We start from the raw sequence: 144,179 nt of genomic DNA, 5'->3' as shown, positions 1-144,179 counted from the left end.
TAAAGTACCAAGGTCACTCACCTTTATAAATTGCCATTGAGCAATTTATAGGTAAAGAGTAGGTAAAGCACAGGAGGCAAAGATATATAAGAAAAGGAATACTTAGAGCAGATTACAAACAGATTTTATCCTTTGTCTACCTATGCCAGAACTTTCTATCAATTCATTTCAAAAACAAAACAAAGTTTGTACAATTTAGACACCTGGTTGAATTCTTTCCTTGGAGGGGGTCTATAAGAACACAGCTTTATGTATATCCTTCAGTCATACATGCCTGCGCTAAAAACCTTTGGGAATTCTATGAAAACTGTGTTTGGATCCATTTAAACCATGGCATATTTTTCAGGGAGTGTTTCAGGAATTCCTAAAAAGTACATTTGATAGAATGTAAAATCAAATATGTCTTCCTCCAAATGACACAAAAACTTTCATTCAAGTATTGCCCAGTTGTTCTTCTGTATATTTCCAAGACAAATTCTGAAGATTAAATTTTACCTCATTTGGAATATGTACTTTTACCAGATAATTAAAATGGTCACAAAATTTGGGGGCCTCAATTACAGAAGAAACAAGAGCTATACTACTTAGGGAAGGGAGGAAGGGGAGAGGCCACCTCTGTTTGTGATGAATTAACACAGATGGCTGAATTTGAATTACTATCAAAACTGCTAATATAACGGTAGCCAAAAATTAACTTCTAAGGGAAAATCTCGTTATTTAAATATTTGTTTTACATACGAATGTATTTAAAACTATGAATCATTAGACTGGAAATGAATGAGAAATGTACAAAATTTTACTTATACTTTTTCTGATATCAGAATTAATTTGTAGAGGTCTATTTACAACTTCTTTTAATCAAGAAGGAGGATTTAGGGTAAGTAACAAAATAATGTTGTTCCTTTTGCCAGCATTTCAGATTTCAATACAAATAAGTTCCAGTATTATCATGATAGAGAAAGGAAACTGAAGGAGTAGCTGAGTAAATTATGGTAAATGGTATGGTAAATTATGGTAAAATGATGGCATTTTATACAGGTATAAGATCATACTTATGCATAAAAAGGAACAATGGGAAAAAAACTTCATAAATAATGTTAATTGGAAAAAAGACTTGTATGTTTATTACATTAAAATATCATGAATGCTAAATGTTTATGTAAGGTTAAGATTTGATTATTTTCTCTTTTCCTTTTTGACACATAATTTTAAATTATAACTATGATGTAAATTGAAAGATAATATATATTATCTTTACAAATGGATTAACTAATAAAATGGGCTTGAACATATTTTAACCCAATTTATGTTTTCTCAATAAAATGGAGTAGCAATTTTGGAATAAATGTGTTTGGCTTAAAGACATTTTCTAATGAAGATGCATTATATTTAAATTTAGTGGCCATTTTATGGCCTACAACAGCAAATGAAGTTTTTATTTATTAGAAAAGATGAGCACTTTTTAATAAGAGTGATATAGTTCTAGAATAATTTTTAAAGTATTCCACTGGAGGTAGAGCATTCTCTATTCAGCCTTCACTCTACCCAGATAAACAAGCTTGAATAACAAAAACTCCACACAAACTGCCCCATCATTAACAGATGTACTTTAAATTTACCTATTGAGGACCACAAAAACCATCCATTTTTTTTTTTTTTTTTTTGCGGTACGCGTGCCTCTCACTGCTGTGGCCTCTCCCGTTGCGGGGCACAGGCTCCTGACGCGCAGGCTCAGCGGCCATGGCTCACGGGCCCAGCCGCTCCGGGGCATGTGGGACCTTCCCGGACCGGGGCACGAACCCGCGTCCCCCGCATCGGCAAGCGGACTCTCAACCACTGCGCTACCAGGGAAGCCCCAAATCATCAATTTCTATATCACTCTAAGTAAACCTAAATCTGTTTTCCTAAGCATGCTTATTAAACTGTAAAAGAGCAAGCAGAGCTACCAAATATTCATTCCAGAAAACAAACTCCATGAAGAGTGTAATTATTTTGTTCTTTCTTTAAATCTCCTTGCCAAGAACACAAACTGGATTAAGTATTCAACACCAAGAGATTAAAGATGTATATCCCTGTAGCTACCACTGCACACATCTCCACATAATCACTGGGATTAACTTTCCAAGGAAGTAGATCAAAGCTTTATTTCCTTCTGGGTATCCGACAATAAAAGCCAAAGCTAAATCAAACTCTCATCACTTTTGCATCTATCCTTAAGCTACTGGTTCAAGAATAATCAGAATATGTAAAAGATAAGGTCAGTGAGAAGGGAAGGAAAGGAAAAAAAAAAACTATTTCACATTGAACAGTGATAACACTAGTCAAACAACAAAAACAAACAAAATCACGTGAAAGTTTTCAAAGCATCATCGTCATCACCATCTTATGCTATCATTTAACGTTCATTCACCTTTTAGCAAAGACTCACTATTTGTGCATTTTAAACTACAAATAAATCAGCCCAGCTATTGTATATCAATTCTTGGCAATGAATGATGATGAATCTTTGCAATGAGCATCTTTACTTTGGCAGAAAGTTTGTTGCAAACTAGATAATGTGTTTTTAGTTCCAGCCCAAGTTAAGAAGATTGGCTGCTGAATGGAATAACTTGGATTAAGCATCCACGATTCAACTAACTTTTTGTACTTATTAGTAAAAAACTTGGGTCTTTTATATATATGTATGTATGTAGGTAGGTATGTATATATACACCAAGCTCCTCTGGAGTAGAGGTTTGCTTTGACTAAGTCTGTATTTGTACCCCTGGATTCCACTTCTGCCCTGGTGCTTGAGAGAGATCCACAGGGAATTCAAAGGGGAAGAATCTGGCCTTTTGTCATTAATATTCCTACAAGTCCAACAGGAAAACTAAAGTTCTTGGCTGTTAAACACATCATAAACATCAATCCATATTTGATGAATAGGCCTTCTGTTACATATTAAAGAATAGATTTATTTTTCCATTATTTTGATTCCCTTACTTAAAAAGCCTTTATCAGCAACATTTGTGAGCAATAACAAAAATATACCAATATTGAAGAGACAGAAATATTCCAGGAAGAAACTCCTAAAAAGACAATTGTTTCCTCTGGGCATATTATAGACTTTGAATCTTCAAAAGATTTATCTTTTGCATACACTAGACATTCTAACTTGGTAAAAAAAAAAAAAAAAAAAGGCCTGTGCTTTTCAGAATCTCCTTCAAAGCTTAGAAACATTAGGACCAATATTTATGAAATTATGAGATCTTGGAAAGAATCAGAAAATCTTCCAGACTTTGGCTACATTTTTATCTGAATCTAATTAAAAGATGGTGAAAAACTATCAACACAAGTCCATTTGGGATGAAAAAATAATGTTTTTATAGTAATGTTATTGTAATGGTATGCAATTATATTTTTCAATAATGCTTACGATGTCCAGAAGTTATTCACTCAATCATATCTTTTCTGCAACACAGTAATTATATAATATACATTTATTTTATACTTCCAAATGTCTTATTTGCTAATGTTTAAATTTCTCTCATATTAATCAGCCCATTGTTTTAATCAATCTAAAATATATAAAAATTAATGTTGCTAGAGAAAAGTAACATATTTCTCTTTTTCTGGAGGTGTATTAACCCTCTCACACTAATGAGGAACATACAAAACAGTATTTCTCACATAAACTTTGTAAGATAAAAATGGGACCTAATTGTGTGTCTCAGAAAATAATCTTACATTGCTATAAATTGTAACTGCCAGTCCGGGGACAATGCAACAGAAATTCAATTATTTGCAACCACATTAAACTCTTATAATAAGAAACACATAATCAGTTTGTGGTCCATGATTTCTCAAATTATAACTTAATAACCGAACGTGCTTTATCAGATTTCTACATGGTGATCCACACTCTACAAGGTCATGGAGAATAACATGGTCTCTGAGCAGCATCTCGTCTATTAAGAAGTTTAACCACATGATCGTGAAATCATGAAGCCGATCTCTGAGGAAAGCAAATCATTCAATTTCTCAGTGCATAGAAAAGAAAGGAAGCATTTGGCTGCCCTCTAGGATTTATTTGATCTGTGTCTTATTTCTCTGCCTATTGGCTTGTGGTAGCAAGTTGCTAGAAAATAGAAGCTTAAAAAAAGGTAATCATATAGAACTAGGTCAATGCGCTAAAGGAATAGGAAACAAAAATGATACTAGAATCCCTCACTTCCTGTGAAAAAAATCCTGTGCAGTAAAAAGGCACAAAGGTCTCCAGACATATCACCTTTTATGTTGGCAATTCACACCCTGCCCTTCCTGCCTTCTCCAGCCATTAATTCTCTACCTTCCTTAAAGTCTAGTTTATATGGAGAACATAGTGAAGCCAGAAAACAGCACTCCAGAATGAAAAAAGTCATCCAGTTTCCATGATCATGTCTCTGTAACAGTGAACAGTTGAACCATTTTAATCACATGAAGGACAGATTTCAATTACTGCACAAACCCTGCTAGAATAACATCAACACTGACAGCTAACCGCCGTTGAGTGTTGACTCTATCCCAAGCTCTTCCCCTCCATTATCTCATTTCACCTCTCAACTACCAAAGTGCAAATCCTATAATTTCTCTTTACAGCTGAATATCCAGAGACTGTGTACAGTTAGATAACTTTCCAATATTGCAGTTGATATTACATGAAGGCCATTGAACCCAGTGCTGGCATACTCTTGTCACCGAGCCATGCTGTCTCTTACTGTAGTCACCATTAACTCCATTAAACACATGGGACACAAAAATGATCACTTAGAGATTTTGCCATGAGCATCTGCGAATTGTGTCTTCAGATTTAAAAAAGTATACACACACACAAACACATACAGAAGCATACACTCAACTTTGTGTACTAATTTTTGTTTGATTACTCTCCATTGTACCTTTGGATAGGTCGTCTCAGAAACATAGCATAATTCCCCTGTGTTTAAAAGAACATTTTATTTGTGATAACAATGTTTACGTTATTCAGAGAAATGCTTCCAAGTCACTCTTTTCACATTGCCTTTTCCTATTTTCCAAATCAGCTCACCTTTGTGTACACCCTTATAACCATGTCATTAGCTATAATAATGATTGATCTAGCCTCCTTGCAGCCTTTAGCCATCTGTGCAAGCACAACTTTCAACCCAGACATTTCAAGCATTAAACATATACTGGAGCTCTGTTCAATAGATCTTTCATAAATCCCCAGCTCCCAGCCCCAGAGAGTAAGAAAAGTCAGGTCATGAGCAGGAAGTAATGGAGACAAGGCAGTTTCTGAGCTGAAACTCAGACTCAAAGCTGGTTTATTGTTGTCATGACGACAAGTTCCACATGCCTAAAGTCACTGGTTTCTGAAAAGAATGATGCAGTGTCTAGCCCTACAGCTGGACATATAAACCAAATTAGTCTGTCATGCCTCTACCTGCTTTGTGGTTATTAGTGAAAAGACCAATATATCACACAATTGGTCATGCAGCAGTTAAGCTCCGCACACACTGCTTTCTCAGATCTGTAACTCATTTTTTTCAGCTCCTCAGAATAATAGTTTGAATCTGGAGGCCGAGCGGGGGGTGGGGGAGGAAATCAAAGTAATTTGGCAGATACTTAAAATTCTTCAATGAAGGATAAAGCGGAAAGCAATCTATAGCGTTTCTCCATACTAACACTACCTCAAGTTTTAAATCACACAAGCAGTAAGAGGGTCTCGCAAATTCTCCCGTAAAAGAGCTCAAAACTTCATTGATTTGCAAAAGATTTCTTTTAAATGAAGAGGGTGTTTGGGGAAAGAGAAGCTAGGTTTGCCTGCTCCAGATGTGAAATGAGAGCCTTGAGAGCTCAACTCTCTTCCTTGCTCTCCAAGTGATTAATTGGATGACCTAGGGGAAGTAATTTAACCCAGCCGTGGAAAAAGAAAATATACACTTACCCACCAGAACTGGGTGTCTTATTTGCCTCCACACCTGCGCCATTGACATCACTCCTTCCTTAAAAAAGTTATTAAGACCCCCTCTTGTGCAACATACCCTTCCCCTCCCTCAGTCCACGCTCACTTGTCTCTCCTGCCTGCTTTAAACCCTTCAAGTCTTATCACACCTATAAATATTTGATATTCCCCTGTCTCCTTCCTCCACCTGGTTCGATTCTATCTCTGGTGTCTACTGGAAGAAAGCTGAAAACTAGGAAGCGGGTCCAGTCTGTCTTTGGCATCCATTCTCCTTATCCAATCCACTTGGGGCTCTTTTTTCAGCATTTGGCATTGCCACACTGTCCACACAGCTGTTTGGGGTTTCATTCTATAGTATCCAATCTGGGCTTGCCTTCCCTACAGTAGTCTAAAAATTCCTTATGTGCTCTCTCCTTCCTACTGTCAAAAGTCACTTTTAATCATTTCTCCCTATTTAACCGGTTTTGTGGGGTCAGGTCTCCCTAAAAGGAATTGGGTAAGGGGTGCTGCTTCCCCCTTTGTTTGCACATCCCCTGCACTTTGGGTGGAAACTATCCACCAATGAGCAGTCAAAGGCAGCAAGACCAGAAGCAGGGTTGCTTCTTAGGTAGGGTCTTGTGAATTGGGGGTGGAGAGGGATGAGAGGGGGCTGCCCATATCACAGTATAATCCCATATTGATAATGAATTTAATATGATAATTAGTTCGCCTTTCCAGATAGTATACTCACATTTTAAAAGGAAAAGTCAGTTTATCCTAAAGGAATGAGTTTAATAATGGAAATTTCAGGTACTGTGGCAGCCAGTGAGAGAGATATTTTTGAGCCTGGGAGGTCTCTGAGGAAGTTGGATTGGGTCAGGTCTGGAAGTATTTGAATCCAGGTGTGGCAGAATTATTTGCAACTGAGAAGCATGCAGGACAAAAGACAATTAAAAGCACTGTGCGATGGCATAGATCCAGCTAAAATATGAGTCAAACCATATCTCATGGTATAATCCACAAGTCTTTAATATGTTAGGTTCCTGTTCTTTAGCTGGTGGCACAGCATTGAACTCTAGATCCTTTGAGGATCCCTGTATATTGTTTATCATATCAGTATCTAGGATATTTTGCTAGAATTATTTTCATACTTAAAAAAAAACTCTTCATTAAAATCCACAACGACCCATCTGATTTATTTTATTATTATTATTTTACATCTTTATTGGAGTATAATTGCTTTACAATGGTGTATTAGTTTCCGCTTTATAACAAAGTGAATCAGCTATACATATACATATATCCCCATATCTCCTCCTTCTTGTGTCTCCCTCCCACCCTCCCTATCCCACCCCTCTAGGTGGACACAAAGCACCGAGCTGATCTCCCTGTGCTATGCGGCTGCTTCCCACTAGCTAGCTATTTTATATTTGGTAGTGTATATATGTCCATGCCACTTTCTCACTTCATCCCAGCTTACCCTTCCCCCTCCCCGTGTCCTCAAGTCCATTCTCTACGTCTGCGTCTTTATTCCTGTCCTGCCCCTAGGACTCATCTGATTTAGATGTGTGTTGTTTTTGCCCCCAAGTACTAAGAAACAAGTTTAACTTAAACAATTTTACAGCACCTCCAGACGACAGCAGCACACATTTGGTTTTTAATGGTCGTGTAGGGCTTTAATGGGTTTTAGAACCGTTGAGAATATATTTGTTTTAGCAGCATGGCTTCTACACACAAAGACAGAGATCTTGAAAAGTATGCACAAAGTTATTGCTATCCAGATTTAGACTAATTGTCGTATGATTCTATACATAAATGTGAATATGAACGGGTGAAAATATATCTACATGATATAAAAATGCAATTACATTTTATTTAAAAGTAATTGATCACCAACTGGTCACTTAATAAAGCTCATGGTGTATTTAGAGTACAGTGGGACATAAAGGACACTTATCATAAGTGATGTTTCTTAATAGAATCATATTTATTCTTTAATTACCCTAATTATAGCCTTAAATATGTTTTTGGAAGACAGATGGGTCAAAGAAGTGACCGGGAGTGGGGAGAATAACAGTAAGGAAGCACACTTATAACCTTACAAGTGAGACTGCTTTGTTCTCTACTTTCATTTGGAGAAAGCTAACAAAAACTCAATAATTTGGAAATGCCCTGAACAAATAAAATTAGTGAGCCTATCACTAATTAGGAAATTCCTTCAGGGCTGGACCATTGGGCTACATCACTAAGCAGTTCATTCTTATGTTAACTAGTTCACCTTTCTGTGTTCCACAGTCTATAACATGCATTCCTTACCCTAGTCGTACCTGCAAGTATAGACTATCCATCTCAAGGGGCCTCACACGGGAAGGTACGGATGGCTCAAGAAACAAAAAGTACTGTTGGAAAGGTCACCAGAGTAAGGCTGCCTGTGAATGGAAAGGTTTCTATAGACTGCCCAGAAAATTAAACCACCTTCACTTCCCCAGTGTTCATCTTCAGTCAAGCTCACAATATGCCAAGAGAGATATGACAACGGCTAGGGTTTTGTTTTCTGTTTTTTAAAAATAATTTTTAGGTTATATTAAATTTCTGCTGATACCTGAGAATAAAAATCATTTCATCACCATTATCAGCATCAACACACCATCCGCATCAATGTGTGTGGGAGGTGGCCTCTATCGTATTACACGAACTTGCATTCCCTGTTTTCCCCCACGATCTCCTCACTTCCTGGTTGCTATGGTTTCCACCTGTGATGTGTAATGTCCGATGCCTGCCAATGCATTCTTAGTACCCAGTACTGTGAGGAATGGAAGCAAGTCACTATCAGCATTTGAATAATCCACATGTCTCGGCAAAATGCTTCTCTCTTTTCCATTCTGGCTTACCAACTTTTCTTTCCAACATGTTCTACGTGTAAGAGAGCAGAAAGAAGCACACTGGATACACCAGATTTAGTCTCTACCCAACTGTCCTCTTCACAGAGAAATCGTGACCTCGTGACTATTGTTGCTGCTGTGGTTGGTTTCTCTCAGCTCCTTCCCTTTAGGTCCCAGACACCGTAACCAAGAGAACAGGGCCAGAAACTGTAAGCACTACCTCAGGGCATGCAGTTGTCCTTCACCTCCATAGCCGTACTCCTCCAGTCAAGCCACTACACTCCAAATCTCTCTATGGTTAAAAACTGAAAGTCATTTCTCGGCAGCTGAGGGATCCTACTCTCCCAGGACCAAGCTAGACAGAGCCAGCCATTTGTTTTTCCTGTCAAACTCAACCAGCCCTGAGATATTTGATATAAAACTAAACTGCGGGTTACACAGTTTAGGCCTTAACTTGGGAGCCTAATGTGACAGGAAGGATTAATTGTAGCTAGGTGGACTGGAAAGAACAGCAAAATTAAGAATCAGAGAACCCCAGTTTCCCCTGCCAATTCTGTCCATAACCCTACATTCAAGCCAATTCACCTCACTGCCTTTAATCCAAAATTGAAACTTATCTCTAAAAACCTCCAAAATATTTTAAATCAGATAAATTATTTAGAAAATGAAGATAAATAAAATTCCCTACTTATCTCAGCAGGCTTATGGGAGTATCTGATAAATTAGCTGTGTGATAACTAATAAGGTTGTTGAGTCTCTCATGACCTCAGTTCACAAATGTGGGAAAGAGAAACAGGGAACTATACTAGTTGCTGGCTAAGATTTCTTCCTAACCTACAATTATGTGATTCAATTAAAGTAATAAATATGTACGCTCTTTGAAATGTATACCAGTATTATTACAAATATACATAGCATGTTTTTATTAAATGTCCAAGAAATCATCGATGTGAATGTAAAACATTCTATGTGGATGTAAAAAAAATGTAAAAGTTTCAGCTTTTAAAGTATATTTTTGAAAAATATTCTGAGATTCTCTCCTTGGAGTATGGTCATTCCCATTTTGGAGGAATGAAGATCTAAAGTTTTCAAATTTTAGCAATCCTATAATTTTCACTGAGAAGATGTGCACCTAGGTCCATTTAATATTTATGGAGCACTTTATATTTTCAAGACTCTTATAGGCATTAATAAGATATTCCTCACATAAACCTGAGAAATCAGTTATTACCCTCATTGTAGAGATGAGAAAATTGTAATATAGAAAATTAAATGAATTGCCCAAGATTATAAGGCACATCAGTAAAAGGCAAAACTGCAAAAGGGGGGTCAGACTCTCAGCGCTGTGCTTAAAAATGACTCGGTCAATTCTTCTCACCACAAATTTCCTTCTGTGTTTCAGCTTCTTTCTACCACTTGATACACACAGTAACAAAAACAAACCAACCCACACATTATTGTTTAAATTTTAATGTCTAATTTTGTTCTTATATATAAATGCAAGATATAAGTGCCATCCATTCATTTGCATTTAAAAATACACTTTAGGGACTTGCCTGGTGGTCCAGTGGTTAAGACACTCTGCTTCCAATGCAGGGGGAGTGGGTTCGATCCCTGGTCGGGGAACTAAGATCCCATATGCCACAGGACACGGCCAAAATAAATAAATAAATAAATTTTAAAAAATAGGAGTAGTTGAATAAATTATTGTATATTCATACTATGAGGCATTATGCAACTCTTAAAATAGAATGCATTTTAAAAAAAATAAAAATAAACTTTAGTTCTGAAGTCAATTTAAAACTTTAAAATCAGCTCTCTTGATTTATTTATGTAGGTGGTATGTTAACAAGCACAATGTTTAAGATGTGTTTAAGATTTTCATTTTTAAAAACAGTTTCCCACTCTCCTATAATTCTGCTCTATGGAGGAAAGTTTTGGGTTGTTTCGTTTTGATTTGCTTGTCTTAGTTTTCTTTTTTTTAATTGGTGGGTGTGGGGATAAGGAAAAGTTTTTGCCTTGCTTCTAGATCAACATTCTGCCAGGGTTACTTCTTTTCTGGTCACTTTCAGGCAATAAATAACCCTATGAAGACATTAAAATGCCAACACAACCTCAATTCAGTCATTAGGTCATTCAGTCCTAGACAATACCCTAAAATATGGACATCATTAGAGGCCCATCATCTCCCTCTTTCCAGCCAAGACCTACCAGGATGGGGGCAGAGGTGGGGTGATGAAGCAATAGGAGAAAATTCTTACTTGGCTGGTACTTGGCTCACTCTGTGGGATTGGTGAGACAGATAGAGTTGGTTCTCAGAGCTCTTCAGAGGCTCCCACACTAGGTCCCTTGTGTCAGGATAGAATTGATTATGCTGTGGCAACAGCTAACCCCCCAAAATCATTGGCCCAAGACAACAGAGTTTAGTTTCAGCTTACTCACCATGTGCCTCAAGGGTGGGTGGGCAAGCAGGCTCTGTTTACTGTAGTCATTCAGAAATTTAAGTTAATGAGGCTCCACATCACAACACATTCTTCTAAGATCAAGGCAGCAGAGGAAAGAGCACAGGGAGCAAGTGCTGCCTCTTTATATGTCTGCCCATGAGAGATGCGCAAATGTCCACTCACCCTCATTGGTCACACTGAGTTCATCAGGGCAGGGATGGATGGATGGATGCATGCACGCATGCATGGACTGGTTGATTTTACAAAGAAAATATCTTAGGGCAGGGATTTATAATCCTCCTGCAAGGGGAGGCAATGAATAAGGGAGAAGAGGACTGTAGGCCACCACCCCGTCTGGCTTCAACTCCCATGATACGGGGGCAGGTCTTCCACAAGACATCCCCGATGCACACTACACTTCTGGTTACCCAGTGTTCATCCCACACAAACTCTCCCTTTGTGGGCTTTCATCCTGTGGCAGAAACATCTCCAGGCCTAAATTTCTATCATGGACTCTATATCTGTCCCCTGGATTTCATGTACTTTTAACCAGTCATCTTAGAGAACCAGCATCAATTCCCAAAATAGCAGCCACTTTCTCTTTAAACCTGTCCTTATACCAGCACAGCTCACCAGGAAGCTGGTGGCACAAATATCCCCAAAACTTCAGGGGTCACATATTAGGGTCCTTATCCCCACCTTCAAGTGGGAGGAACAGATTTACAATGAGGCAACAGCTCTCCCCAAAGAAATCTTTTCACAAATCGTCCTCTCCTTTCTACTTTCTCTAGACTTGTACTCTTTTTGTTTTGTTTTGTTTTGTTTTGTTTTGTTTTTTTGGTATGCAGGCCTCTCACTGTTGTGGCCTCTCCCGCTGCGGAGCACAGGCTCCGGACGCGCAGGCTCAGTGGCCATGGCTCACGGGCCCAGCCACTCCGCGGCATGTGGGACCTTCCCAGACCGGGGCACGAACCCGTGTCCTCTGCATCGGCAGGCGGACTCTCAACCACTGCGCCACCAGGGAAGCCCTAGACTTGTACTCTTAAAGCATTTGAGGGGATTTAAAAATTGTGGAACCAGTTCTTGGCAGTTTTCATTGACAGTTTTATATATGGTCTGTCTCTCTCTCACTTTGGTATCTGATATATTGACTCTTCTGTTAAAATTTCCATATGAACACTCCAGCCTATACTTTTATCCTTACCATCAAGGCTGTATGGCTCAAAATGATTACTGCTGGTCATGTTTGAACTACAAAACTCCTGTCCCTTCTCTTTCTGGTAAAATTCCTGTGGCTTGCATTCTGCCGCTAGTGTGGACATTTGTCCCAGGTCAGGTCCATCATAGTACCTGGTTCCCCGGTCTCAATGAGTGGCTGAGGGATTAGCATGTGACCTGACCTACACAATTCAGGGTTCTTCCTTGAAGAAGGGAAAGGAGAAATGTTTTTTCCCCTCCTCTGATTTCTAAAGGAGATAGAACATCTACTTCCCATAAGAAGGCAATGTTGAAGGGAGCACTGTTACCATGCCTCCACATGACAGGATGAATGGTTAATCTAATTGGTCAGAGCTGGACATTCATTGGCCATGTAGTGTGATGACTACTCTTAAAAACAAGTAATAGAATCCTCCATCTCATCATGTTGCCTGTTTTATCAATCTCTAAGAAACATAATGGTCTCTTTTTCTTCTTCTTGCTGCCATGCAAAGTTGCAAAGTTGGGGTCCATAAGATCTACTTTCTAGAGACAAGGCTGACCAAAATGTCTCCCACTATCTCATTTCTGCCAGCCAAGGAAAGTCTGAGGTTGGCCTCCAGTCCTCTGTGAAGCTGGGTAGATTTGTGGACTGAGTTGATTCTGTGGAAGCATGGGTGGTTATAAGACTTAAGGTTGAAGAAGGAATAAACCTATTCTATAATCAATCTATTGTTTTGGGGTGGTTGACTTTATGTGCTGATCCCAATTGTCCTATTTTTTCTCTTGCAGCTAGAACCCAGGAATATAGGAGGTGTGAGTAATTGGTTCAAGAAACTTCTAGCATCAGAGAATTTGTTATCTAGAAGTGGGAGAGAAAGAACTACTTTCTTCTCAGATTATGGAGCTGAAGGAATGCAAGTCTGGAGTTCCTACCACACATGGAGAAAATGCATCTGCATCAGTAAAAAATAAATCTAACCCACACAGAGAGGCAGGGATTCTCAAAAGTGATGGCCTCCACTGTCTCCATCATTCCTAAGGCCAGCTCCATGCATATACTGAACTGAATTTGGTTATAAGAACAAATAATCCCCTCTTATTTCCTCATGCTAACTTGAGTTAGGCTTTCTGACACCAGCAGTTGAAAACAAAATCCTGATTGATACAATCACTGACTGCTTCTTAAGACTATTGACCACTTCCCCTGTGCTCTTTCAGCGGCCTACTCCATGGCCCAGTGCACTGGAGATCTAATAAGAATATCGTTTAGAGCCAAGCTACGCTGGGAAGGATATGCACTCACCTTTGCTAAACACTTGCTTACTGACATTTCCTAACTAGTAATAAAATAGAATAAGTAGATGTACATACGTGGAAAAGAAAATGGAAACACACAAGGAGATCTACCCATCCAGCCCACTGCTGGTGGTCCATATCACCAGCACTCAACAATTTTTGGTTCCATGATTCCCCTTATCAAATTTGCCTCTTGAAAAACAAGTTATATTCACATCAGCTCCGAAACTAAAGCCAAAGACCATCTTTATACTAAAGCATATTTTTCTAAGTGTTCACACACAGGAACTCTTAGTATGAGGAAGGGAAGAATCGTAGGGAGTTTAGTCGCCATAGAGAATTATTTTATAATCCATTCAGAATGGTCTTACCTTCTTTATGCTGCAGCCCCCTGTGTAAAATAAAAAAAACATTATATTTGGTGAAGGAAATGAGAAATTTTAAGGGTTGTTCGCACATTGAATTTTCATCATAAGGAAAACCTGCATAAAGCTATATAGCACAGGTCTTTCTGTAATTATGATGCATTGAGAAACTATGTAGTATGTGGTGTTCCAACCTGGTACTAGGGAGACAGAAAGTTATAAGTGGGGAGTAAAAGGAAAGGTACACTCCAGGACATAGGGATATTATTTTTAAATGGGTGTTTAGATGTGGGAGACGTGGTGAAGAAAATGAATTTCTGTAGCTCTACTGCTTTATTTTTATATTAGCTGAAGACTGTGCTGTATATGAAGTATATAAAGATCACAGCCCCAAAGATTTGATGCTTTGATGAAAACTGCCTAGAATCTGGAAGCGTCCTACAAAAAGCATTGCTGTGGGTTGCAGGTGCTTTCCCTACCTCAGGACCAGGAAGGAAAAATAAATAAATTATGCGTATAAAACATAGAATGACATGATGGATGCATTTCCCTCAAGGCACTTTTAAGCACCTGTTGCCCTGCAGTGTATGTTTTTTCTGTTCTGGGTGCGTGAAATGATTAAATCACTTAAGAGAAACGAGCTGGAAACTGGCAATATTTTATCACATAGTCTATGCTATATAAATGCTAAGTCACATTACTGAAGGAAAAAAGATATCATTTTATAACAGAGCAAGAGCACGTACATTGTTGGAGACATCCCTGAGCCAACAAGTCCGATGGCTGTCCTCTCGTCTTTGCTCTCTGCTTTGCCTCTGTGACATGTTTGTGCATGTGTTTTCAGAGGCAGCAAAAGGTAGGAATGACCTGTTGGAATTTCAGGTCCACCATGTACAAATGGGCCCTAGTCCATGTCACAGCCTTCAAACTGGGTCGTGAAAAAGTATGCCTATTTTTCAGTTGCTTGATTTTTAAAATCAAGAAAGATAAAATGATCTGCCTTTTAGTTTTCATATTCTTAGCAATTCCTGCTTTTTGTGAAATGTGATGTTAGTAATATAAAGGAGATCGACGTAAGGGGTGATCTAAAGTCCTTGAAAGACATAGTTCTCAGGAACATTCCAAGACCAAAATGGTTTACTTAAGTAAAAAGAAAAAAAAAAAAAACTAAAAATATTAACAGATCCTAATTTGACTTCCAAAGAAAAACAACAGAATATTAAACATCTCATAATATTCATCAGATCTTTATTAGAATTAAGACCTCAGAAAAATAGAAAATTGATGTAATATGTGAGTGGTCTGTGGGTACATCAGTGGCCACAGTGTAAGCTTTTATCTTTCTTCTTTAAAAAATTTTTCTCACCACCAGCAGAAGAGAGAAAATTGCATTGAATTTGTATCCTAATCCAACCTAATTCCCTTTCTTTACCAGTAAACTGTATTAATTGGTTTTCTGAACCCTAAATATTAGGACTACTAAGTGGAAAATAATTTGCTGTAAGCCTTCTAAACACTGTGGTTGTCTCCTGTGCTTTTCCTTGCAAGAGAGAGCACTGTGAGACTGTTCGTTCTCCCAGCACAGCCTGTAAAACTCGTCCTGTCCTCTCCAAGATGGCAGGGATGATTAGCAAGTGGTGGTGATCGTTAATGAAAAATGAAAAACACAGATTAGAATCTACCATATAATTGGTCTTACTGCACATACACTCCACTTTGCCTCTCTTGAGATAGCATAATATTTAAGCTCTCTACTATGGTGAACTTACATCAATTGCTTTAAAGAGGAAGAGCAGGGAGTGGCAGAGCCAGCAGTGGCTCCCACTGTTGCCTCTCCTCTTTGGTTATGTTTCCCATGGACTTAACATCTTAGGCATTCAGGAGAGAGAATAAAGTACTGGTGACAGGGAGTGAGTGACTCTGACAGAGGTTTTCCTCTGTGTCCCCCAAATATTGTAAATGTAACAAAATTGTCTGAAAGTAAAAGCAGCTATCACCAGCAACCAAAATCATTCCAGGCAGAGAATCATTTCAAAACATTCCTGTTATTGATGGATAGCGCTCATTTAAAAAATTTTAATTAAAATCGGGCTTCCCTGGTGGCGCAGCGGTTGAGAGTCCGCCTGCTGATGCAGGGGACGCAGGTTCATGCCCCGGTCCGGGAAGATCCCACATGCCGCGGAGCGGCTGGGCCCGTGAGCCATGGCAACTGAGCCTGTGCGTCCTGTGCTCCACAATGGGAGAGGCCACAACAGTGAGAGGCCCGTGTACCGAAAAAAAAATTAATTAAAATGATTTATATTATACAACTATATAAATATACATATACAAATTTCTGTGAAATAAGATAAAGGATAGTAGATTCCATTTTATCAGTGCCTATTCTACCTTAGGCACTGTACTAGTCACTTTATAGAAGCTATCTTATTAACCTTTACGAGAATTCCATGAGCAATTGTTATTTGGCCCATTTTTATGTGATGAAACTGAGACCCCAAGATATTAAATAGGTTTCCCAACATCGATCACCCAATAGGCTTTGGAACATATTCAAGCTTAGATTTCTTGGATTTCAAATCCTGTTATCTTAAAGTCCAATACCACTTACATTTCAGAGATTAAGAAAATAATATACTATTTTAATATCAAATATTTTAAAGGACCTATTGAAGATACTGATGATTCTGCCTACAAACATGAAGAAGGGTTTCCTTCTCCTCCATCTTGTGGTCCCCATATCCACACTTACTAACTCCTCAAAGTGTGTTTACTGTCCTGAAGATGCAAAGAACTGCTCAAAAACTGTAATCATGCCAGTTCCCTTCATCAGTCCATCATAAACATTTCTTCAAAGAGCATTTCCTCTCCCACTTCCAAAATGAAATGTAGTTAAAACAAGCTGCATGTTACAAGGCAGTTTTATAAAGTTTTATACGGTGCAAGATTTTTCACACATTTATGAGTGTATTTTCTTTCTCCTCATAATTTTTTCCCTGTAAACACTGTAGCCTAAGAATAGTTTAAAGAAACTTTTGAGAACCACACCTACCTACTTCATTTGTTCTCACACTATAGTGAGAATACAGAAATAACTTGTAATCAACATGACCAGATTCAATGGCAGAGTCAAGAATGCCCTGGATCTCTGGATTATATCACTTTAGTCAGCTTGGAAATAAGTGTTTGAATGTTCACAGAGTGGGTCCAGAACATAATATTCAGTTCATGGACGACATAGTTAGAATAGTCTGTTCTGAGATCACAGAGTATTGACTGAACACAGTGCAGCTGGGTTGTTCCCCCAGTATTGGAACAGATCACTGTCTCTTTGGTTGAGCACAGTTGCATGAATGTGTTTTTGTTTAGGAACCATGCTTTATTAGATAGAAATAAAGATAGACAGATAGATAGATAAATACATAGATACATAGATAGATAGGTGGGTAGGTGCTGATATTATGAGAAGCATGGGGAAACTAGACTGATAGCCACAGATTCATATTTCAAATCCAAAGCTAACACTGAATGAGATATATGCTCAGGGAGTGGTAAACATATCACTTGCCAATATTGTTGAAATTATCATTTTCCTCTTCACTTTTGAAAAGTTGAATCTGATTAAGCCAAATGAAGCTATAATGGGATTCCATCATGCTGACATAATAACTACTAGAGTGCATGGAGAGAAAACATTTCTTGGGTTATTCTTACTGGTTATAGAAAGACAAGAGTCAATGTCCAGAGTCTATCCATCATAACCAGGACCACCCTACATTCGTTTTCTGGGACTACTGTAGCACCCTACCACAACTAGGTGCCTAAGAACTACAGAAATGTATTCTCTCGCAGTTCTGGAGGCTAGAAGTCCAAAATCAAGGTGCCAGCAGGACCAAGCTCCTCCTGAAGGCTCTAGAGAAGAATCCTTTCTTGCCTCTTCCAGTCTGTGGTAGCCCCAGGCACTCCTTGGCTTTTGGCAACATAACTCCAATCCCTGTCTCCATCTTCACAAGGCCTTCCTCCCTGTGTAGGTATGTCCGTGTCCTCTACCCTCCTTAAAAGCATACCACTCACTGGATTCAGGGCCTATCCTAAATCCAGGATGATTTCGTCTCAAGATCCTTTAATTACATTTGCAAATACTCTATTTCCAAATAATGTCACAGTGAGATTTGGGGTGGACTGGAATATTGGGGGCTGGGGTCACTATTCAACCCACAATAGGCTCTCAGACGTGGGCAGGAAAGGGAGGTCCCTACCCTGGTTCTCACTCTTCGGAGGGCCTCACATATAACAAATTAAAAAATATGGCCACACATACCACAGACACATGCAAAAATACGTTTATTAAACAATAGAGGAGTGTCACTGTAACTTGAAGTCTGGCTGTCAGCACCATCACAGTCTAACCTGTAAGCCTAAACATCTCCTTTAACACAAATCAGGCCCCAGGAAGTGCTTCTCCTCATTTATCCTATATGTCCTTAGAACAAAAGGCATCTATACGTGAAAGCCATGAATATGTGCCTTGGTAGCAGTGCTTCTGGGTACAGGAAGAGTACATGTGGTAGAAACACTTAAGAAAGAAAGAAAACTAATTCACTTGACAAATATTTCCTCTCAAATAGCATGAATGAAACAGATTGTTGCATAAGTATTGTTTCCCATAGTGCTGAGTATCCATTTACTTCTCTTCCTGCTCTAATTTGTGGATCCAATTTGTGATCCAAAAGGTGTATGAATCAGTACAGTATTCACCACAGGTTTACTTAGCAGCTGAGAAACATTCTGTAAGATTTAACTATTAATATTACTCTTAAACTTGTATACCTATTTACAACTATTATCTACCTATCTATGTCAAAATCTGACACACAGTGAAGTATAATACTCTTTACGTTGTCAACTAGGTGAATACTAAACATGATAACTGTGAATAGTTTTATCTTTTACAATATTTAATTAATTAAATTTTTAAATGTTAGCTTTATTTAAATAATTTAGATTCAGATTTTTTATTTCTAATAATTTTAACTTGAAGTCTACATTTTAACTTTATTAGATGATATTTTAGAGAAAAAAACTCCATGAAAAATAATGCTAATGTTTTACATCCTATTCAATTTATATTTCTGAAGATAATGTATTCAAATTATATACACTTTGAAAATAATTACAATTTGTTTAATTTATATTCTGATGAAGATATATTCAAATTATGTGCACTTTAAAATTAATTACAATAGAAAATAAATCAGAAAAAAATCCTGATTATAGTTAAGTAATTAGTGGTTGTGCTGAAATAAAGACAAAAATAAATTTCATCTAATAAATATCTAATAATTTACAAATTATGTACGTATCTTTTATTATCCCAGACTTTGCCAGCTCATCAACGGAACATCCATATCTGTACAATAATAATTAAATGTATCTGTCTGACATTTTGGCTACTTTCAGTCATATTAAAACCATAGCTGATTTAGTTCTGTGAAAAGCACCATCTGTAGTTGATAGGGATTGCACTGAATCTGTAGATTGCTTTGGATAGTAGAGTCATTTTCACAACATTGATTCTTCCAATCCAAATACATGGTATATCTCTCCATCTGTTTGTATCCTCGTTAATTTCTTTCATCAGTGTCTTATAGTTTTCTGCATACAGGTCTTTTCTCTCCATAGGTAGGTTTATTCCTAGGTATTTTATTCTTTTTGTTTTTGCAGTGGTAAATGGGAGTGTTTCCTTAATCATTCTTTCAGATTTTTCATCATTAGTGTAAAGGAATGCAAGAGATTTCTGTGCATTAATTTTGTATCCTGCTACTTTACCAAATTCATTGATTAGCTCTACTAGTTTTCTGGTAGCATCTTTAGGATTCTCTATGTATAGTATCATGTCATCTGCAAACAGTGACAGCTTTACTTCTTCTTTTCCGATTTGGATTCCTGTTATTTCTTTTTCTTCTCTGATTGCTGTGGCTAAAACTTCCAAAACTATGTTGAATAATAGTGGTGAGAGTGGACAATCTTGTCTTATTCCTGATCTTAGTGGAAATAGTTTCAGTTTTTCACCACTGAGAACGATTTTGGCTGTGGGTTTGTCATATATGGCCCTTATTAGGTTGAGGTAAGTTCCTTCTATGCCTACTTTCTGGAGGGTTTTATCATAAATGGGTGTTGAATTTTGTCAAAAGCTTTCTCTGCATCTATTGAGATGATCATATGGTTTTTCACTTTCAATTTGTTAATATGGTTTATCACATTGATTGGTTTGCGTATATTGAAGAATCCTTGAATCTCTGGGATAAATCCCACTTGATCATGGTGTATGATCCTTTTAATGTGCTGTTGGTTTCTGTTTTCTAGTATTTTGTTGAAGATTTTTTCACCTATGTTCATCAGTGGTATTACACAAAATACCCCCGAATGGCCAAAGGAATTTTGAGAAAGAAAAACGGAGCTGGAGGAATCAGGCTCCCTGACTTCAGACTATACTACAAAGCTACACTAATCAAGACAGTGTGGTACTGGCACAAAAACAGAAATATAGATCAATGGAACGAGAGAAAGCCCAGAGATAAACCCACACACATATGGTCACCTTATATTTGATAAAGGAGGCAAGAATATACAATGGAGAAAAGACAGCCTCTTTAATAAGTGGTACTGGGAAAACTGGACAGCTACATGTAAAAGAATGAAATTAGAACACTCCCTAACACCATACACAAAAATAAACTCAAAATGGATTAAAGATCTAAATGTAAGGCCAGACACTATCAAACTCATATAGGAAAAATAGGCAGAACACTCTATGACATAAATCACAGCAAGATCCTTTTTGACCCACCTCCTAGAGAAATGGAAATAAAAACAAAAATAAACAAATGGGACCTAATGAAATTTTAAAGCTTTTTCAAAGCAAAGGAAACCATAAACAAGACCAAAAGACAACCCTCAGAATAGGAGAAAATATTTGCAAATGAAGCAACTGACAAAGGATTAATCTCCAAAATTTACAAGCAGCTCATGGAGCTCAATATCATAAAAACAAACAACCCAATCCAAAAATGGGCAGAAGACCTAAATAGACATTTCTCCAAAGAAGATATACAGATTGCCAACAAAAACATGAAAGAATGCTCAACATCACTAATCATTAGAGAAATGCAAATCAAAACTACAATGAGGTATCACCTCACAACAGTCAGAATGGCCATCATCAAAAAATCCTCTAACAATAAAGGCTGGAGAGGGTGTAGAGAAAAGGGAACCCTCTTGTGCTGTTGGTGGCAACGTAAATCGATACAGCCGCTATGGAGAATAGTATGGAGGTTCCTTAAAAAACTAAAAATAGAACGACCATACGACCCAGGAATCCCACTATTCGGCATATACCCTAAGAAAACTATAATTCAGAAAGAGTCATGTACAATGCTCATTGCTGCTCTGTTTACAGTAGCCAGGACATGGAAGCAACCTAAGTGTCCATTGATAGATGAATGGATAAAGAAGATGTGGCACATATACACAATGGAATATTACTCGGTCATAAAAATAAGCAAAATTGAGTTATTTGTAGTGAGGTGGATGGACCTAGAGACTGTCCTACAGAGTGAAGTAAGTCACAAAGAGAAAAACAAATACTGTATGCTAACACATCTATATGGAATCTAAAAAAAAAAAAAGTGGTTCTGAAGAACCTAGGGGCAGAACAGGAATAAAGACGCAGATATACAGAATGGACTTGAGGACACGGGTAGAGGGAAGGGTAAGCTGGGACAAAGTGAGAGAGTGGCATGGACATATATACACCACCAAATGTAAAATAGATAGCTAGTGGGAAGCAGCCACATAGCACAGGGAGATCAGCTCAGTGCTTTGTGACCACCTAGAGGGGTGGGATAGGGAGGGTGGGAGGGAGATGCAAGAGGGAGGAGATATGGGGAGATATATATATATATATATATATGTATAGCTGATTCATTTTGTTATAAAGCAGAAAGTAACACACCATTGAAAGCAATTATACTCCAATGAAGATGCTAAAAAAAAAAGCATAGCTGAAACATTTTAAAATTATTACTATTGGAAAACTGTCAATGCAAAAGGATAAAACATCTGTATTGAACAGTTATTGATTCATAAATGCTAAATATTTATATTACCGACAATATTTTATTTTGCAATAATCTATTTCATTCATGCTATATGAGAGAATGATTTAATCAATTAGTATTTTCCCTTTCTTAAGTGATCTGTTGGTTTCCATTTGTTCTCTGTCCTCTGGCCCTGCAAATGTTAGCAGTGGGCAGGACCTGAACTTGCTTTCAAGACACACGGAGCAAGTGATTGATTGGCAGGTAGATAGTTAATTTTCAGTTATTCCTACTGTTTTCATTAGCTAGGTCTGCAAAGAAAAAAGTAGCACAGACTGTGGGGCTTAAGCAACAGAAATTTATTGTCTCACAGTTCTGGAGGCTAGAAGTCCAAGATCAAGATGTCAAATGGGTTGGTTTCTTCCAAGGGTTGTGAGAGAAGGACCTGCCCAGGGCCTGCCTCTTTCCTTGGCTTGTAGATGGTCTTTTCCCTGCATCTTTACATCATCTTCCCTGTATGTATCTGTGTCCAAATCTCCTGTTCTGATTGGATTAGGGCAAGTTATATTGCTCAGGGCCCACCCTAATGGCTTAATTTAAATTTAATTATCTCTGTAAAGACCTTATCTCCAAATACTGTCACATTCTGAGGTACTAGGGGTTCAAACTATGAATTTTGGGGGAGGATACAATTCTGTCCATAACGATTCTGCCCATAATGCCTACACACAGACATGAAGGTGTTGGCCCTTTGGGGTTTCTTCCTATTGGACTGAACTGTTGTCCATAAATACTTGCACATTTTCCACAAGACATTAACACATGTCAAGTGGTTTTTAGCCACAAAGGACAAAAGGTTCTATAATTATAATCATTTTTATGGATTTAATTTTGACTCTCATTTCCTTAAATGAGACAAAACCTTATATGATAATAGCTCAGCTAATAGATATAATGTGGCATTCTCCCCAAAATCTATTTGTGCTGTGCTTGATAGAAGGAGGAGTTCTCCTCAACTTTATCAAGTTTTAGCGATGTTTCATTTTTTTGAGTCCTATGCAATTATTCTTCGAGCTAATAAACATGTCATTCTTTTATGATTGCTAATCTATTTTTATGTATCTACGTAATATGCAGTTGATGAACTTTAATAAAATCTGAAGTGAGGTCCCCCCGCGGCCATTTTCAGGCTGATTTTGCTGCAAACCAGTGAGTGGAAATTCAGTTCGCTCAGCATCCAGTGTGTTTCTCTTTAAAATAGATGGGCTAATGAGAAGCATGTCTGTGCTGGCCCTGTATAATGGTCTGGTCTCTAACACTGGTTGTTAAAACAAACTACACACCATCCAAGACCTAAATGCCAATGATTCGATGGTGTAACTTAACTTAATTGGATATACTTTTAGCTTAGAAAGGTAAATAGGAAACAAGGCAGCAAGAATAAGCATGTCTGCAAATATGCCATCTAACTCTGTTTCTGGAAGAAATCCAGGAGATTACAGTCTGAACTAAATCAGATAATTATGTCAGTTTTCTCTCCTGAAGAAATGTTCTATCCCAAGTAATCAGTAAATGATTGAACCATTTATGGGTTCTACCTAGGACCTAAATAGGAATTCTGGAAGCATAGAAATTTGGTCTACAGGATGGAATCCCAAATACTTCTTCTTTTTGTAAGGGCATCCTCTAGGGTCTTTCTCTTTTACACTTCTAACAAATAGTTTGCATAATTTTTCCATGTTATATTGTATTTTTATTATGTACCTGTCTACCTTCCCTATTTATTGCAAACCAGTATAGTCCAGAAACTCTTTTTCTAATTTTTTAATTTAAAATAAAAAACCATAGTGTGTTACACAATTTAAAAAATGGAATAGGAATAGCATAAAAATGAATTTTAAATTCTAAAATTAGAGAATGAAAAGGGTTTCCATGGAGTCAACTTGAAGAATTCCCCATTTTCAGGTAACTGGATGTTACCTGAAACATACAGTTTCAGGTAACATAAGGTATATAAGTGATGAAAATCCCCCACAAACCCATAAAACATACCAGCGAAGGGCCATGAGCCTTAAAAAAAATTTTTTTTAACACATAAGCCAGTTGCTAATGTTACACTTTCTCTCCATGGTGACATTCACTCCAGCCACAAGTGTGTCAATGCGTATTTCTCTTTCAGCTGGAAAGCAGAGTTGGTAGTTAGGTATCAATTCTCCATTATGTGGTCCCCACCCCACACAGAAACCCCAATACCCACCCAGTTTCCAGAGACGAAATGTCAATGGATACTTGAATCCCTAGTGTGCTTTGAAATTAAAATATTAAAAGTGCTCTTCTTATTTTACTTACTTTCATTATAATTACTGAATATTACCATGAGCTTATGCTGATTGAGACATATATTCAGATATTCAGAATCAGGTTAAAATTGTGTGTGTGTGTGTCCATTTTCTGTATGTTTGTGATTCCGCTAAATACTTTCATGCCTTATTAAGAGAAAAGATTATTCTCCATCTTATTTACAAGGTCCCAAAAAAGGTCTGGCACATAATGGCTGGTGATATATATCTATTTGAGTTTGGCAATCCTTAAAAAAAAATGATGTTCTTAATGACACCTCATCAAGGCTGTCTTATCTTTTTCCCATAAGGGCTTTACACTCCAGTTTCTTTGTTTTGTAAGAGCTTCTTCTTTATTTACAGCTAACTGAAAGTTCTTTAACATGAACCACTGTTTTCTCACAAATTCCTGAACAAAGAAAACATTAATGTATCATCCCTCATTTATGCATAATGCTTTTTAACCATCAATTCTTACTTCTAGAGTTTGATCTTCCCTCCATAACTCTGCCATCTGCTGTTACCAAAAAGTAGATTCAACTGCAATCGTGTGTGTGTGTGTATGTGTGTGTGTGTGTGTCTGTGTGTGTGTATAGTAGGGATGGCTGTGTTAAATGAAGACAGCAAATTGATTACTACCTACTTCCACTCAAGAAACCCATGAGTTATGCATTACTGTTCTATGTCTAGCATGAGCAAAGACTATTCTTAGAAACAGAGAAGAGGATGCTGACAAATCGTGGTACCTTCCAGTAAACTGTATTTGAAAACCAGCAGCTAAAACAGTTAAAAATAGGGGTACAAACAAAAAGCAGAGCATAAGACAAAAATCCCTACAAGTTTAACAGAAATTTACTGAACCATAAGCCAAACAGATATGCATCACCTATTTTTTGTGTGTGTGTGGTTAATATAACTGGGTGCTAGGAACGTATACCAGGAATCATTTGTGAGTGTATCTGTGTGTGTGTGTGTGTGTGTGTGTGTGTGTGTGTGTGTTAGGGGTGGGTGGAGGATTGGAAATTCCTGGAAAAAAAAAGACCTAGATTTGTTTGATGTCAAGATTTGCTTTCCCACTATATTTGCTGGCAATTATCATATCCTTAAATCTTTGGGAAAATACTGACTCTGGTCAGAAATGCTAGTTATCATCTACAAAGGATATAACACTTCTGCAATTCTCTGCTACTTACTAATTTGGGGAACCTAGGTTAGAGTCTGTGAACTTCAGTTATCTCATCTCTTACGGGGAGTAACCGAACCTTCTAGAAATGCTTTAAAAATTAAACATGGTAATGTCTATAAGCACCGGGCAAATAATAGGAGCTCAATAAATATAGGTTAACATTTTCTTGGCATAGTATCTTTCACATTGTAAAAACCTCCAAAATACTGGTGGAATGTATGACTGATTTAAAAATATACATTTTTAAAGAATAATTTAAGGACAAGCCTTTATATAGGAGCCAATCTGAAAGAGCTCTCAATAGTCAAATATAGAACAATTTGAGCAATAAATAATGTGATGTTGGATTATAACCCAAAGAATAAAATAAATATAAACAAATCTATCCTGATATAAATAATGGTTGAGTAGATAAATAAATAAATGGGGGAGAAGGGACAGATCTTCCTTATGAAGGAATATATGTAGATACTCTCCCTCCCACTGTTTGATCTTCCCTCCTGTCTTGAGTGTGGGCTGGATTTAGGACTTACTGACTCCCTTATAAAGAATATAGTGGGGAAAGGGGTAAAACGGTAATTTTACAGTAGTGAAACCTGTGACATCCTACCTTAACCAAGTGATCAAGGTCAACCTCACCTGTGATAAGTCATCACAGTGATATCACAGGTCCCCTGACGTAATGCGATAAGAAGGACACATCACGTCTGTGGTGTCCATCCCCAAAGTCCATAACCCCATGGCTATTCTGACCATGAAAATAAAATGTGAGGGATCCTTTTCAAAATGCCGGACTAGTATTCTTCAAAACTGTCAAGGTCATGAAAACAAGGAGAGGCGGAGAAAATGTCACAGTCCAGAAGAGACTGAGAAGATATGACAACTAAATGCAACGTGGTGTCCTGGATTAGAGCCAGGAACGCAAAAAGGACATTAAAGGAAAAGCTGGTGAAATCCCAATAAATTCTGTAGGTTGGTTAATAGTAATATACCAATGCTAATTTCTTACTTTTGGCAAGTGTGCCACAGTTCTATAAGGTGTTAACTACAGGAGAATCTGAACAAAGGATATGGAAATTCAGTATTAGCTCTGCAACTCTTCTGTAAATCTAAAATTATTCCAAAATAAACATTTTATTTAAAAAATGAAACTTTCATCTGTGGCATCACTCTTCTTATTAACTAATTTCAAACAAAAAGAATATGCACATAAGAAGCTGAAATCTTGCCTCTTCCTCTGGTTCATCCATAATATCATAACACAGTGTTTAGTGAAGTTGTGAGGTTTAATCAACTCAAAAAGCAACATTATAAAGCTCTTTGAATTCCCAAGATGAAAGAAAATTATATATAAGTGTGTAAATGAAGTTTTCGTTTGGCCATTCAGAAATGTTCCTGGATACGGGAGGCCTAAATAAGAGATGAATCTTTGTAAGCTGTTTTCTCTAATCAAATCCATTCTGCCTGTACCTGTGAGTGCATAATGCAGAAATGATTGACTAAAAATGGAAACTCCAATCAATTTGATTATTTAATATCATGTATCACACAGCCCCAGCCAAAAAAAAAAGGAATTTTTCTTGCTGATTTCATCTATGATTTTGCTTTTTAAACTCGTGAAATTTAGACTGCATGCAGATAGAAAGGCATTTCCCTGTCCACGGGAACACGGACAGGTAGCACTTTTAACATTGTGAGATGAGAGCCATCACGTGGTTAGTGGTCTATCAAACACACCCCTTTGTAGAAATGATGCAATTCAGCTGGAGGGGCTTCATAGTTTTTGACAAGTTTCCCAGCCCCCAGTACTCAGGGTCATCAGTGTGTGGTATTTAACAGGGACTCTGCTCCACTCTCTGTGGTTGTAGGAGAGTAGCTCAGATACCTGCCTACCAGCTTTGGTCCCAGCCTTTGACCTTCCACATTATCAGGTTTTCACTTTTGGTTTTCACTGATGATTAAACTTAGAGCAGACTGGCATTTCTGGTATCTGGTTAAACACAGGCTGCAACTACACCAATGCTAAAACTACTACATTTGATTTTATCAATGCAAACTGAGGATCAATCTGGTGAACAAAAGTTTTAGTTCTGTTATTGACTCATCCGTCCAGCTTTTATTATTGGTTTCAGCAGAAGGTTGATTCCAAATAATCCAGAATAGAATTTAATTAGGAAGTCCTTCTCTTGGTCTCAAAATATTTATTCATAAGTCAGTTCATATAGCCGGGAAAGCATGGGCTTTATAGTTATACAGATCTTCCTGATAACTTTATTATCTGTGTGACCTTGGCAAGCCAGTTAACCTCCCTGATCGTAATTTCTTTTTCCATAAAATGATAATACAAAAACCAACCTTGGGACTTCCCTGGTGGCGCAGTGGTTAAGAATCTGCCTGCCAATGCAGGTGACATGGGTTCAATTCCTGGTCCGGGAAGATCCCACATGCCACAGAGCAACTAAGCCCATGCGCTACAACTACTGAGCCTGCGCTCTAGAGCCCGCAAGCCACAACTACTGAGCCTGCATGCCACAACTACTGAAGCCTGCGTGCCTAGGGCCCGTGCTCCGCAACAAGAGAAGCCACCACAATGAGAAGCCCGGGCACTGCAACAAAGAGTAGTCCCTGCTCGCCCCAACTAGAGAAAGCCTGCGCACAGCAACAAAGACCTAACACAGCCAAAAATAAATAAATAAATTAATTAATTAAAAAGAGAAGAAAACAACCTTACATAGCTCTGGTTAAGACGGAGTAGATTCAAATATGCAAAAGTACTTACTACGATGCCTGACTCAATAAATTCCCTTTCAACATCAAAATGTTAGAGACAGTGATTATATTCCAAGTCGCTCACAAAAAAACTAGATAGCCACACTACATAACTGAAATGTGTCTGTTTCAATAAAAAAATAAATTAGAAGAAAACACACTGTTGCCACATTCCTAATCAATGCAACATAGGAAATTTTTTTAAATGAGGAATTAAATTTGTGCTCCTACATGCAATCTAAACATCTTGATTGTTGGCACGTAAAAAAAGTTCATTTAGTAATGAAAGTGATTTTTTTGTTTGTTTATCTAACAAATGTCTATTTTCCAGGCATTTTGCTGGGCACTGGAAATAGGGGGAAAAAAACAAAAACAACCACACACACACACACACACACAAAAACAGTGAGCAAATGAAGATGAGGAAACTGTCTTCTTGTTGCTTACAGACTAGTGAGCGAGATATTTAAGAACAAACGTACAATTTGAGGCTGAGATAATGCCCCTGAAAATGCAATGAGTGAGAGTCATGGAGACAAGGATTTCCCCGGATGATGGAAAGGGAGGAAGGTCAGGGTAGGGAAACAGGGACCAACTTACACAGGCAGTGTGTTTATACATGAGAACGATCTACGGGATGAAATGTTAACTGAACTGTGATTGGTGAAAACAAAATGTGAGAGGATTTGTTCACGCTTCCCGTGAGGGAATGAGCCAGGGAGGGAAAGAATGAAACAGCGAGGAGGAGACTCCGTTTCCCCTGTGAAGTGGCTAAACGTGTAAGAAGGCTGAGTGCAACTGGCTGTTTTCAGGTAGAAACATGTATCTGTGACACTGACATCAGCCACTGAGAAAGGAATTCAAAGGTAGCTGATCCCAGAACAACATAGATGACCTGCTTTGGAAAATGTAGAATAAATGCGACTTGCCTGGGCAACAAGAATGTTAGCCATAGGACTGCACCAAAACCCAAGAGCTTTAGGAAGGATAGTTTAGAGACAACAGCCTGAAAAACCATTTCTTTTAACAGGATAAATGCTTCAAACCTGTGTGAGTAATCCTGGAATTTTCAATAAGCCATATTAATATAAGGAATGACTGACTCTTGCCTAATAAAAGAAAGAATGAAGTTTTAGAAATGCAACACCATTCCCTAACTCAAATGGTTTATTTCACAACTTAAAGTTTAACATTAAACAAATACACCTCAAGTCACAATGCAATGATGATTGATGTTTTTCATCAACATCCAATTATCATTCCATCAAACCCTGTTGCCTGGGCCAAGGAAAACACAGAGTACGCATCTAGAAAGGGTATTCTCCATACCATTTCAAAATAACTTGCAGGATATAACGACACTTACTGCATTTCTGACTTGTTAGATCATGTCACAGGGAACCTCGGCGAGAGAGTTTTGGTGTTGTTATCACCTGTGCTTTCCAAAGAATATTCATTGCTTTTGCTATTTGAAGTTAAAAAGGAAAACACCTTTCATTTCTTTGATTTATTCCATTAGAACAACCTGCATCTGTGCGTTCTTTGTCTTTTGTTAGCTGTGAAGGCAGCCACTTAGGTATCGAACATGATGTCGGGCTGTAGTGTGAAAGGTCTTGCAGGAGGTACAAAACCTGAAGGGATTTCAGAAAAACAAAAACAAAATAAAAACATCCCTTTGACAGGGCTTCAAAGGAGACCATCACATTCAGGAATGGCTCTTCAAAAAAAAAAAGCACAATCACTTCCCATTTTGTTCTGGGCTCAGCCAGTGGTTCAAAAGAGGAGTGATGGATGGCTTGAAGGCCGCTGTTGTAAAAAACGCCCCACGTTCACAGGGAGGCCTTTTGTCCCGGCTCACTTTGCAAGCAGCTCCCTCAAAGAAGCAGGAAGCTTTCTCACCACTTCTCAAACGACTCTCCTCTGGGGAGTCAGCAACAGCTGCTTCACCCTCAGCAGTTCCTTGCTGAGGAAGACAAAGAATGCACCTTCCCTGCCCGAAACTGCAGGGAGGGATGAGCCTTGAAATGTAATTAATTGCTCAAATTGGAATTTGGCCAGAACCCCAGGGCTAACAACTACACTTACAGGGGAGGAAGAAAGGCTTTAATGAACTTAGAAAAAAGAGATCTAAAAATTGTATCAAAACAGACAACACAATATATCTCACCGTGACACTGCAGCAGGGAATGACTTGGATGGGAGGAAGGAGGGAAGGAAGCTGGGTCTCTTGGGATTCTGGCTCTCCACAGTGTGAATAAAATCACTAAGGTGACTTTGCCCCACTTCTAAGAACTTGTCTCACACCAGAATGATAATTAAAGAGCAGATCTGGCTTGACTTTAATATTATTTTAATCTTAACCTCAGTAAAAATGGATACACTCTTATTAAGGACACGGGTCCCTATGTGAGTGGCCTACGCCAAAGCTTATGCAGAGCAGCACTCAGGGGCCCGGACCCTAACCCTCGCCAGATTCTCCTCGCCCAACCTTAGAGTCTCACTGTGTGCAGTACATGAGAAGACAAGGAAGGGGGCCCCCAGCTATGGAAATTCAAATTCAATTCAGCCAACATTTGGGGGGCAAGTGGGACTGGGTGCTAAAAGCTGTAGGGCATCACAACAAGTATCTCAGATAAAAGATGTTAATGGGCCACTCTGGGCTTTGGGGAGGTGGAGGGAAAAGACATAGCTGGCCTTTGACTTGAAACCCAGAGCATGAGAGGGGAATCAAGGCCGAGAGCAATGACTTCTCTAAAGAAATGGGCTCAGAAGGCACAGCCAGATGCACGAGACACAGCACACAAGGTCCAAAAATGGTGTTTGGGGATGGGCAGGACACCATACCTGCCAAGTGGGACAGTGGTTTCCCAGTGGGTGGGCATCATCTGTGGCAGAGGATCTGGGCCAGGAGATAGTTGGCAGGCAAGAACCCTGGAGGTCATCATTCAGTCTTTCAACAAATACATACTGGGTGTCTACTGTGTTACAGATGCTGTGCTCGATGTTGGGGGCATAAGTGCTCAGCAGGATAGACAGACTCATCTGGGAACTTAGTTCACAGGCAGCAGTAAGTCAGCAAGAGATCTAGATTCATGGGCCAGAACCTAGTTCTCTTTGGTAGGAGAACCAGAGGCCAGCTTTCAGATCAGAGGTCCCCATTCTAAACAGTGACAGCTTACGAATAAGTAACTAGGAAACATGAAAATCAGAGTCTATAGACAAATATTTTTCAAAGTAGGTTTCACAGGTAAAGAGCAAAGAAGTGAAGGAGGAGGTCTTTCTTCTGACCAATGAACCTATGTGCTTTCATGTGGCCTCATTGTAAACAAACCTATTTTGTCCTGGTTGAAGAATACATTGTCTCATGTAGGGCTTAAAATTTAAGAATAATGTGCTCTAAGTTTACCATTCACATATACTTTGTAAATATTTATTAATCATCTACTATGTACTAGGTACTGTGTCAGGTCCTTACCTGCCAAGACGAAGATAAGTCCTGCCCTCAAGGAACTGGTAGTTAATTGGAGACAGACAAGAAAACAAGCTATCATGAAACAATGTAAGAAATGCCATCACGGCCTCCTACCCCTCCACCTGCATCCCACTAGGATTCTGGTCCAATGGACCCAAGATGGAATTTGGGTCATCGAGAGCTCGGCCTAGGCCAGGAAATTATAATAGAGATGAAAAGAAGCAGAAAGGTCCACTTCAGAGGCAAAATGCATATGCAAAGGCTAAGTGGGACACTCAGATGAGGCAACAGGTCCAAAGCCTGCAATACTGGGTGGACCTAGAATGAAGTGGAGGCTGAAGGAGAGAACTCTGTGTGATACGACACAGAGAAGGAAGCTGCTCAAAAAGTGAAAATGTGGCTTATTGATCTGGCTTTAGAGGGAAAGGGAGGTTAAACAAGTTTCAAAAAGTCAAAGCAGGGCTTCCCTGATGGCGCAGTGGTTGAGAGTACGCCTGCCGACGCAGGGGACACGGGTTCGTGCCCCGGTCCGGGAAGATCCCACATGCCACGAAGTGGCTGGGCCCGTGAGCCATGGCCGCTGAGCCTGCGGTTCCGGAGCCTGTGCTCCGCAACGGGAGAGGCCACAACAGTGAGAGGCCCGCGTATCGGAAAAAAAAAAAAAAAGTCAAAGCAGGGTAATATAAAAGGCAAATGCATAAAGCTCTGAGAACAGAGAGGGTGAGGATGGGGCCTCAACTGTGGTGCAGCAGAGACGGGTTTGTGGAGGGATTAACGGAAGGGAGGATAGTGATTTGATTTTCTAAGAATGAGCAGGAGTTAATCAGATGCAGGAAGAAAAGAACATTCCAAGGAGAGGCAGCCCCCCAAGCAGAGACATGGCTGCTTCTGAGACCTTGTTGCAATCGGCCTGATGGCTGGGCTTCTATGGAGCAGCTGCATGAGATGAGGTTAAACCAGAAGACAGGAGTCAGATTAATGTTATTTTCATCTTAACTTCTTAATGGAGTAGACGTAGGGAGAAAATGTTCTTGTTTACATTCTTTGGATAGCTGATCTATAAATCACAAACGTAGAGACTTAGGGATATTATAGAAACTATCCAGTAAAGATTATTATTTTTTTTGTAAAGATTATTTTTATTGACTTCTTCAAAAATTAGTTTCTATTTAGCCCACCCTAAGTCAACTGGAATTATTTGTGGCTTGCTAACAGTTCAATATCTTCGTCCTTTCTTAGGAAAGCACTAAATCTGCTTTGTTCAGTTAGAAATGAACATGTCTCCTGATGAAATTACAGCCCCTTATATGATCCCAGTACTTAATCACTGTTAAATATAAATTTAAGTGCTGAGGGCTTAAAAGTTGCATAGCTTTTACTTTTGGATCTTCAACCTCTCATATACTTATTTTCTCAGATTTCCTGATTTAAAAATGACATGAGATAGATTCAGTCATTAGCCACAAATTAAAGATTTGCCACAAGGCACTTCAGTCCTGTGTAGGCTAAAATTCTGGCTGGCTATTTATGGGATTAATCTTTAAAGTCAACAATCCCGCATCGAGAGGCACTTGGTTGCTGTGCCATTGTTTAAACAATTATTTGGGTGCTTGTTGTGGTGGTGATGTGTCAAATACTGTTCCTAATTATAAAAATCCTATCCTTGGATCAATGTGTACCCAGGTAACATTATTTTCTTCTTTAGGCACGTTCTTTTAAATATTACCAAATGCACAATCACACACAATTACGGATTAAACTTTTGGAACAAGTAGCTGGGATCATTTGGTGCTAATAGCAGCCAAAGCCGAGATTTGTGTTATACAGAGCAGGAAACTGTGAGCACTTTCATCAGATCTATTTATCGTTCAGCTTAGTTTGTAGTCTTTATTCTGGGTGAATTAATAATAACCCTTTAGAATCACAGAGGACCTTTCTTATGAGAATACAAAGCATTCTCTCATACCTTCTCTAATTCATTTTGCAACAACCCCGTAAAGCAGGAAGGGTCAGGTATTCAGACAGGAAACCAAAGCAGACGCTAAATGACTTTCCCCGGGACATATGGTTAGCCACAGACAGAGCCGTAACAAGAATGTGAGTCCCTTGACATCAGGGTCAGCATGGATGCCATCGGAGTGGTGATTCTCAAAGGAGGATCTGTGAAGGCTCTCAGCTTATCCACAGGCTGGGGGCTATGAAGTCAAAAACATGTCCATTCACTGTTACTATTAATTCTATACAATGAATGTCCGGGATGTGACAATCGCTGTAATATGGTTGCTGGTGTGAGGACTCCTGTCTTTAAAAAAACATATAAAACAACCCTCTCCCCGAGCCCTTCTTCTTGCGCTACTACTCTACTATTTCACGCCTTTTCTCCTTCCTTCCTTCCTTCCTTTTTTCCCCCATCAAGAATAGGACTGAGACACACAGGCTGCAATCCTGGCACAACTTCAAACTAATAATTTAAAATCTTTGTTCAACACTTATTTAGTATGGAATGGGAGACACCAATTTTCTAATAGTAAAAGTATTCTAGAAAAACAGATACACTTAATAATTCACATCAGCTGACCGACATGGGTTTCATTTTTTTTCTCCGGTCGTATTTTTGCAATAATTTTTCAAATAACGACTTCTTGGGAAACATATTAAAGGATTTGAAATGTAAGCAATAAAATAAATCACTTGCTCCCTGTAAACAGCACCCCGCCCGTGCATTATTCAGGTTCAGAATTTAGCTGACTGTAACTGCTGAATTCAAAGACCAGTCAACTTTCATATGTATGCTACGATAGTACTAAACACACACACACCAGAGATTGATTAGCATATATGAGGGAAAGTTCTAATTTTTCACTTTTCACTGGAGGGCACAGTCTACTTTGGTGAGAGGAGAACGGGACCAGTTTTCATTCTGCTTGTTCTATAAAGAGCCCTGAGTACAGCCTTGAAGTCACTGGCACCATATTTCTGATTGTTTCCCCAGAACTGTACATCTGCAGCCCTAACCCTTCTCAGAGCTCCAGGCTCACTTTCTAATTGCCTGATTGCAAAATCCCTGTGCAGGTCACTTCCCCACATCAAACTCCATAGGTCCAAATCAACTCAACATTTCTCCTCCAAAATCCTCCAGTTTATGTCTTGAGACTCAAAAAAATATTTCTTTCATGGAAATCTCCTTCTGCATTTCTATAGTCACTAACTTTCATTTGTTGACTCATTCATTCAATAGTTCATTCAGGAGTCCCTAGGCACTATTCTAGGCACTAGGAAACCAGAGACCCTTAGGAAATTACCTAATGAGCAATGATAGTTACAATCCCCAGATTATAATTATTACAGCGTTACACCCTGGCTCTGTTACCTCATCCCCGAACAAATACAGTAATCCTTTCCAGGTCCGTTTTCTTCTTCCCCAGATCTATCCATCCTATTCCAGCCATTTAATCTATCTTATTACCCTATAGCTGCATTACTTTTCTTAAAAATCCTCTCCTCAAAAACAGTCTGTGAATTTCTACAGCTAATGAAATAGCCCACATTAGGCTCCTTGGCAATCTGGGCAGGGTGTCGTAGAGAATAGAGCCCTCACCTGCGCCTGGGGGACCAGGTTTCAAGACTGACCCCAAACGCTGATGCGAGAGTGACAGAGCCCTTCACCACCCCGTGCCTCAGTCGCCTCACTTGTAAATGAGAAGATCAGATTAAAAACGTATTCATGTCTAAAATCCTTTCCACTCCTGAAATGTTATGCTTCAGTCAATGAATGTGCTCCAGCTAGCAGATGACATGTTTTTCCCATGCAGGTCGTGTTCCTCTGCCCCAGTGTCCTGACTCTAAAATACCTATCTTTACTCTTCTTCTTCTCTCCCATTAAAAACCATGCACATGCCACATGGTTTTGTTCGAATGTCACCCTTTAATCCGTGGACTAGGAGTGAGATCCTCATTTGAACTCTCCTATGACTTTGTACATACCACTTTCTTAAATCAAGTATCCTGTAATTGAAGTGACTTTAAAGTTCACACACTATACGTCAGATGTAAAGAAATGTTATTTAATCACAAGCCTCTATTGTCTTTGAACAGCAATGGAAAAAAATACCTTATCTGGGTAACAGAGTCAATTTTTGTTTAAAGCTTATTCTCTTGCAGTTTAGCTAGGTGTATTTGGGGTACATGTTTTCACAGTTATCTCACACCTCTATATCTTAGTCTTTCTCTCCCAGTAGCTTCTGAGCAACAAGAGATTCCTAGAAAACATCATGGCGGCAGGGGTGAGAGGTCCCTGTCACCTGTGCAGTCCTCAGCTCCTCACTGGTCTCACTGAGCCATGTCACCTCACTTGACCATTGGATGAATTCCTCTTTGCCTGCTGCATCTCCTGGTACTCCCCTGGCCTGTATGCATCTGCTACTGATGCCCAGAGGGCCCACCATGGCTCCCAACCCAACACTGCCCATTTGACCGTGTCCTGCCCTGACATTAGGTCTCCTTGCTTCCCCTTCTGGGCCTGGGCATTTCTGCATCTCCCCATGACACACGTGGGCTGCAGGCTGCAGGGGACCAGGGGTGGGAGGGGCTCCATCTCAAGTGCTCTATAGACTGAACACACACAATCATTTCTGCTCTACTGGAGTTGCTCCATGTTATTGTGGGACAAGAGTTGCAGAGCAGCAAAAAGTTATAGCCATTAAAATTATCCAATTACTCCACTCATTCTGCTTTATGTTTACTTATTTGAGACTATGCTTTATTCTTCCTACTGGAAGAAACCTGTGTTCAAATTGTGGTTTACTCTTCTCTGTATCCTTCTCCATAAACTAGCCCTAGAAATTTGCAAGTCTTCTGCCATATTTTTCTATCAATTTATTAGATGTTGATTTCTCTTTTTTCTTATAGAAGAGAAAAGGAAAGCAGGTATACAGAACAGATGGGATTAAGAAAATGGATTTAAATTCTTTCTGTGCTTTATAGCTAGGAATTATGAATATTTATCACAGAAGACAAATTTGACAATTAGAAGAAATTTCACTAAAGTGAATGAATTACAGTGTTTATATGATACGGAGGATTTAAAAACCAGTATAATCTTATATCACATTCACAAAAGTATCATGTCCAAGCCTAAGAAAGTTTATTAGTTATTATTTGTATGCTAGTTACAGAAAAATGTGCTACATGGCTTTATACAAAACGGCTCTTATTGTCTCATGCAACAAGCAGTATTGTAATGGCAGCCCATGGAGGATATGCCAGCTCAGAGATAGTAACTAGGAACCAGGTCTTTTTTATTCTCCAACATCAGCATCCTTGCTACCTCCTCAAAGTCATATGGGATGCTACACTTCCAGGTATCTTCTCCTCATCCTAGACAAGAGAAGGATAAAGCGTTCTCTCCCTAGAAGATGTTCGCCTTTTCGTTCAGGAAAAAATGTTCTTCCTAGAGACTGTAACTGAGCAGGACTCTATGGGGCCTTCCCAGGAAAGGACCACCCCCCCCACCCGTGACCTCCTTTTGCCTCTTTTTTGTAGAAAAATTTTAGCCTCCTAGGGCTTCCCCGAGTTACAAAGAACAAATTTAATCAGAGAAGTGAGAAAATGCAAAAACAAAGGAAAACAGTCAAGCAAGACAAAATAATAATAGCTTAGCCATTAAACAAAGTCAAGGAACTTTAGTTCCTCCTCAAGGGCTATAGATAATATTCTGAGCCATATCCTTGAGCTGTTCTTCAGATACTGAAAGCCTCACAAGGTGGAAGTTAACTGCATGCTGACCAAAAGCAAGTAGACCCCAAACCAGTTGGAGCTAGAAGGTCAATGATGTTGACTTCTGAAACACCACCCTGTTCCCTGTTACCTCACCACCAACCAAGCAGAAGAATGTCTAGGAGCTGATCACACACCCTACAAACCCCCTCCCTCACCCTGTATCAAAATCCTTTCCCTGAAAGCCATTGAGGAATTCAGGCCTTTTGAGCATTAGCTGCCTGGACTCCTTGCTTGGTGCCCTGCAATAAATGCTGCACTTTCCTTCAACACAAGCCAATGTCAGTAGATTGGCTTTACTGCACACAGGTGAGTGGACCCAACTTTGGTTTGGTAATAAGACTTCTACTTACATATCATTAGCTAAGAATATTCTTCAGGTTCCTCTCCATCTCCCCATAACTGGAAGAGAGTCAGGGACAGTGAGTGCTTTAATTTTCCTGCCTTGAAAAAAAACACAGGAGAAAAGAAGATTGTGAAAAGAAGGCACTCAATTTTGAGTACCATCTTTAACAAGAAATAGATGACAGAACAGCTCTTGCTGAAGAGAGAAATATTTAGCCTCAAGAATAGGAAACTGTATAAAAAAACAATGCCTGTCTTGAAATATTTGAAGGGCTATTATGAGAAGGAGACTTGTTTGTGTTGTTCAAAAAGGCAGATCCAGAATCAATAGGTGGGTCTTACTGGGGAACATTTCCTACTTTACCTTAGTCAGAACACATTTGTTTTCAAGAAAATAAACCTAATCAAATTAGATTAAGATAAAAGTACAATTGACCCTTGAACAACATGTGTTTGAACTGCATAGGTCCACTTATACGTGGATTTTTGTTGTTGAAGTATAGCTGATTTATAATAATGTTATATTAGTTTAAAGTGTACAACACAGTGATTCGGTATTTTTACAGATTAGCGCATTTTTTTTCAGTAGTACATACTACAGTGCTACACTATCCAAGCTTGGTTGAATATGAGGATGCAGAACCACAGATAAGGAGGAACCGCTTCTATGGAGGAACAGTATATACGAAGGGCTGACTATAAATTACAAGTGGATTATGTGGATTTTCAACTCCTTGGAGGGTTGGTGCCCCTAACTCCCACATTGTTCTAGGATCAACTTAGTTAATGACAATAACACAGAGGAATATCATGGAGCATGAGGTACAGCAGGTATCACAGGACCTCAAAGCCATCAGTCATTATCTCTCTCTCCCCTTCCTTCCCTTCTCCTCCCCCTCCTCTCCTTCTCTCAGTCTTCCTCTCTGTCTGTCTGTCTCCATTTCTGTCTCTCTGCCTCTCTCTCACATGTGCACATGGCCTTTCATATCTGCTCCACTTTGCACTGTTGCAGTATTGCTCTCTCTCTGCACACAGCACACCAGTTCTCTGCTAAACTCATTTCTTACTCAGGGCCCACCTCAGGTATCCCAAAAGGATGAATTCCTATAGTTTAAAAAGTTGGTTTCTGGTCTTGATTTCAAATTTCTAAGAGGCCAATATCTCACTGAGCGAAAGTCATATGTTTACCCCTGGTTCTATTAAATGTAATCAAGAAAAACAAGGATCCATGGGACATGGGGCTATCCTTACTTAAACTGTGACAAGGCAAATTCTCTAAGAAGACTTGGAGATAGAGAAGAAATCATGGACATATCAAGTAAATTTTCCCATGTCTGCCCTCTGTCATTCATCTTCCTCTCCACTGTCAAATTAATCTTTCTGAAAGACAGTTTCATTTATATCATGTATCCACCTATTCACAAACTTTCCATGACTAGACTGTCTATAAAATATCACCCGGCACTCAAGGTTCTTCGCAATGTAGTCCCAACGCACTTTTCTAATTTGATTTTTTACTACTCCCCTCTCTTGCTCCAATCAAATACAGAGAAATCTTTTACCCTTTCCCCTGTACTTTGAGTGACCACACATGCTGTTTGCTCGGGACAGTCCCAGTTTGTTCTGTTGCTTAGGTACAATTATTAAAAGTGCCCCATTTTTAGTCTCTAATATGCCCTGATTTAGATGACAGAGGAATGATCCTCCTACCTAGAGGCCCATCCCCTCATCAACTTCAAGTTGCCAAAGCTTCACTATTACTCAACATCCAGGAAAAATGCCAACTTATTTTTACACAAAGCCTTCTCCAACCTAAGAAGGTCAAAATAATGCCTCTTTCCTCTTAACTCCTTTAGTATTTTATTTGCTTCTTCTCTTTATTATCCTTGACACTTCCTATATTTTATCATGATTGAAATTTCTGATTGCCCTTGTGCTCATTTGGAGGACCCAGATGAAAAATTATACAATTACCTTGCTTTTGTTAGGATGTAAAACCAAGAAATGTGTTCAGCCGACCAAGGTGGTTTATCATGCTGCAGAAATGCACCTGGAAAGCACTAAGAAAACAAAATCGCATGGATGAGTGAAATCAACTAAAAATCAAATTTTAACATTAACTCAGTGGCTGCTCTAGGAAACTGAAACAAAATCCCTTTGTTGTGTGTGTCTTAACTTCACTGTCAGGTTCTAGTTAGCTCCAGAGAATGGCTGATATATCAACAACAGAGGTGGCAGGGCTGGGCATGGTGGCAATTCTGGGTACAGTTCTTGCACTCAACCACCTCAGACTCTCTTACCCCTTTCCTGGTGTCTGATGGTAAAGTCATAGAGTCAGGCTCTCAGGGCAGACAGGTCTGGGTCAAACCTCAGTTTTGTCACTTCTAGCTCTATGTCCAGGGCCAGTTGCTCATTCTCTTGGAAGCCTTGGTTTCCCCATCAATAAAATAGAGTTTGACAGTGCAGGTCCCCTAGAGAAGTTCTGAGGACTAAAAGAGATAATGGGTGTAATCTGCTTTGCACAGTATGATTCTATAATTATATTTTTATCATTATACGGTTCAAAGTCTGTGAAACATGTATCCCTGAGCACCCATGGAATTATTGCCAGGATATCATAAAGTTACATATACACCAAGCACTGCTGACAGTTGAGTAAATAATATGTCTCACATGCATAAGTGCCATTATTTTTTGAAATATTAGAATTAATACAATAAGAAATAAACTTAAAGCATTCTGAATGCAGCAATTATTATTATTTACTTTATCAGTAGAGACTAATAGTGTTAACTGGATCAGATGACTGGCCATGAGAGTTTTAGATGTTAAAAGTGACTCCAGGGCTTCCCTGGTGGCGCAGTGGTTGAGAGTCCACCTGCCGATGCAGGGGACACGGGTTCGTGCCCCGGTCCAGGAAGATCCCACATGCCGCGGAGCGGCTGGGCCCATGAGCCATGGCCGCTGAGCCTGCACGTCCGGAGCCTGTGCTCCGCAACGGGAGAGGCCACAACATTGAGAGGGCTGCGTACCGCAAAAAAAAAAAAAAAAAGTGACTCCATATTTGAAAAGGGTGGTAGTTCCTGCATTCACTTTCCAATTCCTGATAGACCCTTTCAAAGGAGAATTTTCCACTTCTCCAGGTTTCTATGACCAGCTATTTTCCATGACATACATAGCTGGCTCCACTGGCTTCTGCAGGGCTGGGGCACTGAGACTGGGCCAGCACCTGTGTGTGGCCAAGTGTTTTGGAATCTTACAGTGGATGTGAGGGTGGGGATTACTTGCCCATGACTTGTGAGACAGGAACTGAAAACGTAATCAGGCAAAGAGCCTCTAGGAAGTGCCAATCAAATTCCCAGATGTTTATGCAAATGTGTTATCAATTAAAACTTGTTGCGCAGGAAGGAAAAGTTAAGGAGATGCAACTTAGGGGACCCTGGAGAGACAATGTTCAAAGCAGAGGCCCTGGTAAGCAGATATCTGCCTCAACTCTCTACTGGAGGTAAGAGCATCTAAAATCTACATGGGCAAGTGAACACAGTTCTGCTATTACAGTGTCATTTTTTCACGAAAACATATTATACCCTCAACTTGAGTGTCAGTACTTTATGTACAAACATAAAGTCTGACTCAAATTTATACCCCATGTAATATCTAGAAGAATGTCTTGCACATATTAGGTGTTCAAGAGCTGTCTCCTAACTATTAGCATCATTCAGCCTTGGAAGAGGCTGCCCTCTCTGATGATACACATTACATCCCTTGTGGTATTTAAGCAATGTCTCATAAAAAATTGTGTACTGGGGAGATCTTCAAGATGGCGGAGAAGAAAGACGTGGTGATCAACTTCCTCCCCATAAATACATCAGAAATACATCTACATGTAGAACAACTCCTACAGAACACCTACTAAACACTGGCAAAAGACCTCAGACTTCCCAAAAGATTTTTTTTTTTTCCTTTTTCTCTTTTTGTGAGTGTGTATGTGTATGCTTCTTTGTGTGATTTTGTCTGTATAGCTTTGCTTTTACCATTTGTCCTAGGGTTCTGTCTGTCTGTCGTTTGTTTTTGTATAGTTTTTAGTGCTTACTATCATTGGTGGATTTGTTTTTTGGTTTGGTTGCTCTCTTCTTTCTTTTCTTTTTTTATTACTTTTTAATTTTTTTAAATTTTAATAATTTTTTCTAGGTTTTTTTTTTTTGTTTTTTTTTTTTGCGGTATGCAGGCCTCTCACTGTTGTGGCCTCTCGCGTTGCGGAGCACAGGCTCCGGACGCGCAGGCTCAGTGGCCATGGTTCACGGGCCTAGCTGTTCCGTGGCATGTGGGATCTTTCCGGACCAGGGCATGAACCCGTGTCCCCTGCACCGGCAGGCGGACTCTCAACCACTGCGCCACCAGGAAAGCCCTCTAGTTTTTATTTTAATAACTTTATTTTTTTTCTTCCTTTCTTTCTTTTTTTCTCCTTTTTCTTTTGAGCCATGTGGCTGACAGGGGCTTGGTGCTCCAGCCACGTGTCAGGCCTGTGCCTCTGAGGAGGGAGGGCCGACTTCGGGACATTGGTTCACCAGAGACCTCCGAGCTCCACATAATATCGAACGGTGAAAGTGTGCCCAGAGACCTCCATCTCAATGCTAAGACCCAGCTCCACTGAACAACCAGCAAGCTACAGTGCTGGACACCCTATGCCAAACAACTACCAAGACAGAAAGACAACCCCACCCATGAGCTGAAAAACTGCCTAAAATCATAATAAGGTCACAGACACCCCAAAACACACCACCGGACACAGTCCTACCCATCAGAAAAACAAGGTCCAGCCTCATCCACCAGAACACAGGCACCAGTCCCTTCCACCAGGAAGCCTACGCAACCCACTGAACCAACCTTACCCACTGGGGCAGATGCCAAAAACAACGGGAACTATGAACCTGCAGCCTGTGAAAAGGAGACCCCAAACACAGTAAGTTAAGCAAGATGAGAAGACAGGGAAATACACAGCAGCTGAAGGAACAAGGTAAAAACCCACCAGACCGAACAAATGAAGAGGAAATAGGCAGCCTACCTGGAAAAGAATTCAGAGTAATGATGGTAAAGATGATACAAAATCTTGGAAACAGAATGGAGAAAATGCAAGAAACATTTAACAAGGACCTAGAAGAACTAAAGAGCAAGCAAACAATGATGAACAACACAATAAATGAAATTTAAAATTCTCTAGAAGGAATCAATAGCAGAATAACTGAGGCAGAAGAACAGATAAGTGACCTGGAAGATAAAATAGTGGAAATAACTGCGGCAAAGCAGAATAAAGAAAAAAGAATGAAAAGACTTGAGGAGAGTCTCAGAGACCTCTGGGACAACATTAAACACACCAACAGAGGGGGCAAGGTCCTGAGGTCCGCACGTGCTGCACGGCCAGACGCAGCAGGCGTGGTGGTGGATGGAGGCGGTAAGTCCGACGCAACAGTCGGGGTTGCCCGTGAGAAGGTGGCGGTGTAGGCACACGGGCTACGTGGAGGCCGGCAGTGGTGGCCGGGCCATGGCGGGAGACCGTTTTCGTTGGGCTCCCTGAGGTGTGCTCCCTGAAGTCTCGGCGAGCCGTGACCCATGGGCTCATTGAGCAGCCGAGTGCTGTGCCACCCGGGGTGAGCCCGAGCCCAGCAGGAACCCGGTTCTGGGGCTGGGGGCTCGGCCTGGAGGCCGGAGAGTGGTGGCGACGCAGCCGCCCACGGCTTCTGTTACTGTCCGGGCAGCCGTAAGCACAAGCAGAGCAGAGGGGCCTTCTGCTACTGTCACCCCGATTCTGAGACAGACGAGGATGAGCAGGAAGGGGACGGGCAGCAGTGACTCCTCAACACCCCTCGAAGGAAAAAATTGAAGAGTACGTCCAAATATATTTATCAAACATTATTTTTAAATGGTGAAAACAGTGGCATTAAGATTTGTGCTCTAGGAGAGGAGTGGAGCTTACACTAAATATATTTATGTCAATCTGGCTACTTTTCTAGTATGTTTGGTGGTTCATGGAAGGAGTCCAGCATGAATATTATTGAACTGGAGACTCCAGACCAGAATATTGATATAGAAGCACTGCAGGTGGCATTTGGGTCATTGTATCGAGATGATGTCTTAATAAAGCCCAGTCCAGTTATTGCCATTTTGGCAGCAGCTTGTATGCTGCAGTTGGATGGTTTAATACAGCAGTGTGGTGAGACGATGAAGGAAACAGTTAATGTGAAAACCGTATGTGGCTATTACACATCAGCAGGGACCTATGGACTGGACTCTGTAAAGAACAAGTGCCTTGAATGGCTTCTAAACAATCTGATGACTCACCAGAATGTTGAACTTTTTAAAGAATTCAGTATAAATGTCATGACACAACTCATTGGTTCATCTCACTTATTTTTGATGCAAGTGGAGATGGATGTATACACAGCCCTTAAAAAGTGGATGTTCCTTCAACTTGTGCCTTCTTGGAATGGATCTTTTTTTTTTTTTTTTTTTTTTTGCGGTACGTGGGCCTCTCACCGCTGTGGCCCCTCCCGCTACGGAGCACAGGCTCCAGACGCGCAGGCTCAACGGCCATGGCTCACGGGCCCAGCCGCTCCGCGGCATGTGGGATCCTCCCGGACCGGGGCACGAACCCGCGTCCTCTGCATCTGCAGGCAGACTCCCAACCACTGCGCCACCAGGGAAGCCCTGGAATGGATCTTTAAAACAGCTTTTGACTGAAACAGATGTCTGGTTTTCTAAGAGGAGAAAAGATTTTGAAGGTATGACCTTCCTTGAAACTGAGCAAGGAAAACCATTTGTGTCAGTATTCAGACATTTACGGTTACAGTATATTATCAGTGATTTGGCCTCCGCGAGAATTATTGAACAAGATTCTCCGGTACCTTCAGAATGGCTATCTTCTGTGTATAAACAGCAGTGGCTTGCTATGCTCTGGGCAGAACAAGACAGTGAGGTGGGGCCACAAGAAATCAATAAAGAAGAGCTAGAGGGAAATAGCATGAGGTGTGGTAGAAAGCTTACCAAAGATGGTGAATACTGCTGGTGGTGGACAGGTTTTAACTTCGGCTTTGACCTGCCTGTAACTTACACCAATCGATACATCATTTTCAAACGCAATACACTGAATCAGCCATGTAGTGGATCTGTCAGTTTACAACGTCGAAGGAGCACAGCATTTAGATTACGTTTGGCTTCTTTTGATAGTAGTGGAAAACCAATATGTAGTAGAACAACTGGCTATCAAATACTTACACTTGAAAAGGACCAAGAACAAGTAGTGATGAACCTGGACAGCAGGCTTCTGATCTTCCCTTTATATATCTGCTGTAACTTCCTGTATATATCGCCAGAAAAAAGAACTGAAAATAATCATCATCCAGAAAATCCAGAAAACTGAGGAGCTCATCAGCTGGAAACAGTAGCGCCTTGTAAACTTTTCTGGCCAGCTTTAATTTAATGGCCCTGCAGATAATTCACATCTAAGGTGACTAACAGTGACAAAGGCCTTATGAACTGTTCAGATAATACAGAAGACTATTCTTATCCTCATTACATTTCTATGCATATATAAAAAAACATTTTAAAGCCAAGAAAATATCTGTCAAACCGTTTGTTATAAAGATGTCAACTCATGCTTTTTAATTTGGCATCAGTAGAAAATTGCCGTAGGTAAATTTCACATTTCTCTGCAACCAAATATAGAGTTAATTTTTAGCTTGAACTTTGATCCTACCTAATGTTAGTGAACCTCAATTATCCATCTGTAAGTTTTATTTTTATTTGGCTAAAAGAATGCCAAAGGAATAATTTGGCCAATTATAAATGCTGTTTCAGTTGGTGTGTTTAAAGCTGTCCTTTAATTTTTTCAACTTCTCTTTATGATTCCTCCTCCTAGTTGAATATTCTTCCAATCTATATATGTTTTTAATCATTAAATTTTTTTTCATGGTAAAAAAAAAAAAAACAACCCAACATTCGAATTATAGGGGTCCCAGAAGAAGAAGAGAAAAAGAAAGGGGCTGAGAAAATATTTGAAGACATTATAGTTGAAAACTTCCCTAATATGGGAAAGGAAACAATCAAGTCCAGGAAGCTCAGAGAGCCCCATACAGGATAAATCCAGGGAGAGACATGCCAAGACACAAATTAATCAAACTATCAAAAATTAAAGAAAAAATATTAAAAGCAGCAAGGGAAAAGAAACAAATAACATAGAGGGAATTCCCATAAGGTTAACAGCTGATCTTTCAGCAGAAACTCTGCAAGCCAGAAGGGAGTGGCAGGACATATTTAAAGCCAGAAGGGAGTGGCAGGACATATTTAAAGTGATGAAAGGGAAAAACCTACAACAAAGATTACTCTACCCAGGAAAGATATTATTCCGATTCAACAGAGAAATTAAAACCTTTACAAACAAGCAAAAGCTAAGAGAATTCAGCACCACCAAACTAGCATTACAACACATGCTAAAGAAACTTCTCTAGGCAGGAAACACAAGAGAAGGAAAGGACCTACAATAACAAACTCAAAACAATTTAGAAAATGGTAATAGGAACATACATATCGATAATTACCTTAAATGTAAATGGATTAAATGCTCCAACCAAAAGACATAGACTGGCAGAATGGATACAAAAACAAGATCTGTATATATGCTGTCTACAAGAGACCCACTTCAGGTCTAGGGACACATAAGACTGAAAGTGAGGGGAAGGAAAAAGATATTCCATGCAAATGGAAATCAAAAGAAATCTGGAGTAGCAATTCTCATATCGGACAAAATAGACTTTAAAATAAAGACTACTACAAGAGACAAAGAAGGACACTACATGATCATCAAGGGATCAATCCAAGAAGGAAATATAACAATTGTAAATATTTATGCACCCAACATAGGAGTACCTCAATACATAAGGCAAATGCTAAAGATGTTTTCATGTAAAAGAATGAAATTAGAACACTCCCTAACACCATACACAAAAATAAACTCAAAATGGATTAAAGACCTAAATGTAAGGCCAGACACTATCAAACTCTTAGAGGAAAACATAGGCAGAACACTCTATGACATAAATCACAGCAAGATCCTTTTTGACCCACCTCCTAGAGAAATGGAAATGAAAACAAAAATAAACAAATGGGACCTAATGGAACTTCAAAGCTTTTGCACAGCAAAGGAAACCATAAACAAGACGAAAAGACAACCCTCAGGATAGGAGAAAATATTTGCAAATGAAGCAACTGACAAAGGATTAATCTCCAATATTTACAAGCAGCTCATGCAGCTCAGTATCAAAAAAACAAACAACCCAATCCAAAAATGGGCAGAAGACCTAAATAGACATTTCTCCAAAGAAGATATACAGATTGCCAACAAACACGTGAAAGAATGCTCAACATCACTAATTATTAGAGAAATGCAAAACAAAACTACAATGAGGTATCACCTCACACCAGTCAGAATGGCCATCATCAAAAAATCTACAAACAATAAATGCTGGAAAGGGTGTGGAGAAAAGGGAACCCTCTTGCACTGTTGGTGGGAATATAAATTGATACAGCCACTGTGGAGAACAGTATGGATGTTCCTTAAAAAACTAAAAATAGAACTACCATATGATCCAGCAATCCCACTACTGGGCATAAACCCAGAGGAAACCATAATTCAAAAAGAGTCACGTACCACAATGTTCATTGCAGCTCTATTTACAATAGCCAGGACATGGGAGCACCCTAAGTGCCCATAGACAGATGAAAGGATAAAGAAGATGTGGCACATATATACAATGGAATATTACTAAGGCATAAAAAGAAACAAAATTGAGTCATTTGTGAGGTGGATGGACCTAGAGACTGTCATACAGAGTGAAGTAAGTCAGAAAGAGAAAAACAAATACCATATGCTAACGTATATATGGAATCTTAAAAAAGTAAAATAAAAATAAAAAGTCATGAAGAACCCAGGGGCAGGACAGGAATAAAGACGCAGATGTAGAGAATGGACTTGAGGACACAGGGAGGGGGAAGGGTAAGCTGGGAAGAAGTGAGAGAGTGGCATTGACATATATACACTACCAAATGTAAAACAGATAGCTAGTGGGAAGCAGCCACATAGCGCAGGGAGATCAGCTCGGTGCTTTGCGACCACCTAGAGGGGTGGGATAGGGAGGGTGAGAGGGAGTCGCAGAAGGGAGGAGATATGGGGATATATGTATATGTATAGCTGATTCACTTTGTTATAAAGCAGAAACTAACACACCATTGTAAAGCAATTATACTCTAATAAGGATGTTAAAAAACAAACAACAACAACAAAAAGATGCAAAAAACAGAAAGGATACACAGATAGGATCACAGGGAGCCAGGATCTTGTGAAGGCGCATTGGTGGAGCTTGGGAGCCAATAGCTTGATTAGAGCCCTTCATACTTCTCTCTGTTTAAACTCTCTGCCTTAACAAAAGAGCAAGCATGCAGGGGCACTGAACTGTTTTCAATGTTCTGTACATGACTCAGGCTTCTATGCTGTTCATGTGTTTTGATATAAAGTTGAATAAACCAAACTCTAGTTGTTGCCATTGTTTTTTTTTTAACAACTTTATTGGAGTGCAATTGCTTTACAATGGTGTGTTAGTTTCTGCTGTATTACAGAGTGAATCAGCTATATGTATACATATACCCCCCCATATCTCCTCCCTCTTGCATCTCCCTCCCACCCTCCCTATCCCACCCCTCTAGGTGGTCACAAAGCATGAAGCTGATCTCCCTGTGCTATGCGGCTGCTTCCCACTAGCTATCTATTTTACATTTGGTAGTGTATATATGTCCATGCCACTCTTTCACTTTGTCCCAGCTTACCCTTCCCCCTCCCCATGTCCTCAAGTCTATTTTCTACATCTGCGTCTTTATTCCTGTCCTGCCCCTAGGTTCTTCAGAACCCTTTTTTTTTTTTTTTAGATTCCATATAGATGTGTTAGCATACGGTATTTATTTTTATCTTTCTGACTTATTTCATTCTGTATGACAGTCTCTAGGTCCATCCACCTCACTACAAATAACTCAATTTCGTTTCTTTTTATGGCTGAGCAATATTTCATTGTATACATGTGCCACATCTTCTTTACCCGTTCTTCTGTCTATGGACACTTAGGTTGCTTCCATGTCCTGTCTATTGTAAATAGAGCTGCAATGAACATTGTGGTACATGATTCTTTTTGAATTATGGTTTTCTCAGGGTATATGCCCAGTAGTGGGATTCCTGGGTCATATGGTAGTTCTATTTTTAGTTATTTAAGGAACCTCCATACTGTTCTCCATAGTGGCTGTATCAATTTACATTCCCACCAACAGTGCAAGAGTGTTCCCTTTTCTCCACACCCTCTCCAGCACTTATTGTTTGTAGATTTTTTGATGATGGCCATTCTGACTGGTGTAACACACTATTGTAAAGAAATTATACTCCAATAAAGATGTTTAAAAAAATTGTGTACTGAAAATTAGAAAAAGTTTAGTAAAACATATGTTAGTGCGGCCATAGAAGAATTGGACATGAAGACATCCAAAACTGCTTCTAATGCCAAGCATCAGTGATTCTATATTCTGAAGTTAACGTCTATAGTTCTATGATAATGCAGATTTTGACTCAATGATTTAATGGACAGCACTCTTGAAAATAAAATTCAAGCAATATTATGCCTGATAGAAAGCATTTTTTAAAAGTTCTTATGCATTTTAAAAATTGTATAATTGCAAATGTTCATTAGGATATAACTGAGTAGTCCTCTTTCCCTACTTACTAGTATGTGCCAGGGTGCCATAATTATAAGAGTAATTATGAAAGGCAAATGTACTCCCTCAAAATGAAATTTATTTTATTCCTCTCAGTAAAAATACCTTGGCAAATCTATGAAAATTATTATAGATGTAGAGAAGTTCTACTTTGGGAAAAGACATTAAAATAGGGCATGGAGAAAAAATAATCACGTAATAGATGGAAATATTACATAATACTCCGTACATGAAAATGCCTTTTCTCTTTTGCACAGAAATAGTAGAAGAATGCAGTAAAATCTGTTCATCCATGGAGGTCCAAGTGTTAGAAGATGTTTTATGTACTTTGCCTTTTTATCGTACCTCTGATTTTGGTTAGTTTATGGCTCTGCTTCAAGTTTACTTTTATAGAGATTAATGCAATTTATACAGTATATTTCATTTTATGATATATTTAACAATAAGTGGATAGTAATTAAGGCTGTGTGATATGGAGGAAAAATGTCCAGGAACTAAATACATTTAAAAAAAATGTGCTCTTTGAGTTTAATAGCATTTGAAGTATTTAAATAGCTTAAATTAAATTAGAGTTAATAGAGTTTAATTAAGGTTATAGTCAAAAAAGAAATATTCTCTCATAAAAAAGAAAGTTATTCTGGAGTCATGGACGTTTTTTCTCTTGATTCTCCGTGAAGAAACATCTTTGGGTTATTAGGAGTCTTCACGATTACCGTGCAGTCAAAGGCTCATGAATTGACGATGTTGCGTGAGAACTAAGAAGTATTCCATTTCCACAGGTGAAATTTCTTACAGAAAACCCCAATGTAGGTATGCAGAAATTGTTAACACATCAGGCCAACCAAAATTCTACTACATTCCACATTCAAACATGCAGCAAAAATGACTGACATGAAGTGGAAATGGAGAATAGCCTCTCTAGCCAAACTTGTGCATAGGGAACCTCAGAGATGCTTTTCCCTAAATTAGACAAGTGAGGACTTGTTTAGGGTGTTTTGTTTGTTTCTCATTTAAATTGTGCAATGATGGACTTAGTTCTGGCATTGGACAGTGGCCTGCTTAGTTCTGGCACTGGATGGTGGCCTGCTTCTAAAGGCAGGATCCGGAGGGGAGTTGATGAGATAGTAGGAGGCTAGCAGAGCTTCAAAAGCCAGCAGAACCTGACTGATGGCACCATCCTGGCTTCTGATAGGGCCAATCTTAATACCATCACATACACTGTCAGGGTCTCTTGGTGTTCACTAGTATTGGTATGTTTTTTCCAGATGTATGGATTGGCATATGACATATGGGTCAAATACCCATTTCCATTCCCTTAATAAATCAAATTCTAATGCTCTTAAAAAAACAAATTCTAAATATCTAAAGCAACAACATCAATTTCATTTAAGTTTATCTTTATCCTTATATAGGTAAGTTCAGATTTTTTTAAATGAAAATAAACCTGAAATTAGTCACACACACACACACACACACACAGAACAACTTTGGGAGGGAAGAAAAGAAAACCTGCCAAATAGAAGATATAAAGACAATTCAACTACAAACTGAACTCCGTTTTTTTCCCTCTTGGCTCAGATGGAATGAAGCTGGAGTGATGTTAAGCTACACTGTCATTTCCATGGGAAGAGTAAAGGAATGACATAAAGTTTAATCCTCTATGCATGGAGGCCAAACTACTTCGCTCTATTTTTGATTCTGGTTTGTTTATAAATGTATCTCACATTTTCTTTTGTAATCATTAGTACAGCAAATGTTGCATAGCACTTGGCACAATGCAGTTACTGAATAATGAATGAAAGAATTAGTTAATTAGTGAAAGAATATAAATTTCAGATGTCTTTACTCATTTGCTTAACTAAGATCCCAATCAAAACTGAAAGCCTCTTTTGGGTTATCCTGTGAGTATTATAAGAGAACAATTCTCTCATTTCTCAAAAGAAAAAGGACTGACTTCCTTTGAATCAACTGAAACCCCCATCATTATTCTTAAATTTTAAAACAGAGCTTTAAAAGAAGTCCTCCAATTACTTTAAAAGAAAAAAAAACACAACTTCAAGTGTGATTTTCTGGTGACTTGGGTTCTTGATATTCTTTGATTTGCTTACTTTTTCTATAAAATGAATGGTGATTAAAGTATCTTATCATCCAAGTCACTATGAGTGGTGTAGTAAAGTATACAAAACATGAAGAAATATAATATGTTATATTTCTGATTAGCTGTGTGAATTTTGGCAAGTCATTTAGCCTATTTGGACCTTAGTTTCCTCACTGTGAAAGTTTCACTCAAGAGTTGTTGTGAGGACAAATAAGGTATGAACGTAATATAAGACATGATATCAATGGAAGACATTTCTGCAATATTTATGTAAATCACATTTTTCAAGTTAGATCATTTAGAGAGAAAAACATATCTAGATTTAGAGATAAAAACATGTCTAGAAGAGTGGGTAAATGAAAAGAATACTGGACTTGGTATCAAGAGACGTATATTCAAGTCCCAACAGTTTTACCTTTGTAGACCAGAGCCCTTGGCCATTCTGAACCTCAGTTTCCTCATCTACAAAATGGAGGTAATAATACCTCACAGTGTGGTTGTGATCTAAGATATAGAGAAAATTAAGGAGAGACAGGAGCTAGTCTTTTCTGTGAGGAAACTACATAGTTCAGCCTCCTTCATTCCATGAAGATGAAGGGAAAGGCCTGTGCAGGACCAAGGTGGGTTCCATCTCCCACCGTGAAGAATCCAGAGCCTCCTATGAAGGCAACGTTCAGGCATGTAACAGCTATCTACTTCTGATTTTAAACTCTAGGGGTTTTCCCACTCACTTTGAGAGTCTCCACCTTGTTGTTCCAACATCACATCCAGTCTCTTCATGGAAAAGCCATAACCAAGAGAACAGGATCACTTGGCCAGAAGGGTTCTTAGAGGTCCTTTTTTTTTTTTTTTTTTTTTTACGGTACACAGGCCTCTCACTGTTGTGGCCTCTCCCGTTGCGGAGCACAGACTCTGGATGCGCAGGCTCAGCGGCCATGGCCCACGGGCCCAGCCGCTCCGCGGCATATGGGATCCTCCCAGACCGGGGCACGAACCCTGGTCCCCTGCATCAGCAGGCGGACTCTTTGGTGTCATCCTTCCTGGTGTCCAGTTCCAGTTCTGCAGCTTACTGGGTGTGAGGGCTTGAGCACGTTACTTGGCTTCTCTGAACCTCAATTTTCACATGCTATAAAAGAGGAATAATAATATCTATTCCAGTGGATTTTAAGAGGATTAAGTTAGAGAATCAAATGCCTGTAACTCGGTAAATTTTAAATAAACATTGGCTATGATTTGGGTTAATTCCTTCATTTGATGGGTACAAAGAAAATAATAACAATAAATATAAGTAATTCCTGATATAGCTCCTTGCCTTTTGAGCGTATTTTCCCATGTGTTACCTTATCTAATCCTTTTGGTGCCCCGTGGAGTGGAACAGGAAACCGAAGTACAGGCAGATGATGCAATGCGCCCAGGATCTCTGCCAGAGCTCTTAAGTTAGGTCTCTTTGACTCCCAGACAATACATTTTCAGTTGGATCAGGCTAACCCTAGGCAGAAGGATTAATAATAGCTACCACTCACTTTGGGTTAGGCATTGGTTGGTCCTTTACATATGTTATCTTGTTTAAGCCTCATAACAACTTTATAGTAAAGAAAATATTAGAATCTCCATTTCAAAAAAGTTAAAGTAACATGCACAGGGTAATTGAGCTATTAAGTACTGGAGCCAAGTTTGAACCCAACCAATTTCATGTTTTATCATTAAACTAAACTGTCTCCTGATAGAAAGCTATGCTGGAGCACAGTGTTCAAGAAAGAATGTGTCTTTATCCAGTATTATGAGAAGTGAGGGAGAACACGGATTAATAGCAATATGCCAAGACCTTCATATAAGATCTACCGTGTTAAGCACTTTACCTATGTTATCTTCATAGCTACCTCAAAAGGTATATGTTATTACTCCCACCGAAACAGACTCAGAGAAATTATCCTTCACTTAAAATTACAAGGCTAATGGCAAAGCTAAGATTTAAACCCAGATGTGAGAGTGAAGCTCTTGACCTTTCTATGACAATGACACTGTAGGCTTTTAAAACATAGGTGAATTTAGACATCATCTCCACTGGTTCTCACCCTTGCCTATGAGCAAACTGAGGCCGTAGGAGCCCATGTTTTTCCTCGCAGTTAGAACTTGTGACAGAAGTCAACTTGCCCAACTCCTAACCCAGTGATCTTTCTAGCTCACCAGGAAGTATAAATGTGACCTCTGTCCTGGGGAACTCATACTCTAGGTGGAGAAACACAATCAGAAAGCAACACATGTTAACATGTATCAGAGGCTGCATCCTGTGCAGAAGGGGCATGTTTTCTAGAAGTTACAGAGACACTGGGTCAGGGAGGACAGAAGAGATAAGTGTGCAGACTCTCCAGTTTAAGACACATAAGAATCACCCCTGAGGAGCCCATTTAAATGCAGATTCCCAGGCTGGGAACAGAAAGTCTGAAAATAACAGTCTACATTGTTTAATAAATAGCTCTGATTCCAAAGCATATGCTCTAATTCCCTGCTCTGAGAAATAGGAAACTTGTGAGTATGTTGAAAGAGCAGTAAAAACATAAGATTGGGTATAGAAGATAAGAGCAGATTGAAGAGCATTTGGGAAACCAGGTAAAACAATGCACATTTGATATAATAAAGAGGGGAGCTTTGGAGAAGGGGAGCCAAGATGAGTGAGGGCTCCATGAAGAATGGAGTGAAGCAGTGAGTTCATGGGATGAGGAATAAAAGGTAGGAAGATGAAGGGGTGTGTTTTAGAAGCATTTCAAATGGCAAATCCATAGAACGGGCAGCTGGTCAGATGCAGGGCATAAAGCAGATGGACTGTACAAGCGCCTGGACAGAGGAGAAGTAGTGGGTCTGGCTATGGAGGTGCACACCTACGCATGGCTAAATGCTAATAAATACCACTTTAGTCGTACGCTGTGACAAAGTTAAAAATTCTTCTTGAAACATATAGTCATAAAAGATATAAAGTGCTCCTTTCAGCAATTCCTATGTGAAAAAGGAGGCCAAACCTCACATTCCTCGTAGAGTCCTGAAAAGAACCCTTTTAAAAGGACACAAATTAGAAAATGTTTTGCTGATACTTGATCTCCCCCAAACTGGGAGGCCCTCGGTTTGGCTCAGAAAAGGTTGATTATTTAACTCTTCTTCAGCAGTTTTCTTCATATCTCTTCATTTTTGCCCAAAGACAGAACAGTGAAAAACTAATACTGGATATTCAGAAAACTATCTTCAGAAAAATCTTAAAATGCTCAACCAGCATCTTTTTTAATCCTTTCTGCAGTTAGAAGAAAGATGAGGCACTAAAATTGGATATCAAGGAGTTCTAGTCTGGAATGGGTAATCTTGCCCAAAAAAGAGAAAAAAATCAATAAGATAAGAATACAACTCAATTTCAGTTAAACCAGATAAACCACAAATAACTCTAAGAACTTTCTAATTGTTTTTTTTGTTATAACTAAAGGATCCAGGTCTTTGAAGTTTTTTCCATTAACACTTGAAAATAGAAGCAGGACACTACGGTCTATATCAGTGGTACCCAACCTTTTTGACATCAGGGACCAGTTTCGTGGAAGACAATTTTTCCTGAGGCGGGGGGAGGGGGGAGGGGGGAGGGGGGATAGTTCAGGCAGTAATGTGAGAGATGGGGAGTGATGGGGAGCGGCAGATGAAGCTTAGCTCGCTCACCTGCGGCTCACCTCCTGCCGTGAAGCTGGCTAACATCCGAGGCCCAGGGGTTGGGGACCCCTGGTCCATATCATGTTTAAGATGCATGCGATCTAAAATGAAAACCTGAGACTCAAAGGCTAACCAACTAAGTGACAGTATGTGTACATTTTCTTAACAACTCATACATTATCACTGAGCACTGCAGAGACACTGAAGGGGTTGGGTAAAAAAAGGAGGGCATTATAATTCAACTACAAAGTCTAGTTCACTAGCTAGAACATTAGTAAATGTCAATGGATCAGCTTTGTTAATCTATGAACTTTGTACTTTAAAATTTTTGCTTTACACATGATCGTTGATATAACCTAAGTTTTTCAATTTGAGGACTTCAGGTCCCATAGTTTAAAGAGGAAAGAAATCATCTGCTCTTATTTAGACAGTTTATTTCAGTAAAACAACAGGGATCTTTTGGTTGTTTCTGCCTCCATCCCCCGCCAAAATATACTAGTGTTACCGAGCCTAAGCTCGTACTGCTTGCCGCACAACAGGCCAATAATTGAGAGACGAGCTGTTGGGGCAGGGAACAATGACTTTATTCAGAAAGCCAGCAAACCAAGAAGCTGGTGGACTCGTGCCCCAAAGAACCATCTTGCCTGAGTTAGGATTCAGGCTCCTTTTATACTAAAAGGGGAGGGAGTAAAGTCAAACACTTCCTGGTTCCCATCAGCCTCCAGAGGGTATGTGTTAATTTCTTCCTCCCTGCAGTCATTCACGGGTGGGCCTGGTCAGGATGTTTCCTGTGAGCCAAAGGTATTTTAGCTTAATGCTCATTACCTGGGAAGCAGGGTTCCCAGAGATGGGCCATTATGTATAAGTTAAGCTTATAGGCAACATCCCTTTAGTGATTAACTTGTTATAGAATACAAAAGGTTCTTCCCTATTACACTGAGAGTCCACCTACTCATCAAGGAATTCTGATTATTATAGCAAATGCTATTAGATGAACCAGTCATTCTGGGCTCACATGAACAGAATTTGGAGTATTTCTATGCTAAAACTAATCTGATCATTGGAAATATTTCAATACTTTATTTAACTTGTGGTCATTCTCATTTATTCATTTATTTCTTATTAAACTGAGTACCTATTATAAAACAGGTACTGCTAGGTGTCAGAAAAAGGATAGTTGAAATATGTGGGAAGGTGGGATTATAAAAATGAAGAGCTCACAGTCAAGTGAGAGAGAGTTAATTATGCAAATAGCTAGAATTTAATGTGAGAAACACCATAATGGATAAATACCAAATGCTGTGGCTACACAGAAATATGAGGGGGAAGGTTTCATTTGAACCCAGTCTAAAAGAATAAATAACAACTAAGTAAAAGGGAGTGACATTCAGGGCAAGGCATTCTTGGCAGGTAACAAGCTATGAAAATGCTAAGATACATGAAAAGAGAGACTGTGTTGGCGGGGCCATGAGTATGTCTATGTGGTAAAACAAAGGGAATCTTAGGATGTCCAGATCTTAGAGAGGATCTTAGGAGGACGATGATAGGAAAACACAATCTAGCCAGATTGTGAAGGAGGTTATATGACATATCCTATAATAAAGTGCGAGCTGTTGGCAGTTTTTACATAGGGGGAGCTCCATATAACATTTGGATCTTAGAGAATTTCCATCTTTGTCAGAAGGATGGGTTGGAGTGTGGCGATGACTCAGTGTAGAGAGAAAGCTGGCACAGGTGTGGACAAGGATATGGGGTGGATAAAAGGAGGTATACTGAACACCACTGGCGAAGGGGAGAGGTAGGGTGAGGATAAAGATGTGGTTTCCCACTTGGGTTGCTGGTAGGCAGTTTTTTGTGTACCAGTTAAGCTATAGGATAAAGTCTACCATATTATATGATCTCAAGGACTACCTTAAGTGTCTACTAAGACTTAAGACTTAAGTGTCAAGAGAATATGTTCCACGCTTAGCTTTCTTCTTATTTATCCAGGACCCCAGGAAGTGAATGTGGTATCCATTTACTGTCTGCATCATGGAAGAGGACACATGTCCCACAGCCACTGATGCCATTTGGTGGAGGACAGGGTGGGTAACAGGATGCAGCTGGAGATTCATAGATTTCTAGGCTGCATATAGTACATTCCCATCTTTTTCCAGGTGAGTGATTATCCCCAGGAGGAATTCAGGTCAGTTCTATTGTTAAGAGAGGCCATGAAAGTCAGGGTTTGGGGAGGTACAGAACTCATGGCTATGGAAGATGTGATAGAACACAGGAAGTCAAATGCTGTAAGATGTTTAATCCCTGAGGAGTTAAATGGTTATCTGAGGGATCCTTTTCTATGGCCCACCACTTCCTATATACGTCATCACTCAGAATATGCAATTTGGTGGGCATATAAAACCAAGTACATAAATGACTACTATCACAGAGTTAGGAAAGCTGTTTAAGAGAAGTTCAGAGTACCACAGTGCTCAGAGGAGGGTAAAGAATACCCAATTAGTGAATCAGAAAATAATATATGGAAGTAAAAGCATGAAGCTTTGAACAATAGCTTAAAATTCAATGAATTTTAGAGAGATTAGAGAGGAAGAGCATCCCCGTCAGAAAGAATAGCATGTTCAAAGGCTCAGAGAAGGAAAATGCTTGGGTTTTTAAGGAACAGCAAGTAACAGGGAGGATTGGAAAACAGACATAGGAAGAGAGAAGATCTTGGCAATGTTGGGGTTGGAGAAATGTACATGATGGAAACAAAATATTAAAAACAGAAGGCACATAATTGGTAATCTGTATTCTGGAGTCCCCTGTGCCCAAGCTTCTCAATCTATATGATAGAAGAATACCTTCCTCTCTCTTTTTCACCATAAGCAATTATGAATTTTCACTCTGTTCCTAAAAGGTGAAAAGAAACCCAGGATATTATTATGAACCTGAATAATAATAGCTCATGTTTATTGTGCTAGGCATTGCGATAATAGATTATCTAATTTAAATAACACAACAACACTATGAGGCAAGTGGTATTATTATTCATATTTTACAGATGAGAAAACTAAAGTTTAGTGATGTCAGCTTTCCAAGGTCACAAAGATAACACGCAGGGAAACCAAGATTGAAACACTAAATGCAAAACTCAAGGAAAGGATTTGTTCATGTGCTCTAGATATATGATCTCTATAAGCGCTTGCAAGTAAGTCAAGTTATACAAATAACCAAGTTTACCATTTTTGTAAAAAAAAAAAAAAAAGTAAATCAACTGAAAATAAACATCTTATTCTGCTAGCAGCTCAGAGGAACGTTTCCCATCCTTTCAATCAATCACAGCTTTCTGACGGTCCTCACCATCAGGATCAGTGTAGCATAATACTGAAAAATTCCTGCCATAGCCCAAAGGTCCCAAATGACCTTGGAAGATTAGATAATCCCTCTACTAAATGCCATCATCAAAAAATCATTACCTTTTCCCCTCAAAAACAAACTACCAACACTGGGAGAAAATCTACCTTAAATGAAAGCAAGACACTGATCATAAGAAGAAATTTCTTGAAAATGTCACTACTTTGCAATGGTTTTACTTTTCTTCCATACATGTAAGAGGAAAAATATGCAGGATTACACGTATGCTGTCTTACCATGTCTCAAATGACTCCAAGAAAGAGTCATACTTCAAAATAGAGGGAGTATTTCTATGTAAAGCCCACATAATGATAATTATGATCTTTTCTTTAGTTTTATAAAGCCAGCCCACCTCAGTGAATTCCTACATCCCAGATGGAAACTGAATCAGCTAAACAAAAAGAATAAAAGGTGGAGATGGGGCACTAAATAAAATACCTTTTCCAAATTCTCCAGAATTCACCCATATGGAATATTTGAATTAAGCATTGAATACAGGAGCTTCTGAGGGAAATTCTCACTATTAGAGAAGCAGTAGACAAGGAAGCAAGAAGTGGTACCAATTGCCTCCCACTTCCTCTACATTTTCCAACTTTAATCCCAAGGAAGAATGCACCAAACTTCTTATTCTTTCCTGGAATGATAGAATCTCTACAGTGCCCCTGAAAGCAGTGATCCTGATAAGCAAAATGCCATTAAGCCTGAAAGCAGCAGTTTTATGGACAACATTTAAATTATTTCCATGCGCCCTCTGCTCACGCAGGATCAATCACCGTGATTGGTGTATTATAATTTCCCCTGACTAAATTGGTCTCTCTCTTTTGCTTTTTCCCCCAAGGAACTCAATTTGCCAGCAAGGAGCCTTTCCTGCCACCCTCTATTTTTTTTTTCTTTTCATATTAACTATAATACAAAGGACTAAAGTCAAACCCAAACTCAGAGATTCTCATTGTTAACCACTGGCAGACATTTTGAAAAGCTCCGAGCATATTTTATCCTACATTTCCATACATTTTTGTGTTAATTTCCAAGTCCAAGTTTTGGGACAAAAAAGCTCTTAGTATTAACGAGGAAACAACTTAGAGGGCAATAAAATTTAAGTTTACCAATTATTGTTCTATTTCTGATACAATGTTTAACATTTCAGATATTAGTCTTTAAACATAATTAAAAGAAAAGTGAACTTTAGAACCAGGTGCATTTTTTAATGTACTTGATATAGGAAATGGTAAAGGGGGAAGATGTTATTTAAATTCTAGTTCTGAAGCACATCTTTCCCGTAATTGTCATAGGAAATTGGAAAATTATACCAACTATCCCTTGATCCTAGACACTGTTTCACCAATAAATTTTTGCTTTCGTTTCATAATTTCCTTTAATATTTGTACGTCTTAAAGGCAATGGCCAAGTCTCTGTATTAAACAAAATGTATATGTGCCGTCAATGCCCCAGAATCTCTATGAATGAAGGTAATTATCTACAGAGGGGCAATATGAAAAGAAGATCCCCACCCCTTTCAAAAGTATCTCTATTTCCACGGTTTCATAGAATGCCATTTACCATGTTATTCAAATCAAGTTGAAACATAAATGTGCTTGAGAGGTCATGTTCTGGCACTTCTCAAATTTTTCTGCGAGGCATCGCTGTTGAGGAGGAGACTGAAGAGTGAATACATACAGCCTGGCTTTGGAGGGCAGCTCCCAAAGCAACCCACTTCCAAACTTGAAATTTCTTTGAAATCTTGTGATATAGTTTTAAAATGCATGCAAATTGTGCCTACCGCTGCCTAAGGTATCTGTTTGATTTAATATGAAGATTAAAGTACTTATCTGGATCTACTGAGGCATGCTTACCTTTAAGCCATGAACGGTCATCAGCATGATGCTGTGAAGACGGGATCAGCAATGAGAGATGAAGTGCCTCAACTCTGGCGAGGAGTTGCTGCTCCAATGCGACTATAGGTCTAGGAGGAAAATGATGCCATAAGAAAGAAACAAGTGGCTAGAAGGAAAGCTTAAAGGGAAACAAAGTCAAACTTACTTCACGATTTGCCTAGGGTCAAAGAATGATGCTTAATAATTACAATGACTTGATTTAGAAAAACATGCTATTGGAAAATGAATGGAAAAAGACAAGGAATTAAACTGTTCTTGTAGCATAAAAAGAAGAGGTAATTTCTCATTCAGTTGCACACTTTAAAAACGTAAAACTAAAGATTTTTAGTTTCTTGCTATATAGTAAAATAAAGTTACATAGCAAATCTCATTTTAATAAGATGTCTTTAATTACATGAGATTTAGCAGAATGTAGGGATAATTGTTTTGATGACATAGTTTATTAACAAAAGAAAAATTATGACATGCTAGTAGCATAAAGGAAGCTATATGCCATCATCCTTTAGGATCTAAATATTATTTGAATGGATTTTTTTTTTTTTTTTTTTTTTCCGGTATGTGGGCCTCTCACTGTTGTGGCCTCTCCCGTTTGCGGAGCACAGGCTCCGGACGCGCAGGCTCAGAGGCCATGGCTGACGGGCCCAGCCGCTCCGTGCATGTGGGATCTTCCCAGACTGGGGCACGAACCCGTGTCCCCTGCATCGGCAGGCGGACTCTCAACCACTGCGCCACCAGGGAAGCCCGGAAGTATTATTTTTAATTAAAATTCAGTGAAAACATATAAGATTTGTATTAATTTGTATTAATAGTGCTATCTTCAGGGGATAAAAATCTGAGTTTAAATATTATCCGAAAGTCAGGTCTCTTTTGGTTGAGAATATACACTATCATATATCTCTGAGATTCATACCTTTATATCATTAAGTTATATCTTATCAAAAAATATTTAATGAGATCAGTGCTTGCTGAGAATATATACTCTGGATGCTGCCTGATTATGCTAACGATTTGAAACACAGATTTTTAACCATACAAAGTAGAGCTGAAAATCTGAACATATATTCAATTGGAGCAATCAAACTTTTCTGGTTTCTCAGCCTCAACCTAATAGCTATGAGTAGTTGATTGCTTTTTTAAACTCTTTATTGTATAAGTTTTCACATATATACAACAGATAAATCCCCATGTACTGTCAACTTTAACAATTTTTCAGCAATCTTGTTTCTTCCATCCAACCCACTGTTTTGTTTTGTTTTTACGGTTTGTTGTTGTTGTTGGAGTATTTTACAGCAAATCCCAGACATCATGCTGTATTACCCATAAATACTTCAATGTGTATTGATTCTATATAATCTCCGTTGCCATTATAATGCAGTCCTTTAATGTCTTACTTTATGATGTCTCCTAGTAAATTTGTCAGTTGAATTTTACTGAATAGAGTATATATGATTTAGTATCTCAATACTATTATTTCAGTGTAAATATTTAGTCTGGTCATACCTATACCATCCAAGTCTAATATTTTAATTGAATTTGGTAAATTCAGTTATGAACTGCACTAAAGGGCTTTTTTTGTTTTGCTTTTTTTTGCAATATTAAATAGTCAAACCAGTAAAAACCACTTGTGGTTTTACCATCTGAAAAATAAGCATCTGAATGTGTATATACTGGACCAAATCAACCACATCATAGTCAAGTTATATAGATGCCAGATTATGAAATCCTTAGAATAGCTGATTACTATTTAAGCAATTAGGTTATGTCAAGATCACTTCAAACCAATAAAACACAGAGGCAGTAACAGTGTGAAAGAGAACTTTGGAATCCACACAAGCCTAGGTTCCAATCTCTACTCTGCTACTTAATTAATGCCTTTGTTAACTTCAGCTAGTTAGTATTCTGAGTCTCAGTAACCTCATCTGTATTATGGGGATAAAAATGCCATTGTAGGGCTTCCCTGGTGGCGCAGTGGTTGAGAGTCCACCTGCCGATGCTGGGGACACGGGTTCGTGCCCCGATCCGGGAAGATCCCACATGCCGCGGAGTGGCTGGGCCCGTGAGCCATGGCCGCTGAGCCTGCGCGTCCAGAGCCTGTGCTCCGCAACGGGAGAGGCCACAACGGTAAGAGGCCCGCGAACCACAAAAAAAAAAAATGCCATTGTAACTATCAGAAAACTTGTTTGAATTCAATGTATGTAAAGCATCTGCTATATGATAAATAAAATTCCTTCCTTAATAGCTTCCCAGTCAATAGTCAACAATGAGATGGAAACAAGCTAAAAATTATCCTCAGTTCATATGTCTTTTAAAATCTTGTAGATTATTTCAAATACTAACTGTCCCATATAACTAACAATTAATAGATGGCACTCATTCAAAAATACATACTAATTTTTAAAATGTTTTCACTAGATAGATGTATGAATTTATTTGTTTCTCTCATGTTGGATAATACAGTAAAGAAAGATAATTAGCAATCTCAACTTTACTTGGAATTAGTTGGTATGAAATAAAACTCCTCATTCGTATTTTTCTCAGGTAAAGTACTTCAATGAGACGTGTACTTTGGGGATCAAGAACTTTTTGAAGTGGTTATTATTAATCTTTAAATTCACAAATGAAGAAACCAAGACGCAAGGATACAATAAGGGTCAGAATAGAAACTTAGACTGTTGCCCAAAACTAAACACATTCCAGTAACTCACCTCTCCTATACTTAATTGAGGATAGTTTGAAAAGCATTTTATTCCACCCCCGCAAAAGTAGGAGAATACATTATCATGTATTTGGCTAGGGTACTATTTTACTATATAATATTGGAATATCAAAACTAAATCCTGATGTAGCTATGCGACAATGACCTTGTGAAAATAGCATACATACACGCATGCAAAAGCCCACCTGTTCTGATAATCCTACTATGCTTTTGCGGCTCCCTGAAACTCTCTCTGTTGATGAAGACGCTTTTTCATGCAGCAAGGTTGAGGGTTATTGATCTATAAAAGTCTTTATGATTCAGCTGCTGTGGAACTGTCTAGTGTCTGTGTCTCCAGAGTGTGATTTTCCACTGACACCAAGTTGATTCTTGGAAATTTACATGCTGTTATCCGTTTGACAATAAATTGCTGTGTAAATCCTTTATGTGATACACGTGCAGGGCACTTTTTAATAACAAGCTATATATCTTAATGGCTAATCTGTCTTTTTTCTTTTTCTTTTTTTGGGGGGGTGGAGAGGGGGGTTGCTTTTGAAAACTGGCTTTAATCTGCTACAGAGGTCACTTATAAATCGAGCGCATAGGTTCTGCGTGAAGCAAGCAAGTTTTTTAGCTTCAGACTTCACCCCAAAGTAATCATTGCATTGAGTTGCTTACCTGAGAAACTGACAAGATTCAGTTATTAATGATTTCTTTCTAAACGAGAAAACACATTTTAGGGCACAAGCGCCAAAACCAGACGGCCTGGTTGGAAACCTAGTTCTTCCATTTACTGGCTCTGAGATCTTGGGCAAGATGCCTAATTCTCTGTGCTTTCAGTTCCTCAGATGTGACACAAGGAAATATGTAAAACTGTTCCTACACCATATTGTTGTGAGGATAAAATGAGTCAAAAACACTGGAAGTTCTTGAAGAGCACCTGATACATAACAGTTCTCAAAAAATATGAATCATTGCTATCATGAACATATATAAAAGATCTGTCACATTATAAGTGCTAGATGCTTTCAAATATTTTAATCAATTTCATAGTAATATTAAAGTACATGTTTTTCCCCCTGTTATGCTAATAAATAAACTAAGACTCAGAGAGGTTACCTAACTTGCCTAAACTCACAGAGCTGGTAAGTGACTGAACTGAAGGTCGACTTGAAGAGCAAAAAGAACAGCAGGTGCACCCTGGAGACCCAAAGGCCAGCCCTCCAGGAGTCAGCTGACAGTATGCCATGTACTCACATTTCTCCAAAGGTTAGGGATTTTTTTTTAAAAGTCATTTTCTATACCAGTTAATATCAATATTGTAGTTTACTTTAAATGCAACTACAATAACTGCTAACTAATCTGACAATGAAAATATTTTAATGCATGTGTGGTTTTGCCAGTAGGGGCTGGCAGATGTAAGCAGGTAGATGGGCCACAGAACTTTCCTGGAGGGAAAATAAAATCACTAAGCAATGAGTTTAAAGTCAAGTTCTCTCCTCATATTCTTGGAGATGCCATTCCTCCTACTTGCCTGTGCCACTCCTTCCCACATTCTTGCACGTGGCTGGCTCTTTTTCATTCTTAAGCTCTAAGCTGAAATTGTCTCAGAAGAATGTCCTCTGACCAACCTATATGATCTCTCTATTACTCTTCATATCCCCACCCTCTTCATGCTGCTGGAAGCCCTTGTCAGAATCTTCACGTTAATCATATATTTACTTGCTTGTCGAATACTTCCCTGTTTATAGATCATGAGGAAATGGACTGTAGTAAATATTCAATAAATAAATGCATCAATGACCCACAAATATTTCGATTTCATCTCACATGTCTCAATATTCTGGTCTTAAAAATATGACTTGTAGTGTCCAAATGTAATACTTTGTTTATGGAACTCTTTGTTTTTTTGATATACCACTATAGCTTTAAAAAAATCACAATACTTAAGTATATAGCATTATAACTCGCTTTAAAAATAAACCCCTAAATTAACCCTCCATTTTATATATCATTATATAAAAGTGGATTAACTCTTTTTTACTCCATTAATGTAAAATATGTATTACAAATGACACGTTACAAAGTGTACATTGTAAAATGAGGACAATAACAGAACTGAATTCACAGGAGAGTCAGGATGATTAGATCATGCGTGGTAAGCACTTAGAATGAGGGCCAGCACATAGTAGCACTTGCGTAATTTACTGTTATTTTTTAAATGATGATGAAGATAGGTTTTCATGACCTTAGCATTGTCATTGCTTGGCATTGTTTTAATAATGGTAAAAAATCACCAATGCTACCCAACACTGTTTGGCATAAAATAGGTAGCCCATAAATATTCATTGTTTTCTGCAAGAGGCACACCTCAGTTTAAGAAAATGTATAATATTAAATGTTAATAGTACAATTATTTTAATCAGAGAAAGATTACTCATCCTGTGAACATTATACATAGTTTTTGTTTTGTTTTGATTTTTTTTTAATTATACCTTCCACAATTGGATACAATTCCTTTTGTAGAATGGTGACAACTGGACAGAAACATCAGTGTTGAGTACTGGGGCAGTGGGGAGATAGCGTCGTGAACGAGCAGGCACACAACGTTTTTTAAAGAGGTATAGATCCTTTCAAGCGGATAGAGCATCACACAAATTATAATATAAATGAACAGAAAATGTGTTTCAATGTACCAAACTCTGATTTACATCAGCTTTTCAAGGACATATCAATTGGATCAAGCAGCATGACACCTGCTATTTAAGGAGTCAATACGTTGTGGAAGATGAAGGGCTGTTGTGATGATTTGAGCCACAGGAAGTGAAAAAACTATTAGTCCTTATATCCCCCAATCTCCTCTCAGAGAACACAAAGGGAGTCTTTAAAGAAAGAATGGTTTGGGCAAGCAGTACTGAACAATCACTTCTCTTACTGTGTAATCTTAACATTAATTGCGAAGTCTATGTACTCTTCAGGTGTGGTGCATACAGGGGTTGGAAAACTTTTCTAAAAAGAGCCAGATGGAAAATATGTTAGGCTCTAGGGGCCATAAAGTCTCTTCCACAACTACTCAATCCTGCCATTGCAATAAAAAAGCAGCCACAGAGAATACATAAATGAAGGAGTGTGGTTGTGATACAATGAAACTTTATTTATACAACAATAGTGGGTCAGAATTCACCTGCAGGCTTGACTTCTGGGCTAGGGAATTAGCAAAACTAATGTTTCTTGAGTCATTGCCATATGTTCAGTCCACTGGAATATCTTTCACTTCCAAAATCTTTTTTGTTACTTTACACTCTGAGGTCACTTTCCTTACACATTGTGAAGATTAAATGAGATAATCCATGTTAAATGTCTGGGACAAAGTATCCAAAACAATTTAGCTCAATACATGTAGACCTGAAAGCTCGAATGAATTCTAGTTCTGCTACTTATTACTGTGTGGCCTTGGACAAGGTGCTTAACTTCTCTATACCTCAATCCCTTATGAAATGAGATAATATGAAATGAGATAATAACTACTTATTTCATAGGTTATTGAGAGAAAGTGAAAGAAGATGGATATAAATTGTTTAGAACAGTGCCTAGCACATGCTAAGGATTATATGAATGTCAACTATTATTATTATTATTACAGGTTCACAACTCTCAGGCACACTAAATACTGTTTTCTCCATTTAACTAAAAATCAGGAAGAGCAGCATTAGAATGTTATATTAAAGAATTAATTCTAGGAGAGCCAGGAAAGACAGAGACCAGGATGGGCTAGTTAGCTGCTCTAGGTGGTTAGTTGCTGGAGTTAGTTGGGGTTAAATTATGCAGAATGTTAAGTAAGGCAAATATTTTGGACTTCATCTCCCAAAGAAGAGAGGAGTTGCCTAGGGAAATTGTTACTCTGGATCTGAATCTGATGAATGATGAATACTCAGTTGGTGAAGCTGACAAGACTTTTAAAAACCATGTACAAAAGATTTCAGAAAATAAGAATTAAAAAAGAGAGGGCCCCAGAGTCTCATGCCCTCCAAGTATCATGAGTACAATACTGACTGTTTTGCATGAATTTATGCACATGGAACCTGACTGGTTTTCCCCAGAGCTCCTATTGTCCTCCAGTTTACCTGGAATAGAGTGGAGAGGGGGCAGGGAAGAAGGGCTCAAAGCCAAAAACTAAAATCAGCTTTCTCCTAGAATGTAAGGACTGCAACAAGAACCTAAAGCCAAAAATGACCTAATTTTCTCACACAAGATTGAGGAAAAAGAAGAAAGTCTAGTATAGACACTAAATCCATTGTAGCAAATACACAAGGGAATGGACAAGAACGAGCAGCGTTATTCACATAAAGAGACAAACATCAAAGTGAAAGTCTAGGGCTTCCCTGGTGGCGCAGTGGTTGGGAGTCCGCCTGCCGATGCAGGGGACACGGGTTCGTGCCCTGGTCCGGGAAGATCCCACATGCCACGGAGCGGCTGGGCCCGTGAGCCATGGCTGCTGAGCCTGTGCGTTCAGAGCCCGTGCTCCGCAATGGGAGAGGCCACAACAGTGAGAGGCCCACATACCGCAAAAAAAAAAAAAAAAAAAGAAAAAGTGAAAGTTTAAGGTATATCCATTTGTAATGGGCCAAACGAACAGCCGTCTACATTTTACTCCAATGACACATGATAGTCCAGGACTATGTTTTTAAATGCAACCTCAAATTGATAATGGTAGGATCAGCAGAAGGCCAAAATGCACTAGAGTTCTAGATGACCAATAAACATCACTGGAGTAGTTGGCCCTGAGGTCCAGGTACACGTAGGAGTTTAGTTTAGATCTTATTTATCTAGAGCAGTGCCATCCAAAAGAGATATACTGCAACTCACGTGTGTAATTTAAGATTTTCTAGTACTCATCTTTTTAAAAGTAAAAAAAAGAAAGAAATTTTAAGGATGTATTTTATTTAACCCAACACATCCAAAATATTATTTCAGCATGAAATCAATATAAAAAATTAATGAGATATTTTATATTCTTTTCTTCACAATCCATGGTATATTTTACACTTATAGCACATCTTAATCCAGATGCTAAGTTTTCACTGGTAATATTTGATCCATATTTAGATTTTAAAAGCGTACAGCTGGGAAACTAAACTTACAAACCCAAGTTGTTCCCAATATATATACAAGTTTTCCAACAGTTGAATTGAATATTAGTTTTTAAACCTAAATTTATAATTAAGTAGAATTAAATGAAATTAAATTTGTATTCCTCAGTCACATTGTGACATGTCAAGTGCTTCATAGCCACGTGTAGCTAATGGCTACCATATTGAACAGCTCAGAAAACTAGAACTGGTTAGGGTTGGCCCTGGACACGCTCCCTAAAGGAAGAATACCAATTGTCTGAGGGAAAGAAATGCTTGAGAGATTGAATGTCCTTAGGATTTAGAGTCCTGTTCTTCAACCATTCAGTTGTATCATATTTTACCTGTGTTTATATCACAGTATTTAGTCTTTCCTGTTAACAGTGTGCTTTAAGTTGTAATTCTATCAAAATTGAAGGCAAAGAACTATCTTTTATAATTATTTTATAATATTTACAATGCTTACCATAGTGCACAAACATCATGATAAAGAAACAATCAATTCATTGATTTAATTCTTTATAAACAAATTAAATACCGAAGAGCCACAGGTTATTCTGATCCTTGAACCAGAGAAAAGTCTTATGGAAAGAAGGAAACACTGGCTGATGAAGAGGGAAGATTTTCTAGATATGAGAGTAGGACACAAAGGCTCACAATAAGCTAAATCTAGGGGTAGTGAGGTGAGGGGAGCATGAGGTAGTTGCCTTTTGGGTAGGATGGAGAGGATGAGACAGGATGTGGCTCAGAGGGTAGTCTACAGTATTGAGAGCCAGTCTTGAACCACTAAATTAAAATGGGACTTAATATAAAGGAGGAGCCATTGCATGTATATAAAAATAAAAGAAATGGAATAATCAAAATGGCACTGGAAGAAAATTAACTCTTGCTGTAAATATATCAAATCCTGGAGAGGTACAGGCAGTTCTGGCGCTGTTGTTTGTATCTGTGGAAAAGAGTAAATCAGAAGACACTGCAGTTCATGCTATTAAAACTGGCCCAGGAATAATAGAGTACTCATTTAAAACTGTTCGTGGAATTTCCAAATGTGGCTAAACTCTAGCAAGAGCTATTTTAAACCCTGTGTAAATCTGGCTCCAAAGTTTTGTGTGAGGTACCCTACCCAGCTGCTCATGTTGCTGAAAATGCCTGGAGTCATTTCTGAACATTCACATAGCTTATTTAAATACCTACTTTTCATATATCAACAGATTTTTTCCAGTGGAGGAAATGGGGGCAATGCAGTTCGGGGACCTTCCAACCCCTCCAGAATGAGCACTGCTTGACAGTCTGTGAATGATTTAATAGTGAGACAGACATGGTTTGTAAGGCCAATAATTTCCGTCTCTGCAACTTTTTGAAATATAAACACACGTGATGAATTGCGTGTGGATGGATGAACTATCTGAGCAACTCTACTGAACAAGGATTCAAGAAACGACATGGCAAAGATCTGCTCTAGATTGAATTATGGAATTGTTTTTAATTGAACCTTATTTATTTTGCTGAGGGTAGGCAGTGCCCTGTCCTGCAAAACCACAAGGAACCCAGTGATCTATGGCACAAGGAGATTGGTTTCCCACCTTTGTAGCGGAGGAGAGCTGCACTTAGGCTCAAGCAAACAATTCACCTGGAACTTCCCCTTTTCTGAATGTTATGACTCAGTCAGGCAAGATCTCAGCTGAATAGTAACACAAGCTGACTTTCAGGATATTCCTATCAACATTTGGACTCCTTTCCATGTCAGCTCCTACTCACAAAGTTTGCAGTGCCCCAGGTCACTCTCACTGAACGACGCCCCCTCTAATAACCCACACACTAAACCCTACCGACATCACAATTTACCATTTCTGTCCACCAATCTCTTCACTTTCAGATAAGCTAATCCTTGCTAATAGGCTTGTTGCTCTGTTACTTTTTACTAATCCTAGACAAGATAATGTCTTAACCGGGTTAACATGTACCAAGACCTTTAGGTGATCACTAACAGGGAATTACAGATATCAGCAACAAGCCATTTGTAAAGACAAATTGAGTAGACTGGGTTCGTTGGTATCCTACAAATAATACTCACTGGGCAGACACCTTCACCAGTTACATCTAGGAGGAACTCTGCCCAAATCCTGATGCATATGCTCTACACAGTTCATCTAGACAATAAATATGAACTGACTACCTAACGTATAGTGGACACTATGCTAGATACTGACATTCAAAGGCCAGTAAGACGTGGTTGGTGTTCTCAAGTCGCCATCAAGCATGGTAAACAAACATATTAAATAGTAATTACAACATAATAAGTCCCAATGATCAAAGTCCAGTGAGGACCCAGAGAAGGGAAAAATCAACACTTTCTGGAAGATTAGTGAAAGATTTTATGGGGGAGGTGAAAACTGGGCTGAGTCTTAAAGAATGAGTAAATGAGCAAGAGTTACTAAGGAAAATGAAGAAAGGGAGCTTATATAGGCAGCTGAGGTTGGGAGAAAAGAGGATGGGAGAGGCAGGGCAGGAAGGGGAGAGAGGGAGGGAGAAAGAAACGGACAGGTTCCCAGGAGATTTTATCTGACCAAATAAAATTGGGGCAAGGAAATGGAGAAGCTGGCGATTAAAGTTCTTCTCTCTACCCCCCGAGGTAATATTCTCTTCACAGTAAGAAGAATAACAAAAGAGAGGAAATAGAATTTTCTGAAAGAATTTGAAATGAATTTACATCTAACCCCAATGGGTTTTGTTATAAAGCAACTTTACTTCCTTCTTGGTCTCAATATATCCAGTTACTAGAATTGCCTTAAGATGAATTCGCATGCTTTTTTTGTAATACATAGATGGAAAATACTTTGTAACTCTAACAATGGTTACTGATAAGTCAAAATTTCCTTTGGTGAAATATTATTAAATACTGTATATTTCAAAGAGAACATTTAAGTCATTTTTATATACTCATAATAAAATAGCAACTAATGCTATGCACTGGATGCTATATAAGCATTAAACATACATTAACTTATTTAATCCTCACAAGCATACACAAGGTATTTCTAAAATCTCCATTTTATAGATGAGGATTCTCAGGCACAGATAGGTAAAGTGCTTGTTCAATATCACACAGTGGATAAGTGGGAGAGGGCAGAGCTAGGATTCAAACCCAGGTGGTCTGTTGCCAGAGTACAGGTTTTAATTATCAGACCATACTATTTCTTGTAACGATGGAAATGGAATTACCAAATGTACCAACTCTGACAAAACAGAGTATCTGGACAAAACTTTTAAAGAGTTATATCGTTCAGTATTCATGTCTATAGCAAAATGCCTATTGTATGCTGATCTGACAGTCTAGTAAGATAGCTTCCATTTATAAAGACTGTGATGGGAATGAACAATGAAGTTATATTTAAGTGAATGTGATTAAACTCTGAAAATGAACCATCTCTAACTCAGAAGCATTTCTTTGTTTTACCATTTTGTCGTAGTAGATTAAAAAAAACTTAAACCATTCCAGTCACTAAATAATGACCCTCCCTAGGGTGACAAAGGCGTAGCCTCTCCCTCTTTAAGTAAATGCTGACAGTAGAACCTGCAGTAATTGGAGCCAGATGGTTTAGAAGAGTGAGACTTCTCTGCTCTGAAATGGAAAACACTTCCATGAAACTTGAGGCATGGGCTTCCACCCCAAATACATCTTTGCAAATTTCTATGTATGCACATGTGTATGCGATGTGTTATATATGCCTGGCTGCAGTGCAATACCTCTTTAAAAGAATAAAAACGTGTCAGAACGTATCTTCTATTTATCACATGTAAATTGCTCTGCCTTTAATTACATGGGGTGTCCTGACTGCCCTACTTTCAAGGACAAGAGTGAAGAAATCAAGTGTTAACATGTGCATAACTGAAGAATATTTTTACTTCCGAAAGAAATGAGTCAACATGAGCCAAACTTCATTATTTTTGCTGCTGTTTTACGGAAAGCAACTTCTTTGTTACCAAAAAAGAAAAAAGAACTTGACCATGAGTTGCTCACAGAATAGTTAGCCACTGAATATAGAAAGAAACTATTTAAAGCCAGTAGAATGTAGTCTATTCCCTCAATGGAAAGACCCCAATTAATTTCCAAAGCTAATATTCTGCTTGAATGCAAAGAAAGCTAAGGTGGAAATCAAAAGAACTGAATGTTAATCTCAGCTCTCTCTGCCCCAAAATCACTCTACCTTTTTTTTTTTACCATAGTCTTCTCTTTTGATAATTGAAGATAATAATACCTCATAGGATTATTATGGAAATAAAAATAAAATAACAATAGTAAATATTTGCAGCTTGCCTATTGATAACTGATATAACACACTTTAAAATATTAGCAATGTAGGAATTATATTCTTTCTTCAGGCTTATAGTTTCAGCAGAAAAGGCTTATTCCATTTTCTATATAAGAATTCAGCCATTGTTGTAGCAAAGTGGATTAAAAAAAAGTGTTCAGGAAAAATAATGGTTGTCTTACTAAACCACATTCTTCAAAATGTGTTAAATGTGGATGATAATATAGAATATATGAAATTGCGCTTGATGGTAAATACATAAAGATCTGTAGAGGGGGGCTTCCCTGGTGGCGCAGTGGTTGAGAGTCCGCCTGCCGATGCAGGGGACACGGGTTCGTGCCCCGGTCCGGGAAGATCCCACATGCCACGGAGCGGCTGGGCCCATGAGCCATGGCCGCTGAGCCTGCGCGTCCAGAGCCTGTGCTCCGCAACGTGAGAGGCCACAGCAGTGAGAAGGCCGCGTACGGCAAAACAAAACAAAACAAAACAAAAATCTGTAGAGGGGAGAGAGGGTGGTGGAAAAAGCAAGAGGCTTATTATCCCACCAAAACACATTTGGTTTACACACTGGAAAGCCATAGACAAAAAGCGAGCAGCTGTAGGAAACCATCATGTTGATTTAATTAGCTTTGAAGAGGTGTTCTATGACCTCCATGTTGTACAACTGTGGAAGTTTACTCAGATGAATTGCTAAAAACACAATTACACATTCTACTCTAATTCAACAAAATTGAAACTTGTAAAAAAAAAAAGAGGAAAACACTTTTTATGTGACTATCAGCCGTCTTTTTTTTTTTTTTTTAATAGGTTTAAAGGAAAGGATCTCATAGATAGTAACAATAATTGGTGAGTGAGACTGACTCACTGATATGGCTGGCTCAAGAAGGCCTGGTTTGTTTAACAAGGATTGTTTAACCAAATCTATCCGATTAAACATGGTATTATCACATTCAATTTAGATCACCCATTTTTCCAACATATCAAAAAGAGCAGCTGATAATTTGTTCCTTAACTATAAACTCAGGAAATATTTGCTGTAAAAACATGACCCACAAAGCCAGACTGAAAGCCTTTAAAAATTTTTTGGCCAGCACCAGCTTAATTATTCCCAAACTTGTCCTTTTACTTTTAGCTTGAGACTGGTTTTGGAATTAACTACTGTAACTGAACATCCTTTTGCATTGGCTGTTGCATCGGCAAATCCAATAGAGGACAGAGCATGTGTATATGTATATTTGTAAAACTAGCCTGGCTGCATTAACTGTCTAAATTTTTTCTAAATTCAGTCCAACATTACAGATTATTTTAAAGAACACTTTGCATTGTATTTAACTTAACTGCCAATGCTTACACGTCTTCCTTCAGGCTTACTCCTTCCCTTTTTGGTACCATCTATTAGTCTAAAATAAATAATAAATACATAAAGTCAAGGTATGCCAATAGCAAATTTATTGACAAATTTAAAATTTGAAAAATTTCACAATGGGACAACGAAGAGTTCCTGAAGAGGATATACACCACCGTGAGTTCCTCCTAATGATCTCACATTTCAAGAAGAATCTATATGAGCAATGATTTCACTAGAAAACACAGATGCCGTTGTAGAACGCATGCCAAGACATCCTCTTTGAGGTTTCAGGTACCAGGTACCTCAATGATCTCTAACAAGTCTCATATTGGGATCTGTTGCAGGACTTATGAATGGATTGACCCTGATATATATATATACATATACACATGTATGTATATATATATATATATATGAAGTTACTCTTCATTTAAAGTTCAAAATACCATAAAATCTGGTTTAAAATATTTTAGAAACTGTGCAGAGGCTGATGCTAAAATCAAGTTTCACTTTGCAAACATCCCTAGAAGAACTTTGCATTGTCAGAACATGCTCCCTACCTAAACAAGTCTCTATAGCCTCTGAAGGACTGATGCATTCATCCACAGCACATTTTCAACTTGAGTTTGCTCACAGATGGTGGAACTATGGAAGTTGCACTTTATCCATTGTGTTTCCTTCATAAAAACAGATCAGAAAAAAAAGATAGATTCTGGACCAAGATGGTGACATAGGAGGCTCCTGAATTTTCCTCCTCCCCTGGACATGCCAAAGACACAACTACACACAGAGTAGTTTCCTTTGAGGAAAATCCAAAAACCAGTTGAGTGACTCCTACACATTCAGCAACTGAGAAAACAGCTGCATGAAAATGGGTAGGGAAGCCTGAGACACAGAATCACCATAACCTCCCCCCACCCCAGCACAGCACCATACAATCAGGAGGGAACCCTTAACTCCCAGCTTCTCCCTGAGGAGTGAAGGTTTGGACCGCATATCTAGCATCCCAACTTTTCAGGCTGCCACCTAAGAGGCGTGCTTCCTAATCACCTAGGTCTGAAAGCCAACAGGGCTGACATTCACACGTCCCACAGGATTACAGCAGAAAAAGCAGCAGTTTTTACAAAGGTGCAGGAGCATCTCCTGCAGCTGTACACCTGTGCTCAACACAGAAGAAACAGGCAAAAATGCCCACATCCCAGTTTCTCCCCAGAGAGGGTCTGATTGCACACTTTCCTAGCTGCTGCCTGCGGGTCAAGCTTCTAATCCACCTGCAGCTAGGTGTTGACTATGATCGTCCCTTTCGAAACACTGATGGGTCTTGGCACACTTTATACTACAGAGAGCCACGAAATACAAAGACAATGGCTTGGATAAACACAAAGATTTGAGAAGCAACCAGAAGTCTGGGCCAAGTTGATTGAGGAGGTTCACCTCCTGCATTTACCTAATGCACGGAGACCAACACAAAGAATCAAGGAAAATAAGAAACAGGGGAATATGTTCCGAACAAAGATATATATCCAGAAAGCAGTCTTAATGAAACAGAGATAAGTGATTTATCCAATACAGTGGTATACAAGTGCACGCGCGTGCGCACACACACACACACACACACACACACACACAAAATGGAATATTATTTAGCCATAAAAAGAAGGAAATTCTGCCATTTGCAAGAACATGAATGAACCTGGAGGACACTATGCTAAGTGAAATAAGCCAGACAGAGAAAGACAAATACTCCATGGTATCACTTTATGTGGAATCCAAAAAAAAAAAGTCAAATTCAGAATAGAGAGTAGAATGGTAGATACCAGGAGGAGCTGGGGTGGGGGTGGGGGGGCTGGGAGGAAAGAGCAGAGGTTGGTAAAAGGGTACAAACTTTCAGTTATAAGAAGAATAGGGTCTGAGGATCTAATGTATAACATGATGACTAAAACTGATTGTATTGCATCGTATAATTGAAACTGGCTAAGAGAGAACGTAAGTGTTCTCACCGCTAACAAAAGAAAAAGGTAAATATCAGAGGTGATAGATGTGCTAATTAACTCAATGGTGGGAATCCTTTAAAACTGCACGCGCATATCAAATCATCACACTGTACACCTTAAATGTATTACAATGTTATTTGCCAATTATACATCAATGAAAAAAAGATAAAACGTGTTAAATTCATTACAGCTCTCTGAATTCATATTTCATACAGTTTTCTACATAAACCTTCCATGATATTTTATGCCATATATCCAATTGAAGCCAGAGGTATAACCAATCTTTGTGAGTTAAAAAGAGAAATCTATTTCAAACTTCACATTCCTTAATTTCAGTCAAAGATTCCCAAAAGATTTAATACTCTTTCAAGTCAGTTTAAGAATGATCCTGAATCCCAAATAATTTTCTCTTATAATATTAAGATTCAAGGTCAGTATTATGAATTTTTTTCCTAAGGAGTTATAGAAATTCCCAGTAGCTAGAGTAAAAATTATAAATTAAACAGTGGGTTAAAAAATAGTATTTAACTTACTAACTTTAATTCTAGAGTTTTATATAAGTGGAATCATATGGCACAGTGTGTACAGTAAATGCAGTATCTACTCTTTCTTACCTGGCTTCATTGACTCAGCACAATTATTTCATGATTCTTTCCTGTTCTTGTGTTTATCAATTGTTCATACAATTTTATTGCTGAGAAGTGTTCTATTATATGAATACAATACAATTTGTTCATCCATTTATCTGGTGACAGACATTTAGGTTGTTTCTAGTTTTTACCTATTACAGATAAGGTTTGTTAAAAAAATACTCATGTAGATCTTTGGACATATGCTTTATTTTCTATGATAAAAATTTCTAAGGAGTAGAATGGCGACTCGTATGGGAGTTATATATTCCCTTTTAAAGAAACTGCCCAACTGGTTTCCAGAGAACATTATTACCACATCCAGACCAATACTTGGTATGATCAATCTTTTTAATATTAGCCATTCCAATAAGCCTATACTGTAATCTTGTGATTTTAACTTGCATTTCTCTAATGACTAACAATATCAAGCATCTTATCATGTCCCTATTTGCCATCTGTATTATCTTCTTTGGTGAAGTATCTGTTCACATCATTTGCCCATTTGAATCGGAGTGTTTGGCTTTTTACTATTGAATATTCAGGGTTCTTTTACATATTCTGAATCAAAGTCCTTTATCAGAAATATGCTTAGTAAATATGTTATCCCAGTCCATGGATTATCTTTTCATTCATCCTCTTAACTGCCTTTCAAAGACCAGGAGTTTTTAATTTTGATGAAGTTCAATTTCTCAATGTTTTCTTTTATAGCTTTTGCTTTAAGTGTCATATCTAAGAAATCTTTGCCTAATTCAAAGTCACAAAATTTTCTTACTATGTTTTCTTTTAAAGGTTTTATAGTTTGACATTTTATGTTTAGAACTATAATCCATTTTGAGTCTTTAATTCGGTACCAAGTGTGTGTTAAAGTCTATTTTTTGGCATATGCATATCCAATTGCTCCAAGTCCATTTGTTAAAAAAGATTCTCCTTTCTCCACCAGCTTGCTTTGGACCTTTACTGAAAATTAATTGACCATGTATGTGTGGGTATATTTCTGGACTCTCTATTCTGTTCAACTGATCTGTGTCTACCTTGATACCAGTATCACACCATCTTGATTACTGTAGCTTTATAAGTTTTGAAATCAGGTAGCGTAAGTCCGCCAATTGTGTTCTTCTTTTTCAAAACTGTTTGAGCAAATTTAGATCCTTTCCATTTTCATATAAATTTTAGAATCAGTTTATCAATTTCTTTAAAAAAAATAGTCTGTTGGAGTTTTGATCGGCTTGCATTGTATCTCTAGATCAAATTGAGGAGAACTAACATCTTAAGAATAGTGAGTCTTCTGGCCCATTAACATGGCATATCTCTCCATTTGTGTCTTTTTTCCTGTCTTTCATCATTAGTATGTAGTTTTCAGTGTACAGATCTTGCACATTATTGTTAGATTTATGCCTAAGTATTTCATAGCTTATACTTACAATAATTGCATGTTTACTTAATTTCGATTTTTATTTTTAGTTACAACTCTATCAAAATACAAGTGATTTTTGCGTATTGATTCTGTATCCTACAATCTTACTAAACTTATTTATTAATTCTAAAAGCTTTTGGCAGATTCCATCAAACTCTACATCGAAAATCATTCATCTGTGAATAAAGACACTTTTACCTCCTTCTTTATCTTTCTTTTATTTCCTTTTCTTGCCTTTTGCATTGGCTAGAACGTATAGATCAGAACTGAATAGAAGAAATAAGTGTGAAAATGTTTGTATCGTTCCTGATCTTAGGGGGGAAGCATTCAGTCTTTCGCCACTATGATATCAACTGAAGATTTTTCTTAGATGCCCTTTAGCAAGTTGAGGACACTCCCTTCTACACCTACTTCAGTGAATTTTTATAAGAAATGGATGTTGGATTTTTTCAAATGCTTTTTCTGCATCTATTGAGATAATTATATGGTTTTTAGCTAATAAATTACATTGATTGATTTTCAGATGTTAAACCAACACTACATTTCCTGGATAAACTCTATTTAGTGACAATGCATTATACTTTTTATAAATTGTTAGATTTTATTTGTTTAAAAAAATTTCTTAGAATTTTTGCCTCCATTCTCATAAGGGGTAATGATGTGTAATTTTCTTTCCTTGTAATGTCTCTGTCTGGTTTTGGAATCAGCATAACAATACCCTCATAGAATGAAAAGGGAAGTACTCTCTTCTCTTAAATTTTCTGGAAAAGTTTGTTTAAAACTGTATTATTTCATCCTTAAATGTTTGGTAGAATTCACTAGTTAGGGCATCTAGGCCTGGAATTGTCTTTGTGGAGAAGTTTTTAACTACAAATTCAATTTCTTTAATGGGTATAGGGCTATTCAAGTTATTTATTTCTTCTTGAGTGAGCTTTGGCAGTTTGTGTCTTACAAGGAATTTGTCCATTTCATCTGAATTTATTCCTATAAAGTTATCCTTCTGATATTTGTAGACTCTGTAGTCATCTTATCTCTCTTGCTCTTTATATAGGTCATTTGTGTCTTCTGTCTTTTTTCCTTAATCACTTGGACTAGAGACTTATCAATTTTATTGGTTTTCTCAAAGAACCAGTTTTGTTTTCATGTATTTTTCTCTACTGTTTTTCTGTTTCCTGTTTCAATGGAATCCCACTCTGACCTTCATTATTTTCTTTCTTCTGCTTACTTCGGGCTTAAATTTGCTCTTCTTTTTTTCTAGTTTCTTAAGTGGTAGCATTTAATTTTGATATGTTCTACTTTCATTTCTATTCCATTCAAAATAATTTCTAATTTCACTTTTTATTTTCTTTGACCCATGAATTATTTAGACGTCTGTTATTTCATTTCCATACATTTGGGGATTTTCCAGATAATTTTCTAAATGTATTGAGACTTGTTTTGTGGCCCCAAATATGGTCTATTTTGGTAAAAGTTCTCTGTGCACTTAAAAAGAATGCTTACTCTGTTGTTTTTTGGTGGAGTGTTCTACAATTGTCAACTAGGTCAAAGTGGTTGATAGCATTTTTCAAGTCTTCCATATTCTTGCTGACTTTCTATACCAAATGTTGAGTGAAGACACTGAAACCTTCATTTATAATTGTGGATTTGTCTATTTCACCTTTCTTTCAGTTGCTCCACTGAGTTGCTTTGTTGTCAGAGAAATCTGCTGTTATCCTTATCATTTTTCCTTTCAGCATAACATGTTTTTTCCTCTGCCATCCTTCTCATTTCATCTTCTACATAACATTTCTTTTTATTCCCCTTTGTCTGCTTTTAGGATTTTCTCTTTATCGTTAGTGTTGAGCAGTTTCATTTTGATGTGTCAGTATAGTTTTCTTAATATTTCTGTGCTTAGGATTTGTTTTTTTTTTTATGGATCTGTACATTTATAGCTTTCATCAAATTTGGAAACTTTTCAGCCATTATTTCTTCAGATATTTGGTCTGCCTTTTCCTCTTCAGAGGCTCTAATTACACATATATTAAGCTGTTTGAAGCTGTCCCATAGCTCAATGATGCTCTATTCAATTATTTTGTACTTGCTTATCCCTGTGTTTCATTTTGGATAGTTTCTATTGCTGTACCTTCAAGTTCACTAACCTTTCCTCTGTAATATCTAATCTTCAAGTTAATTCTATCCAGAATATTTTTTCCTCTTAGAAATTTTGATTATCTTCTTTAAGAGTTCGATTTGGGTAATTTTGTATCTTACTGGTCTCTACTAAACTTTTGAAACCTATGGAATACAATGATAATAGCTATATTAATGTCATTACCTGTTAATTCTACATCATTTTTTTAACCAGTTGATTTTTCTCCTCATTATTGGTAGCATTTTTCCGCTTCTTTGCATGGCTGGTAATCTTTGATTGGTGTCAGACATTATGTATTTTACCATGTCAGACACTAGATCTTTTTGTTTTCCTCTAAGTATTAAAATTTATTCTGGGATGTGGTTAAGTTACTTGGAAACAGTTTGATCCATTCAAGTTTTACTTTTAAGGTATGCTAGGTGGTATCAGAACAGCATTAAGTCTAAGGTTAATTATTCCTCAGTAATGAGGCAAAACCCCTTCTGAGTTCTCTATCCAATGCCCTATGAATTATGAAGTTGTCCAGCCTGACTGGTAGGTACCATCCATATCCCTGTGTGAGTACCAGTCACTCTTTTCTCTGATACTCTCAAGTGGTTCTTCCTCAGCCTCAAGTATTTCCCTCACACACATGTGCCTAACAGTACTCCACTGAATATTCGAATGGAACTCAGATCTCTAAACTCTCCTCCATGCAGCCCTCTCTCCTCTGGCACTCTGTACCCTGAACTCCTGCTTTTTTTGATCCCCTCATACCCTGGCTCCATCTCTCCTACTCAGAGAGTCCACCAAGCTCTGCCTGGGGTCCCTCTACCCGTACTATGGTCTGAAAACTCTCTCAAGGTGGTGAGTGCGGCACTTATCACACTCACACCATTAGTTTCCCATCTCTCAAGGATCATCATCCAACATTGTATGACGTTTGGTGTTTCTCACATATTTCATCTTGTTTTCTAGTTGTTTCACATGGGAGGGTAAATCCAGCCCCTGTTACTCCTTTTTGTTTGGAAGCAGAAGTTGCAAAAGTATATGTAATTTGTTAAAGTTTCCAAACTTGTTTCTTAAGTTATATATATGAGTTTATGAACTTAGATATCTTTTTATGCAGAGGGCGGTATATGATCTCTAGGTATTAAAACAGTTTCTTATAGGAAAACATACTTAATTCATTAATGTGTAAGGAACCCACTATAAAATTATTTAACATTCCTGCCGAACAACTTCATTCTTTTTTTATTGAAGTATAATTGATTTACAATATTATATTAGTTTCGTGTGTACAGCATAGTGATTCAATATTTTTATAGATTATACTTCATTAAAAGTTATTACAAAACAATGGCTATATTTCCCTGTGTTGTACAAATAGATCCTTGTTGCTTATTTATTTTCTACATCCAACCACATCATTCCTTAATGAAGCTGTGAAAAAACTGTTCATTCAACATGTACGCAGTCTTCTTAAGCTAAACTCTTCACTAGAGATTCAAGAGAACAAAACCAGACCAACTGGCCCCTCCCTCTGGGGCCCTATCCTTTGAGTTCAGAACAAAAGAATTGCTCTTGCTAAGAACATATTAAAGCACAGTTTTAACTATTTCCTATCAACAAGATATTTCCTTATAGCCCCTACAGTAGTCTCTTAGGAAGAAGAAAAGTAACGGAGCTTTCCACATTTAATATACCGTCAGTCATGTCATTTGAAACTTTCTCACATATTTTTAGCATAAAAAAGAAAAGTTTAAACTTGACATGAGAAAGTATAAGTTAGAACATTTTTAAAGCAAGCAAATGACAGTGAAAACTCTAGTGTCTCCCTGTATTTTCAAGACTCAGTATGTGAACAAAAGAGAGAAAGAGAAATCCATCTCACCTAGCTAAGGAAGCATGTAAGCAAAGGGCATCACCTCTTTCTTTCAAGAGAGTAGAATTTCAAAGCCTTATAATTTGGTAGGGGGGGAGTGGGGAGGGGAGAGGAGTCAACTGATACCATTAAAGTTAATTGGAGATTTGGGAAGGTGTGGATGAGAAAACTCGTTGTCCACTGCTTTTCCCTGTATTTCTTCTTTTCTTTCTTTTCTATCATAAAGTTTCATTTTTGTGTTCTAAGGTATTACAAATAAGTTATGTAATAAGTAGATGTGAGCTAATGAGTCTACTTTTATCTTTATATATATATATATATAATACACACACGTGTATGTGTATACACATGTATAAATTATTGCTGATATTTCAATTTAATACTTGGAATTACAATGATCAGATACATGTTTCACACTTGAAATGAGATTGTTCTTATAAAAATTTCCTATTAATTTTGACAAATGTAAGTTTGAAACTTTGTGACCTCACTCAGATACATCCTAGAAATCAATGAGTTTAGTTTTTTTAAGAGTAAAATAGGCCATTATCAATGAGTGGTGTGTCTGGAATTATAGATGGTATCAGTAACCCTAACAACTTTAGGGACGGAGGCTTGCACCCAGGGATGGGGGCGGCAGCAGCAGCTGCACTGTGTTTGAAACCGGAGCACTGGTTAGTGAAGGACACAGTGTCACTCTTGATTTACTTAGAAATCATCTCACTTGTTTAGGAGCTCAGTTAGAAAATGAACTTAACACATTCAAGCCAAATCGGAATCATCTGAAATTCCTTCCATCCACACCTCATCTCCCATCTAGGAGAAAAAGGACAATTTCAATCAGAATAAATATATACTAAGAATTCATGTAAATTACTAGGTAAAATCAGTATTAACTAGACAGTAGGCTATGTGATCTGTATCCAACAATATAAAACTTCTGAAAGTGGTTTAAATTTACAGGACTCCTCCATAGTGCCCACCAATAAGTTTTATACCTAGGATGCACGACCAAATGATTTTAGACAACATGTATTCACAACCAAATGGTGGATGATCTTTTTTTACTGGACAAATCCCAAGGCTGGGGATTAGGGAATTAAAGAATTCGTGTGAGTTACTTAAATATTTTTACCAGTTTTAACATATTGATCAGTTCATTAAGGTCCAGTTTACCCTCTGGACCTTAATGAACTGATCAACATGTTAAAACTGGTCAATCTTACAGCAATCTTCAAGGTTTATAATATCATCTCAGAATCCTTTATGAGAGGGTAGATTATGTATCAGTGTCTGGCATGGTGTAGGCACTTACTACATGTTGAACTTACTGAATATTTAGTGAATGAATACCCTTTAAGAGCAAGGACTGTACCTTTCAGGCTGTAGCTCTTTACTGTTGTTAGTAAGATGACAGTCATTTCATTGTTATACAGGATCTAAGTCACTGAAGATTTTCTAGAAGCTAAGAAAAGGTCACCTAAAAACTTTATTTCATAACCCCTTCTTATTATTTTTAAAATAACAAAATCCATATAGAGTTCCAAAAATAAAGCTATATATTTCATGTAGACATTCCATATTCATTTATACCTTCATCTGTTTACCAAATATTACCGAGCTTCTATTAAACATTACACATTATACTATGTCCTGTGAATACAGAACAGAGGAGATGGTTCTGATCAGCAAAAAGTTCACCATTGATTGAGGAGACACACATCTAAACTAAAAATTATGATACCTATGGGGAGCAGACCAGAAAGAACACATGTAGTAGATTCAAAGAAGAAGGAGCGATTGAGTCCAGATAGGGAAATCAGAGACTTTATTAAGTAGGGGTGGAAGTGGGAGGAGGAGATACCTGAGCTGAGACTTTAAAAACAATATAATTCTGTTCATGAAAAAACTGTATAATGTAAAAAGTCTGCAATATTATAAAAATTATTTGCATGTAAAATCCTATCTTATCTTAAAAAGGAGGTAGAGGGAAAAGATCAGAGAGAGTTAATTAAATTTAAATATCATGCCTCAAACAGGAACACTCAAATATAGTATTTTAGTATTTTACTCAATGTTGAAAATGAGCTGAACAGAGATTAAACATAACTTTGGATAATTTAAAGGAAACCGCTTTGCAAAATTTTACTTTCCAAAAAAGTGGAGGATGTATAAGCAAAGAAAGTAGACCATACAGAAAAAAGACAAAAATTTTATTTTTTTAATTTATTTTTTACAACAAAAAGTTTAAAGGAACATCAGGGAGGGAAGTATAGAAAAACAGAGAGCAAAGAGAAGCATGATGAGAGTATTAATTAAAAATTTGCAAGCATAAAATGGATAATCAGTCTATGTTAAAAGACCTGTGGGGCTTCCCTGGTGGCACAGTGGTTGAGAGTCCGCCGGCCGATGCAGGGGACACGGGTTCGTGCCCCAGTCCGGGAAGATCCCACATGCACGGAGCGGCTGGGCCCGTGAGCCATGGCCGCTGAGCCTGTGCATTCGGAGCCTGTGCTCCGCAACGGGAGAGGCCACAACAGTGAGAGGCCCGCGTACCGCAAAAAAAAAAAAAAAAAAAAAGACCTGTGAATTGAATCAAAAATCCAACTAGCTCTTTATAAGAAACACACCTAAAAAAAAGTATCATAAAAATCTGAAAAGTATGAACAAATACAAATTATGCAAATGCAGAATAAATTAACAACAGAAAGAAAAAAGAGATAAAAATCAAATAAGTAACTTAGAAGAGTGAAATTTTAACGTGATAAAGGGTAAATTTACAATGTACATGGAAAAGTGAGATACATTTGTATGCCCTAAATTATGTTTCATTAAATATTGTTAAATACAGGGAGAAATGGGCAAAATCACTATAGTTAGTATTGACAGTTGTTCTTGAACAGATCAAAATTCGGAAGCATTAAGTTTATCTTTCAATACACCATAGTGAAATCAACATTTGTCTTAGAAATTCAAGTCTTAAAGTAGGAAAATTGTTTTTTAGAGAAGAAAGTAATTATTGAATTTAGAAACAGCTAATTAAAATTTCAAAAAGCAAGCCTCAAATAGTCAGAAATAAACATGAACATAGAGGTTAATATAATTAACAGGGCTGATTTCATGCACGTACACACACGCATGCATGCACACACATATACACACACATCAGACTGTGTACTTCATTGCTCACAGAATATCTGTAAGGAGTAAAAGTACGTTGGAACATAAAATCACAATAAAATTCAAACCAAAGCAATAATCAAAAATATAATAAACTATTTTCTGAGTTGAATAAAGAACTCCATGTGTAGATTGAAAGGTCACACATGTTCTAGATTAGACCACCGATAAAAGTACCCATACTTACATACATATCAGCAAAGTTTTGGAATGCAGAGACATAGAAAATATTACAAAAGTAATCCAAACTGATTAAACAGGTGTCCTACAATGGAAATAAATATGGTGTCTCTCATCCTTCTCTGCAACTGTGAATTCCTAAAACAGTGGGAAAACGGCAAGACTGATTCCAAATTCTATATGCAGTGAAATGAATATAAAGACAATAGATATTGTCAGAGAAATGAAAGAGACCTGAAAATGTCCCGAACATACTCCCTTCTTGAAGGTACTATGGCAACATTATGTTAAATAGTTTGCACATATTATTTCATTTCATCTTCCTATCATCACTACAATATAGGTCTTTGGTTCCACTTAAAAAAGAAGAAACTAAAGCCTAGATTAAGTAACTCCCCCCAAGATCACATACCTAATACCAGATGGAGTCAAGATTTCAACCCAAGTCTGTTGGGCGACAAAGTCCTTGCTCTTATTTGCTAGTTTTGATAATTCCCTTAAATAGTTATTAGGATATCTTTCTATCAAAACATTAGACCAAAAAATACACAAATTTCATGACTATTCAAGAGCTCCCTAATCACCCCATAGCCTTCTAAGTGTATGCTTTGCATGGCACCCGTCAGCATCTCGTTCCTTTTATTTCTCTCCTTTTGAATCTCAGGTGGATAGAATTAAACATGGCATATATCACCATTAGTTCAGGCACATTCTTCTGATTTGTATTATTTCTTCCATCCAATACTATCCCCAATCCCCTTCCTTTCTCTCCTGCATGAGCAACATTCTCTTTATTTTTTGTCTTTGTCTTTGCTTCCAACCTATCTTCCAAATAATTATATTTATGGTCTCTACAGATTCCTGATCTATTGTTCCTCTCTGTCCCTTATGAAGCTTTGTTGTTTTGTTTAATCTTAAGCACATGGTTCATATTTGCCTGGAAAATCTTTCTCTATCTCATTTTTTTCAATTCAGTTAACTAATTTGCCCAGCGTAATCATTGAAAAGGCACTCTGAACACCCGACAATGAACGCTAGCTTTCTAATGCTTCTTAACAGAGGAAGAGAGGAGGCCAGAAGATAAATACAGGTGTATTTATGAATGGGGACTTTTCATCCTACTGCCTAGACTGAGAGTAACTGTAATGATAAACAAATCTGGAGAGATATATATATATAAAGTCAAACCAGAAAACCTTTCTTTGTGGTGTTCAATAATGTTGCCTTATACTATTTGAAAATTACTAGGAAGAACAGTAGGTAAAGAACAGAAGTGGAAATATGTTAAAATATATTTCCAGTAAATTTCTAACTTCCTCATCTCCATTTATGAAAAGTTAACCTCACTGCCTTCCTCAAAATGCTCTCAGCTTGACAAGACCTTTTTCATAATAGAAACTAATTCCTTTCTATTTCATTGTCCGTCATTAAAGCATTTATTAAAGTGTGCTATTTATTAGAGTTAGTTGTGTTTGATCTCCCAACTGAACTGTAAATCATCTTTACCATTTCTAACAGGGCCTTGCACATTGGTGCCCAATAAACATTTGTGTAATTGAATACATGAGCACACAGAAGTATCTTTATGTATTTTATGATTTTAAAACACTGATTATGTGACTGCCATCACAGGGAAAAAAAGATGATTAAGACAATATATGCCAATATATTTTGAGATCAAAGATAAGTGTTAATATATAATATTAGTATGTTGTGATTTTTATTATTCCCATTATCTTAATCAACAAAACAAAACTGCTTCTAGCTTCTATGGAATTACCTTGCTTTGAAAGTACTTAACTCTTTTTAGCAAACTAAAGTCTTTATTCTTTTTGGTACTCGTTTTACAATTCTGCATATTATAATATTGCTATAAACTGAATGCTTGTGTCCCCCTAAAATTCATATGTTGAAATCTAATCCCCAATGTGATGGTATCTGGAGGTGGGAGCTTTGGGAGATGACTAGGTCATGAGGGCAGAGTCCTTATGAATGGGATTAGTGTCCTCTAAAAGAGACCCAAGATACTCCCTCACCCCTTCTGCCATGTAAGGACACAGTCAGAAGATGGCCATCTATGAACCAGGAAGTAGGCCCTTACCAGACACCAAATCTGCCAGCATCTTGAGCTTTGACTTTTCAGCCTCCTAATTGAGACATAAATGTTTTGTGCTAAGCCACCCAGTATTCTGTTAGACCAAGACAAGTATACAAAATGTTTGTATCACCCATTTTAAATACTTAATATCTGGAATTTTAAGTGATATGAAACCTTACTTTATATTTCCATGAATATTATAAAGCTCTCCCATCATGATTTCTTTATAGTATAAGCATTTTCAGCACATATGCAAACAAAGGTAACACTTTGAAACCTTTATGCTATTTGATTGAATATTTTGTTGTAAAGAAGCAATTTCATTAGAACTTTGAGCAGATTTATTTGCTGTAAAGTTATCTTTCTACATCTTTGGTACATTTTAAGGAGATATTGTCATGTTCAAATTATTATTAACTCCATCCTTAACTAAAGATTACAGATGAAATGGTTGTATAGATTCATCTCAGAGAAACAGAGACCTGCCCCCACCCAATTTTGTTAATTACCAGTTCAGCCAGATGTTTAAATAAACATGTGTGTCTTGAGACATTGCCCAAGGGTCAAGATAACCTGGTCTGCGTAGAACTGTAGGAGTGTATGCTCTTATCAACAAATGACACTGCATATGGACCTGCTTAGAACTTGTCTCTGAGAATACATGGGAAGAATTATTTTTTTGGAAATAAAATACAAAAGAAGAAAAAAAACAGCAGTAGAAGTAGTTTGAAATTTAGATTCCAAGTCATTCTGGACTTGAATAGAACAAACCAAGACCTTTACCACAACACAGTAAGTAGGAAGTTAGTATGGACTACAGGTTAGTGTAGACGATTCAGAGCCCTCAGTGGGAAATAATGGCTAAATCCAACGAGGAGACGGGAAGCTGAGTCTCTCTACTGAAGACTGTTGGTATCATTCAGGAGAGCCCTTTGGAGAATTTGAGCTTAGAAACCATAAAACCAGGCAATCCTCAGGTGTAGGTGCTATTCAAAATTTCGACTTCTTTGCGTTAGTCTTAGGCAGTTTATGTCTGTTCAGTCCTTTCCAAAGAAGGCTCTTGACTGAAACTGAATCAAAATTCTCACACTGCATTCTTCAGTTCACCCTTCTCTGACCTTCACTGTGAAGACTTTTAAAATTTAAAGCCTGAAAAAGTTTACCTCTCCTGAGGCATGGTGATGCTTCCTCTGATCTGATAATGAAAATTAACTGATCAAGACTCCCTTTTCCCCCAGAGCCAAATCTGAGACTGACTAATAGAATTTATAATCTAATCAACTGCATATCTCTTTCCTACCCTGCACTTGACTTTCTACTTCTGCTTATGTTTCCCTTCCTCCTTATTTTCTATGTCTACTTTATCATTATTGTAAATATGTATTCCCACTGTAAGGATTCAAGTCCTTTGTGCATCAAGGTGGTGAATATGTAAGGAACTAAATGAATATTTATGATCTGTCTCCTTAATACCTTGATCCACCTATTAATTTCTTTATCCTCTGTCCCAAGGCATCCTCTCCTCAGTAAATGGCTCCACTGTCTACCCAGATCTCGTGCCAAAAACCGAAGGATTATCCATAATTCTCTTTTCACCATCCTTCACATACAATTCATCAGTAAATTCTACTGGCTCTTCCTCTTAATTACATCCTGTTTGATTTTTTTGGATTTTCCCCCCTCCATCTCTATCACTTCTGCCCTGGAATACCAGCTCTCTTCTGGAGTGCAAAAAGAAATCACTAACGATTCTCTATTATTCCCCTCTTCTTCCACTACAATTACAATTTTAAGACTTTATAGTTTTAGAGCAGTTTTAGGTTCATGGCAAAATTGAGAGGAAGGTACAGAGGTCCCCATATACCTCCTACCTCCACATGCATAGCCTCCCCCATTACCAACGCCCCCACTAGAGTGGTACGTGATGAACCTACATTAACATATCATCATCACCCAAAGGCCATAGTTTACATTAGGGGTCACTTTTGGTGTTGTAGAGTCATTGAGTTTGGACACATGTATAATGACACATATCCACCATTAGTATCACACAGAGTATTCTCACTGCCCCCCAAATCCTCTCCTCTCCACCTATTCATCCCTTGCTCCACTCCTAACTCCTGGCAACCACTGATCTTTTTACTTCTCCACAGTTTTGCCTATCCCAGATTGTCATATGGCTGAAATCATACAGTATGCATCCTTTTCAGATTAACTTCTTTCACTTGGCAATACGTATTTAAGTCACCTCCATGTCTTTTCATGGTTTGATAGCTCATTTCTTTTTGGTGCTGAATTATAAACCACCGTCACCACAGTTTATTTATCCATCCTACCTACTGAAGGACATCTTGGTTGCTTCCAAGTTCTGGCAATTATGAATAAAGCTGCTATAAACATCTGTGTGCAGGTTTTTGTATGGACATAAGCTTCCAACTCCTTTGGGTAAAAATACCAAGGAATGGGATGGCTAGATAGTATGGTAAGAGTATGTTTAGTTTTGTGAGAAACTGTCAAACTGTCTTCCGAAGTGGCTGTGTTCTTTTGCATTCCCACCAGCAATGAATGAGAGTTCCTGCTGCTCCATACCTAATTACTTTTTTAATAGAGTGATCTTTTAAAATACAAAGCAGATACTTCTCTCTGAGAACATCCTTCTGAGGGGTTCTATTGCACTTTAAATAAATTCAAAACTTCTTTCTCTGGCCAACAAGGTACCACATAATCTGGCCACTGCCTATGTCTATCCTTCCAATCACAGTGGTCTCCAAGCATGTGGGCCATCCTTCTTCTTCCTCAGACATGCCAAGCTTACTCTCGTGTTTCCGCCTGCCGTTGCTTCTGGCCAGATCACTGTGCCCCAGAATGTCTCGCAGCTGCCTCCATCTTTCAGGTCCCGCCAACCTACCTCAAGTTCTATCTTCTCAGAGATGCCTTCCCTCACCACACCACTCTTCCCCCTCCCCCCAGCATCATTATCAAGCTCACATTGTTATCTCCCATCACTTATCACCTCTTTCCTCAGTTTTACTTTTTTCCATTGTACTTATCTCCAACTATGTCTTATTATATTTGTTCATTACTTATTTATCTTGTTATATTTGGCATGACTTATTTATGCCTTCCAATATAAGTTTCTTGAAAATACGGGCATTGTCTTTCATGAGTATTGTTTCATCTCCATGTCTAAAAACACATATACTAGGTGCTCAATAAATATTCATTGAGCTAATGAATATTTAATGTTTCTTAAATATAAAGCTCAACTACTTGAATTAGGCCAATGAGAAATGATAGAGAATAGTAAGACACACTGCCTTCTAAGAGCTAAGATCTCTTTGGAGGGACAAGCTCAATACATACAACACAAATAGAAATACAAGGACAATCTAGGGAGGGCCAACACCGTGCTACTGTAAATGAGCATGGCAAGTTCAGTGCACAGTGGAGGAAAGCAGCCTGTCTCAAACTTACGGTGGCCCAGAATTTGCTGCTCCTTGAATGCTAGGCTGAAAAGCACGGAGATTAATCTTTAAGCTATCTATCCTGTGCCAGAGGTAGACAGACTACATGTGTCAAAATCCTGGTTCTGCCTTTTACTTTCTGGGTGCATGTCTCTGTTTCTTATTTTCCATATTTATAAAACAGGAATAATGATAACTAACTCATTCGCTCAACATGTTCACTCATTCATTAATCTAGAAATAGTTTAGTCTTTCACTTCAAAAGACAAGGATTCTTGGGGCTTCCCTGGTGGCGCAGTGGTTAAGAATCCACCTGCCAATGCAGGGGACACGGGTTTGATCCCTGGTCTGGGAAGATCCCACATGCCTGCAGAGCAACCAAGCCCCTGCACCACAACTACTGAGCCTGCCCTCTAGAGCCCACAAGCCACAACTACTGAGCCCACGTGCCACAACTACTGAAGCCCACGTGCCTAGAGCCCGTGCTCCACAAGAGAAGCCACTGCAATGAGAAGCCCACGCACCACAACAAAGAGTAGCCCCTGCTCACTGCAACTAGAGAAAAGCCCACGTGCAGCAACGAAGACCCAATGCAGCCAAAAATAAAATAAAATTAAAAAAGACAAGCGTTCTATTCTCATTGAACTTCCTTTCTAATAGGCTAATATTATAATAAATATCGCATGTGTTTATTATGTAAGATAATGCGTGGAAGTGCTTGGCACAGTACCTGGCACCAAATAACCACTCAGAAATTTAGGTATTATCATTTTTATTAGGCATTAGGTAACATTGTAGGTTTGGGAGCAGGAAAAAAAGTTAAAAGCAGTGTTTTAGAAAGAAGAGTCTATTTACAAGAAATAGAAATTATTAGAAAGGACTGAAATCAGAGGCAGAGAAACCAGTTATGATTTTTATAATTTGTATGGCCTCCTACCATTCTGCCTAAAGTAAGTATAACTCGAAACTACATCTTCAGTTTTACCGGGATTCTGATCATCTTCCTTAGGGCAATTCAGTTGCCTCAGTCTTGCCAATAATAGATTCTGGCAATGAACTGCATCTTGGTAGCACACTTAGAACCAAGAGTAGATAATAAATAGAGCAAAAACCATGTTATATCATGGCATGCCCTCAATTTTTATTTACTAACTAATCACAGGTGTCTAATATACTGGGTAGTATGCTGTGCATTCTTCCCAAATTAAATAAGTTCTGATATCTGAGAGTTCAAAAGTGAGCAGAGAAGAAAAATACATAAGCATATTCTTGAAAAGTGGTGGAATTTTAATATGAAAGTTCCAAAGAAGAGAAAATGGTCATCAGAGGAGACTTCATGGAGGGGATAATGGGATATCCAAGAATTAGTGGGGTTTACCAGTCATAAGTGGAAGAAGAAATAATAGCATTCTTTATTGATAATAATCGTTATCACTAACATTCATTGAGCACTTACTATGTGTCAGTTACTATTCTGAGTGTTTTATAAGGATAAACTGACAATCCTAATAATAAACCATGAAATGGCTACTAGTGTTATTCCTGTTTTGTAGATGAGGAAACTAAATCCCAGACTTATTAAATAACTTGCCTATGGACACATAGCTCTGAAGGAACAAAGGATGTATTTGAATCTCAGGAATCTAATTCTAGACCCCATGCTCATAATCATGTGCCCTTTCTCTATGGCATGTATTGCATTGCACTAATTTCCTATCTAATTAATGTTCTTTAGCAAAAAGATGTGTATACACATCATGTATACACTGATGTGTATAAAATTGATTAATAAGAACCTGCAGTATAAACAAACAAACAAACAAAACAACTAATACTAAACTTTCTTTGGGTTATTTGTATGGAAATATGTTAATATAAATGTTTCAGACATTAAATTTCTAAAAATCTTACATGTCTGGTATAATGTTATAAGTCATAATTCTAGTTATTACCTTAAAATGTATATCTCAGAAATAACTAAATTTCCTTGTCAATTGCATTATTATGAACTTTCATCAAATCTTTAACCGTGGTCATTTTTAAGTCTTTTGTCATTTACAGACAGCTCTGGGTGCACTCTGATGCTTTTGCAAATGTGTTCCTATAAAAGGGTTTCATCTTCAAGGAATTCATGGAAATGACTCTGACAAGTACAGGTTTCTGGTAACTGACTATATTGCTGAACTGAATGAATGAGCATTTTCAGAACTCTAATGGAAAACTGGTGAACTCATAAAAGTGCTAACAAAAGATCAAGATAAAAAAAATTAATTACATGGGACTGAGTGAACTGATGAGGATGATTATAATTTTTGTGACTTTCTGTTTGCATAAAAAAAAATCCCACAAGGACTCAGAGGCAAAAAATATACAAATCAATTTTCACTGCAAAGTAAAGGAGCTGTTACAGTGGAGGATTACTGGACTGAATGTCAATATTATAACATAGTATGAGTGTGTTTCGTGTTTGGTAATTGCAATCATTGTTGCTTTTGTTGTGGTCATCCATTTACAATGCTTGGTGCCAGTCTATTTATCTCTTGTAAAAGTAAAATACAGTGTGTGTGTGAAAAAAAAAAAATTCACAAGCTGATTCTGAAATACAGAATTGCGTATGGAATTGTAAAGGACTCCAAATAACCAAAACAATCTTTCAAAAGAACAAATTTGGAAGACGAACTTTCTGACTTCCAAACTTACTACAAAGCAACATTAGTCGAAACAGTGTGGGACTGGCATAAAGATAAACACATAATATTGAGAGTCCAGAAATAAACCCATGTATGTATGGGTCAACTAAGTTTTCACAAGTGTGCCAAATCATTCAACTGGGAAAGAAGAGTTGTTTCCAAAAAAAATGGTTCTTGGACAACTGATATCCACATGCAAAAGAATGAAGTTGAAACCTTACCTTACACCATATACAACAATTAATTCAAAATTGATCAAAAACCTAAATCTAAGAGCTAAAATGATAAATCTCTTAGAAAAAAATCTAGGGGTAATTCTTCATGACCTCGGATTTGACAAGGATTTTCTAGGTATGACTCCAAAAGCATGAGCAACAGAAACACATAGTGGAACTTCATCAAAATTGAGAACTGCTGTGCTTCAAGAGACATTCTAGAGAAAGTGAAAAGACACCCACAGAAAGGGAGAAAGTATCTGCAAGTATATATCTGATAAAGGGTTTGCACCTAGAATATATGAAAAACTCTTCAACTCAGTAATAAAAGACTAATAATAAAATAGTAACATTGGATTTTTACCCAATTTAAGAATGGGGAAAAGATCTGAATAAACATTTTTCCAAAGAAATATGCAAATGACCAGGTAAGCAACTGAAAAGACGTTCGTCGTAATTAGTCATGAGGGAAATGCAAATCAAAATCACAGTGAGAGGGGCTTCCCTGATGGCTCAGTGGTTGAGAGTCCGCCTACTGATGCATGGGACATGGGTTCGTGCCCCGGTCCGGGAAGGTCCCATATGCCACGGAGCGGCTGGGCCCGTGAGCCATGGCCGCTGAGCCTGCGCGTCTGGAGCCTGTGCTCCGCAACGGGAGAGGCCACAACAGTGAGAGGCTCGCGTACCGAAAAAAAAAACAAAACAAAACACAGTGAGATACCACTTCACATCCTCTAGGATGGCTATAATCGAAAATTCAGAAAATAACAAGTGTTGGGAGGATGTGGAGAAATTGGAACCCTCATACAATGCTAGTGGGAATGTAAAATGGTGTAGCCATTTTGGAAAACAGTCTGATAATTCCTCAAACAATTAAAAACATAGAGTTATTATATGATCCAGCAATTCCAGTCCTAGGTGTATACCCAAATGCAAACCATATGTCCACACAAAAACTTGTACAGCAATGTTACCAGCATTAGTCATAAGTATTCAACAGGTGGAAACAACCCAAATGTCTATCAGCTGATGAATGAATAAACACTGTGTCTATCCATACAACAGAACATTATTCGGCCACAAAAAGAAATAAAGTACTGACATATGCTACAACGTGGATGAGCCTTGGAAACATTATGCTACGTAAAAGAAGACAGTCACAAAAGACCATTAATATGAAATGTGCAGAGTAGTCAAATATATTGAGACAGAAAGTAGCTTAGTGGTTGCTTAGGGCTGGGGGAGATGAAGGTTGATAGCTCAAAAGTATCAGATTTCTTTCTGAGGTGATAAAAACTGTTCTAAAGTTGACTGCAGTGGTGGTTGCACATATATATCATTTACATAGACTTTAAATCGTACACTTAAATGGGTGAATTGCATGTTATGTGAATTACAATAAAGCTGTCAAAAAAAACCACAGAAGTTAAAAGGGAGAAATAAACAATCCTACTTTCAAACCCTATCTCTCTAGCCACCTCCCCTATGGACGGTTCCTCAAACACTGATTTCCCACATGTTGTGAGAGCTGAGGGTATAATCTCCTTACCTCTTCCTTGGTCATGGGACAGAAACATAAAAGGCTTTTGTGCCACAATCAATTAGATTTGGAACAAGATATCCATCCCTGGGACTCACCTGCTACTTCATCTATCAATGTCACCAAAGTATTGGTGACCTGAAAGAGCAAGTTCAGGTAAGTAAACACTGGAAGAATTTGGGAGATGCCCAGTTTTATCAATAGTTTTCCTTTTCAAATTGGTACAAAGCAGAAGTTAGAAATTCATAGTCATTCACAGTAGACGTGTCACCTGACTGTCCATATTGGATTGTCAGAAATGAGAAGGGGATTTAAGGCAAACTATGGATATTTTGTTTTATTGGGGAAGTAAACCCTTTAACAATCAAGGAATAAAACCAATCTTTCAGACTAGTAAAATATAATTTCTGTTATAAAAAAAAGGTGCTTCTTTATCTTTCTTCCAAGAGGGCACAAAAAAAAGGATAATATTTTTTACAGCTCAAGCCAAGTACAAAGACTTCCTTAATATTGCACAGAACTCCTGGGATATAATAAAGATTTCCTAGTAACTAAACTAATTTTTATACCTATCCTAATATGGCTGTCCAATATCTAATTCACTGATTTTAGAGTAAAATAATCAAGTAAATGTAAACTCCAAAAAGTAGCTAAACCTTGCCTGTTTCCAATCATTCCATTTCCATGCAACACACATCATTTTGTAACACATTTTGTAAGCCACTTTACATGTTCATGCATGTGTTAAAATAGCAATTTAGCATAGTGGTTACGAGAATAGATTCCTGAGGTCGACTGCCAGCATTTGAATCCTAGCTCCTCCATAGTCATGTGACTCTGAGTTAGTCACTTAGCCATCCTGTACTTCAGTTTTCTCCTCTGTAAACTGGTGAAAATGTAAGTATGAACCACATAAAGTGGTTGTGAAGATTAAACGAGTGAACACGTGGAGTTTGTGGAACAGAGGCTGGCACACAGTGATTCTCAGTACGTGTCTACTATCACTCCCTAATTTTGTTTTCACACATTATATCATTTGATGTTCAAATTAGCCAAGATATTTAAGTAGGACAGGTATAAGCAGTCCTAGTTTTTTTTATGCACTATATCCTTGTAGACTGTATTTTATGTTTGTATGTGTGTGTGTTAAAATCCTGATTACACACATGCCCTGTATCCTGATTATGAATTTCACAGTGCTCTGCACACCGTAAGCATTCGTTAAGTATGCTGTGATAACAAAACAGATGAAAAAGATACTTACGAGTTCATGCATCTATTTGTTGGACATTGATAGAAACTTGCAAATAAGTGGATAAAAAATAACAACAGGGCTTCCCTGGTGGCGCAGTGGTTGGGAGTCCACCTGCCGATGCAGGAGACACGGGTTCGTGCCCCGGTCCGGGAAGATCCCGCATGCCGCGGAGCAGCTGGGCCCGTGAGCCATGGCCGCTGAGCCTGCGCGTTCGGAGCCTGTGCTCCGCGACGGGAGAGGCCGCAGCTGTGAGAGGCCCGCGTACTGCAAAGATAAATAAATAAATAACAACAATCAGAAAGATTATTTCTTATGAGGCAATATTAGCAAACAAAAAAAAATGCACAGATAAGAAATTCAGAGAGAAAACATAGGTTCTGCTGTACTATTATTTAACATTTGAGGAAATGTAGTTCCTACGTGTCTAAATGCATTTTGCTTTAACCAAGGAGTTAAAATGCTCACAACTATGAGTATTTACTTATATAAAGTACGTACGTATCATTTGTTTGTGTTATTTGAGAATCAAGTCAAACCACAAACTGCTAGAATCACTGGGAAGCCCCTGGTCTCCTTCCCTAGCCCACTGGTCAGCCCAGGGGCTCAGCTTTGGATCTACCCCCCTTTGGTTTTAGACCCAGCACCCATTTCATCACCGTGCTTCAGAGCTAAAACCTGCAAGGGATTCCACTCCACTATTTGTCCTCACAAGGAAAATAATTCTCTTTGTCATAAACAAATTGAAGGGTATTAGTAAGAACGTAACCAAAATGTAGAGGAAGCTGGTAATCATATCAGAGAAGCCCAGACAAAGACACTGGGTTGATTAGTAGAAAACAATAAGGGATCAGGTGTATCTGATCCCTGACTTGGACTATGTGAAAGGCTAAGATAGGGAAGAGGAATTTGACTTGCTCGTAGAGGACTGGTGACTAAATTTAAAGGATATAGATGTGGACTTCAGATGTGGAAGAACTTACTGATAATCAGAATCCTTGCATGGTCCTGAGATTCCTGTCCTAGAGCCGTATCAGCAGGGGCTAGACAATAACATGACAGAGATGCTCTAGAAAACGTTTCAAAACCAGCTGAATGGAGTAACCGTACTAAGTGATCTTTAGAGTCTCAAGAGTAGGAATCTACGACTCTACAAAACCAGGGAATATAAGAAAAATGTGAATAAACTAAAGCTCACAAAAATGGTTTCTACAGGACCAAAACTTTCCAATAGCAAACTGTGTTTTTCACACATTTAAAATTGAAAATGTAATGCGCCATTAAATGTGCATATACATAGTCAGAGTACTAAATATTTTACATACTGCTGTGGGTTAGACTGTGTCCCCCAAAAACTATGTTGAAGTCCTTCCACTGCCCCCAGACCGTGTGATCATGACTTTAATTGGAAATAGGGCCTTTACAGATATATTCAAGTTAATATGAGGTCATACTGGATTACTGGGCTCAAAATCCAATGACCAGTGTCCTTATAAGGAGAGAAAGATTTGAGACACACAGATGCAAAGGGAAGAAGTCCACGTGAAGACAGAGGCAGAGATTTATGTTACGTAATCAAAGGAATGCCAAGGATTACTGGTAACCACCAGAAGCTAGAAGAGGCAAGGAAAGATTCTTTCCTAAAGTGTTCACAGGGAGTATGGCCCTGCCAGCACCTTGATTTTGGATTTCTAGTCTCCAGAACTTGAGAGAATACATTTCTGCTGTTTTAAGCCCCGTAGTTTGTGGTACTTTTTATGGCAGCCCTAAAAAACTAATACGCACGCTTTATTCTCTACAGCAATAGTACGGAAAGAATTAGGCTCTCTAATGACGGATGGAAATCCTAAGACTGAGGAGGTTAGAAAACTTGGTCAAGGTCACACACTAGAAAACTGCAGGAACAGACTCCACCCAGGTCTGAATTCCTGACTCCCCTCTACAACAGGCACTCACCCAGGGAATGTCACACACTTTAGTATTGGGCACATGAAGGTCATCTGACTTACGCAACAGAGCTTCCACCTCCACTTAATTATTCTTGCCCATCCCAGAGGCGCCCAGTTTTTGGCCATCATCTGTAGGGAGCTAGAAGTTCTTTCAGTACCTGACTTGGCGGGGAGAGGTAGGGTTCAGGAATAAAAGCAAAGTGCAGATCAGTTGGGGCCTTCCTCCACAGCACCTATGTGCTTATCCTGAGCAGCCCCACACCCCTGTCTTCCCACATTTAATCAGATATAAGATATTTGCTGAAGTTTGACTTATTGGAAAGGAAATATGATCAAAGGTACTGAAAACTTTCGATAGGGAGATTAAAAAGCAGTAGCTTCTCAAATAAATATTCTTAGTTGTTGGCTTAAAGGATTCAGGAAACAGGGAATTCCCTGGCAGTCCAGTGGTTAGGACTCTGTGCTTTCATTGCCGAGGGCACAGGTTCAATCCCTGGTTGGGGAACTAAGATCCCACATGCCTCTCTGTGTGGCCAAAAATTTTTTTTTAGAAAAAGGATTCAGGAAACAATTGCAAGACAGTTTGAAGCCATCGCTGGTTTCTATTTTACTCAGAGTTGATCTAAAAATATCGTAAGTATTTGTGACATCTTTAAACAGATTTTTTTAAACCCAGCGTAGGGAAAGCAACAAAGAAAACTAGAATTATGGATGAGCTTCTGAGGAGCTCCGATGGAGGCTGACATTCCACCTCTCACATGTGGTGATCATCTGGGGGTTCACGTGCCCCTTCGCCAGGAGAAGGAGCTCCTGGCACGAGATATCTGCCGGCTGGTGGTACGCAGCTGCCAGACAAGCCTCCAAGTGGTTGCCTGCCTCGCTTGAGTGAACCTTTTAAAATATTTATATGTACGTGCTAATAAAAACCAAACAATGTACCCAGGTACTTTTTTTTTTTTTTTTTTTTTTGCAGTACGCGGACCTCTCACTGTTGTGGCCTCTCCCGCTGCGGAGCACAGGCTCCGGACACACAGGCTCAGCGGCCATGGCTCACGGGCCCAGCCGCTCCGCAGCATGTGGGATCTTCCCGGACCGGGGCATGAACCTGTGTCCCCTGCATCGGTAGGCGGACTCTCAACCACTGCGCCACCAGGGAAGCCCGCAGGTACTTTTAAAAGTCACGAAAATACTGTGCCACTGTGCTCAGGGAATTGCTGGATTTTACTTTTGAGAACACAGTGCTTCACAGGAGTCATGCTGAAAGAATTTGTGTATGTAGAAATATGAAAGTCAGATTGATCTGCGGTGGTAAACTACTGACATGGTCTCAGATGTCTAGAATGCAGTTGTGAATGTAGATCTATGTGGGAAAGGTCATTTAGCCTACACAGAACCATCTCAGCTTCCAGGACAAAGCGGGGCAGTGTGCTTCAAAGAAGTCCTTAGGCTAGAGACGATTTACCCTGGCATTCGATTCACCCAACATTTATTGGATGGATATTCAGTGTCTTGAAGCAACTGGGGTTATAAAGCTGATCCAACAGCAAGGCAGGTGGTGTAGTGGGTGGAAAAAACATTAGCTTTGGAGTCAAGTTCCAAATCCCAACTGTGCGGTTCACAAGCTCTGCTGTCCTGGCAACTCGGCCTCTCCTAGCGTCAAAGTCTTCATCTGTGCACTCGTCATCACGTCAACCTCACAGGCTATTCTGAGTATTATCAAGTGAGACTGTGCGTGTAAAGCACCTAGCCAGGACTTGCATGCAGCAGCATGTCTCAATAAATGTGTCTTTCTTCCTTTCCCTCTCCAATTCTCAATCCCTCCTTGATAGTAACCTTGGTTTTATGTAGGTCCTACCCTACCCCCAACACCTCCTGAGTAAGACTCATGCCATCTCTCCTGGTCCCCGGGGCAGAGGACTACGTGACACGTTCAATACCTCTGGACTGAGCATAGACAGGGGGCCCCTGAGACAAGGCTGGTTACACAATTGTTGAGATTTGTAGGTTATGTTCAGGATTTTATACTCTTTCGTTGTAGTAATAGGAGACGCAACAGTTTTAAATAGGCTTTCACTGGAGACTGAACTTTGGGGACAGGTGGGGATGCAAGGAGACTTTTGCAGTAGTTCAGTAAAGAGACAGTGGGATTCTGGATTGGGGGGACAGGGCAGGTGTCAGTGGAGAGAAAAATCATTGGATGAATTTAAGGAAAAATGCAGGTAAAATGGTGAACTGGAGACTGTTTAGATATGCAGTAGAGGGAGAGAAAGAAAAAAATCCATGTCGCAAACATAATTGCAAGAGCTTAGAATAGCATCTGGCACATAATGAACATTCAATAAATGTTATTATTATTACTATACTTAATATACAATATGTTAAAATACACTAAAGCACACATAAATATGATTTTTTGTTAGTACAAAATCATGAAAGGATTTTTATAGTTTTGCTTCTGAAATTCTTTGGCTAGGCATCTCAGTGAATTTACGATTTGTTATATTTTTATTATAAGCAACTTGTATATTCAGGAATTCTTACAAAAAGGGAAATCTAAGCTACAGATCATTTCCAAACATGAAAATTTTGTGAATACTAATTTCAACAATTAATGAAGTTGACTTAATATTATGTTCTGAAGACATTTAAACATTTATCAATGTTGGTTTTATGGTCTCCTTTTTCAGATTTTGGAGCATATCATTTGTTTTTAGGACTCAAATATTTTCAAAGGGCCTTAAAAAAGCTCTCAGGCCCTAAGTCACATGCCTGTTATACCTAATTAACAGAATGGACCTGAACCAGTGGACAACTGAGAAAGCACAAAGTGAAGCCAGGATCATAATACATCAGATTCTGCTAAAGGGGACAATTTGGAGAAAATGACATCACATGACCTAATTTTTCTCAACTTTTATTAAATGGTTCCCAGGCTATCTCCTCCTTAACTTGGGGAGTTTACTAAATGTCACTGTAGTTTAATACATACCATTTACCCTTTTATCTTATGTGTAAATAAGAGCTTATCAAATTATGTCTTTCATCAGACTGTTTAGGATCAAAGTCACTGCATATTAATGATTATCCTTGTGAAAGTATGAGGTTTTCAAAGGGCAGCAAACACTACCTCTGCAGGATAGCATTTTTGACCTTAAAAGGACATTAAATATCATAGAATTCAAAAAGGAGAAATGACTTGCCCAAAATCACGTAGCAGCTACTGACATGACCAGGGAAGTCAGTCACTCTGCAAACACTCTGACTAGTTCTTACCAGAGTTCTTACTTGAGTTCTTACTAGTTCCTTAAAAGACAGATGAATGCTGGTCAGCGACTTGTAGCCTAGAATCTCCGTATCAGCTCACAAAGCACTCAGAGTGTTCATACTCTGGTCCCACATGTAAAGGTAAAAACCTTTAGAACTGACTCTGAGAACAAATTAGGGAGATTTAAAATGATCGAAACAATCTGGCAGGAAATTGGTTATTTACTACGAATTCTACTCAAGGAACTTGAATGCATTTAAGAATTTGCCTGAAATGTACAATGGTAGAAGAAACAAAAACAAAAAAACACTCTACCTTTACCATCTCTTCCAGTGGAAATCGTTATAGTTAGTGGGATTTTCGCAAGTGATTCACTTAATGGCTTGCAAGAAATGACCAACTGAAACTTGATTCATATAAAGAGTAACTTTTATTCCGGACAATTCCTACCTGTTACTGCTAGTGGGAAATATCATGAGAAAAGTGAATGCTGTACTGATTTTCCAGAGGGTAACACTGGTCATACTAAAATGTTGGAAAGTGAAGCGCTACTTTCAGTAGTGTTGTGATAAAGGAATTCTAACTACCAGAATAATTATTCCTTTTCATTGCAGCTACTACTAATTGAGAGCTTACTATGTACAAAACAAAATCATTTAAACTTCATGACACCCCAATAAGTAAATATTACTGTACTGCTTTTACAGATGAAGAAACTGAGTTTCAGAGAATTTAAACAGCCTATCCACAGTTACAGAACCACTAGGCTTCAAACCCACGTCTATGTGATAGCATGGCCTTGCTGTTAAGAAGTATACAACTCTACATTTGAATCACAAGGTATTAGCCAGTTGTTGGGCATTTCTAAAAACATCCCTGTAATTGGTTACAAGAGCCTAAAGATGGAGCTGGAGTTCTGACAAGAGGTAGAGATGTGAAAGTCATTGGTGTGTGGATGGTAATCAAAGGAGAGGATACATTGTTTCAGTCTTTTGAGGTTTAAATTTGAGACCATCTCATTCCAAAAATATTTAGGGAATATCTATTCAGACCAGGCACTGTTCTAGATGTTCGTGATACATCAGTGAACAAAGGAGACAAAACGATCTCTGTCTTCCTGGAGTTTACATTCTTATGGGGGGTGGAGGGAACACAGATAAAAACATAATAAATAAGTAAATTATATAGTATGTTAAAAGGTGATAAGTGAAATGGTGCTAAGGTGACTACCCGAGGAAGAAGAGAAGCAGAGAGAACACCAGCCCTTACTGACTCCTGCGAAAATTCCTATGATCTGCTTAGCGGACACGTCAGTAAATGGAAAGTGAGTTTCCTATCAGCTTTAGTACTATTAATACATCTGAGGTGATCCAGAGAGTCTGGGTAAAAATTAAAGTTTTGTAAATGGCTGACTAATAACTCTGGAAGCAGGTCATTGCCCCTATGTACCCCAGGGATGCTACCAGAAGCTAGGAAATCCCACAACCCAGGCAAATACAATCACAACTACAACTCTGGTTGTAACTAGCCCAGTGCCCTAATTGAAACAAACAAACAAAAATATGGCCTCTGTGTTGGGATGCTCTCATCACCATCTATCCACCCAAGTTTCTCCTTGCTCTGACCAAAATCACGCAGTAAGAACCATTGCTCAGGAATAGACCCAGAGCTTCTCAGACTCCGAGGGTCATTATAGTTCCTCACTCCAGGTTTTTCCCACCCATTCAGCAGCAATGCAAAGCAGGCAGGATGAGCCTTTCTTGTGTATGAAGTAAACAGAGCAACAATGAAGTGTGACTTCAGGGGAAGGAAATGGTTTCCTGCCTACATGAAACAACACATCTATGGAGGAACAACATCTACGAGTAGTAAAATACTCAACTGTAAAATGAAAACATTAATTAAAGCAGACAAAGGTTCATATCATATACAATCCTACAAATCGTATCTTCAATTATTTTACCTGACTTAAATTTAAAATGTATGTGCCCAGACAGTCTCAAAGATATGTCCATACTACGTTACAAGGATTTAAATAGCTGTATCTTGAAATTTAATGTGAATCTGCATGGTAGAATGAATACCTCTTGTTGTTTTGTTGCTTTTTTAAAATCATAGTAAAACAACACATTGACATAAAATTTACCATCTTAGCCATTTTCAAGTATACAGTACAGTAGTGTTAACTACATGCACAGGATCTCTCGAACTTTTTCATCTCGCAAAACGGAAACTCTATACTATTGAACAACTGTTTTCACCCTCCCCCCAATGCCTAGCAACCACCGTTCTACTTTCTGTTTCCATGAGTTTGACTACTTAGATCCCTCATATAAGTGGAATCACGCAGTACTGATTTTTCGTGAGGGTCTTATTTCACTTAGCATAATGTCCTCAAGGTTCATCCATGTCATAGCATATAAGAAGATCTTCTTCTTTTTAAAGGCTAAATAATATTCTATTTTTTAAATAAGTAAGTTTTCTATAATAGGATACAGGCTAAAATATTTAAACTTTCCATAGGAAATTATAATTATGCAGGAAAAAAGAGACTTCTAATAGTCCAGGAAGGTATTCTTCAGTGGCTTCCCACATCACTTCCTAAACCAAAAGTCTTACTCTGTGTTATTTTAAGTTTAAAAATATAAGCATTTCAAACGATATTTCGACATGTCACTCTTTGGCTGTCCGAGTGTGAAAGAGGTAGGCATGCAGCATGGGAGCAGGGTAACTGAGCTTCTCTTGCTTATTAAGTTTCAATTAGGATGACACACTAATTTATTAGTATTTGAGTAAATCTCTTTCCATGGGAAACACATGACACAAAGTATTATAAATATTAACCCATGTAGACAAAAACTAAGATAAAACAAAGTTGTTTCCTTTCACACTTAGGATTTACTGAAATCCAATTTTTTCAATGTCTAAATTGTTTTCTCCTTTAAAGCCAGCTAGAAGTGTTGACTTTATATAAATGTAAGAAATTGCTATGTTAATTTTGATCAAATATGTAAAGCTATCACAATCTTTATTATTTCAAATACTTTTTAAAAGACTAGGTGTACATTATTAATAAATGCATAAAGAATTAATATAAGCAGATATAATAATCCTAGAAGAATTTAATATGTAGTCAGGAAGTACTGGCTAGAGACTCCATCATTTTGGTTTCACATTGCTGTATTTTTCACTCTTCTATTCTATAATACTTTCAATTAACTACATTTGTGGAACATTGATCACAAGTGTCAACCTGCTCCCTCATAAACTTTTTATCAGAGCAACTCATAAGTAAAAATCAGGCAGAGAAAAGAACTTTCATTGCTTAATTCTTGTCTTTCTTTTCCATACTCCAGCTCTTCCCAGACAGATGGTGTACTTCACTCCTTGATGCCTTTCCAGACTTCTCCTTTCAAAATATTCTTCTCTGCCCTGCTCTTACCAAACCTGAGTTCATTACTCAAAACTCAGTTCAAAAGGTACCTCTTCGGGGAGCCTTTCTCAACTCCCTGAAGCAAAATTAGTCTCTATTTTAGTACTAACACTTTTTATTATAATTATTTACTTGAAAATCTATCACCCCATCACACACATAATTCTCAAGGATAGAGACTACGCCTCATTCATTTTTATAGTTCCGGCATTTATTACAGTACCTAGCACATGCATAATAGGTGCTCAGTACATGTTTGTTAAAGTCTTATTATACACACATACACACACACACACACACACACACACACACACAGATTCTGCTCATTGTTAACACACTGCACTGTCTCCACTTACTTCACCACCTGCGATATGGATTAATAAATTTTTACAGTGAGATTTTTAGAAAATTGTACCAATATTTAAAAATATTCATTAATGTACATTAACTGATCTGGGGGGGAAAGTACTTTAGGAGAAACTTTGGATCTTTAAAAATATACATAGATGATGCCAACAATTATGCATTTGATAAATATAACTCTTGGGCACTAGGCACTCACAGGAGAGTTCTCTCTTGTACATTATAAAACTTTCCCTAAGCTCTTGAAATTGTGGCTAATTAATATTACTTATCTTTAAAATGTTATGATGGGGCCTCCCTGGTGGCGCAGTGGTTGAGAGTCCGCCTGCCGATGCAGGGGACACGGGTTCGTGCCCCGGCCCAGGAAGATCCCACATGCCACAGAGCGGCTGGGCCCGTGAGCCATGGCCGCTGAGCCTGCGCGTCCGGAGCCTGTGCTCCGCAACGGGAGAAGCCACAGCAGTGAGAGGCCCGCGTACCACAAAAAAAAAAAAAAAATGTGATGATGATAGTAATGATAAGGCTGATGGCATATATTTCATTCAAGAAGTGACCCAAATAATTACAGACAAGAGTAGGTAATGCTAATACTAAGAAGGGCACTTTGTAACAAAACGACTTCAAAGTCCAAAGGAGTTCCAATTTTTAACAGTTAATGGTTAGTGTGGTTAAAAGAAATAGTTCAAAATAAATAGTGCCAACCAATGAGAGCTCCCCAAGTTTGCAAAGCATTCACTGTTTCCAGACGCCCCAGTTTCTTGTCTCTTTTGATCTGATAGGAGTTAACCTCCTACACCATTTAGTTTTTCCCACTTCCAACATCCTAGCGAATTGGTCAGAAAAAGTAAAAATAAAAAAAAAAACACAACCGACCCCCCATGAAACATTAACATATTACCAAAACGATGCACTGAAAATAAAAAGCCCTCAAACTTGGAGCTGGAAAGGGGCTGAGAGAGAATGTTCTTAATACTCCTCTCTTCCCTGAAATCTGCAGACAGCACTTTTACTTCCTAGCTAATTCAATACAGAAAAGCTAAGAATTAGCCCAGCTTCATTTCTTTAACTTGCAGACAAGGAGCTTGATTTCTAGCAATGATTTTATTTTAAGAAAGAACCATTGCAAGAAAGCAATTAGGAATTTTCATGGGGATCATAACATTACATTCCATCTTCTTTGTCCCTTTTCTCCTCTTCTTCCCCTCTCTCTCCCTGTCCCTTCTTCATTTCCTTTCTCTATGTTTGAAAGAAATCTAACCACCCTTGACCTTGCTTGTTTCAACAAGACCATTTCTAAATTTTCCTTTGATGGATCTAAGTAAAAGAAAACGCATTACCAGCTGTGTTTCCCCACTATTTAGCAGAACTACCTCACTGCCACAGTTCTGGGATGCCAGTAGTGAAGTATCACCAGTGACTGCCAACACCCCTGAAATACCAATACAGTAAACTAGCAGGCATCAAAGGGATTCCTAAATCACACTGAGGACAGTTTTATTACCCATAAAGTAGAAAACCCACACAGAAGAGAAGCTGTCCTGGCTTTACTGTTTATTGGCCAGGTGGACCTGATTAAGAATGTGAGAATCTGTGGTACCAATAATCATGGGCTTCTTGTGTTCAACATAAGAAAGGGTTTCACATAACCCAGCAATAGCAGGGCATTAGTGCTCAAGAAATCCAAACTTGGAGCTATTTATACTCAGGACTGGGCTAGACAGGCTGGCTCAGAGAAAATAATCTTAAGAGACGAGTGTAGAAGACACACGAATGACTCTCAGAAACCACAAAGAAAGCACAGCAGATTACAATTCCTTTGCAAATGATTGTAAAGATTACCCCAAGTGAAATCAGCAAAGGCTATATTAAAATGGATGGGTAGCTTATAACCAGGCCTGGCTTTATTTAAAATCCTCCTTACAAAGGGGGCCAAAAATTGCATTCCCTGCAGGAGATACTTTCTTGTCTGCAGGCTGCTTTACCAGATGTTGCAATGGGGAAGGATGCTACTGAAGAAGTTAGATCGGGGAGAGAGCAGCCTTTCATCTCTAATCCTTTCATAGAGGAAAACAGCTCTGTTTTATGGAAATTCTAAAGAAGAATCCAGAAAGACAAAACAAATATAATAGGTGGTCTGTATTCATAGTATGAATATTCTTTACATGGCAAAATGTTTTGCGGCAGCATTGCTTTTAATGTGTCCCTAGTACATCTTACAAATGGTTTTATATATTTTTAGAAAAACCAATATGCCCTTATGTTTCCAGAGGCATCTATTGCATAATCTAAATATACTGTGTGAAGATTATGCCTAAAACCTATATACTGCATTTACCATACAAAACCAAATGATGACTACTGAAGGCCAAATATTACAATAAAGTTTGATGATTTTTCATGGAATAATAAGTAATTAAGATACGAAGACAACAAGACAGATTCAGGTAGAGCTTTGCTTTTAATGAAATCATTCAGTCTATATCAGATAAAAATTCTCACTAGGAACTGAATTTTCAAAACTCTCATAATTTCAGATGTTATTCCATAAAAACTTTATAACTTGCCTCTTGAATTATAAATGATTATCAAAGAAAATAAACTTTACCCTAAATATGTGGAATGTAAGTCACTAAAAATAGCTCTTTTACTAAAGAAACTAACACTAAAACTTTAAAGGGAAATATGAACACATGTGCAGACAAAAGTGCACATGTTCATAAATCATGTATCAGTCATCAATAAAATAAATGTGGAAGCACAGCAAGTAAAATTAGAGCTTGGAATTTGATTACTATGGTATATATTGTGCCAAAAGAAAAATGAAACAGCCAAACATAACTGTATCAGTATGCATGAGAAACCATCCGTTCCCAGTACATCTGTGATTACTTAGAGCATAATTCTTTGTGATTCTGAGTATCAAAGATCATCAAAAGCTCTACAACAAAGCAAGAACCTTTCAAGCACTTGGTACATTCTCAGTGATGAGTCCTAAGTCTGGCTTAACATTGAGAGTTGAATTTCAGAATATCTGAATTCTGTTCCATTTTAAGACTAGAAGCAACTTATTTCATTCAACGATCGCTTTCAACTTGAAGGATTAGGATATTCCTAGAACGAAGCGGCCTTCTGCTCCCTTTATGTTATTTTTTCACTATACACATGTAGAGGATTAGGCATGAAGTCATGCAACAGCTGTCTGGTCATGCGTGTGCTTTGGTCCCAAGGAAATTCATCACCCACTTGCATTGCAGCGGTTAATCTGCAGTGGACACATGTTGTCTAATCAGGTTCAAGACAACCAAATGAAGAGCTTAAAGGATAGAGATTATTTTACTCATTAACTTCTAGACTTCTAACTCAATTTAAAAAAAGGGTTTTTTTGTTTTGATTTTGATTTTAAATAACTCTCAAGATTTTCTGAGCTATATTGCAATTTGTCAATATCTTATAAATCTTGAAGCTTCATTCAGAAAGTTGAGTTCAGAAAGGAAAATTTCTACAACTGTGCAAATGTGTTGCAGACCTGCTCAGAGAAGTGGGGGGTCATGAGACAAGACAGCAAAACAGGAGGCAAAATCTCCTATGGAAGATGAGTTCTGTTTGCTGAGTGAAGGTCTAAACTGATCACAAGTCAAAACATGGGCAAGGGCTTCCCTGGTGGTGCAGTGGTTGAGAGTCCGCCTGCCGATGCAGGGGACACGGGTTCGTGCCCCGGTCTGGGAAGATCCCACATGCCGCGGAGCGGCTAGGACCATGAGCCATGGCTGCTGAGCCTGCGCGTCCGGAGCCTGTGCTCCGCAACGGGAGAGGCCACAACAGTGAGAGACCCGTGTACCGCAAAAAAAAAAACATGGGCAAGTCAGGAGAGGCACCCTGCCCACAGGGAAGAGAACACTCAGGAACTTGAACACCTGTCCACTCTGCAGCCAGTGAGGAGGGCCTCCTCCACCAACCTGCCTGACAATGAACGAGCATCTCCCCCGGACCCAGGCTGAGCAAGGCCTCACAACCGTCCTGCTTCCTACATGCCCACATATGGACTGACATGTGTGCATTCAGTCCTGTATTTCCCAGTGCCTTTATGTGTTTTCACCTGCTTGAAAGGATCTGAGCTTCTAGAAGACTCCCCCCAAAGAGCTTGGAAAAGGTCTACCTTCACCCTGTGTGGCCCCACCCCCAAACCCAATTCATTCTCCATGGGATGATTTTACAAAGTACAAATTTGATCACATTCTCCTGCTATTTGCCAGTTTTCAAAACAAAAAATTTTTTAAAAACTAATTTTTCTCAGCAAAGCCTTCCATCTTTGCCCTGTTACATTGACTTAGGTATCCTGGGTATAACCCTAAAATATTGGTTATAATTTCTTATTATTTTTGTTAATACTGTTATTCATAGTATTATCATTCTTATCATTTCCACCTTCCTCTGCTAAAGTATCAGCTCTGTGAAGTCACTGCTTTTTCAGTGTTACTTCCCTAGTACAGTGTCTGGCATGTAGTAGGCATTCAAAAATCGTTGAGTGAATGAATGAAATGTATTGCTCTTGGTTATTATGGCTCATTTCTGTTTATAGAAGCTATATTTTGGAAGAGTAATATTTGCCCTGGAAAACTAAAGAACAATACTTTAAAGACTTTTATTTCAGGTTTACATCTAATATAGATAATATGCTATATTGCATGTAAGTATTGTGTGTGTGTGTGTGTGTGTGTGTGTGTGTGTGTCATACTCAGACTCAGGACTGCTGGGACTTTGCCATCTGTACACACCCAGCACACCAGAGCCCTCCCCTTCTTGCCAGTGTGGTCTATGAACTCAGTACAATAACGTAACCTTGATGTGGGGTTACTCAGGCAAATGAAGCTGCTAGGATTGCCACAAATTACCCCTGGTGGCTGAATGCTCACATTTTTGAGGTCTTTGCACTAGTAAGAAATAAAAAGCCTTAGAAGAATGGCATAAAAACACCCTTGCTTAAATAGTTGAAAGGTTCAAAACATCAAGTTGGGGGCCGATGCAAATTATTATTGGCATTTGTCAGCTTTGCATTTCAGCTTCCCTTTTCCTCATTACAATTTTGAACTAAATTTATTTTTCTTTGGCTTCTTCCCTATACCCTCCCGGACCCTTTTTTGTAGAACAAATCTATTTCCATATGGTGCCTGTAGCCAGGACAGGAAGACCATCGGCTTCCCTCGGCTTTCTGTGTTCTCCTGATTGTTACAAACTACCCCAGAGAACTGGATTCCCTTGACCTTTAACTTCCCCCTTCCTGGTCTCCGAAATGGAATCACTTACAGATGAAGTAAGGCTGAAAAATTGCAAACATTTGGGTGCGAAGGTGATTGAGGCTCCCTCCAGAGTAGCTCTGTGCATTGTGTTTTCTTGTCATTGATTTGATTTCCAAGCCCTTGATCTGGCCTGAAAATTACAAAAGGAAGCCAGGGAACTTAAGGTTACAAATGGAATTTTTTGTTTTTAGAAAAGGAAAAAATTGCTATTACATCAAAGTGTTTTATTTCTGAAAATTAATTCACAAGCACCTTCATGTACAGACTTTAGATTCCAGGTCTCAAAACACCTAGAGTGTGTATATATGTGTATATACACACTCACACATACACACACACACACACATATATATATGTGTGTGTGTGTGTGTGTGTATGTATGCATGAGTGCATGCATAGAATTTTCTCTAATTATCATAAGGTCCTTACAATACACATGTTATTATTAAATGAAGAGGTTAAGAAATTTTCCCAAGGTCACACAAGTAAACCAGCAATTGTCAGAGCTAAACTTTGAAGTTTGGTCTCCCTAATACCAAAGTTCATGTTCTTTCCACACACCATCCACTCATAAGTACTATATATTATAAAAGCCCAAGCAGGGCTTCCCTGGTGGTGCAGTGGTTGAGAGTCCGCCTGCCGACACAGGGGACACGGGTTCGTGCCCCGGTCCGGGAAGATCCCACATGCCGCAGAGCGGCTGGGCCCGTGTGCCATGGCCACTGAGCCTGCGCCTCCAGAGCCTGTGCTTCACAACAGGAGAGCCTACAACAGTGACAGGCCCGTGCACCGCAAAAAAAAAAAAGAAAAGCCCAAGCAAAGTGAGATGATATTATAGGAGAAAGAAAGACAAATAAAACAGAAACAAGCTACTGTCAACATAAAGATGAGGAAGTCATTGATGTTTATGATAAATCAAGGCACAAAAAAAATCTTTTCATTTCCAAGTTTTTAACCTTCAGCAAGTCAGTTATAAAACTCAAAGAAAGAAATAAGGAAGGGACTATTCTCATCTCACATATATCAACTTACCCTGGACATCAACTGGCCCTTCATAACTGTGTTGTCTGTGATTGCCCATTCTTAAGACTTAAATTACTTGAGATTTTACCAATACTAAGCATCTCCAACATCGTATATAACCTGGGACTGATATAAATTATAATGAACATATATGTCATATTATTTTGTGTATCAAATACTAAATATTCCAATGAATACAATGTTGTGCATCTCTCTCGCAGGTGCATTGAGGGCTCCCCAAATTAAACAGTGGGCCCTCCAATAAATAAGAGAGGGCATAACATTTCCAACCACAAAAATCAGGTCTCTGCTAACACAGAAAAGTTATGAACTGAAACACTTATCTGGAAAATTCAAGTTGCAAATTCAACTATGACAGGAATTGAGAGCCTGAGGCAAAATACATCATAGAGGCTAAGTTCAAACCCATCTCAACCACTGTGTAATAGGTCAGATGCTCAAGACCTTCAGGGTTCACATGGATTCTCAATAGAGAAATCTCCATGTGGCCACTTTCCCAGTCACCATCAATTACTCAAAATGAACAACTATCTACACATACTCTTTCCAAGTAATTACAACCACCTGATTAACTTAGGCACAGGAAAAAAAGCCAGGACACTTAAGAAGTCAGAGAAGAATCATCTAAGACTAGAGACCATGGCTATGTGAATCCCCCAAGACTAAAGCTCTGAATACTGACCCCCTGAGATCCACGGAGTAGAAATATATGGCCTGCGATGGCTCAGAACTCTAGGAGTCACACTGATTGTTCCCAAATCACCCGTTTGGCCACAAACAACCACCAGCGAAGGGAGGAAAAGAAGAGATTCTCCAACTTCGCATTTCCAAAAATTCGTTTTTGAAAGCAAGGATTCCCTTCAGAACTTAACAGCAAATACATGTTATGGCCTTAATCATGTGGCATTATCTTATGTTCAAGCTTCCCCCAAATACTTAGTTTTATGTTAGCACTGGTTCTCCTTAAATGAAAAGCCTCCTGAGAGGACGTGGAATACGCACCCATCATAGTCCCGTGGGAAGACCCCCTAGTGGAGAAAGCATATGTTTGTTTCCTGACATCTCCTGCCAGCAAGGGCTACAGGGCAGGACACATCCTGAAAGGACTTTCTTCTTCGTCGCTCTCTGGGTCCCCTATGAAGTTGACTTGCCAGTATATGTATCTACTGACATCAAGGAAGATCTAAAGTAGAGCTTTGCCAAAAGGAACAATTTTGTGAAAATAAAAATGTAAAGACAAACCTTCATGAATGCATCATTGCCTAGTTCCAGAGCCACTGTTTCAGAAAATGAGAATCAGGAAAACAAAGTGAGAACAGAACAAGACATCAGCCCCACTCAAGCTCATGATCAAGAAGCAAACTCAACAAACCTGAGGCTTATGATCAAAACCCACTGTTGGTTCAAAAACTCGGGAACTTCTCAGGCAAAATCTGAAACTGGCTGCTACAAAGGGAGGGCAAGGAGAGACCCAGGGAGGGCAAGGCAGACCACTCTAGATCGGTAGGTGGCAGTTTTAATGAGCAAGGGAACTTACATAGGAGACCTGTCTTAGAACGCCACAAAATGAGTAGATCTCTGCATCTGTCCACCAGCATCTTAAAGTTCATATGGAGGCCTGACCAGGATTCAGTCACATATTCAGTCCAGATGGTCTCAACAACACCTTACTTTCTCAAGACTGTATCCTTGAAACCACCTCCCGGTGTGGGAATGGTAGGTGGAACATACCTTCCAAGGACAGGGGAGTAAGTTGAGGAGTCTCTGATTGCCCAGGTCCAGCTCTTGGGTCAACCAGTGGTCATGTCCTCTCAATGGCCTCCTCCAACGCCAATTCCCTTGATCAAATCAAGGTGACGGTTCAGCTTCTCCGCAGAGGTCCTGAGGGGGCAGTCAGGTTCCATCTAGCTCTTATTTCAACGGGTGCTTCCAACAGTGTGTCTTCTGCTCAAACTGGTGAGATTGGAGTTGAAAACACTAGCATGGATCTCTCTAGCCACACTTGTTTTATCTGTGTATTTTCTTATTACTAAGCACAGTGCCGAGAATAAAGTGCTTAATACATGTTTGCAGAACATAATTGAGTCTAAGATTTGAAAACAACTTGAGAGATGTGCATTCCCACTGTTCACACAATTCGGGAATCCAGTCTACACCATCCCTGGTGAGTTTCCATCCACCATCTATTAATACTTCAAGGAATAGGGCTATCATTTCTTGTCCAAGTAATTCACTGTATTATTATCATGATGGGGGAAATTTCACCCATGAAAGTTATAAAATGCCTCCTCCAAAATTTTCACTCACTACTCCCAGTATTGACTATATAAAGGAACACAGAACACAACCATTTCTGCATGACAACCTGTCACACATTTCAAGACAGCTATCCAGCCTACCCCAAATTTCTCTTTTCTGGGCTAGACATACCCTATACCTTCAGCTATTCCCTTATGACACAGGTTCCTGTAAGTTGAGAATGGAATTTCTCAGGACTTAAGATCTCCAGACAGATCTGAAAAGTAGGACACATTATAAAGTAGTAGATGAAGAAGTTCCTGAAGTCTGGCTTGCCCCAAAACATCTCCTCACGTCTGAAATTCTGACCATTAGACATTCCTTCTCTAGGGGAACTACCCCTTGGATACCTGTTAAAATAAAAATACTCAATGGAATCAAAACACACTTTCCATCATTATTCAGTAGTCCCTTTGCTTGGATTCCTTTATCACATAGCAAAGCATCCCCTTGAAAGGGAAAAAACAGAACTCTGTTTGAATAGGAAACTGTTTGATATTTGATAAGAGAACAGGAGAAGCCACACAAGCTGGTGTGTCTCTATTGTTATACAGTTAGTTTGATTCCAACTTTGTGGGGGGTTTTGGTGGGGATTTTTTAAATTTATTTTTTCATGGAAAGGCATGTTATTTTAAATATAGCAGTGTGTTTTAAACAATCACGCTGTAACGAACATTCTTTCATATAGACGTGTATATCTCTGGTTCCATAAACACATTACTACAGACTGAATTTACTGGAACAAAATGCATAAAGATTAAATTTTAAACTTTTTAATAAGTGAGTAATACATGAAATGATTCTCCTTGAGAAGAAGGAGGTGGGGGGAGAGAGAAGGCAAGAAGGAAAGGAAGAGAGGCAGGGAGGTTCTAGTCTGATGAAGCTGAAATCCCCTTGGCCACATACCTTCCCAATCCAAGGCACATCCCCTAAAACAGCCACTGTTACCAGTTTGATGTAAATCCTTCCAAACTTTTTTTTCTCTACATTTGCATACAAACATGAAATCACAGAGAATATATATACATTTTAAACAAATATTATATATTATTTATTCTTAAATGTACTTCTCTCACCTGCTATATCATACATGTAATTGCATGTCTACACTACTCTACAATTCCTTTATGTTTAGACACTCCTCTACTGATAAAACCAAAGGAGTTTCTCAGTCTTTCAAACAATGGTTCAGAGAATATCTTTGCAGAGGCTTCTTTGTGCTCATTTCTCTGATGTCTACTGAGAAGCATATTGGTGGCTCAAAAGGTTATGTGCATTTTATTTATTTATTTTTTCTTGAGAGTTATGTTTTATTCGGGGGGAATTTTTAGGACTTCAAGCCCGGGAGGCACCTCAAGTAACCCTGAGAGAACTGCTCTGAGGAGGCCAGGAGGGGAGCCACATTGCTCTCTCAGCTGTGCTGTGTGTTAGTGCCTATTTCCCCATACACTGGTCCAAGCGTGCTTTTAAAAGTTTGCCCATCTGGTGGTTATGAAGTAGCACCTAATTTTTGTTTTGTGTTTTTCTTGATTATTAATGAAGTAAAACATTTCTCTTTACATTTATTATCTATCTGTACTTCCTTTTTTATACATTGACTGTTAAATACTTGCCCATTTTTCTGTTGGTTGGTCTTTTTCTTATTGAAATTTGGAAGTTTTTAAAATGTGAAATATAGATACCAATCTTTTGTTATATGTGGTAATTTTCCAGTGTTTCATTTGTTTTTTAAACTTTGTTTAGGGTCTATTTTTCAAGTTGATTTTCAGTTTGCTAATGCAAGCTTTCCCTACTTCAAGGTAGGGAAAATTACTCCATATTTTTTTCTTGCAAGTTTTTAATACACTTGACTTTTATTCTTTAACTGTGGGAAGTAGAAACACATATTTTTTCAAAATATACAGTTGTCCCACAACTTTTTCCCATTAATTTGAAAGGCCACATTTATCATATCAAATTATGACTTACCCATAGTCCATTTCTGGGATTCTATTGTATCCCACTAATTCATTTGTCTAACCCCACACTGTTTAAATTACCATTAACTCTTTTTATATGTTATCTTGCCTATAGATAAGGCAAGTGCCTCTTTTGTTTTCTTCTTTAAAAAATGCCTATTCTTGGATATTTTCTCTTTCATATCAGATTTAGTTTGTTAATTTGCATGAAAAATAATTTTGAAATTATAATATAAATAGTATTTAGTTACTAATTTGGGGAGAATTCACAATTTTTTCATGATTTAGTCTTCTTATCCATGATCTTTATGTCTCTATGTTTATTTAGCTCTACTTCCCTAAGCCTTGGTAAAATTTTACTTTAATTAACTGATTTAATTGTATTCATTTATTTTCCATTTTAATACCTGATAATACCATTAATACCTAGTAGGCTATTTACTACTACTACCCCATTACTACTCCTTTTCAAATATTTTCTACGTCCTTTTGCTTATTTTATTAAATAACATTTAGCATACTCTTACCTAGTTCTAAAGTAAAAACCATACTTTGTCTTCCTCATTATGAAAAGGCACATCTATTTCAAGCAGAGGTGAAAAAAAGGGACACATTGAGGGGAGTACATTCCAGCAAAAAGGAAAAGCTTCTACAGAAACAGAAAAATAGGAAGCCACACGGTATGTTTGATGATTAAACTGTGATGTTAGGAGCACATGTTGAGGGGTGGCAGGTAGTGACAGGAGGTAAATTGAGAAATGGAAGAGGGGATCAGCTCATGGAGAGCTCATGTGTTCCAGGATTATAGTACAGGATTTGACTCTACCATATTTACCTAACTGTGTGATGCACAAATTTAAACCTAGAGTTCCATCACTAGCATCTAATTATTAATTACTATATATATATATATATATATATATATACATAATAGAAGTATAGCTGATTTTACAGTGCTGTGCCAATCTCTGCTGTACAGCAAAGTCACTCAGTTTTACACATATAGACATTCTTTTTTTTTTTTTTTTTTTTGCAGTACACGGTCCTCTCACTGTTGTGGCCTCTCCCGTTGCGGAGCACAGGCTCCAGACGCACAGGCTCAGCGGCCATGGCTCACGGGCCCAGCCGCTCCGCGGCATGTGGGATCTTCCCAGACCAGGGCACGAACCCGTGTCCCCTGCATTGGCAGGCAGACTCTCAACCACTGCGCCACCAGGGAAGCCCCAGACATTCTTTTTTTTAATATTCTTTTCCATTATGGTTTATCCCAGGAGATTGGATTCCTGTGCTATACTGTAGGACCTTGAGCAAACAGAAGCTCAGAATTTAGGTAACTTTACAAGGTCAAGCGCTGGCAAGTGGTGGAGCTGGGCTTGGAACCTAGGTTTGTCTTATAAGAAAGGCCTAGAAGCAACTATTTACCTGTGACTACCAGTGTCGTGTCAAAGGGACCCAGGGGCCAACTTGAGGCAGTTCCACTGGCCAGAGATGGGGTGACCTGAGCACCAATTAGCACAACTCAATGGACTTGAAACAATATCAAATATATGTGAATCCATGAGATCATAAAGACACTTAATAAAAACTTGGTTTTATGCCTTTAAAAATAAATAAATAAATAAAATGTAATAGTTTGTATCCACCAACCCCAAATTCCCAGTCCATCCCTCTCCCTGCCCCTTCCCCTTGGCAACCACAACTCTATGTCTGTGAGTCTATTTCTGTTTTGCAGATAGGTTCATTTGTATCATATTTTAGAGTCTACATATAAGTGATATCATATGGTATTTGTCTTTTTCTGACTTACTTCACTTAGTATGATAATCGCTAGTTGCATCCATGTTGCTGCAAATGGCATTATTTTGTTCCTTTTTATGGCTGAGTAATATTCCATTGCATATATGTACCACATCTTCTTTATCCATTCCTCTGTCGATGGACATTTAGGTGGTTTCCACGTCTTGGCTACTTGTGAATAGTGCTGCTATGAACATAGGGGTGCATGCATCTTTTTGAATTATAGCTTTGTCCAGTTATACGCCCAGGAGTGTGATTGCTGGATCATATGGCAGCTCTATTTTTAGTTTTCTGAGGAGCTTTCATACGGTTTTCCAGAGTGGCTGCACCAATTTACATTCCTACCAACAGTGTAGGAGGGTTCCCTTTTCTCCACACCCTCTCCAGCATTTGTTATTTGTAGACTTTTTAATGATGGTCATTCTGACCCGTGTGAGGTGGAACCTCATTACAATTTTGTCAAATCACCATATATTTTAGTTGTGATTTCAACTATAGAGACTCCTAGCACAGCTGTGGGATGCATGCTCGTGGCCAGGCAAGTCACGTTCTAGGTGAAGAAATCTATCTTAGGAAGGGTGTGTAAAATCAGCCAATGAGCACCACCAGAGAATAAAGAGTGAGTCGAGTCAGGTGGATAGACTTTTCCCTTCTTTGCGGAAATCAGAGAAATAAATGCCCTATAGATTAGCAAATTTAAACAGAGCAGCAAAAGCAAATCAGTTTTTTAAATGGGGGAGGGTAAAGAATAGGAAGACTGGGGAACAGGGCAGAGGTTTCTGAGAATGAAGGGTCAGTCAGAAATGCTAAATGTTCCCAGGTAGCCCCTTGCTCTTCCTCTTTCCTTTACCCCTCCTTTAGGTAATTTCTTCCTCCTGTGTCTAGCCTTCCTCTTCTCTGGCCTCCCGTCGCTATTTGCCCTGTCACTGTTCAAGCAAAGAATCTTTATTTACTTCCCTCCTCTAAGAAAACATTCCTGGCCCATTATTATGGGGCTGTATCCTCTGCTGGAAGGTAAGAAGTGGTCCTCTATTCATGAGAGGAAGAGATCCTACTATAGAACGATTCAGTTCTCTGCTGCTCTGGAGCTCTACTGGAGCTCTCCCAGATCAAATGCCCACTTTCAAGGACTCCAAAAGACAAATTTGGTCAGGGAGGCTTTTAGCATTTCTGGACACAAAATGAGCCACTCAGCAGAATGGGCCTGGGAGAAATTTTTGAGCAGAAACATTGTCAAGAGAAAAAAAAAAAAAAAGCTGAAACCTAAGACACTGTCTTCCCTAATGCAGGACATCTGGTTACCTTATCCTAAGGTAGTCAGTGCGTCCGAAAAATATAAAATGCAACCCACTGATGGCCAAGTTAACTCTGCCATATGAAGCTTAAGCCTGGAATTTCCTGTATTTGTATTTCAATTATAATTCATTTTCTGGATTGATTCTCCTCATTCTTCCTGAAAAGAGGTTAGGGAGAGGGTTGTCGGGGAGGAGAGAGGGAGAACAGAAAGGAGAGAGAGAGGAACAGAGGGAAGGAGACGGGAGAAAAAGAGAAAGTGTTCAAAAGATTTGTGAAGCTGACATTTAAATGATCATTCCCTCCCACACAGGAGAAAAAAAAAAGTCCTTAGCCTGAGGAAGAGAGATTTTAAGCAGACATTTAAGGAATCCCAGCATTCAAAAGAGGTGTGAGGCTTATATGTGTTTTGATTATAGCAAACATCATAAAACACTTAAATGAATACGCTCATAAATAAGACTATTAAGTCACCATCCATCAAGTTTATCTTTAGAGTCTTTTCCCGTCAAATGCCAGAAGAGTAGTTTTAGTGGTTCTTTACTTACACACACATTTTTGGATCAAAATTCCACAATTCTTAGGGATCCAATTTTGAAAACAGTAGTAAAAAACCTTAGCAAAAAGGGATGACATCTCAATCCTAATCTACTTTTGTGCAGAAGGTTGTCCCTAATGTTCCAAAGTAGACAGGCATGTCTGTGAAATCGCTGGGTTTGCCTGACTGAACCTAGGAAGCAGGCGTTTTTCTGTGTGTTTATGACTCTGTGGTCCTGAGTTTGCCACCTGGTCTTCCTCTTTCTTCATTCACATCCTGGGTATAATCAGTGCTGTGCTAGAGCTTGCTCATCTCAGCTCCTGAGAGCTGACTGCGCACCTCTCTCCTCCGTTCCACGAACAGGAACCCTGATAGTCTGCAACTGGCCGCGGTGGGAATACTGACACCATGGACATGGCAGAACACTACAAAAATCACAGCTTTTCTCCAGAGAGCCAGCTGTTAAACATTTACCGCAAAACAAAGTATAAAGTACAGTATCCATATTGTCAGTGTGCTGACAGGCTTTAGGGACATTGTTAAAAAGTGTTTGATTTTGCTTTTTTCTATGTAGATTGTAAATATTCTGACTCTGTTTACCAAAGCAGTCTACATGTTTATTTGAACAGGGTTCATTATAAACCATTATAGAAAATCATTAACAGAGCTTGATTCCCTGTTACTTTGAAAAACAATGAACTTTCAGGTCGGCATTGATCCCAGGCTAGAATTTAATTGAAGTGACAGGTGCTTATTCATGACACATCAGGCCCATCACAAAGCTCCATTTGCCTCTCAGTATAATTCACTGAAGGTGTCATGAAGGTCCCTCAAAAGTAATCTCATCTTGGACCTTAAAGGGTTAGTCAGAGCTGGCAAAAATTCCAGAAGGAAGGAGCTAGGACATTTGCAGTATAGTTCGGAGTCTGGGTAATCTGCTCCTCCCTCTTTGGTCAGCAAGGATGACAGAATGAGCCAGACCACACTGACGTGAACCACCTTTGTGCGAAGCTAAATGACACTCCTTTTCTGACCCGGGCCAATCTGTCAAGAGGGCCTCCCAGAAGGAATTGTGTACTTGCAAAACCACAACCCCTGAACTTGAGTCTGTTTCTATTAGAGAATTCTTTCCCAGACATTATGTCACTCTATTTTTCTTTTAATGTTGTTTATGAACAGGTCTGCAACTAGAGTACAGGAAATGTGTTGATTATACTTATCACAATGAAACTGTTTTTCCAAACACTTTACAGTTTTCACGCCAGTAAAATAACTTGGAACATCTTGAGTAGATAGACATTTTATTCATTGAATTGTATATGTATTCATTTATGATGTAATTTTCTATTTCAAATATTCAGATCTCATAACAAAACTATTCTCTCCTTGGGGATTGAAGCAGTGGTTTTATCTGGTTAAGAAATACAAAAACAAAAATGTATCCATTTTTCAAAGAAATGATTAAGCACTGTGAGACACTGACAAGTTTTTTTCCAAGCTGCAAAAATGTACACCCAAGCGTTTCCTGAATTTTCAAAGGCATATCAGCACAATATATTTACAGTGTATTAGCAATACAGAATCAATGGCTTTATAGATATGAAGGATGAAGTCCCCCTCCCCCAAAATCAAACAGCTACAGAAATTAGAAACTAGAGTCTTAAAAATCACGTCTGATTCTCTAATAGAACAGAAGAAGAAGCCAAATGGTGAGATTAAATGATTTGTTGGGGGTCATACATGTGGTAAGGTAGCTGCAGCTTTGGCACTAAACCAGGCATTCTGATTTCCAAGAGCATCCTCCGTGGTACCACAGTCTTTCCACAATTTGCAGTCAGCCTTCCAACAGAGCATTTGCAATGTGACACTTGTGCCTCCACTTCTCTGGTTTGTTTGACGTCTTCATTTTTAAACTACATACTGTAATGAAGCACCTTTACTAGGCATATGTTGAAATAAAGTATTAACTCTTCTGGGTTAACCATGTTACATCCCATTTTGCCAAGCGTAGGCATTGTATTTCTGGACATATGTTCTAAGTCCAGTATAAGTCAATCCATGTCAGGAATGATTATAATTCACAGTTAGAGAAATTAAGGCAAAATAGGTTACTTAACATATCCAAACCACAGAGTCATAGTTAGAGTCAGGTCACTGCTTTCTTTCAAATTAGATTGCTTTCTAATTAACTACACATCAATTTAATTTTTTGTAACACAGAGGAAAACCACAAGAGCAACCCAGTGGCTTCAATTACCCAGAGCAAACACTCACTTACAGATGCCTCTTCAGGGCTGTAATGTTGGGAAAAGCCCTCAGTGTAATGGAGATATTCTAAATTCAGCCCCCATGTAGGAAAACCCTAGTACTCTCTACAGCGGAGGTTGCTATTTGGAAAGTTGATTGTTTCTATTCTTTGAGCTCTACCCAAATCTCATATTCGTCTTGTATGTGTGACTTTTTATTTGTTCACTTATTAGTTTTCGACTTTTAGAGTTGAAAGGGGTCTTGAAGATCTTGTGTAATACAGGGATTCCTTCAGCATTGCAAACAATCATCTAGCTTTTGCTTAAATGTCTCCACTGGGAGGGAACATATGGATTCCACTGTCAGAAATCTTATAAAAGCCCTATTGCAATGCAACGAGAAGGGCTGTATCACATCTGTGGTATACTTCCCCCAAATTCGTAACATTGGTCTAATCATAAAAAAAAAGTCAGATAAACCCAAAATGAAGGGACATTCTAAAAAACACCTGACCACCAGTTTTTGTTTGTCTGTTTTTTGTTTGTTTTGGGTTTTTTTTTTTTTTTAATTCTTCCATTTAGTGAAAGTTTATTGAGTTCCGACCATGAGCCTGTCACTCTTTTGGGTGTTTGGATATAACAATGAGAGAAATCCCTGCTTTTATGAAACTTGCATTCTAGTAGAGGGAGGGAGATAATAAGCCAAACAAGTAAGTAAGTTGTATAGTTCATTCGAAAGTTTTACACATGGAGAAAAGTAAAGCAGAGAAGGGAAAAGGAAACAGTTTATAATTTAAAAAGAGTTGACCACTAGTTTTTAAAAGTGTCAAAGTCACAAAAGAGAAGGAAAGCCCGAGAATCTGTCACACAGTAGAGGAGCAATGATGACTAAAGGCAATGTGGTATCGTGGACTGGACAGTGGAACAAAATAATACATTAGTGGAAAAACTGGGGAAACCAAAACGTCAATTTCCTAGTTTTGATAAATATACCATGGTTCCATAAAATGTTTATGTTAGGTATTACATTACATAAGCTGCTGACATTAGAGGAAGCTGGGTGAAGGGTATATAGGGAGTCTCTGTACTCGCTTTGCAAATCTTCTCTAAGTATAAAATTATTTTAGAACAAAGTTAAGTAAAAAATATCCTACAAAGATATTATTTCCATTTAACGGTGAAGAAAGAGTTTGATTAAGATGTGAGAGTTAAAGAGCAAATTTTTAACTTGAGCCTGTTCATTATCTTTCCGTGTGCCTTAATCAACCTTTTGTTGAGAGGGTCCATAAGAATGAGTGCTCAGTCTTGTTTTGAACTCAGCCTCTGCCACTCACAAACCTAGACAAATTTCCTCAGCTCTAAAAGGTCAGGGTTATTGGCACAGCTTTCACGCTCAATAACTGTTAGCCTCCTACTGAATACCCACTGAAGGCACAGAAACCAACTTAGCTAATCTCCAGGCAACCACTTTAACAGGAGTCCTCAAACCTAGCTGAGCAACAAAATCAGTTGGAGAACTTTTGGAAAATATAAATTCCCAGGCCCCATTCCATGTTTATAAATCTCCTCAGGTGATTCAAATGTGCAGCCAAATTTGGGAGCCACTGCTCTTTAGTGTTTAGAGGCTCACCGAGGGGGAGTTCTTTATGCAGTGTTCCTTGAAAGTCAAGAATTTAAAGCTTAGCCTCTGAATGAAGCACCAATAGATCCTTTATAATAGGTAACATTATACATAGTTCTACCTTCCCTGTGGGAGCATTGGAAAAGGGGCGTTTGTACGTTATTTAAGGCAAGGTATAACTGCAACAGCTTAATCTCCTAGCCAGCCCTCAATGCAATTACATATTTATGTGTTCTCATTGCGATCATATTGTATTCAACCCTCTTGCTTTCATTTGTCAGTTTACTAGAGCCAGGAACACGCCCTTTTGTTTAGCTTGAGTTTGCTCATTCAATTACTCAGCTGTCATTTTGCAGAAAACAGTCATGACAAGTTTGGGCCAGGTGGGTAAACCTACCCTGGGACAGAGGACAGTAAGAAAACACTGAACAAAGACAAAGAATAAAGAGGGGACATTGAATAATGATTTACATTTTCACCTAGGGGTCAAGCCTATTGGTTAATGAAGACAATATATAATTAAAATATCCCCAAATATAAGTGTGTGTGTGTACGTGTTCATGTGTGTGTATGTATACATCACACACACACACGTGTACATATGTATATGCAAATGTATACATGTATATAAAAACATAGATAAAGCCAAGTACATGGTTTTCTTTTGGAGTCCAGGGTAGGATAGATAGATAGCAAGATTAAAAAAAAAAAATTTAAGAGAAACTACCAGGGGCAAGAAGAGAAGAGCGTGGTGAGTAAATAAGATTGAGATTTGGAGATAGGATTGATTAGGCCAGGATTAAAGACAGAAGTGAAGCACTGAACAAGAAAATAGTGAAGAGCAGGCGGGTTACCAAAGGAAGCTACCGCATTTCAGCTACTGAATCATACGACCATCGCTTGAGATCAACTCACTTCACTGGTTCTGGCTTCTGCTTTGGGAATAAAGATGTTTGCAGAAGACTCATCCTGCTATTCTTTCATAATGATCTTGAAATTCTCATATTCATGCTGAATACTATTTTAGAACAGAATTTGATTTGATTTTATATTTATCTTACAAAGAATTGTGATAAAAAACAACTAAGCATTTGTACATGCTTTGCAATCTTTGGCCTAATTTCTCTTCTTGCTGTATCCCCCTTAAAAAGCTGTTCTGAAAACACAGCTTATTCAAAATCAATGGGCAATCCGCAGGTGGATTAGCTCCAGGGGTCGCATACAGAGATAAGGCCATGGCTTACTAATGAGCAAAGGTCAGGCTTGAGTTAAGAGAATGGCTTCCCCATTGCTTAGCCCCCTGCCTTCTCTCATCACGTCATAAAAGCTTCTAAAATGTAGGCACTCCCATTAATTGACTCTCAAAGAAGATTTGGAGTTTACTTGTAGATGTGGGGTTTTTTTCAAAATTGACTTGTACTCATTATAATTTGGAAAAGTGTGACCTTAAAATGTCTTCAGAGCAATAGTTCTACTTCTAGAAATCTATCCCAAGAAAAGGATCAGAAATGCTAAGATCTATGGAAAAATAACTTCATCATTGCATTGTTTATAATATGAAAAATCTACAATCTAAATGCCTCACTTAAAGGGAACAATTACATATAATAAGATAGTCACATAATGATGTCTTAGGTGACTAAATTATGTTTATGAAGAATTATTAACATAGGAAATCCTTATGATTATAAGTCCGTAGAAAAAGCAAAATGTTACATTATTTCTAAAGAATGATTTAAATTAAATATAAATGAGCATGTATATGAAGCAGCAGAGGGTGACAGTTAAATGTTCAGACTCCGGGGTTAGACTGTTTGAATCTGTATTCAAACGCCCCACCACTTTACTCTGTGTGCTCTTAGGCAAGTTACTTAACCTCTCTGTATTTCAGTCCCCTGTACGCTGGACACTAACCTACCTATCCCATAATATCTTTGTGAGGATCAAATGAAGAAAATTATATAAAGCACATAGAATGTGTATAAAGCACTACTCTGTGTACTTTATATAAATTTCCTCATTTAATAAACGCAAAATAAACTATGAAGTTATCGGTTCATAATCCTCAGTAAATGTTACCTGTTGTTATAATTATTGTTGCTTTTAATATTATTATTTTATTATTATTAATAACTTTCTTTAATCAAGGAGAAAAGAGGACCCAAATTGTTATAGTGGTTATCTCTACACTGTAGGTTTAATATGGGACTGTTAGTTTCTATTTATATTTTTCTGTTTTTTATAAATTTAGGAAGAGATTCATGCAAGGCTTTTAAAATCCAAGAAAAATGAAATCACCTGATGTAGACATGAACAAAATATTGCTATGACAATTTTCAAACCTTGAAATGCTGAAGTGTATGCACTACAGTGATTACCACTTCAAATAAGGAACACATGTCACACACTGCGCTTCTAACACACTAGTGTCACTTCCAAGTTACTGGCTTCAGCTTCTTAGACTAAGAAGGGTTTCCCCAACTGCTGAGCTATAATTTAAGCCTGTTGCTGCCCACACAATTGTTAAAGTTAGACCAACCTACTCCTAATTGATGCACTTTATTTATGTCTTGTCTTTGAAGGAATACCCTTAAATGTAACATAGTCACCAGTGGGGATTGCTTTGTTTTGTTTAGTTGTGCTCCGGCTCTACCATCAAAAATATCATTCAAATGAAAGACAGAAATCCATGGAAGACAAAAGAACTTCCAATTCTGAAATAAGATGGCATCAACCCAAACTAAATAAGTAGGATTATTGCCACAGAAGAGCTGAAAAACTACCATGGGATTTAGATACCAATAATGACACATCTTAATTTGTTTTACATGCTGTCACCCTCCAGAGTGTAAATAAGATTTGATAAGACCTATAAGCTTTCCAAATCTCTGATTTATTTGGCCCTTCAGTCCAACACCTAACACTGTCTGAAGAGCTCAGATTTCCACTCTGGGAATCCCACGTCATGTTTAATTCAATTGACACATGCAGAACCTCCTCTTCTCAGAAAAGCTTATAGGTTGAATTTCAAAAGAATCTTTTCATATGTTTTACATTTAAATCTATAAAACTAGAAACAACCAAATTCAGGGGCCAATAACATATCAGTTCTAAGACAGGTTTGCTTGTTTCCATTTTTATTTTTTATTACTCATGTACTACTCAGGACATGGTACATCATACCATGCAAATGTGAAAGCTGAAGAAGTCCTTCAAACCAATTCTCTTGGCAAAGGGGATAATTACAAAATAAGCCAATTACAGCAGTTGAGGCCAAAGGAAACACCGTTTTATTTATTTGACAGCCCAATCCTGTCACGTATGTAAGTAGCAAAACTCTCAAACAGACCCAGATCAGATCATCTGCAGGAATAAGAGGATGAGCCTACTGTTTGAGGGCAAATACAGTAAAGTATGAATGTACTTTTAAAGAAAAAGAAGTGAAAGTGGGAAAAAGTATCCCCGTGTTTAATAATGGAAAGTTCTAACTGTATGCCACAGGATGAAGCACCAGAATTCAAGGCAGGAAGCCTCACCTGCAGCTCCTGTTCTGTCACCACAAGTTACTAAGTTACTTCATCCCTTCAGATCTTAGCTTTTTCCTTCATTCTGGAAATGACGGTTTGACGCAATATATGCAAAATATGTAATGTATGCTTAATTTTTTCTCATTTTCTCCCTCATGAATTAAAACAAAAAAGCAGCTCGATGAATTTTTACCAAATTTGGAGTGCTCTGACTTAACATATAAGCTCCATGGACTATTTACGTTGGGGGTCTAATGGCATCTCAAAAGTAAGAGTCTCCACTGCCAAAGGATGGAGAGGAAATAAATTGTGATTTCAAAGTCAAAAGGGCAGATGATCCACATTTCAGGAGTCGATTAATAATGGAGCTGCTCTTACTTGGGTAACTCCAATAGCTAGCTCAAGGCTGAAGAGTGGTCGGGACTTATTAATTTGAAGATTGCTAACTATTTTTCTGGAACAATGACAGTCTAGTTGTAACATAGATTTAGGTTGGCATGGAGAGAGAGAGGGCAAGAATTATTGCTTTAGGGCTTCCCTGGTGGCGCAGTGGTTGAGAGTCCGCCTGCCTATGCAGGGGACGCAGGTTCGTGCCCCGGTCCAGGAGGATCCCACATGCCGCGGAGTGGCTGGGCCCGTGAACCATGGCCACTGAGCCTGCACGTCCGGAGCCTGTGCTCCGCAACGGGAGAGGCCAAAACAGTGAGAGGCCCGCGTACCGCAAAAAAACCCCACAAAAAACACAAAAAACAAACAACAACAAAAAAGAATTACTGCTTTAATGTGTGTTTGCAAAGCACTTCATGGTGGGCTTCTCAGAGCAGTAGGTATCCCTATTCTTTCCATGGCAACTCCACTTCCACTTGACCCCCTGAGACCTTCTCTAGGACCTACTTTATCCATCACCTCCATATTGAAGTATTTTCAACCATTCTTTCCTCTCTGGCTCATTTTCTACATTCTAAAAACATGGCGGTGCATCTTTTCCTGAGTCTAAAAGACTCAGCACCTTATATGTACCAACATTCTTAAGAGGGTGGGCTGTCTTCGCTGTTGTCATTCCGTCCTCCACATTCACTACTCAACCCAGTGCAACAGCACTTTTGATCCTATACCCTGACCAAAGTACCAATGACCCTCCCACAGCCAAGTCAGTGGCCCCCTCTCATACTTTGTCCTGATCGTCTCTGCAGCATTGGACGCTCTCTGACCTATTCTTTCTGGGATACAACACCCACTGCCAGGGTTTTCAACCACCATCTCCACACTGGCCCTGACCTCACTCATGAGCTCCAATCAGATCTCCCTGCTGACTGGCTGTTTCTTCTCAGATATACCATAGACATTTGAGACTCAAAATCTAGATCCATGAATTTTCACTAAATCTGCTAATCCTCTTTATTCCATTAATCAGTTGGTGACAGCACCATTCGTTCAGCCACTCAAACCTGGAGTTACCTGGAAGTTACCCTCATTTCCTTTCTTAATCACCTCTCTAACTCAGATTTACACCTAAATACTTTTTACTTTCAGTGTCTGAGTCCATTCCTAATGCCCTCAGTAACTCACAGAAGACACGTAGTACCAGCCTCTGAAACAGACTCCACGCCCACAGTCTCAGCTGCTCCGTTACTCCCATCTGAGTTTCTCAAGGTTCTTTCTTTGGCTCTGTTTTCTCTCTGGGATCTTTTCCTGGACAATTTCATACACTCTCAGAATTGCAGTCATTATGCATCGGTAGCTCCCCTATGGTATTGTTTTGTTTGTTTGTTTGTTTTGTTTTTTTTGCGGTACGCGGGCCTCTCCCGTTGCGGAGCACAGGCTCCGGACGCGCAGGCTCAGCGGCCATAGCTCACGGGCCCAGCCGCTCCGCGGCATGTGGGATCTTCCCGGACCGGGGCACGAACCCGTGTCCCCTACATCGGCAGGCGGACTCTCAACCACTGCGCCACCAGGGAAGCCCCAGCTCCCCTATGATAATCGCTACTCCTAACCTCTGTTCCAAACACTGGTATAAAATTACCAGTTGTCTGGTGGATAGTCAGCATATAATAAACTTAACAAAAACTTAACAAATTTTCTTCCCCCCACATCTCCTCCTCTTTCTTCTGCATTCGGTATTCGGGTTAATTGCAACACTCTACAATGTCTAAACTGAACTCAATTATCTTCCTCTCAACCTGCTCCTCTTATCTTGAAGAGTGCATTTCACTCTTCAGAAAAGCTAGGAATCATCGTCCTCAGCTCCTTCTGCTTCATCATCAGCCACAGCCACAGGTCAAGAAACCCCATGGATCCCAAGCCCTGAATGTCTCTTTCAAATACATTCTTACTTTCCTGTTTTGGTTTCCTATTTATTCATTCTTTTCTATTATGACAATAATTTACATTATTTAAGACTCATAATTAGAGAAAAAATTAGTAAGTAATTAGCATTTAGTATATTTCTGGGTTTTTTTAAGAGTGCCTTTTAAAATACAGCCATAATAATAATGTATGTGCAACTTATATCCTGCCTATGCCATTAATATTCTCATCATTTTTCTTTGTGATACTATATAGACTTTAAGTTATCTTAAACGGCTGCAATAATTAACCTAGTGCACTTTCCCACATTTATTTCACAGCCTCTCCCAAACGAACTCTTTGGGGACATCTTTATTCTTATATCCTTGCTGACCCTCCATAGGCACTTGGAAATTTGACAGATGTTCATAAGCAAGTGTCTAGTAAACAGATGGAACTTTCAAAGAATGCTTTCTTCAGCTTACCTAAATTATAACAGGCAATACTTATTCACGGGGTTTTCTTTTTGCATTTGTTTCAATGATCTATTGCTTTTTTATTGAAACATAATTGATTTACAATATTGTGTTAGTTTCAGGTGTACAGCAAAGTGATTCAGTTATATATATCTTTTTCAGATTATTTTCCATTATAGGTTATTACAAGATACTGAATATAGTTTCCTGTGTTATACAGTAAATCCTTGTTGCTTATGTATTTTATGTATAGTAGTTTGTATCTGCTAACCTCAGATTCCTAACTTATCCATCCCTCTCTTTCCCCTTTGGTAGCCATAAGTTTGTTTTCCATGTCTATGAGTCTGTTTCTGTTTTGCACATACAGATTCATTTGTATTATTTTTTAGATTCCACATATAAGTGATAACATATTTGTCTTTCTCTGACTTACTTCACTTGGTATGATAATCTCTAGGTCCATCCATGTTGCTGCAAATGGCAACGTTTCATTGTTTTTATAGCTGAGTAATATTCCATTTTGTGTGTGTGTGTGTGTGTGTGTGTATACATCTCAAACCAGTCATCTGTTGATGGGCATTTGGGTTATTTCTATGTCTTGACTATCGTAAATAGTGCTGCTATGAACATTGGAGTGCACATATCTTTTTGAATTAGAGCTTTCTTCTTTTCCAGATGTATACCCAGAAATGGGATTGCTGGATCATACGGTAGTTCTATTTTTAGTTTTTTAAGAAACTCCATACTATTTGCCATAGTGACTGTATCAATTTACATTCTTACCAACAGTGTACAAAGGTTCCCTTTTCTCCACACCCTCTCTAGCATTTATTATTTGTAGACTTTTTATGATAGATAACAACCAATATATCTTATCAGATCTTTCATATTTATCATTGGTCACGCAGAAGGCATAGGTATTATTACTAGATCCTCAAATCAAACACTTAATCCTGGTCTCACAGTAGAATCTCCTACAGTGGGAGTCACTTAGTCTTACCTTACCCCAGAACCACAGTAAGGGGTTTAAAATATGGGCTCTGGAATCAGAGACCTAAGTTCAAAACCTAGTTCATTTATTTATTTAGCTTGTGACTTTGATCCAATTTATTTAGCTTTCCTTGGCCTCAGCTTCCTCCTTATAACATGGTGATAACAACAGTAATTACTACACAGTGTTGTCAGGAGGATCGAGACTCAAGAGATGGCATAAGGTATGTGAAGTTCTTAGTCAAGTGGCTAGTGTATCACAAGCACTGAAGAGTACTGGCCATTATAATCATTTCTCAATCTTGTGGAATAAAGTTTACACTCTGCCATGTGTTCTTATTGCTGTGGAGTTAATAAGACTGAGGCTAGCCCTCATTTTTCACTTTATTTACTAACACACTCTTGGGTTTTCCTGCCAGTCATATACCTCCATCCTTCATCATTGAGAGACAGCCAACGGCCTGAGCAAACAGAGATTCCAATTCAGTCCGTGGCTTATCATATCTTGTGTCACCCATCAGAGAGCGCTGTGGGCCCTGTAACCAGTTGCTTCACTTTGATGATGATGCACATACTACCAACCTGACGTTGAGATTGGCTCCTGTCTACACAACTCTCCAAAAGCGAAACATTCGTTCGGATCATTTATTTTTTTAACAAGTTACAAGAATTTACTTCGGATTTTACCAAACTGAAAAATGTTTTTAATTGCTATGATTGAATGTATCCATGCTTTTAATCTATGTAAACGGTGCTTTGGTCACTACTTATTTGTCCTAGTTGTAAAGGAAGTTGTGAAATACTATTACTAAATTTTTCTAATGAATGAGTTCCTGGTCAAGAATATCTCTGATATTCCCTGTGCATTTATTTGATCTTTTCTTTTTTCATTATTTACTTAACTTGACATATTAAAACCTACATAAGAAGAACAAGTGAATGAAAACAAATTATAGTTAGAAGTGACCAACCTACTTCTCCCCCCGACCCACCTCCCCAGTTGCAAAGACTAGCTACATCTTTAGGAAAATCTAACTTTTACTCTTATGTAAAATATACCAAAACCACTTCCAAATAAGGCACTGTTTTGGTGATTAGTAACTTACTATTAAAATATTACAAATATGACAATTAACAGACTACCTGCTTGATCAACTTGAGAAAATTACTAGAAAGAGTTTTCAGGTTTTCATAAAGAAGCCAAGTTTCCATTTTCTTTCTCTTTATTTTCTTTTAAAGTATTTCTGAAGTTAATTTCTTATAGTAGCTGTATATGGCCCCAAGCGTTAAACAGTCTAATTCAAAAGTCAAGTAAGATTGAAATAGTATCTCCATAAAATATAATTAATAATTGAAAGGCAATATTTCACATTTCACCTTGAAGGTTGTGTGTTTTTCTCCCAAGGCAATGCATATTTTAAAAATCCTAAAGTAATCCCCTTTCATGTAGTTAAGATATGACTTTATTGCTCTTACTATTAAATGAGAAAAAAAAAAGTTTTGAGCCATTAAAGGTTGAATGTACCCAATAAAAAATACAGCAGGAAATTCAACTATTATCAGTGCAATTTGAGTTGTATAGGCAGTTAATGTAAATCATTCACTCCAAACAGTGACCGTCGTCCTTCCTGTGCAAGGGCTCTCACCTTCCTTCCTTTTACCCACTCTATTTTTTTTATTATAACTGAGTTTCCCACAGAAATGACAAGCTCAGAACTCAGAATTTCAATGCATGTAAGCCCAGCTTTTACCCATTTCTCTCTTGCAGATGGCTAGGAGTGAGACGGGTATGTTCAACTTTTTTCTCTAAGGATACACTCCAAAGCACAGAAGTGTGAGATACGTTTTGTGAAATCACAGCTACACTTATTCAGTGAATTTGCCCTTTCCAAAGTCATTGAGAGAAAAGTAACTGTATCAAAGTATGAGCTAAAATAAATCCAGTTGTATCATCCCGCGTTTTTTCAAAGTGTTGGAGGAAAAGAGCAACACCAGCAAAGCAGCAAAGCCAGGCAGCTGATGGTTCCACTTGTAAAAACATTATTATTGATATAAACAGGTCAAGATAATGTTAGGAAAAACAACTTACCAAATATTTCTTTAAAAGACACAATGTCTCCTATGTTTTATATCATTATACTTCTGTTGTCTGTCATTTACCAAGTTTTTCTCATGTGCTATGCAATGTAGTAAGCACATGAAAACACTACGTCAAGTCCCACAAAAATTATCTGAAATAGATATCATTACACCCATTTTACAGATTGGAAACTGAGTTTTAAAAACATTAAAAACGTTGCCAAAGATCACTCAGCGTTTGAACTCATACTCTTAACCACCATGGGTAAGTTGATCACATTTCTTCCTACCTTTTCCTGTTCAAAGTAGCTACTATTTATATGGTGCCAACTGTTTGGTCATTATTCATTAAATAATATTACTATGAGTTATTCTTTCATCACTACGTCAAAATAAATGCTGTTCAACTTTTCGTGGGAATTTTTACAATAAATATTTGTTTTGTTTTTCCTGTTTTGTGTTTGTTCCAGTAAACATTTCATGTAGGCTCTTCTGGGGCAAAATTACTTGGTTAGATCACTCAAAAGTTCTTCATTAATTCTTTCCCTCATTTTCTTAACGTCTTCAACAAGCGCTCAGAAAATATAAAAGATGTAAACAACATCAACAACAAAAAACGTTTGCTAGTCTTATCCATGCTTCCCAAGCTTTCCACCTCTACCCAAGATCTTTACATCTGTATCTTAAAAGTTTCTTGAATTTACTTCTTTCTCTCAAATTACATGACCAAGGCTCCTTATGCATGGAGTACTCTAACAATCTCTTAACTAGTCTGCCTAATACTTCTTTACATCCCTCTGGTTAGTACTGAATACCTGTACCAGAGTAATTGTTCTAAAACATTAGTTAACTTGATACAACTCAACAACAGAAAAACAAACAACCTGATTAAAAAATGGGCAGTGGAGCTGAATAGATATTTTTCCAAAGAAAACATAGAGACCAACAGGCACATGAAAAGATGTCCAACATCACTAATTAGTAGGGAAATGCAAATCAAAACCACAATAAGATACCACCTACACCTGTTAGAATGGCTATTATCAAAAAGGCAAGAAATAATGTGTTGGCCAGGATGTGGGAATATAAATTCGTGCAGCCACTATGGAAAATAGTACAGAGATTCCTCAAAAAATTAAGAATAGAACTACCATATTATCCAGCTATCCCACTTCTGGGTATTTATCCAAAGAATACAAAAACACTAATACCAAAAGATATATTCATTCCTCTGTTCGTTGAGGCATTTATTCACAACAGATATGGAAACAACCTAAGTGCCTAAGTGCCAGTTCATGGATGAATGGATAAAGAAGAGGTGGAATATAAACACAATGGAATACTACTCAGCCATAAAAAAGATGGAATTCTGCCACTTTTGACAACATGGATGGACCTTGAGGTTATCATGCTAAGTGAAATAAGTCAGATGGAGAAAGACAAATATTGTATGATTTCACTCATATGTGGAATATAAAAAACAAACAAAAAACCAAAATAAATGAACAAACCAAACAAAAACAAACATGTAGATACAAAGAACAGAGTAGTGGTTACCAGTGGGGAAGAGGCAGAGGGGAAGGTGAAATGGGTCAAAAAGGATCAACTTTATGATAATGTATGGAAACTAAATTTGGGGGGATAAGCACACTATAGAGTATATAGAAGTAGAAATACAATGTTATACACGTGAAACTTATATAACATTATAAAGCAATGTTACCTCAATAGAAAATAAATTAAAAAATCTAATTGCCTTGATCACACGCTGTCGTTGAATTGATATATTATCAGAAAATATCACATAGATAAAGGAACATAAAATATATATTTAGTATTTAAAGAATAAAATGAAAGACACCCCCAAGGATCTACCAACTGCATTAAGGAGGAGAACAGCACCAGTACCTTAGAAACCCCTGTGTGACCTTCCCATATTACATTCTGTCCTGCCCACAAGAAGGGAACAAAGTCCTGCATTCTGTGGCTTCTCAATTTAGTTTTGCCACCTAGCATGACATTCTAAAAATATGTATATTTTTAGTGTTGCCTCTTTTACTCCTCAGTGACCTTTTTTCTCAGCACTATGTTTTTGACATGCAACCATGTTACTGCCTTTAGCCATGGTTCATCCATATTCTCTGTTATATAGTATTTCTTTCTATGAATATTAAAAAATTCATCTCCGTGTTATTGGTGACACACATTTGAGATGATTCTAGCATTTTGCTGTCATGAACATCCTGTTATGAACATTTTTGCACAGGCCACTGGTGTATACATGCTGGAGCTCCTCTACGGTAACGTATGTAGGAGCAGACTGTGAATGATTCTTCTGGTAGATAATTACAAAAGGTTTACACAAATTTACACTCCCATGGGATTTCTCTTTCCTTTACATCAAGGATCAGCAATCTACAGCCCATAAGGCAAAGCAAGCCTGCTGGGTTTTGGGGTTTTTTTAAATTTGTAAGTAAAGTGTATTGGAAACAGCCACCAATTGGTTACATATTGTCTACAATTGCTTTTGTGATACAATGGCAAAGTTGAGTCCTTACAAGAGAACTCCTCGCCTGCAAAGTCTGAAATATTTACCTTCCACCCTTTGCAGAAAAAGTTTGCCAACCCGTATTCTATATCCTTGTAAATACTTGGTATTTTCTGACTTTTAAAATCTTTGCCAGTTTGGTGCATATGAAATACCTCATTGTGATGAGGTATCACCTCACACTGGTTAGAATGGGCATCATCAGAAAATCTACAAACAACAAATGCTGGAGGGGGTGTGGAGAAAAGGGAACCCTCTTGCACTGTTGGTGGGAATGTAAATTGATACAGCCACTATGGAGAGCAGTATGGAGGTTCCTTAAAACACTAAAAATAGAATTACCATATGACCCAGCAATCCCACTACTGGGCATATACCCAGAGAAAACCATAATTCAAAAAGACACATGCACCCCAATGTTCATTGCAGCACTATTTACAATAGCAAGGTCATGGAAGCAACCTAAATGCCCATCGACAGACGAATGGATAAAGAAGATGTGGTACATATATACAATGGAATATTACTCAGCCATAAAAAGGAACGAAATTGGGTCATTTGTTGAGAAGTGGATGGATCTAGAGACTGTCATACAGAGTGAAGTAAGTCAGAAAGAGAAAAACAAATATCGTATATTAACGCATTTTTGTGGAAACCAGTAAAGTGGTACAGATGAACTGGTTTGCAGGGCAGAAATGGAGACACAGATGTAGAGAACAAATGTATGGACGCCAAGCAGGGAAAGCCGTGGGGCAGTGGGGATGGTGGTGTGCTGAATTGGGCAATTGGGATTGACATGTATACACTGATATGTATAAAATTGATGACTAATAAGAACCTGCTGTATAAAAAAAATAAATTAAATAAAATTTAAAAAATTTTTAAAAATTACCAACAAAATAGTAGCAAACTGAAAAAAAAAGAGAAATACCTCATTATGGTTTAACATGTAAATATACCAAATTGAATTTGATTTAATTACTAATGATGTTTATCATCTTTTCATATGCTTATAAGCTTTTCCTGTTTCCTCATCTGTGAAATGTTTATTCATCACTTTTGCCAACTTTTCTATTAGTTTTTGTTGAGTTTTCCCTCTGCCTTTTTGAGCCATAGGAGTTCTTTATACATACTAGTTAGTAATAATTTTTTAGTGACATATGTTGGAAATATCTTGCCCCAGCCCTTGGCTTAATCTTTTACTCTTTTTTATTTATGGTTATCTTTTGCTAGAAAGAAGTACTTAATTTAAATTAACATTAAATATCTTAAGAGACGCTTCCATATCCAAACACCAGAATATAAAGATACTCTGTTATATTGTCTTCTCAAAGCATTTGTTTTAAATATTGCATTTCATTTAATCCACCTGGAATTAAAATTTTTTTGTGTGTGAGGTGAGATAGGGCTCCAGTTTTATTTTTTCCACAGGGATCATCACTGTTCCCAGCATCATTTATTACATTGCTCTTCCTCTTCCTATTGATTTACAAGGCCTGTTCTTCTAAAATTCAAATTCCAAATAGAAAAGGATCTGTCCAGTTTCTTTATTTGTTCCTATTGGTCTAATTGTCTTTTTCTATGACAACACACACTGTCCCAACATCTGGTTGAGCAAGTAACACCACACTGATCATCTCTGCTCTTCCATATACATTTCAGAATTACTTTATTCAAGTCCATGAAAAACCAAGTTAGAATTACTTCAAATGTTTAGGTAAAATTTGAGAGAATTCACTTTTTCATAATGTAAGGCCTGAGAACATAGTATACATGTATCTGTTTAGGTCTTATTAATATCATACAACAAAATGTTATAATTTTCTCCATAAAAGGCATGCATACTTTGACATGGTTTTTTGGTGGTGGTGATTAGCAATTGTTGTTGATTTGGGGGATACTAGAAAAAGGTATTTTTCTGTTTTATTTTAATTACATTTCATGATTGTTGTAGGTACAAGGATATAGAATTGAGTTTGTGTTTTTATTTCAGTATCAAATAAACTTGCAAAACTCTCTCATTGATTTCATATTGGTTAGAAGCAATGACAGTAGGCATCTTTGGCTTGTTCTGGGTTATAAAAAGAATGCTTCTTACACTTCACGTTGAGTATGACACTTACTGTACATTTTTGTATAAGACCTTTTTCAGGTTAAGAAAGTTCAATTTTATTCCAAGCTTGCTAAGGCATTTTATCATGAATGAATGCTGAATTCTGTCAAACTTGTTTTTAACTGGTTTTATTTATTTTTGTAACTGTTTTTATTAATATAATTACTTTTTCTCCTTTAATCTGTTAATATAGTAAATTATATTAAATAATTTCTACTATTAAACCAACCTTGTATTATTGGATAAACAATCTAGCTCATTAATTTTGAGCCTACTTCTGATGAAAGTATTTAAGGAGATAAAATTCATTCCAAAGTTTACTTTAGTTTCTACCAAAAGTTTTACTATATAATATTTTTGTTACCATTTACTTCTACTTATAATTTTAATTAGGTTTTTTTAAATCTATGAGTTCTTTGAAATTGTGTTTTTAAGTGTTTTATGTGTTTTAAGAGTTTGAAACTTAGATTCAAACTTGTTATCAACTTCTAAGTTCACTGGATTGTGTTTAAGAAATATAAGCTATATGATACCGATCTTTTGACGTTTGTTGAGAGTACCTTTATGCTTTAGAATGTAGTCAGTTTCCATAAGGTTCCTGGTATGCTTGAAAAAAAAATTTTTTTTCAGTTATAGAGTACAATGTTCTCTGATAATGTTAAATAGATCAAACTTGTTAATCATACTTTTCAAATCTTCTACTTCCTTGCTGATGTTTTTGTTTGCTTGATCTATAAGTTACTGAGAGATGTATTATAAGATCCCCTAGTACAATCTGAGACTACATTATTAGGTGCATATAAAAGAGAACTATTATATCTTAGGATTGACTTAAAGTCATCATCCCTAGGAATGCCTCTTGACTTAAAGTTTACTTTTTATGATAATAAAATAACCATACCAACTTTGTTTTGTTCACCTCTGAGTGATACACTTTTTCTGTCCTTTGACTTTAAAATTTTATCCAAAAGTTTTAAGTATATATCCTATGAGAAGAATATAGCTGGAATTTTTTTGTTTTAAAATTCAACCTGGGGCTTTCCTGGTGGCGCAGTGGTTGGGAATCCGCCTGCCAGTGTGGGAGATGTGGGTTCAAGCCCTGGTCCAGGAAGATCCCACATGCCGCGGAGCAACTAAGCCTGTGCGCCACAACTACTGAGCCTGTGCTCTAGAGCCCATGAGCCACAACTACTGAGCCCATGTGCCACAACTACTGAAGCCTGCATGCCTAGAGCCCATGTTCTACAACAAGAGAAGCCACCGCAATAAGAAGCCACACACCGCAACAAACAGTAGCCCCTGCTCTCAGCAACTACAGGAAGCCTGCGCACAGCAACAGTTACCTGACGCAGCCATAAATAAATAAATTTATTAAAAAAAAATTCAATCTGACATTTTTTTTGATTTTTTAAAAAAATTTTTCTTGGAGTATAGTTGATTTACAATGTTGTGTTAGTTTCAGGTGTACAGCAAAGTGAATCAGTTATACATATACATATATCCACTCTTTTTTAGATTCTTTTCCCATATAGGTTATTACAGAGTATTGAGTAGAGTTGCCTGTGCTACACAGTCAGTCCTTGTTAGTTATCTATTTCATATACAGAAGTGTGTATATGTCAAGCCAAATCTCCCTATTTATCCCTCTCCCCCTTTTTCCCCCCAGTAACCGTAAGTTTGTTTTCTACATCTGTGACTCTATTTCTGCTTTGTAAGTAAGTTCATTTGTACCATTTTTTTTAGATTCTACATAAAAGCGATAGCTTATGATATTTGTCTTTCTCTGCCTGACTTACTTCACTCACTATGACAATCTGCAGGTTCATCCATGTTGCTGCAGATGGTATTATTTTGTTCTATTTTAGGGCTGAGTAATATTCCATTGTATATATGTACCACATCTTCTTTATCTACTCCTCTGTTGATGGACATTTAGGTTGCTTCCATGTCTTGGCTATTGTAAATAGTGCTGCTATGAACATTGGGATGCATGTATCTTTTCAAATTGCTTTTCTCCAGATATATGCCCAGTAGTGGGATTGCTGGATCATATGGTAGTTTTATATTTAGTTTTCTAAGGAACCTCCATACTGTTCTCCATAATGGTTATACCAGTTTACATTCCCACCAACAATGTGGGAGGAGTCCCTTTTCTCCACACCCTCTCCAGCATTCACTGTTTGTAGATTTTTTGAGGATGGCCATTCTGACCGGTGTGAGGTGATACCTCATTGTAGTTTTGATTTGCATTTCTCTAATGATTAGTGATGTTGAGCAGCTTTTCATGTGCATCTTGGCCAGCTGTATGTCTTCTTTGGAGAATGACATTTGTTTTTCAACTGGAGAGTTTAGTTTACTTATGTTGATAGTGATTACTAATACATCTGGATTATTTCTATATTCTTCCTATATGCTTTTCACTTTTTGTCCCTTTCCTGTTTCTTTTTTTAATCAAGGAAATGGGAATTATTGAAACTTTAAAAATATGAAAGGGAATTTAAAAAATTTTTACATAGGCAAGATATACTCATTGCAGAAAATAAGAAAACACAGATAAGGAACAAGAATCTCTAAAATGCAACCAAACATTCCACATTCACTACCTTCAAGTACATCTGTCGATACTTTTATTATTTTCCATATGTTCACTTAGATTGGTTATAATGAGATTTGTACACATATATAGTGTTGAAGTTTTTGAAGAGGAAAATTATACTATTAAATAATATTTAAGAACATCTCCTTAACAGTATAGGATAGACTGGAGGAAAGAGATTAGCATCATAAAATGCAAAACAAAGAGGCTATTGTAGTTTTCTAAGCATAAGATAAAAGCATGGTTAAAGTGCATTTGAGCACTCAGCACCTACTTATCCTCGATAAATGTCACTAAAAGCCAAAAAAGTCACACTAAGTTTTAAAGAAAATCTCCATATCCCACCGTTATTAATTAAGACATTAAGTCATAATTCAAGCATAATTTAAAGTCACTGAACCTTAGTTCTTTAATGATATCATAAATCTCAGCTGCGTGAAACAGAAATCAGCCCACTTTTGCAACATCTTGACAAGTGATTGGAAGATGAATTAATCAAACGTCTGTTCATCTACATGTTGTCAAATTACATTGGGGAGATAGTTTCACTCAATCAACCAATTGTTTAAATGTTGCAGAAATATAGTGTTCGTTTTAAAATCAGAACTGGCAGCATTTCTTTTGAAAGTTGCCAAGTCTGGGGCTATTAAAGGTTGTCCCGTCCCAAGAACTTTCCACTTGTAGCTGTCAAAGATCTTTTTTCTTAATTAAGCCAAAATAGCTGGATGTCTGAGCTACTTCCTGATTGCAAATTAAGTGTCTTTGGAAACCATTCTACGTCTTTCAGGCCTAGAGGCCAATCCATGGTGCTCTTAAGATTTATGTACTCTCTGGCGGGGAAAGCAGGAGGAGGGGATGCCACAAGGACAGAAGGCACTGTTCAGGGAGGCAAGTATTCCTGGATCGGACCTACCAGAAGAGGAGATGTGTCTGCTGTGGTGTGTGTGCTGTCATGAACGGTTTCCGGAAACTGCCAGGCCAGCCTTGTTCCCACACTATGAGGACCTTTGAGAAAGGCAACCAATATCCTTACCGTGCAAAGTTCATGTCTTCGTCCTGAACACCCACACTGATCTGTCCTGTGCTCAACAGCCTCGTTCTTCCGGGTCAGAATTCTGGGTAGTTCCCTGAAAATGGCCACATACTACCTTTTAGACCTGATACTTAGCATCATTTTCATTTTCCCACTTTAAGTTTCTTCATTTTCCTTTTATTCATTTCAACACACACACATTCTTCTGAGTACATAAAATGTGCTAGGTGCTAGGCACTTGGCTAGATTCAGGAGATACTGCGATAAATCATCTAGAAATAATTCGTGCATTCTCCGAACTCGTGAATACATGAGCTCGGAACACAGATGGCAAACGCATTATTCACATTCACTCTTGAGCCTTCAACCATCCTGGATAACCATCACCCCCAGACAACCCCAACCCAGGAGCCTTTATTTTTGAAATGACTCAAATAAATAGTCCTTCTGAAAATGTGGCCAAGTAGGACCCAGACAGAGAGACGTCTTGGGCAAAGGCTGCAATCTGCTCTGAGTCACGTCACATCCGATCTGTACATACAGGTGAAGGACAGCACATAAAAGGAATAATTCACTTTCTCTATGCTAAATACAGTTGCCTGTTTTTGGTTGCTGGGTGTTGTTTTCTTTTTCCCATTTTGAGAAACTCTCTTTCTTCAGTGAAAATTCAGTGGTGAATCATTGAGACCCCACAAGGAGAGAACTGTGCTCCGTGGAGGACACCTGTGGAGAGGGCCACCGTGGCAGTTCCCGCAGAGTGGGTCTGCTGGGCACACAGCCATCCCCCCCAGGCTGGCTCTGACCCAGGTTACGGTAATGCTAAAGATCTGCTTTGATCCAACCAAAATAAGAGCAGGCAGTCTTAGAGCTTTTAAAGAAAAAAAAAAATCTAGTTCTACCTTTGACCCAGGCTATTTTTCTTCAAATATTTAAAGTTCAAAGTCACTGTGTGCTTATACTTTTATTTCAAACCAGAAAGTCACTCTTACTGTATTTGATCACCCTCTTATTTTAATTTGCACACTTGCTTAATAATAAAGTATGTGCTGGACTTTAGCCTAATATATCATGTGTATAATAATGTTGGAACCTTTTTTCTTACTTATTAACTAGGAAATACATAAAATGCTGACCTTGTGGGTAAATGACTTTTGCATCCATTTTTAATCATTATTATGTTGCTAAAAGAGTTGCATGGGTAAGGTTTTAACAGGGCTCCTGGGAGACTTATACCAGTCTTTATGGAACGCATCGTTCACAGCTGTGGTGAAATATCCATCACTAAAAATCAAAACACTTTTTATTCCACATCAATGACATCACTGGTATAATTCAACCTTAATTCACATGTGGGAAGCAGTTGTCTACCAATGCGAAATTATCCTCAAACTGATTCTGAGGATGAGGGAGAACTGCAACATAAAGCAATCTTACGATTCTATTTGCATTCACCGTGAATGTCATTTTCCAAATATTTTGGATAAGATTCTCAAAGGCCATACTTCTCCCCCTATGACAGCAGATGGTAACCTCAAGACACTTCGTAAAGTACTAACAGCCATACAGTTTCCCATAAGACCACTGTACTGCCCAAGATTCCTCAGCTTTTGAACTACCCATGTTCTAAAGGGTTTTTTGTCCCATAAAGACTTTCTGTTTAGAAATGTGACAGTGAGGCTGTTAGTGTCTAAAACCTAAACTGGTATCCTCTGAGAATCTTGATGAGGAATCTGAAATTGTACCGGGAAGAATACCAATAACAGGTGGATTTTTATAGGCTATTTGGGTTCTCATTGATATAGAATCAGAAAGAGAGAAACAAATGGAAAAGACCCATTATAAAGTCTCTGTTATCTCTGATATTGACTTGTTTCATGATAACTTGAATGTCACCCTATATCCTTCTGTTGGGCGGCATCAGATTATCCTACAGGATGAAATAAGCCCCAAATTCCTTTTCAGTTAATGAGAACTAGCCTTCTCCTTGACTTCCTTCTTCCAAATAGGAGAAAATAAATGTGTTCCAATGGGAGAATATGATCAAGGAGGCAGAGGGGAGGACCACGTAAGGGCACTCATCTGCAAGGAGCACATTCTGCTCCAGGGAAATATTTGCAACCAGAAACGCAAGGCTTCTAACAGTCATTCATTTAGACATTCAGCCAGGTACACACACCTCAGATTATGTGACAGCTTTGGGGATGCAGACCTTCAATGAAGTCTGACTGATTATTAAGCCATGCCAGACTCTGCTCTAACATGGAGTTTCAGTGGTCAACAGAACCAAGCTGAGATCCAGAGGGCT

General features: G+C 38.2%; 1 protein-coding gene and 1 long non-coding RNA gene across 2 annotated transcripts; one reads left to right on the top strand and one right to left on the bottom strand.

The window, feature by feature from the left end:
• Positions 1–35,926: 35,926 nt before the first annotated feature.
• On the bottom strand, positions 35,927–143,433 carry LOC149748023 (uncharacterized). The gene is made up of 5 exons (XR_016394964.1): positions 141,875–143,433; positions 97,137–97,391; positions 60,944–61,053; positions 40,085–53,139; positions 35,927–38,209 (listed from the first exon to the last, which is right to left on the bottom strand). It is a non-coding gene; the product is annotated as an uncharacterized LOC149748023 (long non-coding RNA).
• Positions 42,657–46,080, top strand: LOC111171356 (germ cell-less protein-like 1). The gene is given in 2 exon segments (XM_089920955.1): positions 42,657–44,588; positions 44,815–46,080. Coding segments are annotated over 2 exon segments (1,581 nt in total). The 5' UTR covers positions 42,657–43,720; the 3' UTR covers positions 45,528–46,080.
• Positions 143,434–144,179: the final 746 nt, after the last annotated feature.

This window comes from Delphinapterus leucas, chromosome 11 (genome assembly GCF_059928025.1).
Source record: "Delphinapterus leucas isolate spDelLeu-1000000601 "Yukka" chromosome 11, BTC_Dleu_Yukka2, whole genome shotgun sequence".
Classification (NCBI taxonomy): Eukaryota; Metazoa; Chordata; class Mammalia; order Artiodactyla; family Monodontidae; genus Delphinapterus; species Delphinapterus leucas.
This window is presented reverse-complemented; position numbering and strand designations above follow the sequence as displayed.